This window comes from Tinamus guttatus, unplaced genomic scaffold, assembly GCF_059628265.1.
Source record: "Tinamus guttatus ecotype Peru unplaced genomic scaffold, ASM5962826v1 Tinamus_guttatus_pri_ptg000498l, whole genome shotgun sequence".
NCBI lineage: Eukaryota > Metazoa > Chordata > Aves > Tinamiformes > Tinamidae > Tinamus > Tinamus guttatus.
The window spans coordinates 144257-288435 of NW_028289032.1; the positions used below are offsets into that span (position 1 = coordinate 144257).

General features: G+C 46.0%; 2 long non-coding RNA genes and 2 pseudogenes across 3 annotated transcripts; 3 read left to right on the forward strand and 1 right to left on the reverse strand.

Annotated features, from left to right (window-relative positions):
* Window positions 1-1124: 1124 nt before the first annotated feature.
* Window positions 1125-4123, forward strand: LOC148592854 (uncharacterized). Its single transcript, XR_015913877.1, has 3 exons — window positions 1125-1366; window positions 1675-1788; window positions 4033-4123. It is a non-coding gene; the product is annotated as an uncharacterized LOC148592854 (long non-coding RNA).
* A 2998-nt stretch (window positions 4124-7121) lies between these two features.
* On the forward strand, window positions 7122-71840 carry LOC148592855 (uncharacterized). Of its 2 annotated transcripts, XR_015913875.1 has the most exons (7): window positions 7128-7210; window positions 8140-8186; window positions 19062-19228; window positions 20080-20243; window positions 21095-21306; window positions 25168-25245; window positions 71693-71840. It is a non-coding gene; the product is annotated as an uncharacterized LOC148592855 (long non-coding RNA). The 2 variants fall into 2 exon arrangements; XR_015913876.1 differs by lacking the exons at window positions 8140-8186; window positions 71693-71840 and adding an exon at window positions 25396-25463 and having other exon boundaries at window positions 7122-7210; window positions 19064-19228.
* On the reverse strand, window positions 49565-51006 carry LOC148592856 (uncharacterized; annotated as a pseudogene).
* A 16976-nt stretch (window positions 71841-88816) lies between the features above and the next one.
* On the forward strand, window positions 88817-90498 carry LOC148592857 (uncharacterized; annotated as a pseudogene).
* Window positions 90499-144179: the final 53681 nt, after the last annotated feature.

Consider the following 144179-nt stretch of genomic DNA (forward strand, 5'->3'; position numbering starts at 1 on the left):
TGTGATGGGACTATGTAGCATCTGATGAAAACACTTGAGGACTACAAACTGAAGCCTTACTGGTCATATGATCAGTATGTCATAGCCTTGTTATGTTTCTGTAGAGACATGCACACTCCATCATGTTACTCAGATGTTACATGTAACTACAAACAGAGGTATACTCTGGTTTATGATGGGCATGCTACTGGCATGTGACCTGACTTACATGAAGCCTCTAGTCACATGACCTAGGATTTGGATATATGCTCAACATCTGATGATGGGGGGGGGAATGGTTATATTTTTGGTTATGTGACACATGCTTGTCTACTGTTTATCTGGCCCATTTCTTGCCAATTGCTGAGGATCTCGGCAAGAGTGTAAAGAAGCAAGAGGCACTGAAAGCTTGACATCTGTAACAAAGGCAATTTCTGCTTAAAAAACAATAAAAACCTGACATGAAGGACCAATCTAAAGAACTCTCTGAACCACTGAGGTGCTGAGGTTCAAGTAGTGGCTAACCAAACTCATCTTGTAGAATACAGGCTGACTATCCATGTCTTATCACAGAGAGTAATAAAGACCCTGGCAGTTTTCCTTCAAAATCTGCTCTGACTTCATTAAGGTTTTATTTAAGAAGATGCAGTGACTGAGATGTCCTTAATTATGTTGCTTCATTTTGGGGTTAAAAAAAAAGGGATTAGCCAAATCAAAGCAAAGTTCAGGGTTACTGTCTTCTGGGAGAATACTGTTATTTCATCTGAAAATGCATTTGCCTCCAGTCTGGTTTCTTTTTTTCTGACAGTTTCATTTGGATTTTTGGGCTCTTTTTCTTCTCCAGTAAGACAAATTCTGGCCTTACAGTGGCAATCTCCTGATTTCTTCTCAAGAAAGGGGAGGAACTGGCTGTTTGATGATTCAAGCTTATTTATAGATGTAGCCTTCCTAGTGTTTCTCCTGTTGTTTCTTGTGAGGCCACTAAGGCTTGGATAATGACAGATTTGGCTTTCCAGTCATTCAGCAACAATGATTGATATTTCAGTTTCGAAATGTTCCTATTATAAACTTTACTGGGAGGAATTTGATTCTAATTCTCATGATCTCTGATCTGCTTTTTCTTTAATGGCTTTTCTTCTTGCAGATTCGATGGAAATACATGATAGTAGATGAAGGCCATCAAATGAAGAACCATCGCTGCAAACTGACTCAGGTCTTGAACACACACTATGTGGCCCCAAGGTGGATACTTTTGACTGGGACTCCGCTGCAAAACAAATTGCCTGAACTTTGGGCTCTTCTCAACTTCCTCCTCCCTGCCATTTTCAAGAGCTGCAGCACCTTTGAACAATGGTTCAATGCTCCATTTGCCATGACTGGAGAAAGGGTATGTAGATGGTTTATTTTAAGTTTGTTAGAAACAAGCCATTAGGATAGAAGCAAAATGGAGGCCATAATGCAGGAATAGTCTTTGAACTCTCCTTTATGCTCAAATAATTAGCATACTTAAAAGCCACCCTTTATTACATCTTTAAAAGTCTTCATTTAAGTGTCTTTTTACGGACTTTGAGTCAATTTAGTTGTAGCATACAACTAATTACTGCAAACATTTATAGTGAGAAATAATCTTTCACATAATCATACATTACATAATTCACTGAGTTGTCTTATTATGAGTTCTATACATTTTTGTAGATGGACTTAAATGAGGAAGAGACTATCCTGATCATCCGCCGTCTCCACAAAGTGCTCCGACCCTTCTTGTTGAGGAGATTGAAAAAAGAGGTTGAGCCTCAGCTGCCAGAAAAGGTTTGCAATAGGAAGGGTTTTTATACACTTTTTTTTGAGCACTATATAATGTTGCTTTTTGAGATGCATGCTATAGAAGGAGACTTATTAAGCATTTATTGTTGTTTTGATTTGTGTGTGTTTAACTCAGATTGTGCCACCCTTTCATGCATTGAGTAGAAACTTTTCTTGCTGAATTGTTTCACTAAAACTCCTGAAGGACTATGTGATATTCATAAAGTTAGCAGAATTTGACCCTGAATTAACTTTTCGGGACTCCTGAGTTGTATGAAGTGGTTTGTTTGACTTGTATATGTGTCTTTTAATCAGTCTGTCGATCTCAGAATGTAAAATTCAGCTTTGAAAAGCTGAAAAGACCACTATTTTTATTTCCAGGCAACTCAACCTACCCATACCCTTGTCCTCCTTTGTGATCCTGAGTCACTTTCCCCTTTCACCCTTTCCCTCAAAACACAATAGCTAAAAAACAAAACCAAAGGCAGTTTGGGGGGCATTTGGTACTTAAGCCTTATGGGTTAAAACCATAACAAAAAGCAAGTTGTTACAGGTGAGTTGTGAGGTTGTATTAGTATTGAGTAAATGAAGAATTCTTTATCTGTACAAATGCTCAGCGATAGCATTTAAGGAAAATACTTTTAATTAAAAATCTAAAAAAGTAGAATGTTATGAAGATTATTGCTGTTTTGACCTGTTCCTCCAAATGTCATATCCACGATAGCCTCCTATACAGCATTTATTTGAGCTTGAACCATATATCTGAAAAAATTGTCTGACTTTCTACCAGGAAAATCTCATTAGTGAAATTTTTATCACATTTAAAATTTCTGTCAATTAGAGCCACTCTATTTGATAGACCAATTAAGAGACATGGGAGAAAAAGGATTTATAAATTGCATACACACTGTTACTTAGTGGCGCACATTTCTTTTTATTTCTATCCCCCTGTTTAAACAAAAACTTCTCTGACTTGGACTGTCAGATTTTGTGACACAAGTCTGTTAGTGACAATTCCATCTGATCTGATAGGCCCCTGCTAAAGATGATCTTAAAAGGATATTCATATTTCTCCTACCTGTGAGCTCATCCTCCTGTCCTTCTGAAATGAAAGTAATGTATTGATTTTTTAGTCATAGAATCATATAGGTTGGAAATCTTCAGTACAAACCCCTGCTCAGAGCATGTTACTCAGGCCTTGGCCAGTTGAATTTTGAGTATCTCCAAGGCTAGATATCCCACAACCTCTCTGGGTTCCTATTCTAGTGTTTTACCACCCTCATGGGGAAAATTTTTCCTTATATCTAATCAAAATTTCCCACGTTGCAATTTGTGACCTTTGCCCCTTGTCCTTGTGCTACATGTTTCCAAGAAGATTCTGGGTCAGTCTTCTCTATACACTCCCATTAGGTAGTTGAAGAAAGGAACGAGGTCTCCCCCGAGTCTTCTTAAAGCTGAACAAGCCCGGTTCCCTCAGTCTCTCCTCATGTCATGTGCTCCAGTCTGACCATCTTGGCGACCCTCTGCTGAACTCACTTCAGTATGTCTGTCCTACAGTGGAGAGACCAAAGCTGGACACAGTACCCCAGATGTGGTCTCACTAGTGCTCAATAGAGGGCAAGGATCAACCACAAATTTGCTGAGAGTGTTTTCTCTTCCATCATCCAGGCCATTCATAAAGATATTAAACAGGATTGGCCAAAGTGTTGACCCATAAGGGATACCTGTGATAACCGATTGGCAGCTGGACATTGTACTACTGAGCACAACCCTTTGAGCCTGTCTGTCCAGCCAAATTTCCACCTACCTTATTGTTAACTTATCCAGTCCATATCTCACCAATTTGGCTATAAGGATACTATGAGAGATTGTGCCAAAGCCCTTGCTAAAATCAAGGTAATCAACATCCACTGCTCTCCCCTTGTCCACACAGCCAGTCATCTCATTGCAGAAAGCTATCAGGTTGGTCAGGCATGCCAATGCCCTTAGAAATCTGCAATCATGCCCTTAGAAGCTGTGTGTCTTGTAGTAACCATAAATCCCACAGATTATCTTTTGAAATATTCATTGCTATACTTGCAAGTGGATTGCATCTTGGTTGAATTAAAGGGTCTGTTAGGATAAAGATCAAAGATGCATAGCTTTTGTTTTGTTTTTTAGGAGGGCAAGGATCTGGAATTAAAAACTTACTGAGATGATTATATCTTGGTAAAATGTTACACTGTGTTTTTAATTGTATTTTTACACTAGGTTGAGCATGTAATCAAATGTGACATGTTGTCTCTTCAGAAGATACTATACCGCCACATGCAAGCCAAGGGAATTCTTCTCACAGATGGTTTGAGAAAGATAAGAAGGTACAAATGGGAAAGGAACATTATGATTACATTATGATCATGTGTGAACTACATGACTTCTTTTTATTTAATAAGTAGGTTCTTACCTCAGATATTTCTGAGGAAAGAAATCTCAATTAGACACGGTTGTGTTTTAAAATACAATAGTTTGTGCTCTCTATTCATAAGATAAAATATTGCCTTGTATCCACTATAGATAAGATGCATTTCTGAGAAATGTTTAAAAAATCAGTTTTTCCCTTGGCTAAGTGTAAAAAATTGTGACTAATTGGGATTGTGGTAGCACTGGCTAGGACAGGATATTCATCTTTTCTCCCCTAGCCATTAGTTAAGCACAAACTTTGTTTTGGCCAGCTAGGATATGTATACCTGTGTTCATACATACAAATTACATTTGTTCATGCAAAAAGATGTTAAAAGAAAAATAATATGCAAAGTAATGCAGTCATATATTAGAATATATATCTTAGGACTTTTGTATCTGTTCAAGTTATTGTAGAGAAGACGAGTTACCATGCATCAGCTTGTCTGTAAATAAAAATTTTACATCACAATAGATGTGAGATAGGTTGGATTTATCATGGGATTCCTTGGAGTAAGATCATGTAGACACTTACCACAGAGCAGGTGGCATATAGCATCTTGTATGCGTGCCAGTCCCCTACTTTGACTCCATTATGTGCATTTTCATGAGATAATATGATCACATACTGTTTTTCCACCTGCCTCCTGCAGATTTCATTGTCACAGTGGATTATATTTGTTATTCAATATTTTATTTTGTTTTAACCTCTTGGTGTGGTTTGATGTGTTGTTTACTGTTGACTATTCAAACCCTGCTCTAAAGACAAAGTTAGTAGTTAGTTCTGAGTAGTTTTCCAACATTGATTTACTAGCTTTTGTTGTATTTTTAATGTAAAATTGTAGCTCCCATTTTTAAGCCTTAGAAAATTTCATTTGTTGCATTTCCATCCAAGGTAGGGATGATTGGGAGTTTAGAAGCACTGTGCAGTCCTCAGGTTTGAGATACCTGAATAACTGATAGCGGTTGCCTTTTACAATGCAGCATTTGATGTGGTTGAGTGTTTAATAAATTTTTGCTGAAAGAAGAGCAACAACAGTCTTCAATTTGCTCTGAGTTATAGAGAGAGAGTACTTAAATGGATGTTGCTCATCTTCCCCTATTCCTCATCTGACTGTGACCCCTTTTGTCAAAACCACTTTGACTGGGCCATGTCACAGTCTATTTTCTTCCTCATCTCAACATCTTCTCCTGGTTCAGTTCTCTATGCATAACTAGGCCCAGTTTCTTGGCACAGCCATTCCTGTTGACCTTTCTCTGACTCAAGATTTGTGTGCAGCCACCTTACTGAATAGGGGCCAGCCATTTCCATGCCCCCATTCCATGTTCTCAATCCATCTCAGCAGGTTTATGTGCACCTCAGCATTGTCTATCCTGTTCCTTGTAACTTCCCCCAATTTCATTTTGCATCCCAGCTTTCTGCTTATCTCCTTATTTGGTCTCTCCTCAGCTCAGAATCTTCTCTCTCCTTTTTCCTTCCTTGTTCCTCTGCCTAGCTCTTTGCCTTAACCAGTTCCAATTGCCTCTACTGTCCTCTAGCTTTCTAGTCTCTTTGGCCAAAACATCCCAATCTCAATTTCCTCATACTCATAGGTCCTTTTTTCCTATCCTCCCACCCACTCCCCACTCCAGCTTTTTATCTTTTCTGTAGACATTTAATCAGGATCACTTATCCATGCTTCTTGGTGCCAGCAGAAGGAGGTGGTAATCACTGAGAACTCTTGGCTTTGAAGATTCAATAACTACAGTTTTAGGAAAACCCCTGTTTGTCATTCTGCAGCTCTAGCCTGTAATCTGCTTAGACTTGAGAGAATTCATTAAACTGCAAAACTCTAGTAAACATCTCTTAAACAAATGCAAACTGCAATTTGGAGCAAATTGGAATAGACTTTCAAAGGAACAACAATAGACTTTGACATGTGGACTACTCTCAATCAAATGTCAATTCCCTGCTCTAAAACTTATGATTGGGAGAACTTTCCATAAATTAATTTACCAGAATATAAAATGATCAAATTATGTACTTTTCCCTAGTCTCACTCTTAGAAATGTCTGAATTGCTTTGGTTGAGATGTTTTTAAATAAATCCACCTAAGTCACATAGCGAGCTTGGAAATTGTACCAACTCTGATAACAGTTTCACAAAGTTACAGCAAATCAAATAAGACCTTAAAGTGAGAAGTGTTAGGCAATCTTAATATGAGATGATACCACATGTATTCACCAATGTTAATTTCATTGGAGCCATCAGAGCTTAGTTGAGCACCTGACAATATTTTTCTCTGTTTTCAAGTCGTTTGCTTGTTTATGTCTGAATTAACTACTGTCTGAAATTAATCCTGCTTCTAAAGAGGATTCACTATAGAGTAGGACTTGAGATTGTGCTGTGTTAGATATCGAGATGCAGCGTGGTTACATTGACATTTTAGCTGCCTAGAACCATGATTTACTTTGACTGGAAAGAGAATCAAATATATCCAGTTAACAGCCAAGAGAAGGATTTGTAAAAGTAAAAAGTACTTGGCTGGTATCATACCCTGCTTGAAAGGTTCAGGCACAACAGAACTGACATGGCTTTGTAAATAAGCAATATAAATAAGAAATAAGCAATAAGTAGCACAATAGATGCACTACCTCCCAATATGACCACTATAGATAGATATTACTTGCAAGTCTTCAATCTCTTTTTCTTTTTGGATCATGCTTATGATAGATGAATTTGAACAGAAAGATAACTGCACCTTATTTCACAGCTTCTGGTATTTTTATTTCATGGTGAAATGGTGTTCCACTTGGAGGTAGAAGTATTTTTATGTCTTCTTTTGAAATTGAGCTTCAAAAGTTTCGTTAACAAGCTAGGAAATATGTTTCATCATTTGATTTGTCTTGTTTGTTTCCTTAGGGAAAAGGTGGGGCAAAAACTCTTATGAACACAATCATGCAATTGAGAAAGATATGCAATCACCCATATATGTTTCAACATATTGAGGTAAGACTATTATGTTTAATTTGGGATGTCTTTTTAATTTAGGTGGCTAACAGTCAAAAACTGCTATTGAAACATATATGTGTGGGAGAGAATATCTCTGCCAACATCGTTTGTGCTGGAAAGAAGTCATTTGAGAAACACTGATTCTGTTCCTCTGTATAAGTGAAGAAACGGAGCAGTCATCAGATTTTTATCTGTAATCTTAAGTTCACTTTTGCAACATTTGTTCTTTTTGAGGCATTATGTTTAAAAAATATAGGCTTTTTGAGTTTAAGATATTCCGGACCAGCTTTCTACTATCTGTGCTTGAAATAAACCTTAATTGTGAAGTAGACATAGCAGTTTAAAATACCATATAGTAGCACCTTTTTTAACTAGCAGAGTGATAATCTTTTAGTTTACCTATCAAAAATTGCCCCCTCCATAGTCCTCATTTTTTAGCAAAGATTTACTAAAATGTACAGCATTCATTTCTCATTACTGAGCTAAAACATAAATGTACTAATAAACAATAAAATATTGTCATAAATAACAAAAATGTAGCTACAATTTACAAATAAATGAACAAGTATCTCCTGTCTTGTAGTATCACTGTGGTTTTTATTTTTTACTTACTTATGTGTTGATTCATTAAATTCAGTAATTTGCAAATGGGTCTCCCAGTAATCAGTGCAAACAGAAATTAGGTTCTATTGTATTTGTAATCTGGTAGAAAACATACCGAGGGAAATTATTCCTTCAAACCATGTGTTTTAAATAGTAGCAGTAGCAGTACTGAGCTGAGTATTTGTGACATAATGCAGATTCCAAGGGTATGAGCATAATGGGACCCAAACCCCATTCATATAATTTCCTGATATAGGGATGCATAATTTTGGCCACTGTATAGACTGTGTCTAATAATCTGATTATTGTTTATAATTCTGCAGGAGTCCTTTGCTGAACATTTAGGCTACACAAATGGTGTCATCAATGGGTAAATCTTTATCTTTTTCATATAAGTTACAATAAAATGCTATATCACATCTTATTTCCTAAAGCTATATGTTCTTAAAAACTAATCAGTTTCTAAGATAAATCAAATCAGATGTAGAAATAACATGCTTTATAAGGAGCCTCGCCAGATTAAAGGTATTCCCATAGTCCTCCAGTCTAAAGCATTCCTTCTTATTTCAAGGGATGTTTCCTCTATAAAATGACAGTTTAAAGTTACTTTTATAGCTGGATGGAAATTAGGATCTTCTGGACTCCAGTCTTCTCCTTTACTCATTCAGTAGGGCTTCATCATTATTACTGTCAAAGCATGACAGTTTTTCTTTGTTTTAAAGTATTCTTGTGCTTTGAAGAGAAACATTCAGTTAAATCAGACTAGTTAAGAACACTTTGAAGATGTATTACTATAATTTTCATTGACATCAGGATAGCAATTTGGATATAGGATCTTTCTTTCACAAAACTTCCAGTCCTTGGACAACTATTGAAATGTTAGAAATGATTTCTGGTACTACAGAAAGCTTTTTTTTTCTGTTGTAGCAAGTCTTTTTTTCTTTTTTCTTTCCCATTTCATAAAGACGAATGACAGTGGCCACATGCAAGACACTTGTTTTTAAATACCAATTTACTGATAACTGTATACTAGTACTTGCTAAATTACAGATAACCCTAATACCTTTGCCCAACTGTAATAGCATGAAACATTATCAAAACTTCCTTACAGAGATTCCTGGTTTCTTCATATCTGTGGTTTATTATTCTTTACAGCGCCATCTTCCAGATTTTATTTATCTCATCTTTCTTTTATTCTCTTTCACATCAGGAAAACATTAGCAAACTTTCTCTAACAATGCATTTACATTCCTGGAGACCTGTAGCTAGTGGTATCCCCCAGGGGTCAGTACTGGGTCCAGTCTTGCTCAACTTACTGACCTGGATGAAGGGACTGAGTGCACCCTCAGCAAGTTTGCAGATGATACAAAACTGGGAGGAGTGACTGAGACGCCAGAGGGCTGCGCTGCCTTCCAGAGGGACCTGGACAGGCTGGAGAGTTGGGCAGAGAGGAATCTCATGAAGTTCAAGAAAGGCAAGTATAGGGTCCTGCACCTGGGGAGGAATAACCAACCCCATGCAGTATAGATAGGGGCTAAAAATCAGCTTTTCAGAAAAGGACCTGGGGGTCCTGGTGGACAACAAGTTGAACATGGGCCAAGAAGGACACCAGTATCCTGGGTTCTATTAGTCAGAGAGTTGCCAGCAGGTCAAGGGAGGTGATCCTCCCCCTCTACTCAGGCCTGGTGAGGACACACCTGGAGTGCTATGTCCAGTTCTGGGCTCCCCAGTACAAGAGGGACATGGAGCTACTGCAGCAAATTCAGCAAAGGACTACTAAGATGATTAAGAGACTGGAGCATCTTTCCTGCTGAGAGAGCTGGGACTGTTCAGCCCGGAGAAGAGAAGGCTGAGAGCGGATCTTATCAATGTGTCTAAATTCCTGATTGGGGGACGGGGGCGGGGGCGGGTAAAGAAGGCAAAGACAGACTGTTCTCAGCGCCTCCCAATTGCAGGATGAGATAATGCCTCATTCTCCATCTACTCTAGCCATTTTAAGGATCACTTCTTAGAGCCTGCACATGACAGTAGCCTCATTTAAAAGTTATAGAAGATATTTCAGGGTTAATGGAATGTTCTGATATTTTTCTGATTCTGAACAAGAAGGAAGTGGGTTTTTTTTTCCTATTCTGAATCCAAGTGCATGTATCATTCTAAATTATTTATAATGACACAACTCCATCTCTCCAAGCTGTGAAATGTTGCAGTTTGAAAGCCGTAGTGGTAGTGGTGGTGGGGGGGGGGGGCGGGGGGGGAAGGAGATAGCAAATCAGTATCGGATTCACAAACAGTCTGTGGACCGTAGGTCCGATCGCCTCCCCCCAAACAAGTAGTCGAGTTCACAAACAGTATGATTTATTCAAATGCAACGTTTACAAAGCAGGTTTCGGATGTCAGTACAGGAAATTCTCTACTACAGCGTAGGGTTTTTAGCTAGCTCTGATGTACAAATGTGCAATCATTACTCACCCCAGAAGATGGCTCTCAGTCCCAAGTCTCCTCAGGCGGCGTTCCAGTCCAAGGGGAGGAAAGGGGGATCAGCTCGTCAACTGACCCAGGAGTTACAATGGATTCTTCCCTCCTTCTCTTCATCCTTAGTTCACCTTTTATACTTTTCTTTCATTCAGGTAGAGCTTGAGTGACCGGAGTCATACTTAATATTGTTATTGATTGGTGAAAAAGCCTCTTGCTTTCATTTAAAGGTACAGTCAATCGAAAATCTAGAGCTCATGCTCGGTGAGGAGTGGTCATACCTCGGAGGCGGGTAACTTTTGGGATGGAGGTGTGTGTTGGCATTATAATGAGCTTATAATGAGCAAAGTTCCAGCAAAGTTCATCTGAAAGGGGTGATTTGCCACCTTTGCTGGCTCAGCACCGGACATATTATCGTATATCTCCCATTAGACAGCTACTGTGCGGCTTATCAGTGGCCCAGCACAGGGAGTGCAACAGAGTTTGGCTGTGGTGTCTTCACTCCGCTCCATCCTCCGTTACTCCCCTTTGCAGCTGCGAGGAGGGCAGATTGTGCTGCCTAGGGAACTGTGGAGGAGCATAGTCCGTGCGTACCAACCATCCTGGAAGTGGCAACTGTGTATCACCCCAAGCAAGCTTTTGTAACGCCAAAGCTTCTGTTAGGCCCTAGTTTTCCTCTCAGTTCCTGCTTTCAAACAATTCTTCCACACAAGCTCAGGACTGTTTACAGATCTGTCTGTAGAATTCATACCTTAGGAATCTTCCCAAACCAAAGAAGATATTTCAGATTCTCAGTGGAATCTAGCTGGTACCAAGATGCCCTACCCAGGGACTTTCCCTACTATTAGAAAGTTCTCAGAGTAACATGATGTAATGGCATGGTATTTAGGAGAAGAGGTGACTACACATATCCAGATAAATTGCTGATCAGGGCAAACAAAGCACAGCAGGCAGGCCCTCTGATATATTTCACCTCCCCAGCAGTTTTTCGTCAGTGTGGACTTCAGATTCAGAGGGACCTGAAGGAGAATCCTGATTGTTTTGTCCTCTGTGCTCTTTTATAGGAGGACAAAGTGGCACAGGACCTATACCTGAACCAAAAGATGCTTTCAGAAGTGTTATATGAAGCTTTTATGCTCCTCTGTCTCAGGAGAATAGGAGAAGATGATTATCATATTTCATGTCAATATACTGAATAATAAATCCTGTCTTCATGCAGACAAACTGATGTCTTCCTTTCCTTTTTTTTTATATATATATATAAAAGAAACAGAGATACTATCTGAAATTTATTGTAGAGACTCTTTAGGGATTTCAGTAGGGATTTTCATTTCTCCCACTCTCTTCCTCTTCTATTCTTCAGTTTTATTTGCCATCTTTATTCCAAATTAAGGATATATTAATTTCCCATTGCTTAGCTTGAAAAAATAAATTTAAATTTGTCTTCAGCACTTTTGTACAAGTGACTAGAAATGGTTTCAGCCTAACTCTGAGGAAGGGATATAGGAGGTTGTGTGAACCCTTACATTCCTATGTCAACAATGCTTTTTCATTTCTTTACTAGTATACCAGACCATCTGTCTCTCAAATATTTTGGCCTTTTGTGTGGTCAGATATGTAGATATAGCAATATGGCTTTGTGCTTGACATAAGCTGACTTGGCCAAACTTAGGCTTAGGGCCTGGCGCTCGGAAGATCTCATGATGTTACGGAAAGCAAAGGGTTAACAGAAATTAAGGCTAGTCAGCTGTCTTACTTTGAAGAATCAGTACATAGCCATATAAGGTAACATTGTTGCTAATTGGTGGCAGAGCAAGCTTCCGCGTTCGCAAGGAGTATAACTGTAGTGAGCAGTAAACAATAAATGGCATTCCAACCATATTGGTGCTACGCGGTTTGTCCCCTAGCGGGGTAGGATGGCCCCGGAGAGCCTGACCTCTGGGTGAACACGTTTGTTGCTGGAGCCCGGAGACGGCTACGAGCTGAGACCAGAGACAGCCGCCGGCAACAGGTGGTGACCCTGACGTGATCCCGGAGGCGGAGGAGGATGCTGCAGGCAGCATGGAGACCACGGTGAAGGTGATGAAGAGCCTAGGCAAAGAATTTAAGACTTGTATCAAGTCGGTTGCCATAAGAGGGTGCCTGGATACTTTAATCAGGCGGGGAGTGACTGGCTCCCACATACAGATATTTAAGGAGAAGAATTGGGATAAAATTAAAGCAGAACTAACGCAACGGGCTATGGCTGGAAAGGCGGAAGAGCTAGTCGTATTCGGGAAGATTCTAGCTATCCTAGAGCTTGCCAGGGAGGACCGGGAGGGCTGGCGTGCAGCGCGAGCATTTCTGGGTCCTAACTCCCACGGGCAGTCTGGGAACCCTGATCCTTTTGCTGTCCTGTCTGAGATGGACGACGAAAAGACCGAGGAGGCAGCGGAAGGGTCGGTCGCTGCCTTTCCCACCAAAAGGGCCCTCGGTGGGGAGGAGGAGCGCCATGAGTGAGAGCTGCGTAATTCGCCGCCTATGTATCCGTGGGAAGAACTACAGGAGTTGGGAAAGAGAAAGGATTGTAAATCACAGGGAAAGTCTAGGGAGGATCAAGAAAAACGGATTCAGGAGTTGTTGTTGGACTGGCTACCTGGACAAATTCTTCCGAAACTCGCAGAGGAGCAAGAGGAGCAGGGAGGGGCAAAAATGCCATTAGAAAAACCCTTACCTGCTGCGCCGCCTCCAGCCACAACATCCTGAGCCCTGGGGGAGTTGCAAGATAAAGAGAAAAATAAGTGGATCTGGCGTCCTACAGCGCCAGCCATAGAAGAAGACTCCTCAGAGGAGGAGGGAGTTGAGGAGGGAGGCGCAACTGAGCCTAGTGCTCAGAAAAATCCCGATTGGGGGGAGGAATGGGCAAGGAAGTTGCAGCAGCTGCTAACAGAAGCAGAACAAATAATCCAGGATCAGAAAAAACAAGTGAAAAACCAAAGGCTGGCCCTGGAAGATCTTGGGAAAACAACGAAAGGAACGCTTAATGAAATAGATCTCCCGCTCACAAATTGGCACCTCATAGCTAAAGAATGTGCCCTTGATGGTATTCACTTACAACATAATGTGTTTCCAGTACAAACCATTCAGGGGGGAGGGGTTCAATGGGAACCTTTAGATTCAAAAATGGTGCAGGCACTGCTTTTAGTGTCGTCAGAACTAAAGGCCCCATCATTTACGATGGTGAAGCAGGGATTGCAGGAGTCCTACGGAAATTTTGTGAATAGGCTCGTGCAATCCCTGGAGCAAGCTACTGATGAACAGACCCTCTGCAAGCTTTTGATCTGGTGCAAAGAGAATGGGTTCAAAGCCAAGCCCCACCTAGTATTCAAATCCGATGTAAAAGCCAAAAGGAAAGTGGTTGTTGGAGCCACGTCCGCCTTTGCAGGCACTTCAGGACCGGGACTTCCACGCCACCGAAAACCGCTGGTGTTTGGAGATCCATCGTCAACCCCCCTGCCCGTGCCTGCCTCTGTGCCTGCACCTGTGGCGCCTGCACCCTCTGTGCCCCCACTTCCGGACCCCCCCCCCGTTGCACCTGAAGAACGGCCCAGCTGTGTCCAGAACTTGTTAGATCACCTTGAAGAAAAAAGGAGAAAGGGGGGCTGGGGAAGACAAGGCGAATGAGATCAAGGAGACTTATGTTGCTGAGGGCTTGACAACAGCCAGGAGGGAGGTGCAGAGGAATTTGATCTGTCTTTTAAAAGTGGAGGTTGAAGAACTGTAATGCTTTAAGTGAGGACAGAAACCATTATTAGGGCTATTATTTCTATTATTTGCTATGTTCATCTCTATTATGTGTTGTATCCTTTGTATATTGATGCTGACACGAGGTATGGTTGAAAGCTGGAAATTTGTATGATCTGTAGAGTCATAAAACTATTGTGCGAAATAGAATCCAAGACCCTGAGAAAGAAGATGTTTGCCTGCCCAGGCTGAGCGATAAGGAGCGCGGAGGCGGCTGCTCAGCCAGGCTCACAGCCGACCTCCTCTGAAAGCAGCTGAAGGCGGCTGCTCGACCGGGCTTGTGGCCAACTTAATTGCAAACATCCTCTAAATTAGTTTGAAGGTCAAACACCCGAGAGGGAGGGAGATGAGAAAGGCAGGACCCTCAGACTGACGGCTGGGACCACTTACTGGTATGCGCACCTGCACGACCAGGAGGGAAGGTTATGTGACTGAAGGCGGAGTTTGTCCGCCCCCCGGTCTGCCTGCTGGAATGTACTGGCCCTACGTGGAAGGATGCACCGGGCATAAACAAGACAGTGCAGAGAGAGCGGGGTGAGACTCCTAACACTGAGACCCACGTTGTCTCTGCGGGGACGCCCGCCGAGTTAGGAGCCTGTCAGCAACCCTCTAATCTGCCAACTGGAGAGAATGTTCAGTCTCAGTATCCTGCCGACAACCAGTGGAATTCACTAGTGGAGTGCACAGCTACTTGAGATCGTGCCACTGGATGGAAATTGTGTTTGTGCTGTTTGTGTCTGTGGTCTTTAGATCTTTATTGTGTAATATATATCAGCAGAGAGGGCTGACTAAGCACAACAAGAAAGTGCAGAATTTGAAAGTGGGAAAGCCAGGAATAACTCAGACTGCGGCACCCCCCCACACCTCCCCCACCGATGGAGGACTGGGAGCCGTACTCTGACTTGTATCCTTGGAAAGAGAGGAAACCAAATTGAAGCTATGCAAACATAAATAGAAATGGAAATAGAGAACCTTCCAAAATGATTGGGACATCTTAATAATTGATTTAAAAGATTGTTTTTTCACCATACCGTTGCATCCTGAGGACCATGACATAGTGGAACATATGAACCAAACGCTGAAACGCCAGCTAAAAAAATGAAAAAAATTGGCAAGAGCAGTATATGTTTAAAATTTTTGAGATTACTAGTCCCTCTGATGGTCAAACACAGCGCTGGGCTAAGGGGAGCCCTGACAGAAGTAAAATTAGGCCCATGTAAGTTGATGCTGAGAGACTGGAACACAGGAAAATAGACCGGACCTTTGGATTTGATAACCTGGGGAAAAGAGTATGCTTGTGTTGTTACAGATACTGGAACCAGATGGGTGCCAGCGAAATGGGTGAGACCTTGGCTGGAAGCAGACTCGCATACATCAGACGTAGCAGGCAAGCAGCGGTACCCTAGCTGTGGAAAGTGTGAGTGTGCAGAAGAACAACATGGGAGGAAGAAGTGTTACTGTTATTATTAGCTGTATATTGTGGCTTTTAGGAAGTAATGTTGCGTTTAACGCTATTATAGAAGCTGATGCTACTTTTAACGCTAATAGATATGTTATGCTTCTTAGGCATATTGTTAATTATACCCAAATCAAGAGTTGTTGGCTTTGTGGGACAGCAGATCAATTTGATGCACTCATGTTAGGTATTCCTCTAAGCAACTGGACAGGCCTGAATCCATATAGCCTACTCAATACATCATATCAGTGTAAAAAAGGGGAAATTGTGGGAGCATATCTAAGTAACGGAGACTTCCCGATAGAAGACAGATACAATGAGCCGGACTAATACCAAGGCGAAAAGATCGTGGGAAAGTCACCAGCTGCAAGAACACAAAAGTAGGAGAGGAAGAACCTGTGAACAAGCTTATTAGTGCAGGATAGAGACTGTGTGCGGGCCAATCATGTAAACGTGTGCCCCGATATCCAGGAACAATGCATCCATCGCCTAGGACAGCTCATCTCCACCCGGTGGGCAGGACGGCGATGCTCTGAGCTTCCGATACGCCTCATGGTCGTCTCCAACCCAATCTCGGTGTTTGCCCTCATCATGCAGTGGAAAAAGAAAAAAGGGGGAGAAGACAATCATCACTACACTCATCGCTTTATCATTCTGGAATGGGTATTTTTAGCAATGCAACCAAAAAAGAGTGTTCAAACTCGAATGGAAGTGCTCGGTGAAGCAATCAAAAAGGCATTAGAGATGTGGCAAATGGATGTCACACATGTACCTGAATTTGGATGCCTCAAGTATGTCCACGTGTCCATAGACACCTACTCTAAGTTTGTGTGGGCCATGGTGCAGACCGGCGAAAGGGCCCTACATGTCTGCAGGCATCTAACCACATGTTTTGCGGTCATGGGCTTGCCCGAGCACATTAAAACAGATAACGGCCCTTGCTTTCGATCTAGACAAACACAAGCATGGGCGGAAAAGTGGGGCATCCGATTGAAACACGGAATTCCTTACAATAGTCAGGGACAGGCTATTGTTGAACGCGCGCATCGCACTCTTAAACAGCAGTTAACTCGGCTTGGGGAGGGGGGAGGATATACAGGTGGCATACCTCAGAAAGAACAGCAAAAACTTTTAAGTTGAGCCCTTTATGTGATAAATCACCATTGCCGTGGGGAAGAATCAGTAACACCTATAAGCGCTCATTTCGGACAAGGAGAAATAAAAAGATAAAAGACCACTGCCAAAGGTGCGGGTAAGGTTTCCTGGAAATGCAGAATGGGAAGATGGTTGGGAGTTGAGGTTGTTAGGAAGGGGATATGCAGCTGTGCAGTTGAATGATCAAATAGAATGGGTTCCAGCATGATGTATTAAACCGGGACTAACAAAACAGCAGAACAATCTATCTCAAACAGGTGCGCGCTGGAGTGATGATAACCTTCCTTCTAATAATGATCAAGATGACTGACGGAGGGTCCTGAAAAGATCCAAGACTGTACAACCGTCACTATGTGCAACAACAGAATGTCTGGGCTATTTCCTCATCTGTGCTAACTGAGCTTGGAATGGGGACCCCACCAAACCAATTGGAGGGCCATGCACAGTTGGACAGGTCAGTATGGCTATGCCTTGGGTTCACCCAAATGCAACACAGCGGGTGAGGACCCGACGAGAAGCAGGTGGTGCAGTATTGACAGAACAGTACGACGACACCGTAAAACTATGGAATTGGTGGGAGGCTTTCTTTACGTCTCTTTTTGTACCAGGAGCAGCAGCTGCGCACACACAAGAAACCTCAACACTCTGGCCTGTTGGGCAGTAAAGCAGGCTAATGCAACCAGCCTGGTTCTTTCTGAGCTCGCGCTTGACCTCTCACAAGTTCAGCATGCTGTACTACAAAATAGAGCAGCAATAGACTTCTTATTGGCGCATGGGCATGGATGTGAAGACTTTGAAGGAATGTGCTGCATGGACCTCAGCGATCACTCTAAGGCAATACATCAGCAAATTCAACACTTGATGGATCACACCAAAAAGATACAGGAGGATCTGGGGTTTGTGGTCTGGATGGACTCACGGACCTTTTCGGACTAGGGGGATAGCTAAAATCTATAGTTAAGACAGGAATCATGCTCTGTATTATCATAATAGTAGGCGCTGTGATGCTTAGCTGTGCTTTACACTGTATAAGACAATTAATAACCGTCCACATATTACAATTTCTGTTAATTCCGCAACGCAAGAAGCAGACACTGAATAAACGCTTGCATGGGGAGGGGGAAATGTGGTCGGATATATAGATATAGCAATATGGCTTCGTGCTTGACATAAGCTGACTTGGCCTGACTTAGGCTTAGGGCCTGGCGCTCGGAAGATCTCGCGATGTTACGGAAAGCAAAGGGTTAACAGAAATTAAGGCGAGTCAGCTGTCTTACTCTGAAGAATCAGTACATAGCCATATAAGGTAACATTGTTGCTAATTGGTGGCAGAGCAAGCTTCCGCGTTCGCAAGGAGTATAACTGTAGTGAGCAGTAAACAATAAACGGCACTCCAACCATATTTGTGTTACGTGGTTTGTCCCCTAGCGGGGTAGGATGGCCCCGGAGAGCCCGACCTCTGGGTGAGCACGTTACGTTGCCAAGAGCTGAGACTGGAGACTGCACGGCTGGAGACAGCGAACGGCAACACTTTTGCATAGCACTTTATATACCCCAGAAGTTCTTGTATCTTGTGGACTAAATATGCAGTTCCTAATGATTAATTATATTTTAAGGCTACAGATTCAAAGGAGAGTCATGTGCAATTTGATTTTCTAAACCATATGGTTGCAATGTTGATTTAGCCACCTTGGTTATTCTCTTATTCCCTTTCTGATTTATGGCTTACTGACTACTCAAGCCTGTTTTGCAACACATATTAATATCATGGAAGAGAGAAGAGTAGTAATCAGAGTGACTAAAGATAGTTCAAGATAGATATGTGTATACAAACAAGTATTGTTGCCATTCAACAATGTCCATTGTCAAACTTTTCCCATTGTTTCCATGTATAAACTAGTCCAATCTGGACTCTTTTGCTTTCACATGTACAGTAGTGAGTAGAAAAGTAATCGATTCTAACATATACTTGATGAATATGACTTGTGGCTCCAGTAGATGCTGATTAAAAGCAGATTCTCTGGGTTAACATCTAAACGGATGAAATGCTTATATACTTCAAAAGTAATGTTTGTTTTGAGAAATGAAACAATGTTGGGCTCATAAAGGAAGATATTTGATGTGGTTGAGAATCCACAGGATGCTTACATTTGGGGGGGAAAAGCCTCAATAAAGAAATGCATAGAAACAATTAATGTGTGTTTTTTTTTGATTATCATCATATACAGTTCTAAAGAGAGAAAAGTGCTATGTTTTTCCTTGAGTAAAGGAATCTATCCTTTATCAGGATATGACATAATCATAATTAAAATGCATGATTATAAACTCTTCTAAAAGCAGGCTTGTCATGTCATTTACCATGTTTTTTCTCTTAAACAGAGTTGAACTTTATCGGGCCTCAGGGAAGTTTGAACTACTTGATCGTATTTTACCTAAGTTGCGATCCACTAACCATTGTGTGCTTCTTTTCTGTCAAATGACATCACTCATGACCATTATGGAGGATTATTTTGCATTTTGAAATTTCCTTTACTTATATCTTAATGGTAAGCTGAATGGAAATAAAGCATGAAACTAAGTTGGGAGGGTTCAGCAGTTTGACTCTGTATTAGAAAACCTTCCTCCTCTGTACTATATGTGTATGGATATCTGAATAAAAATATCAAGCTTCTGTCTGCCTTCAGCTACAGGCAGATGTAAAAAGAGAAAACAAGCAGATAAGTATAAACTGATTGTTAAAGTACATGAAATTCATCCTGTTACCAATGTGCACTGTGCTTAGTTGTTGCTTAGGGCTTTTGTCATGGAACGAGTGGTGGTGGGACATCCGTCACAGTTTTGTGTAGGTCTTTTACCATGGTTGAATTCTCTGCCTTCTCTCCTTTCCTCGTTTTACACCATTGTCCTTAGAAGATGATATTTTCAGAATTTTCGTTTTCAGAATTTTCATTCCCTTGATGTTAATCTTGATTTTTAAGGCCAACAGTGAAATTTTAGTTGATCTGTGTTTATGTACGCATATGTTGTTTTAAGTATTTAAATTCTGTGAGTGCACAAAAGGCCTTAATCAAAAATGATTTTGTATGCATGTAGCATCTATTGAAACCTGTCATTCATAAAATGTTGACTAATAGATGGTTGCATCTTTTTTTTTAAGTCTTCTTCTGAAATGTCAAATGTACTTAAAATAAATGTTTAGGAGCCCTCCTCCCAGGTGCTATAGACAGTTGTTCAAAGCATCCATAGTTAGTGTTTCTTCCTATATTATGGAAATTATAGCTGAGATGTCAAAGAACAAGTGAGCTAAAATTTCCCTTCCCTTTAACAACTGACATTGCTTTTAATTTATTTCAGAAGATCTTTGTCGTAGGGCTTCTTTTTATTTATTTCTTCTCAGGTACAACAAAATCAGAGGATTGAGCTGCCCTGCTGAAGAAGTTTAATGAACCTGGGTCACAGTACTTCATCTTTTTGCTGAGTACAAGGGCAAGTGGTCTGGGCTTGAACCTCCAGGCTGCTGACACTGTTATAATCTTTGATAGTGATTGGAATCCTCACCAGGTTATTTTTTATTTAATTATCTTCATGTAATATGGAAAGACTTGTTTGTAATTGTTTAGGCTTCGTTTTTTAATTTGGGAAGATTGACAGTGAAATGAAGGTATATCATAAAATTCTGCTTTGAGAAGAATTTGTAAGGCAAAGTGCTACAATCCAATAGTGTTTTGTTTTAAACCAGTAAAGATATATTCTATGTATATAATTTTCTGATTTTTCTGATTTTGTTTTTTTGGTAATGGAATCCTAAAAGTTAGAGTCTTGTAGTTTGCATTTTCTGCTTCATTGGTATAACTTTGCTCGCTCTTTAATCATAAGTGATTAATAAATAGTCCTCCATTCAAAGTTAAAAGTCCATACAGCAGATGAAATCATTTCTAAGATTACTAATTCATTTAAGAGTCTCAGAAATATTGATTTACTTTAGATACACAGGTTTATATCTGGACTTTATGTATCCAGCTATATTATTGCCCCTGTTCTTGTACCTCAAATAGAAGGTTGCTTTACTTCAGGATTCCTTTCTGTCATGAAAGACCATGAACTCTGAGTAGCAGAGAACTACATACTTGGTCATTTACTTCACATGCTTGCAAGAAGTTTGATCTACTGCATTTCTACTGTACAGAGCATGCACATGTTTTTTTCCCCTTCAGTTTGCCTGCCTGGGTCTGATGAGCTCCCAAGAAAGAGGGTAATCAGGAATGAGCTAGATGAATTGTGGTAGGCTGTAGCTTGAGCACTTCTTTTTGTTGTGCTAATAAAAAATTAACATTACAGTGTTCTTTAAGCAGGCAGTCATCTGTGTTGCACAGTTACATTATACATCACTCTCTGTATTCTTTGCCTAATAGAACTTGCAGACCCAAGACCGAGCTCATCGAATTGGTCAGCAGAATGAGTCCTGCGACTATGCACTGTGAACAGTGTGGAGGAGAAGATACTTGCTGTTGCAAAGTATAAACTAAATGTAGATCAAAAAGTTATTCAGGCTGGAATGTTTGATCAGAAATCTTCAAGTCATGAATGGAGAGCTTTTCTACAGGAGCATGAGGAAGAAAATGAGGTAAGGCAGTTAAAAGTAATCAAAGAGAAGATGTTTCAATTGGTGCTTGGGAAGCAGCTATATAACTGGTAGACAGGAGTGCAGCTTGGGACTGCTTGAGCCTGTGTAACGATGGTGTCAATGTGCCTTCCACAGAGCAGTTTCTTGCACAGGCTGGACCTTGACATCAGAGTCCTTGATCCAGAGAGAGCCCTGGAGGGAGGCTGCAGCTGCCCAGGTCTGGGAATGCTGAGGGTGGCCTCACCTGTGGGAGGTGTGCTCTGGTTGAGGTACTGAGCTGCCAGGTGAAGGTGCTATGGTTAGAGGGGAGCATGCTTGGTAGCATGGGAGATGATGACCAGGAGATGGACAGTGTCTTCACAGAGGCCCTAACAGAGGCAAGAGCCTGAGCCACATGATGCAAGGAAGGTGGGATATTTAGAGGATGTGCTCAGAGGAGCATAAAGCACTGAGCGACCTGGTCTGACCTCATAGGTGACCCTATTTTGAGCAGGAGGTTGGACTAGAGACCTCCTGAGGTATCTTCCAACCTGAATTATCCTGAGCAGTAGATGGAGATTCCCATGACAGGGAAGATTTGAAGCTTGTGACTTCTGGCAACAGAAGGAAGGCTCCTTCTCTGCCTGCAGACCTGCAATTACAAAACAGGTATAGCACCCTTGGGAACAAGCGAGGAGAAACAAGCTGTCAAAGGAGGCATCAAAGAAGTAAAGTGAGTCTATACCAAATGTCTATTCAGCACTGGTGAGATTGCAACTAGAACACTGCTTCCAGTTCTGAGCTTCCCAATACAAGACAGACATGGTTATACTGGAGCAAGTCCATCAAAGGGTCACTAAGATATTTAAGGGGTTGGAACATCTGACATAGGAGGAGAGGCTGAGAGAGCTGGGACCATTTAACCAGGACAAGAGAATGATAAGGGGGGTCTTATCCATATTTCTTAATACCTGATGGGAGGGAGTAAGAAGACGGAGCCAGACTCTTCTCAGTGGTACCCAGTGACAGGATGAGAGGTAGTGGGCACAAATTGAAATACAAGAAAATCCATTTAAACATAAGAAAAAAACTTTTTTTTTTTTTTTTTTTGCTGTGAGGGTATTTTAACACTGGACCAGTTTTCCCAGAAAGGTTGTGGAGTCTCCATCTTTGTAGATATTCAAAACCCAACTAGACATGGCCCTGAGCAACCTGCTCTAGTTGACCTTGCTTTGATCAGGGGGGTTGGACTAGACCATCTCCAGAGGTCCCTTGCAACCTCAATGATTTCTTGATTCTTTGAAGGAGTCTAATTCTCATGTCACCTCCAGAAAACATGCCAAGTGCTTTATTGGGCAGAGAGTGGATGTCAGGAACTTCTCCATGATTTTATGCACAACAGTACCACTGTCTGATGGCCCTTCTGATGAATCACCTCCTCTGAGGTGCTATGTAAAATGGGAATTTCTTACTTGTGAAAAAAGAATTATAACATTTCCCTACTTAATAAGAATATTTTGATCATTAGTCTTTATAGAATGCTTTAAAAGTGCTAAATGACAATAATTGCTATCATTCTGAACATTGCTTTCAGAGCAGTGGCAGTAATTCAATGCTACAGAGTTGGAAGAAATTGAAGGTAGAAAGGAATCATAAGCAAATAAGGAAAATAAATTTCTTTAATATAAGAAAACATCTCTATGGTTGGTCAGTACTCAAAGATATGAATACGAAATGATTAAAAAAGCAAGGACTTTTCAGCCCTAAGCAACCTGCTCTAGTTGACCCTGCATTGAGCAGGGGGTGTTGGACCAGATGGTCTCCAGATGTCCCTTCCAACCCCAATAATTCTAATTTTTAAATTTTTTTTCTTTTAAATGTTTTATGTCTCTGAATGTATCAATAATTTCTCTGTCCAGACATTCTGCAGTTGTGTGATATTAGGATTAAAACAATGAAAATACAGATCAGTTTCCAGCCTCCTGGGATTAATAGCTTGGCATGCAAATATAAGCAGTTTGTGTAAATGTGTATTACAGAGTGTTAGAACTCAGTGGACTTTTTATGAATTACTTTGAAAAAGAATAAAATGTGTAGTAGTTGCTTTAGGGTATAATCAAAATTCAAACATTGTCATGTGAAAAATGCTGTCCATAAATATGTTTTAATGGAGTGAATAGTTCATAGTTGAAAGCACTGTGTAATGGGAGGGTCAAAACAATTCACTGTCTTAACTTCATTAAGAGAACAGTATTTTTGCATGTATAACACACCTGTCAGCTTAACCAGAAAAACTAAGTGTCAGATCCTGATATCATTTCTGTGGCTTAATGAGTTGACATAGGTTACTGAGAAGTTTTATCGTTTGTAATTTAAGCAAAACCTTTGAGAATATCTGCCATTTTTTCATATTAAAAGAAATTCCTTCAGCAATCATTAAATCTATTGTATTAAAAGCAGTTAAACCTGAAATGACAAAAAGCTTATCTGTTTTTTATATTCTCCATGATGCAATCTTTATTTATGCTATTACATCGTATATTCATACAATTCTTTTCAGTCTGACATAAATTAAAAGCCTTGTTGCTGCTCCCAATCTTTGAGTTACAAACATGCCCATTTATCTATAGGATGGGAAACACTCTGCAAATTCATTCTAGGAATGCTCCTAAAGAGGGTACTGAAGACGTTATCAGTTAAAACCTAGCTTAATATGTGGTATGTTGCATCAGTACTATTTCCTGTACACTTTTCACAATTTTCATTTGATCTTTTTCACTAGACTATACTCAAATTACACATGCTTTATCTTCAATCTCTGCAAATTTCTGGGATTAGAGAAAAATATGATAAAATTGAACAAAAAATAGGCTCTAATATATTACTGAGTAATTAAAATGACAGTAAATCATTGATGGTAAGTGATAGTAAATGCACACACATTGAGAGGAAGAGAGAGAGAGATACAAAGATTTTAGACTTGCATTCTTTTGCAGCTTTTCAGGGGCAGTTTTTAATAGTTTATTTAAGGAAGCTATTTATGCATGTGATTTTTTTCATTGTTTGGGGGACGAGAGTTAACTCTCAAATTTCTTCTATTTCCCTCCACTTCTTGTGTTCATTTCTTCCTCCATACACCCACAAAATATATAATACATTCAAAAAGAAAAAGTTTTTTCTTTGGGAACTGAACTAAAGTTTGTGACTTTGATTTACCTGTCCTATTGTCAGATTTAAAATGTCATGGACTTTCAAAATAATTGCTGTATTTGGAGAGAGGAACTGAGTGTTATGGAGCCCAATCGTGTTAAAAATAGGCACCATAACTCTTCAACATTTATGTTTTTAGTTGAATATTAGAGTTTTAATTTATTTTGCCAACTAATGTTTTTGTTTTTATGAATTCACTCTTTTTGTCAAAAGACAGAGTTTAAAATCTCACTTTGTGAGTACACGGTGGTCTACAGAAATAGGTACTAGGAAAACTTTATTTTAGGATTTTTTTCCAGGATTGTTTTCCTTCCTTCTGTTTTGACAGCAAAGACCTCATAGTGTAGAATGGTATTTCTGGGGGAGTTCCATATGGTATCAGGAGGGAAATATGTATGTTTTAACAGAAAAACAAGTGGATAAGTAGCTGTACTTGTGACCCAGGAAAACCACAGACCAAAATATCCTGATTGCATGTTTCCTCATTTCCTCATTCTTCATGTTTAAAAGTGGTAACAATTGTCTCTTTGATTAAGTCTATTTTGTGTTACCTCTGAATCATTGAACAATCAGGCACTTTCAAAATTTTAGTTTCACTTAGAGCATTTCACACAGTTTACACAGTTTAAACATTGGTCTATATTTTTCTAATGGCTTTTTCTATTTAAAAAGGAAGAAGATGAAGTTCCTGATGATGAGACTCTGAATCAGATGATTGCTCGTCGTGAAGAGGAATTTGATCTCTTCATGGTAAGGGCATTACAATAAGTAGTATATCTTCTCTAGTCTTTTTAAAGCTTTTGTTTTGATAAAAGGCTAGAGAAGATCTACTACTACTAATGTTGGATTATTGTTGGTAGGGAAAGGCTTAATTTGCTCACGTTGTTCATCTGGGAAAAGGAAAGAATCTAAACAGAGGAAACCATCTTCACATAGCAAACAAAAGGCAGAAAACCCTGCTGAAAGTTACAGTGTCACGTGGTTGCTTTTTTGGGGTTAGAAAGGTTCTTTGACAAAGATATTGAGGTGAACCTACAGAGCAAAAAAATTGTTCAGAAAGAGGATGTTTTAAGAATGGTCTTTGTTCCCCCTGACTTGTGCTGGCTGTGTACTACACCTTTAACATAATTAAGAGAAGACAGAAGAGACTGAGCTGGCAGTTAAGGATGCTAATTTTCCTGGGCTTGTCCTCATGCTGTCATCAGTGACAAGAGTGGACATACAATTCCATATACACATGAAATTGAATTCTTTTTCTCAGGGGTTATGCTGGCTTAGAGTTCCTAACTCTGCACTGCATCTTTACTTGTGCCCATAGGTGATGCTTGTGGAGCCACAGAGTGAACTAGGTCAATTAACCGATTTGTCTTAAAAAATATTCCTGTATAAGAAAGACAAGGCTAGAAACTTCTTAAAGGATCCATAAAAGCATACTTACAGAAAAGTTGTTTTGCAAACATTCTGTCACCAAATAAGTCTCTGCACTGAGGTGTTTGTCTCATAATCACAGTATCTGTTGGCCTGTATTCCATCAGTGATAATGTACAGAATAGCCACACCTCGCTCAGTATCTAACTGTATATATTGAAAATATGTTTTAGATTTTCTGTTGAACATGGATAGAGAATGGAGCATGACATTACCAGAGTCATTAGCACAGAAAATTAGTTGTTTTGATCTGAGGTGTTCTGGATGACCACATCCTGCCCCGCTGTACATTACTCTGGCATATGCCCATAAAGTCTTTTATCTGTCTGCTTCATAACTAGCTTTAAATAAGGAGTTCTTTAAGCACATTTAATAAAGTGGTACAGTACAAATATTTTGTATACTTTATGCAAGCTACCTTACCCTTGATTTAATTACACATTTATTACTCTTTTCAGCTGTATTGCTTTGTTTACCTTTATCCACCTAGAGACTGTACACATGAATTCCAACATGAAATAACAAGAAAAATTTCTTTAAATACATTAACAGCAAAAGGAAGATCAGGGAAAACGTGGGTCCGCTGGCGGACGGGATGGGCACCCTGGTTACAAATAACACAGAAAAAGCAGAGTTGCTGAATGCCTTCTTTCCTTCGATGTTTACCAAGGGCAGCCCATTAGAGCCCCAGGCCCTAGGGACAAGAGAAGAAGCCCGGGGAGAGGAAGACTTGCACTGGGTAGAGGAAGATTGGGTCAGAGAGCGCCTAAGGAACCTTGATATCCACAAATCCATGGGCCCTGATGGGATGCACCCCAGAGTGCTGCGTGAGCTGGCAGAGGTCATAGCTAAGCCGATCTCCATCATCTTTGAAAGATCCTGGAGAACAAGGGAGGTGCCGGAGGACTGGAAGAAGGCCAATATCACGCCAGTCTTCAAAAAAGGCAAGAAGGAGGACCCAGGCAACTACAGGCCAGTGAGCCTCACCTCCGTCCCCGGAAAAGTGATGGAACGGCTCATCCTGGCTGTTGTCTCTGGGCACATGGAGGACAAGAAGGTGCTCAAGAGTAGTCAGCATGGATTCACCAAGGGGAAATCTTGCTTGACTAACCTGATAGCCTTCTATGATGAAATGACCGGCGGGATAGACGAGGGGAGAGCGGTGGATCTCGTCTATCTTGACTTCACCAAGGCTTTTGACACCGTCCCTCATAACATCCTCCTGAGCAAGCTCCGGAAGTGTGGAATAGATGAGTGCACAGTGAGGTGGATTAGGAACTGCCTGGATGGCAGGGCCCAGAGAGTGGTGATCAGCGGTGCCGAGTCTAGTTGGAGGCCTGTAGCTAGCGGGGTCCCCCAGGGGTCAGTCCTTGGTCCAGTCCTCTTCAATTTATTCATCAATGACCTGGATGAAGGCACAGAGTGCTCCCTCAGCAATTTTGCTGATGATATGAAACAGGGAGGAGTAGTCGATACCCCAGAGGGCTACGCTGCCATCCATAGGGACCTGGACAGACTGGACAACTGGGCGGTGAAAAATCTCATGCAATTCAACAAGGCCAAGTGCAAGGTTCTGCACCTGGGGAGGAATAACCCCAGAAACCAGTACAGGCTGGGGACTGACCTTCTGGAGAGCAGCTCTGCAGAGAAAGACCTGGGTGTCATGGTGGACGACAAATTGACCATGAGGCAGCAGTGTGCCCTCGTGGCCAAGAAGGTCAATGGGCTGCTGGGGTGCGTTAAGAAGAGTGTCTCCATCAGGTCGAGGGAGGTGATCGTGCCCCTCTACTCAGCCCTGGTGAGGCCGCCTCTGGAGTATTGTGTCCAGTTCTGGACTCCCCAGTACAAGAGGGATGTGGAGCCGCTGGAGAGAGTCCAGCGCAGGGCCACAAGGATGATTAGGGGTCTGGAACATCTGCCCTATGAGGAGAGGCTGAGGGAGCTGGGCCTGTTCAGCCTGGAGAAGAGAAGGCTGAGAGGGGATCTGATCAGTGTCTATAAGTACCTCAAGGGAGGCAGTGAGGAGGATGGTGCTGGCCTCTTTTCAGTGGTGGCCACTGACAGAACTAGAGGAAATGGCCACAAACTGAAGCACCAAAAGTTCCACAGGAACTTAAGGAAAATTTTCTTAACAGTGAGGGTGACAGAGCTCTGGACCAGGCTGTCCAGAGAGGTTGTGGAGTCTCCTTCTCTGGAGATCTTCAAAACCCGCTTGGATGCAGTCCTGTGCCACGTGCTTTAGGTGACCCTGCGTCTGCAGGGGGGTTGGACTAAATGACCTCTAGAGGTCCCTTCCAACCTTAAGCATTCTATGATTCCATGATTCTATGAAAATGATCTCACATGACATCCAGATTGAGGCACAGAATATGATAAAAACAGATAATGGGCCCGCGTATGCTGCTATACGGACCCAGGAGTTTATTAAGCAATGGGGCATTCAACACATCTTCCTAATCTAAAAAAACAAAAAGTGAATAAAAATGAACAACCTGTATGTTAGGTATTTCATTTAGTTGAGCTGTTTGGACTCTGGAAACTAGCTTTCAAAAGGGAAATGACTCTTTCACGTGACCTCATATTAAATACCATTGAGTGAGTTGAATATACAGAGTGTGAGATCTATTTGCAATATATAAAAAATGAAGGTAATTGAGAAGGTAGTTACTTTTTACAAACATAAAAATGACCAGATTCATGACCATATGTTGTCACAGTTGTGGCGGCCAAAATCACAAACAACTAGGGTAGATGCAATGCAAACTACGCTTTATTGTTTTCCTAGTACATTATTTATACCAAGCTTTCCTCGTCGTGGCTGCTGCTTATTGGTGAGGACGACAAAGGACAATAGCTAGTAATAGAGTTATAATTGGATGATTCTTAGCATGGCCAGTTTCTGCTCTGTGGCCAAAACCTCCTTAAACTTGTTAATAATTTTCTGCTGTCTCCATGTGAACTCCCTATCTCATAGATGCACTCTAATCTTTTCAAGGTTAACGTTCTCCGCTAAGGGAGCCAGGGATTCCACAGACCTGCTGTAATCCCTGACAGTATGTCTGCAACTAAAATAATATTTATTTTTTCCAAATTATGATCTCTTACACATATTATGTACCCATTAGTAGCAAAGAGACCATGGCGAGGTGCTGCAGAGGGCGAGGCGAAGCAAGGTGCCATGGAGGTCAAGGCAACATGAAGGACACTGTAGTGTAAGGTGCAGTTGAGGTGGAGAGTGACGCAAGGTGAGGTGAGGCACTGCAGAGCACAAGGCAAGGCAATGCATCCTGGAGGGCAAGGTGCCGTGAAGGGCAAGGTGCCATGGATGGTGAGGCACCTCAGAGCGTGAGGTGAGGCACTATGAAGGGCGATGTGCCTCAGACCTCAAGGCGAGGGGTCATGTACAGTGAAGTGCATCTGAGGGTGAGGTGACATGTCATGGAGGGTGAGGTGCATTGGAGTGCGAGGCTAAGCAGATGCCAAGGTGAGTCGAAGCACCACTGAGGGCAAGACACCTTTGACATTGAGGTGAGGCGCCATGTTGAGCGAGGCACATTGGAGGGCAAGCTGACACACTGTGGAGGGCGAGGTAATGTGGAGAGCGATGCCATGGAGGGTGCAGTGGAGGGCAAGGTGGAGAGTGATGCAAGGTGAGGTGAGGTGCTGCAGAGTGCAAGGCAAGGTGACACGCCCCAGAGGGCAAGACAGGCAATGTCGAGGACAAGGCGTCACAGAGCGTGAGGGGAGGCGCAGCACCATGGAGGGTGAGGCGCCATGGAGCATGAGGGAATGCAAGACGTTGCTGAGGGCGAGGCGCCGTGGAATGCAAGGTGAGGCGAAGCACTGCAGAGAGCAAGGCCAGGATTGTCTGGCAAGGTGGGGGGCGTTGCTATGTAGGGTGCTGTGGAGGGTGAGGTTATATGGAGAGTGACACGAGGTGAGGTGCCGCAGAGGGAGGCACTGTGGAAGGTGAGGCATCATGGAGTGCGAGGTCAGGTGAGGAGCCACAAAGGGCGAGGCTCCGTAGAGCGAGAGGTGCCGCGGAGGGCAAGGCAACTTGAAGCACGAGGTGAAGCAAGGCGCTATGGATGGCATGGCTCCATGGTGGGTGAGGCAAGGTGGAGGGCGATGCCATGTGAAGTACAGCTGAGGGCAAGCTGAGATAGAGAGTTACACAAGACAAGGTGCTGCAGAGGGTAAGTTGAGTCAAGGTGCTGTGGAGGATGAGGGAAGCAATTTGAAGCACCTCGGACTGTGAGGTGCTGCTGAGAGCGAGTTGAAGCAATGCAGAGGGTGAGGCGCCTCAGAGTGTGAGGAGAGGTGAGGTGTGGTGGAGGGCGAGATGACTCGGAGCGTGTAGCAATGCAAGGTGCCGTGGAGGTCGAGGCGATGCAGAGGGTGAGGCATGGTGGAGGGCAGTGCCCTGTAAGGTGCAGCGAAGGGCAAGGTGATGTGGAGAGTGATGCAAGGGGAGGTGAGGTGGTGCAGAGGGTGAGGCGAGGCAAGGTGTGGTGGAGGATGAGTTGTTGTGGTGGGTGAAGCATTCTGTGTTGGAGCATGAGATGCCTTGGAGCGCGAAGCCAGGCACCATGGAGGGTGAGGCACCTCCAACCATGAGACGAGGTGACACAGAGGGTGAGGGGAAGTGAGGTGAGTTGAGGTGCTGTGGAGGGTGAGGCAGCGCGAAGGGTGAGGTGAGGCGGCGCGGAGAATAAGGTGGTGTGCAGGGCAAGGTGACATGAGGTGCCATGGAGAGCGAGGTGCCACAGAGAGTGAAGTGCCTTGGAGCACGAGGCAAGGTGAGGTACTGTGGAGTGCAAGGTGAGGCAAGGCCTTGCGGAGGGCAAAGCGAGGCACCATGGAGGGCGAGGCAAGGTGGAGGGTGATGCCATGTAAGGTGCAGAAGAGGGTGAGTCGAGTTGGAGAATGACACTAGGCGAGATGAGTTGCCACAGAGGGCAAGGCACTGAGGAGAGCGAGGCGGTGAGCCACAGAGCACAAGGCAATGTGGAGGGCGATGCCATGTAAGGTGCAGCAGAGGGCAAATTGAGGTGGAGAGTGACGTAAGGCTAGGTGAGGTGATACAGAACGCAAGGCAAGACCACACACCCTGGTGGGTGATGTGCCATGAATGGTGAGGCACCTTGGAGCAGGAGGAGATGCACCGTGGAGGGCAAGGTGAGGGGATGCAGCAGACCAAGTGCCTCGGACATCAAAGGGCGAGGTGAAGCGCTGAAGAGGGTGAGGAGTCTTGGAGGATGAGGTGAGGTGTCATGGAGGGTGAGGGGAAGTGAGGCGAGGTGATTTGGGGTACTGCAGAGGGTGAGGTGCTGCAGAGGGTTTGTCAAGGAGTCATGTCTGGCAGGGCAACTTGGAGGGTGAGGTGAGGCATCGTGGGAAGGTGAGTTGAGGTGAGGTGCTGTGGAGGGTGAGCCGAGGCACTGCCTAGGGTGAGGTGAGATGCTGCCCAGGGCAAGGCAAGGTGGAGGGCGATGCCATGCAAGGTGCAGCAGAGGGCAAGGTGAAGCAGAGAGTGATACAAGGCGAGGTGAGGTGCCGCAGAGGGCAAGGCGAGGCAAGGCTCTGCAGAAGGCAAGGTGAGCCAAAGCAAAGTGCCGTGGAGGGCGAGGCCAGCAGAGGTGCCTTGGAGAGCAGGCGACTCAGAGGGCAAGGCGAGGCGAGGCCAAGAGCTGTGGAGAGTGAGCTGAGGTGCATTGGAGGGCACTGCTCCATAGAGAGTGAGGTGAGGTGAGGCGCCATGGAGTTTGTGAGGCGAAGTGCGACAAGGCACTGCAGACGGCGAGAGAAGGCACTGTGAAGGGCAAGGTGAGGTGAGACGAGACAAGAGGAGGTGCCGCAAAGGTACAGCTGAGGCTCTGCAGAGTGCCAAGTGAGATGCAGCAAGGCACTGTGGACGGTGAGTTGAGCCACCGTGGAGGGTAAAGCAATGCTGAGGGCAAAGCATGGCATGGAGTTGTGGAGAGCGAGGTAGGCAACAGGAAGTGCCGCTGAGGGCAAACATGCCACGGAGGGCGAAGCAAGGTGAGCCGCCACGGAGGATGAATGGCCAGGGAGTGGGAGATTAGGGGCTGTGGAGAGTGTGGAGCCTCCGAACGTGAAGCGACGTGCTTCAAAGGGCGAGGCAGGCAATTCAAAGCTCCATGGAGGGCGAGGTGCCACCAAGGGCAAATTGAGGCACCACAGAGGGCAATGCAACATGGAGCATGAGGTGCCGTGGAGTACAAAGTGCCTGGGAGGGAGAGGCAAGGCGAGACACCTGTGGTGGGCAAGGCACCGCCAAGTGTGAGGCAAGGTGCAGTGGAGGATGCAGCGAGGCGCTTCAGAGTGTAAGGCGCCACAGAGGGTGAGATGAGGTGCTGTGGAGTGTGAAGCACCTTGGAGTGCAAGGCGACATGAGGCGCCGCGGAGAAAGAGGCAAAGTGAGGCGATGCAGAAGTCCAGGCAAGGTGGAGGGCAATGCCAGGCAAGGTGCAGTGGAGAGCAAGTTGTGGTAGAGGCAAGGGGATACAAGGCAAGGTGAGGTGCCACAAAGGGCAAGGCATGGCAAGGCACTGCGCATGCTAAGGGAATGCACGCACTGTGGAGGTGTATTGGAGATGAAAATTTACGTGATCTGTAGAGTCATAACAATCTCCCATGGGAAGCAAAGGCCAGACCTTGGGAAAGAAGATGTTTGCCTGCCTAGGCTGAGTGATAAGGAGCACGGATGCAGCTGCTCAGCCCGGTCCACAGGCAGCCCCCCCTGGAAACCTGTTCAAGGCATCCGCTTGGCTGGGCTTGTAGCCAACTTAACCGCAGACGTCCTCCAAACTAGCTTTGGAGGCCAAACACCCGGAAATGAGGAAGAAGAGGAGGAAGGCAGGACCCTCGAATTGAGGGCTGGGACCCCTGACTGGTATGCACGCCTGCGCACCCAGAGGGGAGAGTTGGGCAACTAGAGGTGGAGTTTTGTCTGCCCCCGCCGGCCTGTCTCCTGGGTCGTACTGACCCTACGTGCCAGGATGCACTGGGCATAGAGAGGACAGTGCAGAGAGAGCGGGGGCGGAGAAGGAGAAACTCCTAACTGAGGCCTATGCTGTCTCCGCGGGAGCCGGTCAGAAACTCTGTCTCTCTGCTCTGCCAGCTCGACAGGATGTTTGGGTCCAGTATCCTGCTGGCAGGTATCACCTCATGAGTAGTTATCCATACTTTGCTTCTTTTATGTGCTTTCACCTGAATAACTGCTCGATGTAGTCACCTCGTTCTGGCGTGATTATTGCCGAATCCCAAGCCCATCCGGAACAGGAGGACCAAGCGAGACAAGACAAGATGAGGAACCATTAAAGGTACAACTGAGGTGTTGCACAGTGCAAAGACAGGCACGGCAAAGCACTGCGGAGGGCGAGGTGAGGCACCGCTGAGGGTGAGGTGGGATGAGGCTCCACTGAGTGCCTGTGGTGCTTGTGCTGGTGGTTGTGGTTGGGATCCCCAACACCATGGTGGGCACAAAATCCCAAGCGGTAGCTTTTGGGAATTTTTGACGCAACTCCGGGAACCTTCGCCCCGGGCCTGCTCTCAGGAGTCACCCGTTCACCCTTGGCATGTAAGTTTCCACCCATCTCTCATTGTAGGGGGACATTGTACAGGGGGGTGCCTCTGACCGTCCTTAACCCGGACTGAAAAGGCTGACGTGCAGAATCACTGAATTTTGGTAAACAACTTTTAAGGAAGTGTCTCCTGTACTTGAGGAAGTTCCTAGGACTGAGATGCTGTTTTTAAATCTTGCGGTTAGACGCTTGGATACGGCTTAGCAACCTATGATATGTTAGCACATTAATGCTTGTAACCAATTACTGATGCTCTGCCGAGATGTTGCTATGCTAATTGCTATATATTGTGATACGTAACGCGGAATAAATGAAGTCAGTTCCAGCTTCTATGAAGTTGATGTCTGGCATTCCTGACCTGCTCCAAGCTTCAACAAGTGGCGCCCGAACAGGGACCAGAACAGGGACCGGTCCAGGGACTTGGCACAACGGTGCGGGATTCCGGAAGACGACGTACGGGTGTGGCCGAGTGATCTGACCAAGAAGGTGGACCGGAGCGGGTAAGCCGGCCGTGAATGCGCACACGGGAAGACGGCGTAGGGTAACGGTTAGAAGCAGAACTCCCGGTGTACGTATGCATGGAGCGAGAAGCTGCTGTACAATTGCAGCTGGACTTATTAGCAAAAAGGGAGGCAGCAGTGAGAAGGAAGAAGCTATATGAGCTGATTAAATGGGCAAGGGAGAAAGGACATTTAAAGGAGCCACAACTTGTTTTTAGTATAACAGAGTGGCGTGAGATAGGGGTCTCATTATGGGAAGCCACTCTGGAGGGCAGCAAAACTGCCAAAGAACTGGGTCATACTTGGCGCGAGGCGGTGAATCAGCTCAAGTGTATGCAGGCTGAAAAGAGGATGGCAGCAGCGGCGACGCAGATGCTACAAGGGGAGGAACCGCCTCCTGGTCCAGCCGTACCTGGCCGAGGGGCTATTGCTACCCCGAAGAGCTCCCCAAGGGAGCTGCTTGACAGCGTTACCGGAGGAGGACCGTCACAATCCCGTCGCCCATCGGAGCCGCCACCGGAACCTGCGTCTGCTGGATCAGCTCCGACTCCCGAGTCACCAGCACAGCCTACGGCGCCACCGCCCCCGGCGTGGACAGCTGGGAACTGGCCACAGGAGCAGCCGCCAGAATGGTGCAGGGACCAACCCTCTGATCGACTGTTCCGGGAGGCCCCCAGGGCCCTTGATCGAGTCCAGGCAGCTGGGCCAAAAACATGCGAGGGGTGGTCTGGATCCTCCGGTGGGGGGTTGGGTCCGCAGGTCTCCTCTCGTTGGTCCGGTGTTATTAGAGATGCAATTTTGGACGGTCAATGGGAGCCGGCCATGAGGGTGGCATGCCCGGTGACCTTTGAGCCGGATGGCCAAGGGTGGGGAGCGGGCAAGTGGGATCCGTTTGACTGGAAAATTATGAGCCAGTTATGGGATACGGTGGCGCGTTGGGGGGTCAAAGGTGAGCCATCCAGACAGATGTTATCCTATATCTTTAATAGTGATTTGCTTCTCCCTAGTGATTGTCAACAGATTGCAAAATTGATTTTGACACCTGGTCAGTTGCTACTGTGGGAAAGACAGTGGGTGGCCCATGCAGCGCGCGAATGTGCCATACCTCGGCCTCAAGGAGATCCGCTGGAGGGATTACGGGTTGAAACGGTGCTGGGTCGGGGCCGTATGGCAGTATTGACACGCAAATGCGATATCCTGCCATCCTGTTAAGGCTGGTGATGCAAACTGCCCTATCAGCCTTTATGTCCTTACCTGAGGAGAAGAAAGGCCCTTCCTTCGTGATAATTAAGCAGGGTATGAAGGAGTCCTTTGGTGAATTCGTTGACCGCTTGCTTAAGGCCTTGGAGGAAATGGATACGCTAGATGAGAAAACAAGGAAACTTATGGCTCAATCCTTGGCAGTTGAGAATGCTAATAAGCACACCAGGGATGTTCTGGTCACTTTGCCACAAGGGGTTTCGCTCGAGGAGATGCTTGAAGAACTTGCCCGTCAGGGTGTGGGAAACCCAGGAGCATTTTTAGGGGCTCAGGTACAGCAGGCATTGCTTGATTCAGCGGCGCAGCAAGCCCAAGCATTTTGTGTCTTAGCCGCTGCACTACAACCTTTGGTGGGCTGGAGAGGAAACCAAGGAAAGAGGGAAAACGCGAACGGCCCTAAGTGCTTTAGGTGTGGAAGGAGGGGTCATATCCGAAAAAACTGTAGTGAAGGGCGAGTTTGGTGTCCTCGATGCCAGAATAACACCCATGCTAAACTAGAGGAGAGGGAAACACAGTTATTGGGTACTAGTAAAGAAAAGGCATGGCTGGAGGAAGCTTATGATAAACCTTAAAAATGAAATCCTTAGAATGAAGGAAGAGAGCAATAGCATTTCATCCCTTAAAGAGGAGTTCACTCAGCGAATAGCAGATGCTGAAAAGAAGCTCCAGCTTGCATGCAAAGAAAGGGATGCAGCTAAAAAGGAAGTAAAGAATGTTAAAAAAGAATTGGCTACTAGACTTAATTGTAATGAAACAGCTGAATTACTGAAAGAAAAAGATGAGCAAATCAAAGGATTAATGGAAGAAGGAGAAAAGCTTTCTAAACAGCAGTTGCACAATTCCAACATTATTAAGAAACTAAGAGCAAAGGAGAGAGAAAATGCTAACACAAAACAGAACAAAAAGATTAAGGAACTGGAAGAGGAATTGCAGTATTTAAAACAGGTACTTGATAGCAAAGAGGATCTTGAGAAGCAGCATCGAGACAGTATTAAACAACTGAACAGTGCTGTAGAGCGACAAGAAAAGGATCTTAATAAGCTTCAGGCAGAGGTGGAAGATCTTGAAGAAAGGAACAGAAGTGTCCAGGCAGCACTTAACAGTGCTTACAAGGAAACTTATGTTGCTGAGGACTAGACAACAGCCAGGGGGGAGGTGCAGGGGGATTTGATCTGTCTTTTAAAGTGGGGGTTGAAGAATTGTAATGCTTTAAGTGAGGACAGAAACCGTTATTAGGGCTATTATTTCTATTTGCCATGTTCATCTCTATTATGTGTTGTATCCTTTCTATATCGATGCTGACACAAGGTATGGTTGAAAGGTGGAAATTTGTATGATCCGTAGAGTCATAAAATTATTGTGCGAAATAGAATCCAGACCTTGAGAAAGAAGATGTTTGCCTGCCCAGGCTGAGTGATAAGGAGCGCGGATGCGGCTGCTCAGCCAGGCTCACAGCCGACCTCCTCCGAAAGCAGTTGAAGGCGACTGCTCGACCGGGCTTGTAGCCAACTTAACTGCAAACATCCTCTAAACTAGTTTGAAGGTCACACACCTGAGAGGGAGGGAGATGAGAAAGGCAGGACCCTCAGACTGACGGCTGGGACCACTTACTGGTATGCGCACCTGCGCACCCAGGAGGGAAGGTTATGTGACTGAAGGCGGAGTTTGTCCGCCCCCTGGTCTGCCTGCTGGCACATACTGGGGTCCTTGGGTCCTTGTGCTCTAAGACTCAGCTTATTTTACATTAGCTATTTAACCCCTACCTTCCCGGCTAATACACCCTACATTCCCCCCTTTTTCTTTTGCTAATATCAGAGAATCCTTTCTCGATCTTTCTGAGTTTGTCGCATGAACATTATGTGCATAGAATTAACTCGATTTGTAGCTTTTTCCATTACCCCCATTACACATTTCCACATTATACAGATACACAGTAACAGTAATAACAGAATTACAAATACGCGTAATCCTTCTTTTATCAGTCCTGATATCCACCCAGGTAACCCTCCAAACAATGACTCTAGCCATCTGTCCATCAGTCCTTCTTCCCGTGTTATCTTCTGAGTGTGTTCCTTGAGCCAGCGCAATTGTTGTTGAATCGATTGGTCCGACAGGTTAAAACAACATAGTCCTTCAAACTCTTCACATCCTTGTCCATGCGCGAGGAGCAAGAAGTCTATAGCCGCTCTGTCCTGTAGTAGTGCATGTCGCAGGCTGTTCTGATCGAGCAGGAGTTGTTCCAATACCTCGGTTGTCGCATTTGCTTGCTTCTCACTCCAACAGGCTAACTTTGAAAGCTCCCTTAATGCATTTCCTGCTGCAGCTCCTGGCACAAAGATAGCTAAGGCGACCCGCGCGGTTACAGATATTAATTGTACATTATCATTACATTCCGGTGTTAAACCAAGGGAACGCTTTTGCCTTCTTTGTTCCTGCTTCATAGTTAACAACTTAGCTCTAGACGGGGCTATCATTGCCAGTTGCCCTAAATAACACGGTCCCCCATAGGCATTCTTAGGTATTCCCTGCCACGCTCTATCCCCACAAATTAAAAACACTCCATCTGGCAAGGCCTTAGCGGTATCATTATTCCATAGTAAATCTGTCCTATTATGTACCTGTCCTGATGGATCCCCCCCATATGCTCCTAAGGGTAATCCCGCAGGGTACCGTTCTTGTAACCCATCGACTGTCCCATTTATCCCACAGAATGTCCCATTTGCATATATGGGACCGAAGGTTCCATCTCCTATGGTCTTACGCCAGCCGAATATTGGGTCGGGAGATACATCAGTCCAACCCGAAGCATTCCACCATTGGGGCCTAGGGCCTCCTTTAATTATAATGTTCCATTGTGCCAGGAGTCTCACTCCTCCCTTTTCTCCAAAAAACTTGTCCCCAAACATAAAACACGTTTGGGTCCAATTATTGGAACTATTTCCAATCGCTTGTGCCCCCATCAAATTGAGCTCTTGGGGGTCCCAAGGCAATGAGGTATTTAATCCCTTAATTAGCCTTACGGCACATTCCGAGGCACTTACTACCCCTGAACAGTTTCCCGTAGATACCTTTTTAAAACTGTTGTCATCAAATCCCGGCTTCCCAAACAAGCAGGTTCTGAATGGATTACTAGCGGTGGTGAGGGACAGGCAGAATTCCTGATTCCCCGTGTTATTTGCCCAAGTCACCCACATATTACTTCTCTCTTCTATGTTGTATATCCCATTAGAACACCTCAGAATCATAATTACCAGGACCATAATTACCCAAATTGTGTTACTGTACATTTTTCCTAATTAATTTCAATTTCAGAGGATTGTTACTATTCCTTCGGACCTCCCACTCCTCTGCTTTCTTCCGCTCTTCTTTGTTTAGCTTCCGGACGTGGGAATGGTGAATCCAATGTCCTATTCCATCGACCTTAACGGCAGTGGGTGTTACTAAAATTACTACGTAAGGTCCCTTCCATCTGCTTTCTAATGTTTTTGGGTTATGCCTTTTTACCCACACCCAATCTCCAGGTTCGATATCCATTTCTGACCCCTTCTGATTTCTTTTATACCAATTTTGTCTAGTACATATGGAGTTATCTGAACCCGGTATAGGGCAAAAGGTAGCATTGTTACCCAGTTCTCTTCAGTCTCTTTTACTAGCTTAGCAAGGGTTTCCTTTAAGGTTCTGTTCATCCTTTCCACCTGACCCGAACTTTGAGGATTATATGCACAATGCAATTTCCAGTTGGTTCCCAGTGCTCGGGCTAATTCCTGTGTAACCCTTGCCACAAAAGCTGGTCCATTATCAGACCCGATGCTCACTGGTATCCCATATCTGGGGATTATTTCTTCCAAAAGTATTTTCGCTACCACCTGGGCTGTTTCTTGCTTAGTGGGAAAGGCCTCCACCCACCCTGAAAAGGTGTCTACTAATACCAACAGATATCTATATCCGTATTTACCTGGTTTTATTTCCGTAAAATCTACTTCCCAATGCCTTCCAGGTTCACCACCCCTTTCCCTTATACCTTCATGTACCTTCCTGACCCTCGATGGTTTCATTTCCTGACATGCTTGACACCCCTCTATTATCCCTCTTAATATTTTCCTCTGATCTTGGAATCTCAACCCGAACTTTTCTATTAACAGTCCCATTTTTCTTTCCCCCAAGTGTGTGGTACTGTGTAACTGTTGCGCCATCTTCTGTCCCAACCGCTTAGGAATTAACATTCTTCCTTCTGTATCGTAATGTCCTTCTCCTGCACTTTGCTTTTCTGCGACCTTTTGAATCCACTCCCTCTCCTCCGGGGTGTATTCATCCTCTCCAATTTCCTCTTCTTCTCTTAAAGTGTTGTGAGTCAGGGCTAGTACCCTTTGTATTTGTCCTTCTAACGCAGCTCGCCGGGCTGCAATATCTGCAGCTGCATTCCCTCTACTTATTGTATCGGTTTTCTTCTGATGTCCTAAGGTATGCACAATTGCCACTGCTTTTGGTTTCTGCAAAGCTGACAGCAAGTGCAAAACCTCTTCTTTGTTTCGGATTTCTTTTCCTGCGGAGGTAAGAAATCCCCTTTCTCTGTATATTGCTCCGTGTATATGCACTGTCCCATATGCGTAGCGACTATCTGTATAAATCGTCACTCGCTCTCCTTCTGCCATTTCTAGTGCCTTAGCCAAGGCTATCAGTTCCGCTCTCTGAGCCGAAGTGCCGTCTGGTAAACGCTGGCTCCAAACTATTTCTCCGTTCTGATTCACCACTGCAGCTCCCGCCCTTCTTTTTCCTTGCTCGACCAAGCTACTTCCATCTGTAAACCACACTTTTCCCCCTTGCAGCGGCTCATCCTTTAAATCTTCCCGCACTGTCACAGTTTCAGCTAACACCTCCTGACAACTATGCACAGGTGTTTCATATTCTGGGTTAGGTAGGAGAGTGGCTGGATTTAAAGTCGTTGGGGACGTATACATAATCCTTTCTGGGTTTAAAAGTAAGGCTTGGTAATGAGTCAGCCTAGCATTTGTTATCCATCTTTCAGGCGGTTGTTTGAGTAATGCCTCTACGTAATGGGGAGCTGTTACATACAGTTTTTGCCCAAACGTGAGTTTGTCTGCGTCCTTAACCATCATTGCCACGGCTGCAATGATTTTAAGGCACGAGGGCCACCCTGCGGCGACTGGGTCTAATTTCTTTGATAAGTACGCTACTATCCTTTTCCAAGGTCCTTGCTTCTGAGTTAGCACTCCCTTAGCAATTCCCGTTCTTTCGCTCACATATAAATGGAAATCCTTGGCTGGGTCTGGGAGTGCAAGTGCAGGGGCCTCTAGCAGGGCTAATCTCAGTTCCTCAAAAGATTTTCCGATAGCTTCTGTCCACTGCCAGTCCGGTTTCTCTCGACTCGCCTCATACAGAGGTTTCGCTTTTTCTGCAAACCCAGGTATCCACAAACGGCAGTATCCTACTGTCCCCAAGAATTCTTGAACCTCCCTTGGAGATCTGGGCTCCTGAATCCGAAGAACAGTCTCTTTCATGGCATCAGTTAGCCATCTCCTACCATCTCGTATCTTATATCCCAGATATGTTACTCCCGGATTACATAGCTGAGCTTTCTTAGCACTTACTCTGTAGCCTAGTTTATTCAATTCTTGCAACAACTTCCTCGTACCTTCCTCGCACTCCTCTTTCGTTCTTGCTGCTAGCAGCAGATCATCCACATACTGAAGCAAGTTCACACTAGGATTCTGTCTCCTGAATTCACTCAAATCTTCCTGCAGTATTTCATTAAACAAAGTCGGTGAATTTTTGAACCCTTGTGGTAATCGGGTCCAAGTTAACTGACCCTTGTATCCGCTCTCGGGATCTTCCCATTCAAAAGCAAACATTTCCTGGCTCTGTTTTGTCAGGGGGATGGTAAAGAAAGCATCCTTTAAGTCTAAAACTGTATACCATCCCATATCTGGTGGCATCGTACTTAACAGAGTGTATGGATTCAGGACTGTAGGATGCACATCCTCCACTCTTTTATTAACTTCTCTCAGATCTTGAACTGGCCTGAAATCTCCTCCGGGCTTCTTTACTGGCAGTAGAGGAGTATTCCACGGAGATTTGCATTTACGCAGAATGCCAGCTTTCAGTAGCCTTTTAATATGCTTCGCTATCCCTTGTCGAGCTTCAGGGGTCATTGGGTACTGTCTAGCCCTAATCGGGTGAGCTCCTGGTTTTAATTCCACGACCAGAGGAGTTTTCCCTTTAACCTCTCCTACCCCCGAATTCTCTGCCCATACTTCTGGGAGTTCCCTCATCCATTTTTGAGTTTCTGGTCCAATTTCTTCCTTCCTCTCTTCATACAGTCTATATTCGTCCTCTAATCTAACAGTCAGGACCTGTATCGGTTGTCCTTCCCGGTCATTGATTTTTACCCCATCGTCCTCGAAATATATCCTTACCCCCAATTTAGTTAGGAGATCCCGGCCCATTAAGGGTACCGGACTCTCCGGTATATACAAGAATGAATGCGTGATTTGTCTATTAGCTACATCTACCTTCCTTTCTGATGTCCACCGATATACCTTACTCCCATTTACCCCTCGTACTCGAGCTTTCCTTGTCGATAGTTTCCCCGCTGCTTTATTTATTACTGAGTATTCAGCCCCTGTGTCTACCAGAAAATTTACACGTTTCCCTTCCATTTCTAATTCTACCCAAGACTCGGGGAAGGGTTCCGAGTCCCGGCCCCTTCAGTCGCTATCTTCATTTGCCACCAGTACTCTAGGTGGCCTCCTTTCTCCTTTTTCCAGACACTCATTTTTCCAATGTCCTTTCTTTTTGCAAATTGCACATTGATCCTTTCCTAACCGTACCCCAACTCCTCTGGGGGGTGGCGGTCCCCTTCTTTGCCTCTCTGATTTTTCTCCTGCTTCAAAAAATCTCCTAGCCATTTCCCTCTGGTGTTTCCGATCCTCCCTTCTTATTCTCTCCTGTTTTTCTTCTGGAGTCTCCCTGTTGTTGTACACTTTTTCTGCTACCTTTAAAAGATCCTGTAATGTTTGCTCCCCCAACCTCTCAATCTTTTGTAATTTCCTTCTTATATCTGGTGCAGCTTGATTTACAAATGCCAAGATGACAGCTGCCCGATTCTCCTCCTTCATAGGATCTAAAGGAGTGAATTGTCTAAACGCCTCTAATATTCTCTCTAAGAAAGCGGCAGGGCTTTCCTCGGCTTCCTGCCTAACAGCATTTACTTTTGCTAAGTTAGTAGGTTTACGCGCCGCCGCCCGCAACCCTGCCATTAATGTTTGTTCGAAGACGCTCCCTACCTTCAGGTTGTTCAAAATCCCACGGTGGTCTTACCAATGGGAATCCTTCATCGATAAGGTTCTGCTGACCGGTGGGTCTCCCGTCCTCTCCCGGCACCAACTTTCGCGCCTCGGTCAGGATCCTTTCACGCTCTTCGGTCGTAAACAGCACTTTTAAAAGCTGCTGACAGTCATCCCAGGTAGGGTTATGCGTAAACAAGATGGATTCTAATAAATCGATTAACGCCCCCGGTTTCTCAGAAAAGGAGGGGTTTTGCCTTTTCCAATTATACAAATCGCTAGAAGAGAATGGCCAGTATTGATACGTACGCTGTCCCTGTGGCCCAGTTGCTCCAATCGTTCTAACTGGGAAGACATGGGTGGTACTTGATATTCCCTCTTCATCTTCTCTTTGATGAGATCGTGTCCTATATGCGGGACCCCTATCTTCCCTTCTCTCCCTTCTCCCCCTTCTTTGATCACTACTACTCGCCTCCCTTTGTGCCTCGGGCAGAGGTACGTAACGGGGGGGGGGGTTATGCCTACTTTCTTCATCTAATATTTCTGGATATAAGGTCGAATCTGGTAGTACTGCTTTTTTTCCCTTCCTTTTTCACTACGTAAATATCAACTTTTCCGTCTTTTCTATCCTCCCCCAAAAGAGGTTTCAGCCATGGGGGTGGATACAGAACCAAATCCTCCCATGTGATTATATATGGAAATTGATCTGGGTGTCCTTCCGACCCAGGTCTCATTATTACCTCTTTTACTCTCCTTATTAATTCTAAATCTAAACTTCCCTCCCTCGGCCAGCCTACGTCAAAACTTGGCCACTCACTTTTACAAAATGCCTCCCATCGGTTTTTATACACTTCTACAGACAAATTATGTGCCCGACAAATTATTGTGCTGTTTGTGTCTGTGGTCTTTAGATCTTTATTGTGTAATATATATCAGCAGAGAGGGCCGAATAAGCACAACAGGAAAGTGCAGAATTTGAAAGCGGGAAAGCCAGGAATAACTCAGACTGTGGCGTCCCCCCCCCCCCCACCAGTGGAGGACTGGGAGCCGTACTCTGACTTGTATCCTTGGAAAGAGACTAGGGAAATACTTCAGCCTGGGAAACAAGAATGAAGCGACGGCCGAGCTCCAGAGAAGAACCTGCAACAGTCCTTACAAATTGTAAAAGCCTCAATTGCTACTGGAGCGGGGGCCTCCTTAATATATGGAAATCCCAAGCAATTTCTGGGGAGGAAACCAAATTGAAGCTATGCAAACATAAATAGAAATGGAAATCGAGAACCTTTCAAAATGATTGGGACATCTTAATAATCAATTTAAAAGATTGTTTTTTCACCATACTATTGCATCCTGAGGACCATGACATAGTGGAACGTATGAACCAAACGCTGAAATGCCAGCTACAAAAAAACAAAAAGGAGGAGAATTATGCCTGCAGAAAAATTGGCAAGAGCCTATATGTTTTAAACTTTTTGAGATTACCCCAGGATAGCCTAGTCCCTCTGATGGTCAAACACAGGGCTGGGCTAAAGGGAGCCCTGACCGAAGTAAAGTTGGGTCCGTGTAAGATGATGCTGAGAGACTGGGACACGGGAAAAGGGACGGGACCTTTGGACTTGATAACCTGGGGAAAAGGGTATGCTTGTATCGTTACAGATGCTGGAACCAGATGGGTGCCAGAAAAAATGGGTGAGACCTTGGCTGGAAGCAAACTCGCATACATCAGACGTAGCAGGCAAGCAGCCGGTACTCTAGCTGTGGAAAGTGTGAGCCTGCAGAACAACAACATGAGAGGAAGAAGTGTTACTGTTATTATTAGCTGTATATTGTGGCTGTTAGGAGGTAATGTTACTTTTAATGCTATTATAGAAGCTGATGCTACTTTTAACACTAATGGATATGTTATGCTTCTTAGGCATATTGTTAATTATACCCAAATTAAGAGTTGTTGGCTTTGTGAGACAGCAGATCAATTTGATGCACGGGTGTTAGGTATTCCTTTGAGCAACTGGACAGACCTGAATCCATATAGCCTACTCAGTACATCATATCAGTGTAAAAAAGGGGGAATAGAGGGAACATATCTAAGTAACGGAGGCTTCCAGATAGAAGATGGATACAATGAGCCGGACTAAGACCAAGGCAAAAAGATCGTGGGAAAGTCACCACCAGAAGTAGGAAAGGAAGAACCTGTAAACAAGCTTATCAGTGCAGGATAGAGGACTGTGTGCGGGCCAATCATGTCAAAATATATGGGTAACATTAGCCAGAGAGCTAAATACTACACAATTTTGTGCCAGCTTGGCGACACCCAGCACACCTTTTGTGACCTGTCTGGTAGGGGTTCCACTTGATGACAGTGAAGCTGCGGTTTTTGCGGCTCACTATGATGACAATTGTAAGAACGTAAGTAGCAACTGGTGTGACTATAAGAACATGTCTGTCGTGATGTCGCAGTTCGAGCGGTGGGTTAACAACCAGCTGGATATGGATAACCCACCACAGGAGTTAGAGTTGCTAGATTCTCTTAATGCTACTGCTTGCGCTTTCTTGGATACCAGCGCCGAGGCAGTGCCACTGCCTTGGCCAATGCGTTTATCTAATAATACCACCCCCATGGATTCGATTGGCAATAGTTTAAGTTGGGAAAACTGGTGTGCCGGGTCCGTCCCTGAGGTTAAAGGTAATGCCCTGCCTTGTAAACTTTCTCCCGGATATTTTCTTATATGCGGAAATCGAGCCTGGGCTGGCATTCCAGCCCAGCCTATGGGAGGACCTTGCACAATTGGTCGCCTTAGTATGATATGGCCACACGGGCCTCCTGGGAGCCGGAAAATACAAAGGTTACTGTAGGTAGTGAATGCAATGATGATGTTAGCTTATGGAATGATTGGGAAATAATTTTTGCCTCCTTTTTTTGTGCCGGGAGCGTCAGCTGCCCGAGCTCACAGGAATATTGAACGTCTTGCATGCTGGGCAGTTAAGCAGGCAAACGCAACCAGTATTGTGCTTAGTGAATGGTCAGATGATTTAACCCAGGTACAACACGCTGTACTGCAAAACCGTGCCGCTGTTGATTTCCTGCTTCTTGCTCACGGACATGGGTGTCAGGATTTCGACGGAATGTGCTGCATGGACCTGCAAGATCACTCAGCAGCTATACATCGACAACTCCACGACTTGATCAAACATACGGAGAAAGTAACAAAAGATGTTGGGTTTTTCGGACTCGATGGGTTAACTGACTTGTTTGGAATCGGGGGAGGGATGAAATCGTTGGTGAAATCGTTACTAATGTTGTTACTATGGGGACTGTTGCTTGTAGTTGGTTTAATGATTGCTTGGACCTGCTTGCGCGCTTTGATATTACGTTTGTTAACTGCCCCGTCACGTAATCCGAATCTGACACCTCAGGGTTGGCTTGCTTCTCGGGGACATTTGATCTAAAGAAAAAGGGGGAAATGTAGGGGGACATTGTACAGGGGGGTGCCTCTGACCATCCTTAACCCGGACTGAAAAGGCTGACGTGCAGAATCACTGAATTTTGGTAAACAACTTTTAAGGAAGTGTTTCCTGTGCTTGAGGAAGTTCCTAGGACTGAGATGCTGTTTTTAAATCTTGCGGTTAGACGCTTGGATACGGCTTAGCAACCTATGATATGTTAGCACATTAATGCTTGTGACCAATTACTGATGCTCTGCCGAGATGTTGCTATGCTAATTGCTATATATTGTGATACGTAACGCGGAATAAATGAAGTCAGTTCCAGCTTCTATGAAGTTGATGCCTGGCATTCCTGACCCGCTCCAAGCTGCAACATCTCATGACCTGCCAATATTGCTGCTAGTGTCCAAAATTTTGGCGATGACGCTGTGAAATGTTGCAATTTGAAAGCTGTGGTGGTGGTGGGGGGGGAAGGAGATATCAAATCAGTATCAGATTCACAAAGAGTCTGTGGACTGTAGGTCTGATCGCCTTCCTAGGAGTGAATCGAGTTCCCAAATAGTGTGATCAACTATAAGCTCGACTCTGGCAGTATTGGATTCACGAACAGTCCGTGGACCGTAGGTCCGATCGCCTCCCCCAAAACAAGTAGTCGAGTTCACAAACAGTATGATTTATTCAAATGCAACATTTACAAAGCAGGTTTCGGATGTCAGTACAGGAAATTCTCTACTAGAGCGTGGGGTTTTTAGCTAGCTCTGATGGACAACTGTGCAATCATCACTCACCCCAGAAGATGGGAGAGGGCTCTCAGTCTCGAGTCTCCTCAGGCGACGTTCCAGTCCAAGGGGAGGAAAGGGGGATCAGCCTGTCAACTGACCCAAGAGTTATGATGGATTCTTCCCTCCTCCTTTTCATCCTGAGTTCACCTTTTATACTTTTCTTTACATTCAGGTGGAGCTTGAGTGACTAGAGTCATACTTAATATTGTTATTGATTGGTGAAAAAGTTTCTCGCTTTCATTTAAAGGTAAAGTCAATCGAAAATCTAGAGCGCATGCTCAGTGAGGGGTGGTCGTACCTTGGAGGCGGGTAACTTTTGGGATGGAGGTGTGGTTTTGATATTATAATGAGCAAAGTTCGAGCAAAGTTCATCCAAAAGGAGTGATTTGCCACCTTTGCTGGCTCAGCACTGGACATGTTATCGTATATCTCCCATTAGACAGCCACTGTGCGGCTTAGCAGCAGCCCAGCACAGGGAGTGCAACAGAGTTTGGCCATGGTGTCTTCACTCCAGCCTCTGTTACTCCCCTTTGCAGCTGCGAGTAGGGCAGATTGTGTTGCCTAGGGAACTGTGGAGGAGCTGAGTCCGTGTGTACCAACCATCCTGGAAGTGGCAACTGTGTATCACCCCAAGCAAGCTTTTGTAATGCCAAAACTTTAGTTAGGCCCTAGTTTTCCTCTCAGTTCCTGCTTTCAAACAATTCTTCCACAGACTCTCAGTGACCTGGACACCATGCCAGGCGCAAGTGCCCCACAAGTGACACTTGGAATCCCAGAGCCCGAGCTGTCAGAGAAAAGCTGTTGCTTCTGGTCCAGATTCCTGACACCATGTTGGACACAAAATCGCAAGCGGTAGTTCTCGGGAGGTTTTGTCAGGGCACCGGGCACTTTGGCCCTGGGCCTGCTCTCAGGACCTACAAGTTCATCCTTGGTATGTAAGCTTCCACCTGTCGCTGAAGACTTGCCAATGCAGCCTCTGGGGCCCAGATCTCTGGCAATGGCTCTCTCTAACCTGGACACCATAGCAGGCGCAAGTGCCCCAGCAGTTTTGCTTGGGATCCCAGAGGCCGAGCTGGCAGAGAAATATCCGTGCTGGTGGTCCAGATCCCCGACACCATGTCAGGCACAAAATCCCCAGTGGAAGCTATTGAGAGGTTGTGACGCTGTGTTGGGCATGAAAACCCTGAGGGGCAGTGTAGATACTTGAGGTCACCCTGGTCACCAAACCTCCAACTGGCTCTGGGTATTACTGAGGCTTCCCCAGGATCTGCAACAGCTCTCAGGAGCTCCTGATGCTGCCCTTAATGGCCAAAGCTGTGGCTATGGCTTTTGGAAACACAGAATCCGGGCTGCGTGCCAAAGTCCTGGCAGTGACTCTCAGGAACCTGAGAAATGCCATGTTGACTGTGTGGAACATCAATAACATCTTGTGTGCAAAAGCCACAGGGCTATTTTCAGAATGTTCTGACACAGCGCCAGGTGACAAAGGCCCTGTTGGTTTCGCCAGACCTCCCAGTGCCGCTCTGAAGTGCCAAAGCTCTGCCACTGCCTCTTGGGAAACTGGACACTGTGACATGTGCAAATGACCCAGCTGTGGTGTCAGGACTCCAGAGGCTACACTGTCTCTGAAAGGCCCAGTGATGACTGTTGTGTCCCCTGACACCATCTTGGGTGCAAAATCATCAGAAGTGGTTCTTGGGAGTTCTTCATGCATTGCCGGGCACCAAAGCCACAGGCCTGCTTACAGGACCCACGAGTCGATCCCGGGTACCAAAGCCACGGGCTGTCTCTGGGAATCTCCCAATACCACCCCTAGGGGCCAAAGCACTGGTGATGGCTCTTGGGAATATTGACACCATGATGTGCTCATTTCTCCAGCCTGTCTTAAGTCCCTCTGGATGGCAGCATAGTCCCCTCATGTCTCAGCCACTCCTCCCAGTTTTGTATCCCCAGCAAACTTGTTCCAGGTCACTGAGGAATAAATTGAACAGAATTGGACCCAATACTGACCCCCTGGGGGACACCGCTAGCTACAGGCCTCCAACTCTGTGCCATTGATCATAACCCTCTGTAAGAGACTGCTTTGGACTGTGTTTGTCTCAACATTGTTGCCGCAACATTTACCTCAGCATCCTGTCCCTGGAAAGACCGTGATATCAGCTCGAGACCCGAACAATGACATTCTCAGCAGTGCCTACCGAGCCGCGCTTGCACTCAAGTCAGGTGAAGAGGAGCACCAGAGTACACGGCACATACGACACGAACAACATGTACCAGAAAACTTCAAGAAAGTTGGCAGACTCTTCAAGAACTGGGACAATAAAAGGACTGCGTATTCCTCCCTTGTGGCGGCTTCTTTTCCTGAACTCTCCTTCAAGAGATCATCATCTGCACCGAGGCAGAGCCAACGAAACATAGCTGGACTGGTGGTGCTGGTAACTAATCTTGCTGCATCTCTCCTGCTTGCTTCCTTATCTTTCTTTTTCCCTTCTTCTCTCTGTCCTATTGCAATTATGAGAATAAAACTTACAAGGTTGTATGGCATTTGACCCCGTTTGTGTCTTAATCTCGCTCTTGGGATCATATCCAAACCTCCTCCGACAGTGGATCGGGGCATTTTACTACAGCTAATACAAAGATTTATTCCCCGAGCGCCACTTTATTTGCAAAGGTACATAGGGGCACCAGTCCCCTGGGTGGTAAGATGCTACTGATGCGCTAATCTCAGGGGACCCACCTGCTTGTCATTGCCTCTTCTCAGGCAATCTCCAAGCAGTGCTAGGCAGAGGTGGTGCAGTGGGTGGAGTCTGACTCTGCTGATGGGCCAGCAACTGTTGCCACCCCCCTAAACAAGTCAGCAGTTGATAGGCCACTGATTTCATCACACGGCACCTACAGCAGATCAGCCCACATCTGTCTTTGGGTTGCTTTCCCCTTAATCCTTTCTGTCCCTCCTTACTTTTTCACCTTAATTTTCTGAGCCACTCTGACTTGACTCTCACCAGTGTTGCTCACCGCTGCTAGGTCTTGCAAACTGTTAACTAGGGTCCCTGCTGTACCCACAGCAGACGTTACTGTCCCTAACAAGAGGGGGTTTAAGCTATTCGGGGCTCCTTTCAGCAGCTGCGTTTTCATCTGATGAGTCAATTGTACTCTGTCTGGGCCATCCCCATCCGCCAGTCCGGTGGCAACGCCCAGTTGCCTCAGTGCACTAATCCTCTCCTCCATAGTATGCCACGCCCCCACTGTAGATGCCAGTTCACCGGTGGATGGGTACACCCCCACTACCATAGTGCACAGCCAATGATATAACGTGAGGTTGGGCACTGGGTTACCAACGCCGTCATGCATGCCTGTGATTCAGGAGAGGTAGTACTGTGCTTGGGAGTCTGTAGATAAGGGACTCATTAGATTTAATTCCTCCCTTACCAAGGTCAAAGATCCGGCCCCCTTATCCCATGCTCTCACCATCCAGTCTAACAAAAGATCCTCTGGCTGCTGTTGAAAGGTGGTTAAAAACTCGCGTAGCTCCTTGGGGGCATATGTTCTCAGCTGTTCAACAGTATTCCTATCTATTTGCCGCTCCCCTCCCTCATTTGCACAAGCGGTCTTAAGTGCGCAAACAGGGGGTTCTGCACCAGCCTCAATCTCGAAGTCTGAGGAGTCCAAAGATTTGCTCCAGATATTACCATCCTGCGAAGGAACGGACTCTGGTATAATGAACCAAAGACCCTTTATTGAGCATGGGATACAACTTATATACCGTACTGTCCTAAAAAGCATGTGAAACACAGTTACTAAATAAGCCAATAGTCTACAGGATTTCGTCAAGATTATCCAATCGGCTTCTTGATCACGCTCCAGCCGTGCAGTTGCTCTTTTTCTTCTTTTTCTTACTTTGTTCCTTATCTGTTGATAAGACATCCTGTCCTGCCGTCCTTGAGGTTAATTATCTACTAACAAGGCATCCGGTACTATTGTCTTCGAAGCGGGCCTCCACACCATCCCATTCCTCTGGATCCCAAGAGGGGCGGGTAACCACTGCCCAGATTTGGGAAACTGTAGCTGGTGCCTTGCCATAGCACCTCCGGCACGTATTTGCCACCCGTGTTGCTAGCTTTTCCATCTTGTGTGCTAGGTCTTGACTTTTCTTGGTTTCCACCATAATCACCTCCTGACCTATCATTTTAGCATCTCACAGATCCCCCACTTCTTTCTCCAAATCCTTAATCAGTTGTCGCAATGATACTATATCATTATCCAAAGCCCTAATATTGGTCAACAGTGCCCAGCCCAGGCACCCGGTTAGCTTCTGAGAAGCTTCCAAGGCCACCTGAAAGGGCAATGCTCTTAAAGTGTATTCAACTGCCTGCGAGGTAACACTCCCCACTTCTTCCAGTTCAGGCCAGTCCTCAGGGATGGCCATCATGGCAAGCAATGCGGCTACCAGCCCCCATTGCTCAGTTTAGGGCCATCCAGGCAGCCGCAGATGAGGGACCTTTGCTAGGTCCTCACCTTCCTCTTTTGCCTTTTTCAACCACGGCATTGTCATTTGTGTGCCATGCCGACTACACCAGATGTAAAGACGGGGAAACAAAGTTGCCCCGAAGTTGTGTGCCTGCTCCCCAGTGCCGAGCAGGAGCAGGCACACAAATGCAAGGCACACAGTGGTTAAATTAAGGTTTTTTTATTACCTCTGCTTCTGCACAGCCTCCCCAGTTTCCCAGTGGGAGGAAGAGAATGATGGGGAGGTCACAGGCACTGTTGAGCATCAGTCCATGGTGAGGAGCAGAGGGGGAAGGGGGACTTATGGTCTTATGCAACTACTGAGTGCGTGACTGCTGTGTGTTACAATTTGGTGCTATTAGCAGGTAAACAGCATGTAAGCATCATGTGGTACAATGTATGATAACAAGCGGAGTCCATGTACGTGGTGTAGGTGACATGGCCATAAGCCAAGCATGGAGTATAGTATAGTTAGGTCAGAGTGCCCCAGAACAATCATCTGGCCAGTCCCCATCGCCTATCTCCTCGACATTCTTCCACATCCAATTCCTCTACAGAGGCCATTCCTCATTCCTCTGGACAGATGGGTGTCATGGTGGACGACAAGTTGACCATGAGGCAGCAGTGTGCCCTCGTGGCCAAGAAGGCCAATGGGATCCTGGGGTGCGTTAAGAAGAGCGTCTCCAGCAGGTCGAGGGAGGTGATCCTGCCCCTCTACTCAGCCCTGGTGAGGCCGCATCTGGAGTATTGTGTCCAGTTCTGGGCTCCCCAGTACAAGAGGGATGTGGAGCTGCTGGAGAGAGTCCAGCGCAGGGCTATGAGGATGATCAGGGGCCTGGAACATCTGCCCTATGAGGAGAGGCTGAGGGAGCTGGGCCTGTTCAGCCTGGAGAAGAGAAGGCTGAGAGGGGATCTGATCAGTGTCCACAAGTACCTCAAGTGAGGGAGTGCAGAGGATGGTGCTGGTCTCTTTTCAGTGGTGGCCACTGACAGAACTAGAGGTAATGGCCACAAACTGAAGCACCAAAAGTTCCACAGGAACTTAAGGAAAAAATTTTTAACAGTGAGGGTGACAGAGCTCTGGACCAGGCTGCCCAGAGAGGTTGTGGAGTCTCCTTCTCTGGAGATCTTCAAAACCCGCTTGGATGCAGTCCTGTGCCACATGCTTTAGGTGACCCTGCGTGTGCAGGGGGGTTGGACTAGATGATCTCTAGAGGTCCCTTCCAACCCTAAGCATTCTATGATTCTACGATTCTATGATTACAGCATTTTAAGTTTTTTTTCATAAATGTGTCATTAGATATTATTTAATAATGAAGGTGGTCTTCTTAAGCACAGAAGTTTTTGGCTGCCAAAATGCCCTCTGGGTAGATTCAGAAATCTGTGTATCCATGTATGTGTATGCATATGTGTACGTATACATATATATATATATATATATGAAATCTTGTGCATGGAAGTAAGAAAGAATTTTTTTCTATATGCTTGTGTTTGTGTATACTGTTTCAATAAATTCACGTATATATGCAATATGCTCTGCATTTCTGACCAGTCTTCCAAATAGCTCTATATTGAAGTGACTGATTGAATCTCTTCCTTTCAGTCACACCTTTCACTGTGAATAAACTCACCTCTTCAGATCCTTCTAGTTTTCCATCATGTAAAGTTTCTGTATCAGGAAGAGGAAAAAAATTGCAAAACATAATACACTTTAAAATTTTTCCTCTTCTTGCTGCAGCTAATTCAAAAATTGGTGACACACACTCTGAGTATAGGATGAAAACTAAATGCACACCCTAATGGGGTAGGCGATGGCCTGCCATGCCACTCGCAGCAGCCTAACTCCATAGCCTGTGAATTGTGCCCTAAGCCTAAAGAGGCGAGATGGGAAAACAAGAGAATTTCTGAAGACCCACATAGTCAAGGTGCAGCTGTCCCAGCTAGAATGGGAGGCACATTGGGAGCCCAACTCAAATGCCTCTATGTAAACACATGCAGCATGGGGAATAAACAAGGGGAACTGGAGATGCGTGTGCGATTGCAGGGCCATGATCTCATTGCAATTACTGAGACATGGTGGGACAGCTCTCATGGCTGGAACGTGGCCATGGATGGCTTTAGGCTTTTCAGGAAGGACAGGCCAGGAAGGCGAGGTGGTGGAGTTGCTCTTTACGAGAGAGAACAACTGGAATGCATGGAGCTCTGCCTAGGGGAGGACGAAGTGCGGGTCGAGAGCCTGTGGGTGAGGATTAAAGGGCAGGCCAACAAGGGTGACACGGTCGTGGGAGTTTACTACAGGCCTCCTGACAAGGGAGAGGAAGTGGATGAGGCCTTCTACAGGCAGCTGCAGGAAGCCTCACAATCACAGGCCCTGGTCCTTATGGGGGACTTCAACCACCCTGATGTCTGCTGGGATAATCACACAGCTAGGAGCAGACAGTCCAGGAGGTTCCTGCAGAACATTGCAGATAACTTCTTGATGCAGGTGGTTGATGAGCCAACAAGGCAAAGGGCGCTGCTAGACCTGATACTAACCAACAGAGATGGTCTAGTGGGAAATGTGAAGGTTGGGGGGCAGTCTTGGCTGCAGTGACCATGAGATGATGGAATTCACAATCCTGTGAGAAGGAAGCTGGACAAGAAGTAGGATTGCAACCCTGAACTTCCAGAGATCTAACTTTGACCACTTCAGGGAGCTCCTTGGAGGAATCCCCTGGGCAAGGGTCCTTGAAGGAAAGGGGTTCCAGGAGAGGTGGCTACTATTCAAGCACCACTTTCTCCAAGCTCAGGATTGGTGCAGTCTTACAAGAAGACTTGTGTGGTTGGGCAAGGAGCTGTTGAGTAAACTCAATGAGAAAAAGAGCACATACACAATGTGGAAGAAGGGCCAGACCACATGGGACGAATATAGGAACATTGCCAGAGAATGCAGCGATGCAACGAGGACGAGGCCAAGGCCTGTCTGGAATTAGAGTTAGCAAGAGATGTCAGGGGAAACAGGAAAGGCTTCTATGTACTAAGGCCCATGTACTGAGCCTGGAGACAAGAGAGAGAACCAAGAGAGAGGAGGACTCTCCGATGGTTGAGGAGACTTGGGTTAGGGATTATTTAGGCAAACTGGACACCCATAAATCTATGGGACCATATGGGATGCACCCAAGAGTGCTGAGGGAACTGGCGGGGGTTATTGCTCAGCCACTCTCCAACATCTTTGAGAGATCATGGAGAGCGGGGGAGGTACCGGAGTCAACATCATTCAGTCAACATCATTCCAGTCTTCAAAAAGGGCAAGAGGGAGGAGCCGGGAAACTACAGGCTGGTCAGCCTCACCTGGAAAGGTGATGGAGCAGCTCATCCTAGAGACCATTTCTAGGTATGTAAAAAAAAAAAGAAGGTGATCAGGAGTAGTCAGCATGGATCACCAAGAGGAAGTCATATCTGACGAACCTGATAGTCTTCTACGATGAGGTGACCGGCTGGATGCATGATTTGAGAGCTGTGGATGTTGTCTACCTTGACTTCAGCAAGGCTTTCGACACAGTCTCCCCATAACGTCCTCATAGGAAAGCTCAGGAAGTGTGGACACTGAGGTGGATTGAGAGCTGGCTGGATGGCAGAGCCCAGAGGGTGGTGATAAATGGGGCTGAGTCTAGTTGAAGGCCTGTGGCCAGTGCTGTCCTGCAGGGCTCAGTACAGGGCCCAGTGCTGTTCAACTTGTTCATCAATGACTTGGACGAGGGCACAGAGGGCACCCTCAGCAAGTATGCAGATGACACCAAACTGGGTGGAGTGGCTGACACTCCCGAGGGCTGTGCTGCCATTCAGAGAGACCTAGACAGGATGGAGAATTGGGCAGAGAGGAACCTCATGAGGCTCAACAAGAACAAGTGCAGGGTCCTGCACCTGGGGAGGAGTAACCCCAGGCACCAGTACAGACTAGGGCTTGACCTGCTGGAAAGCAGCTCTGTGGAGAGGGATTCGGGAGTCCTGGTTGACAACAAGTTAACCATGAGGCAGCAATGTGCCCTTGTGGCCAAGAAGGCCAATGCGATCCTGGCCTGCATGAGGAGGAGCATTGCCAGCACGTTGAAGGAGGTGATCCTCCCCCTCTACTCAGCTCTGGTGAGGCTGCACATGGAGTATTGGGTGCAGTTCTGGGCTCCCCAGTACAAGAAAGGCATTGAGCTTCGAGAGAGGGTGCAGCATAGAGCAACAAAGCTGATTAAGGGACTGGAGCATCTATCTTATGAGGAAAGACTGAGCGAGCTGGGCCTGTTTAGCCTGGAGAAAAGAATGCTGAGAGGAGATTTGATCAACATATTCAAGTACCTGAGAGGTGACTGTAGGGAGGATGGGGCCAGGTCCTTCTCCGTGGTGGATGGTGACAGGACGAGAGGTAATGGGTTTAAGTTGAAACCCAGGCAGTTCCATCTCCATATGGGGAAGAACTTTCCTGTGAGGGTGGCAGCGCACTGGAACAGGCTGCCCAGAGAGGTTGTGGAGTCTCCTTCTCTAGAGATCTTCAAAACCCGCCTAGATGTGACCCTGTGCCACGTGCTCTAGGTGTCCCTGTTTGAGCAGCAGGGTTAGACTAGATGATCTCTAGAGGTCCATTCCATCCTTAACCATTCTGTCATTCCGTGATTCTGTGATTCTGTGATCAGGTCAGGTTGGCAGATTGGTGCCTCCCTTCCCTGCAGGAGAGTCTCCAAGAACTATCATCTTTTTCTTCTTTGTGTGGTCTCTTGGTTGAGGCCTAGTTGGCTCTGACACCTTCCCTGAATGGGAATCTTCCTCACCTGTTCCCAGAGAAGTGTACCTGTTCTGTAACTGTGGAACCAGAGATGAAGAAGGAGCCTTAGATGTGTTGCCAGTAGTGACAAGTTTCCAGACTGCCCCATCTTAAGAGTTTCCACCCACCGCTTCTTTGAGGGTACTCTCTGGCTGTCCCTCTTTCCTCGCAACATAGGGTTTGGATTCTTGGCTTTGTAGGGTCTGTGCAAATACCCCTTAAACCTGCTCCTCCTCCCTGATGGTGTGCAATCTGCTCATCTCCTTCTACAGCTCCTTCACCTGCTAATTCAGTGCCTCAACCAGAGCACACCTCCCATGAATAAGGACATTGCTGTCTCCAGCCCCAGGAGGAGACCCCAGGCACTCCCTGCAGGCAGACACACAAAAATCACAGAACAGTGGAGGTTGGAAGATCATCTCCTTTAGAGATCATCTGGTCTAGCTCCCAAGCAGGGTCACCAGCAATGCTGGAAGAGGAACCATTAGGCTGGAGAGAAGTTACCATGGAAGTTCTTGAAAGATTGGTGTTGGGATGAATCATAATATATTAATGATATTCATTTAAAAATTAGGACCATTGTTATCAGTAGCATAAAGTTTTAAAAGTATCAATATCAAGGGATGATTGGGATGTTATTCATGGAGGACTGAATGCAATTGAGGTCTGAAGTGAAAGAGCTGGCATAAAATTAAATAGTTCAGAATGTATTATAATGTGCTTATGGACTAAAAATAGGAAACTTCTCTGAGCTGGGAGATCATCACTTGGAAATGACAGAAAAAGAAAGACCTGGGCAAAGCGATTGATTAAAGGATAATCATGAGCCATCAAAATTGTCCATCTGCAAAAAAAAAGATGAGCATGACCCTAGGTTATACCGTTTGTAGTGTTGCCAGTGAAGATAAGGAAATACTAATGTAATTATATATGGCACTGTTGAAGCTTTTGGATTCCTACATGTAGTGCTTGAATGCTTTCTTGCTCAAGAAAGATGATATTGGAACACATATAAATAAATGCTAGAATGATAAGTAATATGAAAGAGTCTTGAAAGAGGAAATGGGTTGTCTTGTTTAGTATAACACAGCACAATCTGAGAACAGATACAATTGCTCTTGAGAAATTCATTTAAGAAGGGAGGCTTAAACACAAGGGAGATTGTAGATGAATTCAACTACCAGACAGTGTTGGCACAAGAAAAAGTGGGTGTAACTAGTCATGAATAAATTTAGGTTGATAACTGGTAAAGATTCTGAAACATCTTTCCAGGTGAAGTAGTGGAGCAGAAATGCCTAACTAGTTTTGATCTTATTACTACTGATAGAGCAGTTATTTCTATTACAAGCAAGTGCACAATGTTACCATTACAATTTCAAAGTCAAGACCACAAGAGTTAAAGATATCTGTGCAACTATAATCTTGCCTCCTTTCACATATACATACAATGGGTTGTTGTAGACAAGTTTCATGTTATTATTCTTTGTTTGGACCTGGTCCATTATAAGGAAAACCAGTCTTTATTGTGGAGCCTCGCGTAGCAGAAGCTTACTTAGTTTCCTTTACTGGTATGGCTTCTGCCCAGTTTGACCAGCATGAGAAGTTAAGAGCTATTTGAGTGTACCTGCTGAGAACATAAGTGTTAGATTTTAGCTGTTAATCTCATTTTAACATGCACAGAATTAGACTTTTTTTCCCCAGCAATCTTATAACTGGGCTAAATTCAATCAAGGAAGGGGACAAGAAACACTTTTGTAAAGTAAAGTCCACATGCCACAGGGAAAAACTGCTCAAATCACATCATTGTTTAAAACAAATCAGGCGGTTTACTGATGTAATGCAATTAACTGGAAATCAGTGAACTCTACATTCAGGATCCATATCAGCAATAAAACAGAAAAATCACAATAATAGTTACTCACAAAATGGTAATAAAAATGTACATAGTTCTAAAACTCTTCTGTAACTAATCTGAAGCTAATCCCCCCCCCTCCCATATAACCCCCACAGGACGGATGGGTTACAGGCACACCCCTCGTGGGAGCTGCGGATACTCCAGCTATAGGTACACCCATGCTGATCTGCTAGTTCTGCTAAGACTAGTTCCCATGAACTACAGAACCCAGAGACAAGAGAGAAAACCGGGAGAGGGGAAGACTTTCTGCTGGTCGACGAGGATTGGGTTAGAGATTGTTTAGGCAAACTGGACACCCATAAATCTATGGGCCCAGATGGGATGCACCCAAGAGTGCTGAGGGAACTGGCGGGGGTTATTGCTCAGCCACTCCCCATCATCTTCGAGAGGTCATGGAGAGCAGGGGAGGTACTGGAGGCCTGGAAGAAAGCCAGTGTCACTCCAGTCTTCAAAAAGGGCAAGAAGGAGGACCCTGGAAACTACAGGCCAATCAGCTTCACCTCTGTCCCTGGAAAGGTGATGGAGCAGCTCATCCTAGAGACCATCTCTAGGTATGTCAAGGAAAAGAAGGTGATCAGGAGTAGTCAGCACGGATTCACCAAGGGAAAGTCGTGTTTGACCAACCTGATGGCCTTCTACGATGAGGTGTCTGGCTGAATGGTTGAGGGGAGAGCTGTGGATGTTGTCTACCTTGACTTCAGCAAGGCTTTCGGCACCATCTCCCATAACATCCTCTTGGGGAAGCTCAGGAAGTGTGGGTTAGATGAGTGGACGGTGGGGTGGATTGAGAACTGCCTGAATGGCAGAGCTCAGAAGGTCGTGATAAATGGGGCCAGGGGTCCCCGGGCCCAGGGTAAAACAAGATCCATAAATATTCATGGCCACCTATGCACCCCCAAGGGGTGGGTGCCTACTTGGTGCACCCATTACTGCCAGCCCACTAGCTGGAGGCAGACTACTCGCAGCATTCTACAGGGAGGAGGCTGCTCTGCCAGGTCTTGGCGGAGGCTGTGATGTCAATGCCAGCAGGGCCACTTCTGGCTGTACCAAACCCAGTTTCCGTCTACCAAAAAAGGGTTCTCCTCCCCCGTTTCAAATTTCCCTGCTGCTGCTATTCTTTTCAAGCTGACTCCCTTGTTTCAAAAGTCTCTTGCCAATTAATTCCCAGGTTACTGTTTAGTCCGTCTGATGGTCATCTTTCTCTTTAACCTGATCATTTTAGGGCAAAAGCCCTCTCAGTCAGTTACAGGTGTCCCATGCACATGCACATTCCCATTTTATCATGTCGTTTTGCCAAGCGGGGGGCCATGTGAATATTCCAAAATGCTCCACCCCTTGGCTGTTACCATCTTGCAGCGTTGTTTCAATTGTTCAAAGAAGGTTACATGATTCCATCCAGTTGTGGTGTCAAATCATTCAGCAATACATATCCCCCGCCATGAAGCCAAACAGTATCACCCAGGAGGTGGCCATTTTGATGTCTCTCATACCTGCAAAAACAGAAACAAAACCTGACTCCTGGTTTCCACTAGTAACTGTTACTATGATATCTTTTAGCTACCCATTTTAAAAGTCTTTTAGTTACAGCTTTTAGATACACCATGAGATGGACCTTGCAGACCCTGGGATATCATTTGGGTCTGAACAAATGCAGTCTAAATCCTCATGCTTGTTTGATTCCCAGATGACTCTGTACTATGTTTCCAGTTCACAATCCTCACTCCGAATTGCTATCAAATCTTCCAAGTCCTGTTTCCCTTCATTCTTCTTCCTCTGAATGTTCTGCCTTTTGTGCAGCCATCACCACCATTGCTTGGACTAGCTTCTGAGCCTGCTGAGCATTCTTAGCTTCAACACTCCGAGCAGCCTGTTGCAAACACATCACCCCTTCTTTATAATCAGCTACTCATTCCTTCAGTGCCTGAATCTCATCCTTCTGCCTCATATGTGCCTCACTCCCTTCTCAAAGTGCCATCACTAATAGCAAACAGAAATAGCTACACCACTCACCTGTTTTTCTCATACCATTTCTTGCTTTAGCTAGGACAGTTTTTCCCCTTCCTCTTGATAAAATGCTGTATTTTTCATCAAAGTACAGAAGCACTAGAACAGTTGTAAAAATATTTTTTTTTTAGCTCCACAAGTTTTTTTCTGCTAGCTTTGAGGTTTAGAAGTTTAATTGTTTGAATTCCAAAACAAATCACCCTAAAGCAGGTATCAGACATAAAAAAAACCCCACACTTGTCTAGATAATTAACTTCCCAAAGTTAAATAAAAAATAAACCATTAGGAAGCTGTATTTATTAGCCCCTCTGATGATAATGCTTTTTCTCGCTGCAGTTCTTACTGTTGGCCCTACTGTGAATTTCTAACACCATATTATGAGTGAGATATTTTTTCATTAATCTTTTGGTATTTATAAATCTTTGTGTCACAGTTTATATTTTCCCTCCTTGCAAATTAGATTTAAATTCAAGCGGGGAAAAACTAGGGGATATTGCTGACATTTTTTGGCATATGCGTCATCATTGCAGACCCCATTTGCAATAAGGCTAAACTGTTTTGCTTTGGAATTTTGTTGCAATTATTTCTATACTTAAGAAACTAATATCTGCATGTGAGAAAAGGGACCCTTGTATGTGTTACCTTAGTATGCACTTGTGGTATAAGAAAACTGTTTAGGGGAAAGATTGTTGAAATGCTAGAGTCTAGCACTTCCATCTCTTCTTTCCAGTTCTGATCCTCATTGTTAACCCTTCTTTCTTTCATTCACTCTGAAATTGAGACTGCCCATGTGGAAAGGTAATGTAAAGATTAATTTGTAATGCTTTTCGTACATCTTTGGAAACCGAAGTTGGTCTACATGTCCAGTGTAAATATTTTACCTGTTTGAAAGTAGGAACAATTTTACTGGAAATAAACACATATTTTTACTGAGATTTTAATTCATATGCCAATTAAGATCATGCTGAGCCCCAGTTTCTCTGTTTCCATCATGTACATTCATGCAGACTTACAAAAATCACAAGAACGATTGAGGTTGGAAGGGACACCTGGAGATCATCTAGTCAAACGCCCCCACACAAGCAGGGTCACCTAGAGCACGTTGCACAGGATCACTCCAGGCAGCTTTTGAATATCACCAGGGAAGGAGACTCCACAACCTCTCAGGGCAACCTGTGGCAGTGCTCTGTCACCCTCACAGTCAAGATGTTTTTCTTCATATACAGGCAGAACTTCCAGTGTTTCAGTTTGTGTCCGTTGTTTCTTGTCCTATTGCTGGCCACCACTGAAAAGAGTCTGGCCCCATCCTCGTGACAGCCTCCCTTAAGATATTTGCACACACTGATAAGATCCCCTCTCTGCCTTCCCTTCTCCAGGCTAAACAGCCCCAGCTCTCAGCCTCTCTGGGCAGTCGTTCCAGTCCCCTGATCATCTTTGTAGCTCTACACTGGACTCTAATAGTAGTTCCATGTCCTTCTTGCACTGGGGAGCCCAGAACTGGACACAGTACTCCAGGTGTGGCCTCACCAGGGCTGAGTAGAGGGGGAGGATCTCCTCCCTCATCCTGCTGTCAACTCTCTTCCTAATATACTGCAGGATGCGATTGGCCTTCTTGGCCACAAGGCCACATTGTTGGCTCATGATCACCTTGTAGTCTACCAGGGCTCCCAGGTCCTTTTCCACATAGCTGCTTTCCAGTAGGTCAACCCCAGCCTGTACTGGTACATAGTGCAGTAGCGCAGGACCCTGCACTTGCCTTTCTTGAATATTGCAAGGTTCCTACTGCCCATTTCTCCAGCCTGTCCGGGTTTCTCTGAATGGCAGCACAGCCCTCTGGTGTCTCAACCACTCCTCCCAGTTTTGTATCATCAGCAAACTTGCTGAGGGTGCACTCTGTCCCTTCATCCAGGTGACTGAGGAATAAGTGGAACAAGACTATATCCGGTACTGACCCCTGGGGGACACTGCTAGCTACAGGCTTCCAACTATACTGCACCAATGATCACAATCCTCTGAGCTCTGCCATCCAGCCAGTTCTCAATACACCTCACTGTCCAGTCATGCATCCAGAACTCCCTGAGCTTACCTATGAGGATGTCATGGGAGACAGACTCCAAAACTGTCCTCTTCCTCCTTTGAGTGCTCTCCCTTATTTTTAAATTTAAGAGTGAAATAATTCATTTGTGTAGAACCCTCAGAACTTACTTTCTCTCTTTCTTGATTTGAATTGAAAAAAAAAATACATTTTATCAAATATTTCTCCATTTTCCCTACAACTTCACTATACTCTCCTCCCTTGGATTGGAGTTTTTCTTTAATGCCTAGGTACCATTTTGCTGCACTTGCTTATCTGTATTAACTTTGACTCACAACATTTGACTCCTACCATAACAGCTCTGTTATGTGATGTGCTTCTTTTATCCACCTACGCAGATCATGAGAGTAATGAGTGCAGGCTGATACCTGTATATTTCATAAAGCTTTGTCTTCTTAGTAGGTGATTGTTTGCCATGTTTAATAAAGATGATGAGAAAGTTGGAGAATGGGGTCATTGTGTCCTGCCCATGTTTCCTGCTTGGGATGGAGGCTTCCTGTCGACGCGGGGGTCTCTGACACCACGGACACGATTAATGTGATCAAGCAGTGCCAGTTTATTCAGGGTTCCAAGTGCGCTTATATGCAAGGCTTCCCCGAACACGCGAGCGCTTCTTTGCAATGATTGGTTAAGACCTCGCGTCTACACGTCTGACTATGCAGTGTGATAGGCTAACTAGCAGTGTCCACGTGTCCTTACATTTAACGACCATCCCCCTCTTCCTGTTTGTCTCAACTCTTTGACTCCTTATCTGATTGTCCGCCGAATTCCTTATCTTTTAGTCAGCAGTCCTTTCATCCTTTCAGCTAGGTCTGGCGCCCATCTGCCCTTTCATCTAGGTCTGGCGCAGTCCTTTCATCCTTTCAGCTAGGTCTGGCGCCCATCTGCCCTTTCATCTAGGTCTGGCGCCCTTCTGCCCTTTCATCTAGGTCTGGCTTGCTCACAGCATGACCACTGGCCTTCAGAAATCCCACAATTCCCCCTTCTTGTTTTTGAGTGAGCCAGAATTCTTGATGGTTCACCCAAAATATGTCTTTGATCACCTTGTCCACCATCTGTCTCAGGCAGGGAACGACAACCAAAATGCACAAGAAAATTAGCAGAATCATCAAACCCGTTTTGATCAGTGATTGTAGCCAACCCGCAATGCCCCAACCTTTGAACCAGTTGTCCAGCCATGACCCTCATCCTCTGTAACTTTATGCAAAATCCTTGCGTGATCCCAAATGTCTTGGACATCCGTAAGTATTTTGCCGGACTGATCAATATAGCTGCAACATGTTTCATTTATCAGGGTACATACTCCTCCAGCCTGTGCAGTTAGGATATCAAGGGCCCTTCGGTTTTGTAAGACTATTTTTCTCAGGGAATCCACCTCTGTTTGCAATCCAAGAATTGCTTCTGCTGTTCTGTTAGCGATGATTTCCATTTCACCTGAAATATTTAGAATCGCCCTCTCTAATTGAACAATACCAAGGGTTGGCAAAAGTGCCCTAACAAAGCTATGGAATCCGGTATTGTATCTTATTAGAGGATTATTAATCTCTCGTTTGGTTCTAGACTTTCCCCAAAGGCCCCTTACTATTCCCCTCATGTCTGAATGGTTAAATACTGTAAGCAGTGGGGCTAACACTCCCAGAGTGCATTCTCCTGACCAGTTGCCTGGGAGCTGTTTTCGGGCAACTTGGTCTCCGCACAGCCACCAATGTCCCCCTGGCAAGTTGCAGGTTGCTCTTATTCTTAGATATGTATTCGTGGTGGCTCTTCCCCATAAATAGTCAGCCCAGTGTCGGTCTCCTACTCCCACAGAATAGCTGCTTGCAGAATTTGCATCCCCGCTATGGTTCAATGTAAGCTTTATGGTCGTCCAATGGCCTGTTTTGTTTTGAAAGGTGCCTAGATTCGGGCCTGATAAGTTATAATCTATATAGGGCAACGTGTTATTAACCAATTGAAGTGTAAAGGGCGTTCCTTCCATTGCAACATTTTCCTGTGTACACTGGTATGACGTATTGAGTAGGCTATACGGATTCAGGTCTGTCCAGTTGCTTAGAGGAATACCTAACACCGGTGCGTCAAATCGATCTGCTGTCCCACAAAGCCAACACCTCTTGATTTGGGTATAATTAACAATTCGTCTAAGAAGCATAACATATCCATTAGCACTAAAAGCAGCATTGACCCCTATAATAGCGTTAAAAGCAATACTACCTCCTAAAAGCTACAATATACAGCTAATAACAACGGCAACACTTCTTCCTCCCATGTTGTTGTTCTGCAGTCTCGCATTTTCCACAGCTAGGGTACCGGTTGCTTGCCTGCTACGTCTGATGTATGCGAGTTTGCTTCCAGCCAAGGTCTCACCCATTTCGCTGGCACCCATGTGGTTCCAGTATCTGTAACGACACAAGCATACCCTTTCCCCCAGGTTATCAAGTCCAAAGGTCCCGTCCATTTTCCCGTGTTCCAGTCTCTCAACATCACCTTACACGGACCCGATTTACTTCTGTCATGACCACTGGCCTTCAGAAATCCCACAGCTTCCCTTATTTTTGATCATTAAAGCTAAAATGTTTAAATTAGTCCTTGTGCCATCCTAGTTTTTACACATTAGTTCAGGGGAGAAAACTGAATGAATTTGATTTCATTTGGACCGCTTCAATGGTTTTCTCAAGTCAACAGTTTTTACCTGTGTACGGATAATTTTGCAAGCAACTTGCCTTTTAAAGAATTAGTTTACTTCTGTAGGATATATGCTGTGCAAACAAAATTATTAAAAACTCACTATTAAGTTTGCAAAGTCAAGCAGGCAGAAGGTAAGTTATAACAAAATTAATGTGTAAACCTAATATTCCCTCAGCCACGTGCATTACAGTGCAGCCTGCAATGACATGACAGAGTACTGGTTTGTCTATTTTTCCCTACAGGATCTTTGCCTCATAACTTGAACAAGATGAACAATGATCATTTAGTGAGCAGATATTTCTTATTTTGCTTTATGGTAATTTTTAGAACAATAGGCAATGGTCACAAACTGAAACACCAGAAGTTCCACCTGAATTTGAGGAAGAACGTCTTGACTGTGAGGGTGACAGAGCACTGGCGCAGGTTGCCCAGAGAGGTTGTAGAGTCTCCTTCTGTGGAGATGCTCAAAAACACACCTGGATGCAACCCTGTGCATCCAGGGTGCATCCTGTGGAGACTCGAGACTGAGAGCCCTCTCCCATCTTCTGGGGTGAGTGATGATTGCACAGTTGTCCATCAGAGCTAGCTAAAAACCCCACGCTCTAGTAGAGAATTTCCTGTACTGACATCCGAAACCTGCTTTGTAAATGTTGCATTTGAATAAATCATACTGTTTGTGAACTCGACTACTTGTTTGGGGGGAGGCGATCGGATCTACAGTTGACAGACTGTTCGTGAATCCGATACTGCCAGAGTCGAGCTTATAGGTGATCACACTATTTGGGAACTCGATTCGCTCCTAGGAAGGCAATCGGATCTACGGTCCACAGACTGTTTGTGAATCCAATACTGATCTGATATCTCCTTTCCCCCCCCCAACACCGCTACCATTACGGCTTTCAAACATTTCACAAATGTCATGAAAGGGAATTAGTAAATAACATATTACCTTTCTTATGGCTGTCTTGATTTGCCAATTTTGTTCTTTTTTTTTTTTTTTAACAAAATCCATAGGATAGCTGGTAAAGAATTCCTGTCTTTTCTTGTCTCTTACCTTTAGGACCAATCAGAAGCAAGTGGAAGTGATGACAAGTAATCCACAGAGTTTATTTTCTTGGATGAACTGACCCCATCCCCTTCCCTTCTCTCTTTTCTCATTTTACAACCATTGATTTCATTTTGTCAAATGAGTTGTTTCTATATTTTCATCCTCTATAAACTAGCTTTAGGATAGTGCCAGACAAACACGATTTCATGGTGTAAAAGAAGAACAAAAGTAACATACCATGACCAAATGGGCCTCAAATATTTTTAAAAAACTTCTCAAAACCACCACCATCACCCCAAAAAAAAACTTTTGATGGAAAAATGTGCATTGATAGTATATTGGGTTGGCTTTCACTTTGTAATGGTTTTATCGTGCCTAGTTTTATCATTTGATGTTTTCAATGTCATCATAAAAAAAAAATCTTTTGTAGCAATAATTAACAGGAGAAGCCATTATTTTTCATTAGGCAGTTTTCAAGGTTTTTATGTCTTCTCTCTTTTTTTTTACACTGTGGTACATATATGTAGCTTTGTTTAATAGCTTATAAATGTACAGTAGTTAGCTTTTATCCCACCTTGTCCCACTATGTTTTTTCACTTTATGCTAGATGATTTTCAGAAAAAAAAATCTTTTTCAATTGTATCAAAATTATGTCTACTGTAAATTGCTATTTTTTCTCTTCTTGATTTAAAAACTACGGTTTGAAAAAATGATTTTGAATGTTGCAATCTATGTAGTATAATGAATGACTTCTTTCATCAAATTGATCTTCTACGTTATCAATGTGGATTATCGCCTTTTCCCTAAAGTGTACTTTTGTACTTTTTGTTCTTTTTTAAAGTGTACTTTTTGAACAATAGGCAATGGTCACAAACTGAAACACCAGAAGTTCCACCTGAATTTGAGGAAGAACGTCTTGACTGTGAGGGTGACAGAGCACAGGCGCAGGTTGCCCAGAGAGGTTGTAGAGTCTCCTTCTGTGGAGATGCTCAAAAACCCACCTGGATGCAACCCTGTGCAACGTGCTCTAGGGAACCCTGCTTGGGCAGGGGGATTGGACTAGATGATCTCCAAAGATCCCTTCCCACCTCAATCATTCTGTGATTCTGTAATTCCTTAATGTGTCCTCATGCCTTACTTATTGTGTCAAACCCTATTAGAAGATTTATAGAATTATAAATTTTCTCATGGGCTTCTTTATGGTGCTTATGGTATCTAAATGCTTTGCAAACATCTAATTGTCTTTTACAGCACCTCAGCATTATTTTAATTTTATGTATGACAAATAGAGGTTTAAATTTTAAGATACCATTCAGACACCAGTTATCTGATTTTTCAGAGTATTTAGTGTTTTATATGTTCAGGAACAGCTTTCATCGATGTCTGTTGCAGCTGTGAATGCTCTACACTTTTGTTTATTTAAGAAAAAAGAAAGAAAAACAATCCCTAATCTCAAATTTGACCTTCAGAAGAGGAGGAATACATACTTAATAATCAACTGTGTAGTGATATTCTTTTCATGTAGCTTTTGTTTGTTACTTCCCATTTCCCTTTGAAAAAACAAACTGAAACAAAAACAAATCCTGTCATGTGGCATCACATTGTTACTTACATAGTCTATTAATATGACTGGAGTCTTTAAATCCACAGTGCAAACCTCTCTGACTCAGGAAGTATAGAAGTAGTAAATTGGCCTCTCCTGTGTCAATCATTACTAGAGGGGAATGAGAGATGGAGTGTCTTGACAATTTCATAAATATTTGCTGATGGGAGAGGAATAGTGAGAATTGGGATTAGGATTATCAGCCTATTTTATGATTTGTTTTGTTGCATTATCTAGGTGCTTCCCAAATTAATTTGATCTGTTTGGTGAGTTGCTAGTAAACTTCCTGGAGTTTGACTGTTTCTATCATGTGTGGTGCAGAACAGGGTGATCTGGCTATGGCAGCTCTAAGGGATGAATCTAGATTCAGAACACTTCCCTTTCCCCTTCCCTGGTGGATATACATAGCCAGGCTTCTCCACTCACCCTGCAGCAGCAGTTGCCAAAAGTATATTTCTGCACCTTCAATAACCTAACAGGTATTTGGCTACTATGATTGGGATATTGGTTTGACCAAACTGAATAGGAAGATATACTTGGAATATTTGTATTATTGTCCTTCTCTCTCATGCAATATATGTAAGAGGAAGAAGTGTCCCAGAACTAAACCAAGAACAATAAGAAATCTTGGATCACGTGAGCAAGATCTCAACATGAAAGAAGAAAACTATCCAAATCGTGAGACTTGTCTTACACATTAAGAGATCCCTATCAAGAAGGCATACATTCACAAAACATACAGATGTCCCATGCATCTTCTCCTCCTCCTTCATGATAGAATTGCCTAAATTAACCTTTGACTCAGCATTGAGTGCACAGTGAGGTGGATTAGGAACTGGCTGGATGGCAGAGCTCAGAGGGTGGTGATAAATGGGGCCGAGTTTGGTTGGAGGCCTGTAGCTAGTGGTGTCCCCCAGGGGTCAGTCCTCGGTCCAGTCCTGTTCAATTTATTCATCAATGACCTGGATGAAGGCACAGAGTGCTCCCTCAGCAAGTTTGCTGATGATACCAAACTGGGAGGAGTAGCCGATACCCCTGAGGGCTGCGCTGCCATCCAGAGGGACCTGGACAGACTGGACAACTGGGCAGTGAAAAACCTCATGCAATTCAACAAGGCCAAGTGCAAGGTTCTGCACCTGGGGAGGAATAACCCCAGACACCAGTACAGGCTGGGGACCGACCTTCTGGAGAGCAGCTCTGCGGAGAAAGACCTGGGTGTCATGGTGGACGACAAGTTGACCATGAGGCAGCAGTGTGCCCTCGTGGCCAAGAAGGCCAATGGGATCCTGGGGTGCGTTAAGAAGAGCGTCTCCAGCAGGTTGAGGGCTATTTTTTTATTATTTGATTGTATCCAATTTCTTTTCTGAGAAATGTAATTTAATAATTCTTTATACCATGTGCTTGCTTTTTCAACAGTTCAGGGCACCAACTAAGTGAAGTCTTCATTCAGCTTCCATCTAGGAAAGAATTGCCAGAATATTATGAATTAATTAGGAAACCAGTGGACTTCAAAAAAATAAAGGTGAGAACCATTTTGGGGAGTGAGCATTTCTTCATTTCTTTTCACTATACAGACATATGAATATTGAGTTAGCATTAAAATTATGTTCATGTTGATATTAAATTTGCCTATGTTTTTGACTTAGATTTTAAATGTTAATAAACCCCTTGTTATGAATTTTGCCTAATGTATATTACAGTATTTCACTACTAACACTAAGTTAAAGCCAAACACATCAGTACAATATAAATCATGCTTTCAAAGATGATGCATTAATGTGCTTTTTGTAAAGGACCAAGTCCTGAATCTGAATCTGCAAGCAAAAAAATAGCAATACAGTGCTTGCCAAAAAAAAAAAAAAAAAAAAAAAAAAAGTTTGCTGGAAGGGATCATCTCTAGACTAGCATAGGCTTTTAATGTATTGAAGAGCAATATTAACTGATTGTCCTGTCAAATATTTCTCTTTTTCTCTTCCCACTCCTGCCTATCCATCCTTCTCCCAATCTTACATGCAACAGGAAAGAGTTCGTAACCATAAATATCGGAGCATCAATGATCTGGAGAAAGATGTTATGTTGCTGTGTCACAATGCTCAAACATTCAATTTGGAGAGATCACAGGTCTGAACAACTTCATGTTAAACATACGTGTCTTCCCTACTCAGTGTTTTCAGTGCTTGACTAATTATGACAATTCTGTATATATATATATATAAAACACTCTGTTCTTATTACTGCTTTTAAAAAACAGAAATGTCCAGATTCTTCAAAGTATTCAGAATCCTTTGGTCACAAATAGAGTTGAATCATTCAGAGAATTTAGTTTTGATTCCATAATTTTGAAATCAGTTTGTTCTGGTCCATATAAAGTTTAGAGAAGTTGTAGGACTTTTTGAATCTATACTACATAGCTGTGCCCTGAAGTGCCATATGTTGGTTTGGGCTCACCAGAGTGCATAATACAAGTAATTGAGAGAATGGTGCTTAGTAGTGAAATTTTCAGCTCTACTAATGGAAGATAAATTTTAAGGTTTGTCTAACACTAGGTCTTTGTGTATATAGTCTCTGGATACATCACCTGACAACTAATGGGGAGAGATGGGAGCCACCTCAGTAAGTGAGGCACATGAGTCTTTGTCAACAGCTTGACCAGCCTGGTTAGGAGGGCTTTAAACTAGGCAATATGGGGGTAGGGGAGAATTACAGAGAGTGCAGTTTGCCGCGGCTCAAGTTGTAATGCCTCCAGCAGGTATATGCAGCTAGGGAAGAGTGTACGGAACATGACTATGGAGGGTCCTCTTGCAACCCCTTGGGAAACCTGCATGCTCAATTACCTCCCTGAAATGCCTGTGCACCAATGCACGTAGCATGGGGAATAAACAGGAGGAATTGGAGATGTGTGTGCAGTCACAGGGCCATTATGTCATTGCAATTACAGAGACATGGTGGGATAGATCGCATGACTGGAATGCCATCATGGATGACTACATGCATTTAGGAAAGACAGGCCAGGAAGGTAAGGTGATGGAGTTGCTCTTTATGTGAGAGAGCAGCTGGAATGTATGGTCTCTGCCTAGGAGTGGAAAATGAGCGAGTCAAGAGCTCATAAGGATTAAAGGCCAGGCTAACATGGATGACACTGTTGTGGGTGATTACTACAGAACACCTGATCAGATCTTCTAGAGACAGGTGTAAGTAGCCTCACAATCACAGGCCCTGGTTCTCATGGGGGACTTGAACCACCCTGATATCTGCTGGGAAGACAACACAGCTAGGCACAAACTGGCCTGGAGGTTCCTGCAGAGCATTGATGACAACTTTTTGACACAGGTGGTGGAGGAGTCGACAAGGAGGTGTGCTGCTGGAACTTGTAATAGCAAATAAAGAAGGACTGGTTGGAGATGTGAAGGCTGGGGGTAGCCTTGGCTGTAGTCACCATGAGATGGTGGAGTTGAGGACCACCCGAGGAGGAAGCAAGGCAATAAGTATGATCACAACCCTGGAATTCAAGAGAGCAAACTTTGGCCTCTTCAGGGACCTACTTGGAGGAATTCTATGGGTTAGGGCACTAGAAGGAAGGGGGGTCCAAGAGAACTGGGTAGTATTCAAGCATCACTTCAAGCTCAAGAACAATGCATCCCTATGAGTAAGAAGTCAGGCAGAGGGGGCAGAAAACCTGCATACATGAGTAAGGAGCTCCTGGCAAAACTCAAACAGAAGAAGGCAGTATACAGAATGTGGAAAAAAAAGGACAGGTTCCTTGGGAGGAATATAGGAATGTTGTCAGGGAATGCAGGGATGTGACAAGGAAGGCTAAGGCCCATTTGGAATTAAATCTGGCAAGGGAAGTTAAGGACAATAAAATTTGTATTCTACAAATACATCAGTAGCAAAAGGAAGACAAGGGAAAATGTGGGCCTGCTGCTGAATGGGGTGAGCGCTCTGGTTACAAAAGACACAGAAAAGACAGTGATACTGAATGCTGCCTTTGCTTCATTCTTTACTAAGGCCAGCCCTTGAAGACTGGTGTCTGGGGTTATTCCTCCCCAGGTGCAGAACCTTGCACTTGGCCTTGTTGAATTGCATGAGGTTTTTCACTGCCCAGTTGTCCAGTCTGTCCAGGTCCCTCTGGATGGCAGCGCAGCCCTCAGGGGTATCGGCTACTCCTCCCAGTTTGGTATCATCAGCAAAGTTGCTGAGGGAGCACTCTGTGCCTTCATCCAGGTCATTGATGAATAAATTGAACAGGACTGGACCGAGGACTGACCCCTGGGGGACACCACTAGCTACAGGCCTCCAACCAAACTCGGCCCCATTTATCACCACCCTCTGAGCTCTGCCATCCAGCCAGTTCCTAATCCACCTCACTGTGCACTCAATGCTGAGTCAAAGGTTAATTTAGGCAATTCTATCATGAAGGAGGAGGAGAAGATGCATGGGACATCTGTATGTTTTGTGAATGTATGCCTTCTTGATAGGGATCTCTTAATGTGTAAGACAAGTCTCACGATTTGGATAGTTTTCTTCTTTCATGTTGAGATCTTGCTCACGTGATCCAAGATTTCTTATTGTTCTTGGTTTAGTTCTGGGACACTTCTTCCTCTTACATATATTGCATGAGAGAGAAGGACAATAATACAAATATTCCAAGTATATCTTCCTATTCAGTTTGGTCAAACCAATATCCCAATCATAGTAGCCAAATACCTGTTAGGTTATTGAAGGTGCAGAAATATACTTTTGGCAACTGCTGCTGCAGGGTGAGTGGAGAAGCCTGGCTATGTATATCCACCAGGGAAGGGGAAAGGGAAGTGTTCTGAATCTAGATTCATCCCTTAGAGCTGCCATAGCCAGATCACCCTGTTCTGCACCACACATGATAGAAACAGTCAAACTCCAGGAAGTTTACTAGCAACTCACCAAACAGATCAAATTAATTTGGGAAGCACCTAGATAATGCAACAAAACAAATCATAAAATAGGCTGATAATCCTAATCCCAATTCTCACTATTCCTCTCCCATCAGCAAATATTTATGAAATTGTCAAGACACTCCATCTCTCATTCCCCTCTAGTAATGATTGACACAGGAGAGGCCAATTTACTACTTCTATACTTCCTGAGTCAGAGAGGTTTGCACTGTGGATTTAAAGACTCCAGTCATATTAATAGACTATGTAAGTAACAATGTGATGCCACATGACAGGATTTGTTTTTGTTTCAGTTTGTTTTTTCAAAGGGAAATGGGAAGTAACAAACAAAAGCTACATGAAAAGAATATCACTACACAGTTGATTATTAAGTATGTATTCCTCCTCTTCTGAAGGTCAAATTTGAGATTAGGGATTGTTTTTCTTTCTTTTTTCTTAAATAAACAAAAGTGTAGAGCATTCACAGCTGCAACAGACATCGATGAAAGCTGTTCCTGAACATATAAAACACTAAATACTCTGAAAAATCAGATAACTGGTGTCTGAATGGTATCTTAAAATTTAAACCTCTATTTGTCATACATAAAATTAAAATAATGCTGAGGTGCTGTAAAAGACAATTAGATGTTTGCAAAGCATTTAGATACCATAAGCACCATAAAGAAGCCCATGAGAAAATTTATAATTCTATAAATCTTCTAATAGGGTTTGACACAATAAGTAAGGCATGAGGACACATTAAGGAATTACAGAATCACAGAATGATTGAGGTGGGAAGGGATCTTTGGAGATCATCTAGTCCAATCCCCCTGCCCAAGCAGGGTTCCCTAGAGCACGTTGCACAGGGTTGCATCCAGGTGGGTTTTTGAGCATCTCCACAGAAGGAGACTCTACAACCTCTCTGGGCAACCTGCGCCTGTGCTCTGTCACCCTCACAGTCAAGACGTTCTTCCTCAAATTCAGGTGGAACTTCTGGTGTTTCAGTTTGTGACCATTGCCTATTGTTCAAAAAGTACACTTTAAAAAAGAACAAAAAGTACAAAAGTACACTTTAGGGAAAAGGCGATAATCCACATTGATAACGTAGAAGATCAATTTGATGAAAGAAGTCATTCATTATACTACATAGATTGCAACATTCAAAATCATTTTTTCAAACCGTAGTTTTTAAATCAAGAAGAGAAAAAATAGCAATTTACAGTAGACATAATTTTGATACAATTGAAAAAGATTTTTTTTTCTGAAAATCATCTAGCATAAAGTGAAAAAACATAGTGGGACAAGGTGGGATAAAAGCTAACTACTGTACATTTATAAGCTATTAAACAAAGCTACATATATGTACCACAGTGTAAAAAAAAAGAGAGAAGACATAAAAACCTTGAAAACTGCCTAATGAAAAATAATGGCTTCTCCTGTTAATTATTGCTACAAAAGATTTTTTTTTTATGATGACATTGAAAACATCAAATGATAAAACTAGGCACGATAAAACCATTACAAAGTGAAAGCCAACCCAATATACTATCAATGCACATTTTTCCATCAAAAGTTTTTTTTTGGGGTGATGGTGGTGGTTTTGAGAAGTTTTTTAAAAATATTTGAGGCCCATTTGGTCATGGTATGTTACTTTTGTTCTTCTTTTACACCATGAAATCGTGTTTGTCTGGCACTATCCTAAAGCTAGTTTATAGAGGATGAAAATATAGAAACAACTCATTTGACAAAATGAAATCAATGGTTGTAAAATGAGAAAAGAGAGAAGGGAAGGGGATGGGGTCAGTTCATCCAAGAAAATAAACTCTGTGGATTACTTGTCATCACTTCCACTTGCTTCTGATTGGTCCTAAAGGTAAGAGACAAGAAAAGACAGGAATTCTTTACCAGCTATCCTATGGATTTTGTTAAAAAAAAAAAAAAAAGAACAAAATTGGCAAATCAAGACAGCCATAAGAAAGGTAATATGTTATTTACTAATTCCCTTTCATGACATTTGTGAAATGTTTGAAAGCCGTAATGGTAGCGGTGTTGGGGGGGGGAAAGGAGATATCAGATCAGTATTGGATTCACAAACAGTCTGTGGACCGTAGATCCGATTGCCTTCCTAGGAGCGAATCGAGTTCCCAAATAGTGTGATCACCTATAAGCTCGACTCTGGCAGTATCGGATTCACGAACAGTCTGTCAACTGTAGATCCGATCGCCTCCCCCCAAACAAGTAGTCGAGTTCACAAACAGTATGATTTATTCAAATGCAACATTTACAAAGCAGGTTTCGGATGTCAGTACAGGAAATTCTCTACTAGAGCGTGGGGTTTTTAGCTAGCTCTGATGGACAACTGTGCAATCATCACTCACCCCAGAAGATGGGAGAGGGCTCTCAGTCTCGAGTCTCCACAGGATGCACCCTGGATGCACAGGGTTGCATCCAGGTGTGTTTTTGAGCATCTCCACAGAAGGAGACTCTACAACCTCTCTGGGCAACCTGCGCCAGTGCTCTGTCACCCTCACAGTCAAGACGTTCTTCCTCAAATTCAGGTGGAACTTCTGGTGTTTCAGTTTGTGACCATTGCCTATTGTTCTAAAAATTACCATAAAGCAAAATAAGAAATATCTGCTCACTAAATGATCATTGTTCATCTTGTTCAAGTTATGAGGCAAAGATCCTGTAGGGAAAAATAGACAAACCAGTACTCTGTCATGTCATTGCAGGCTGCACTGTAATGCACGTGGCTGAGGGAATATTAGGTTTACACATTAATTTTGTTATAACTTACCTTCTGCCTGCTTGACTTTGCAAACTTAATAGTGAGTTTTTAATAATTTTGTTTGCACAGCATATATCCTACAGAAGTAAACTAATTCTTTAAAAGGCAAGTTGCTTGCAAAATTATCCGTACACAGGTAAAAACTGTTGACTTGAGAAAACCATTGAAGCGGTCCAAATGAAATCAAATTCATTCAGTTTTCTCCCCTGAACTAATGTGTAAAAACTAGGATGGCACAAGGACTAATTTAAACATTTTAGCTTTAATGATCAAAAATAAGGGAAGCTGTGGGATTTCTGAAGGCCAGTGGTCATGACAGAAGTAAATCGGGTCCGTGTAAGGTGATGTTGAGAGACTGGAACACGGGAAAATGGACGGGACCTTTGGACTTGATAACCTGGGGGAAAGGGTATGCTTGTGTCGTTACAGATACTGGAACCACATGGGTGCCAGCGAAATGGGTGAGACCTTGGCTGGAAGCAAACTCGCATACATCAGACGTAGCAGGCAAGCAACCGGTACCCTAGCTGTGGAAAATGCGAGACTGCAGAACAACAACATGGGAGGAAGAAGTGTTGCCGTTGTTATTAGCTGTATATTGTAGCTTTTAGGAGGTAGTATTGCTTTTAACGCTATTATAGGGGTCAATGCTGCTTTTAGTGCTAATGGATATGTTATGCTTCTTAGACGAATTGTTAATTATACCCAAATCAAGAGGTGTTGGCTTTGTGGGACAGCAGATCGATTTGACGCACCGGTGTTAGGTATTCCTCTAAGCAACTGGACAGACCTGAATCCGTATAGCCTACTCAATACGTCATACCAGTGTACACAGGAAAATGTTGCAATGGAAGGAACGCCCTTTACACTTCAATTGGTTAATAACACGTTGCCCTATATAGATTATAACTTATCAGGCCCGAATCTAGGCACCTTTCAAAACAAAACAGGCCATTGGACGACCATAAAGCTTACATTGAACCATAGCGGGGATGCAAATTCTGCAAGCAGCTATTCTGTGGGAGTAGGAGACCGACACTGGGCTGACTATTTATGGGGAAGAGCCACCACGAATACATATCTAAGAATAAGAGCAACCTGCAACTTGCCAGGGGGACATTGGTGGCTGTGCGGAGACCAAGTTGCCCGAAAACAGCTCCCAGGCAACTGGTCAGGAGAATGCACTCTGGGAGTGTTAGCCCCACTGCTTACAGTATTTAACCATTCAGACATGAGGGGAATAGTAAGGGGCCTTTGGGGAAAGTCTAGAACCAAACGAGAGATTAATAATCCTCTAATAAGATACAATACCGGATTCCATAGCTTTGTTAGGGCACTTTTGCCAACCCTTGGTATTGTTCAATTAGAGAGGGCGATTCTAAATATTTCAGGTGAAATGGAAATCATCGCTAACAGAACAGCAGAAGCAATTCTTGGATTGCAAACAGAGGTGGATTCCCTGAGAAAAATAGTCTTACAAAACCGAAGGGCCCTTGATATCCTAACTGCACAGGCTGGAGGAGTATGTACCCTGATAAATGAAACATGTTGCAGCTATATTGATCAGTCCGGCAAAATACTTACGGATGTCCAAGACATTTGGGATCACGCAAGGATTTTGCATAAAGTTACAGAGGATGAGGGTCATGGCTGGACAACTGGTTCAAAGGTTGGGGCATTGCGGGTTGGCTACAATCACTGATCAAAACGGGTTTGATGATTCTGCTAATTTTCTTGTGCATTTTGGTTGTCGTTCCCTGCCTGAGACAGATGGTGGACAAGGTGATCAAAGACATATTTTGGGTGAACCATCAAGAATTCTGGCTCACTCAAAAACAAGAAGGGGGAATTGTGGGATTTCTGAAGGCCAGTGGTCATGCTGTGAGCAAGCCAGACCTAGATGAAAGGGCAGAAGGGCGCCAGACCTAGATGAAAGGGCAGATGGGCGCCAGACCTAGCTGAAAGGATGAAAGGACTGCTGACTAAAAGATAAGGAATTCGGCGGACAATCAGATAAGGAGTCAAAGAGTTGAGACAAACAGGAAGAGGGGGATGGTCGTTAAATGTAAGGACACGTGGACACTGCTAGTTAGCCTATCACACTGCATAGTCAGACGTGTAGACGCGAGGTCTTAACCAATCATTGCAAAGAAGCGCTCGCGTGTTCGGGGAAGCCTTGCATATAAGCGCACTTGGAACCCTGAATAAACTGGCACTGCTTGATCACATTAATCGTGTCCGTGGTGTCAGAGACCCCCGCGTCGACAGGAAGCCTCCATCCCAAGCAGGAAACATGGGCAGGACACAATGACCCCATTCTCCAACTTTCTCATCATCTTTATTAAACATGGCAAACAATCACCTACTAAGAAGACAAAGCTTTATGAAATATACAGGTATCAGCCTGCACTCATTACTCTCATGATCTGCGTAGGTGGATAAAAGAAGCACATCACATAACAGAGCTGTTATGGTAGGAGTCAAATGTTGTGAGTCAAAGTTAATACAGATAAGCAAGTGCAGCAAAATGGTACCTAGGCATTAAAGAAAAACTCCAATCCAAGGGAGGAGAGTATAGTGAAGTTGTAGGGAAAATGGAGAAATATTTGATAAAATGTATTTTTTTTTTCAATTCAAATCAAGAAAGAGAGAAAGTAAGTTCTGAGGGTTCTACACAAATGAATTATTTCACTCTTAAATTTAAAAATAAGGGAGAGCACTCAAAGGAGGAAGAGGACAGTTTTGGAGTCTGTCTCCCATGACATCCTCATAGGTAAGCTCAGGGAGTTCTGGATGCATGACTGGACAGTGAGGTGTATTGAGAACTGGCTGGATGGCAGAGCTCAGAGGATTGTGATCATTGGTGCAGTATAGTTGGAAGCCTGTAGCTAGCAGTGTCCCCCAGGGGTCAGTACCGGATATAGTCTTGTTCCACTTATTCCTCAGTCACCTGGATGAAGGGACAGAGTGCACCCTCAGCAAGTTTGCTGATGATACAAAACTGGGAGGAGTGGTTGAGACACCAGAGGGCTGTGCTGCCATTCAGAGAAACCCGGACAGGCTGGAGAAATGGGCAGTAGGAACCTTGCAATATTCAAGAAAGGCAAGTGCAGGGTCCTGCGCTACTGCACTATGTACCAGTACAGGCTGGGGTTGACCTACTGGAAAGCAGCTATGTGGAAAAGGACCTGGGAGCCCTGGTAGACTACAAGGTGATCATGAGCCAACAATGTGGCCTTGTGGCCAAGAAGGCCAATCGCATCCTGCAGTATATTAGGAAGAGAGTTGACAGCAGGATGAGGGAGGAGATCCTCCCCCTCTACTCAGCCCTGGTGAGGCCACACCTGGAGTACTGTGTCCAGTTCTGGGCTCCCCAGTGCAAGAAGGACATGGAACTACTATTAGAGTCCAGTGTAGAGCTACAAAGATGATCAGGGGACTGGAACGACTGCCCAGAGAGGCTGAGAGCTGGGGCTGTTTAGCCTGGAGAAGGGAAGGCAGAGAGGGGATCTTATCAGTGTGTGCAAATATCTTAAGGGAGGCTGTCACGAGGATGGGGCCAGACTCTTTTCAGTGGTGGCCAGCAATAGGACAAGAAACAACGGACACAAACTGAAACACTGGAAGTTCTGCCTGTATATGAAGAAAAACATCTTGACTGTGAGGGTGACAGAGCACTGCCACAGGTTGCCCTGAGAGGTTGTGGAGTCTCCTTCCCTGGTGATATTCAAAAGCTGCCTGGAGTGATCCTGTGCAACGTGCTCTAGGTGACCCTGCTTGTGTGGGGGCGTTTGACTAGATGATCTCCAGGTGTCCCTTCCAACCTCAATCGTTCTTGTGATTTTTGTAAGTCTGCATGAATGTACATGATGGAAACAGAGAAACTGGGGCTCAGCATGATCTTAATTGGCATATGAATTAAAATCTCAGTAAAAATATGTGTTTATTTCCAGTAAAATTGTTCCTACTTTCAAACAGGTAAAATATTTACACTGGACATGTAGACCAACTTCGGTTTCCAAAGATGTACGAAAAGCATTACAAATTAATCTTTACATTACCTTTCCACATGGGCAGTCTCAATTTCAGAGTGAATGAAAGAAAGAAGGGTTAACAATGAGGATCAGAACTGGAAAGAAGAGATGGAAGTGCTAGACTCTAGCATTTCAACAATCTTTCCCCTAAACAGTTTTCTTATACCACAAGTGCATACTAAGGTAACACATACAAGGGTCCCTTTTCTCACATGCAGATATTAGTTTCTTAAGTATAGAAATAATTGCAACAAAATTCCAAAGCAAAACAGTTTAGCCTTATTGCAAATGGGGTCTGCAATGATGACGCATATGCCAAAAAATGTCAGCAATATCCCCTAGTTTTTCCCCGCTTGAATTTAAATCTAATTTGCAAGGAGGGAAAATATAAACTGTGACACAAAGATTTATAAATACCAAAAGATTAATGAAAAAATATCTCACTCATAATATGGTGTTAGAAATTCACAGTAGGGCCAACAGTAAGAACTGCAGCGAGAAAAAGCATTATCATCAGAGGGGCTAATAAATACAGCTTCCTAATGGTTTATTTTTTATTTAACTTTGGGAAGTTAATTATCTAGACAAGTGTGGGGTTTTTTTTATGTCTGATACCTGCTTTAGGGTGATTTGTTTTGGAATTCAAACAATTAAACTTCTAAACCTCAAAGCTAGCAGAAAAAAACTTGTGGAGCTAAAAAAAAAATATTTTTACAACTGTTCTAGTGCTTCTGTACTTTGATGAAAAATACAGCATTTTATCAAGAGGAAGGGGAAAAACTGTCCTAGCTAAAGCAAGAAATGGTATGAGAAAAACAGGTGAGTGGTGTAGCTATTTCTGTTTGCTATTAGTGATGGCACTTTGAGAAGGGAGTGAGGCACATATGAGGCAGAAGGATGAGATTCAGGCACTGAAGGAATGAGTAGCTGATTATAAAGAAGGGGTGATGTGTTTGCAACAGGCTGCTCGGAGTGTTGAAGCTAAGAATGCTCAGCAGGCTCAGAAGCTAGTCCAAGCAATGGTGGTGATGGCTGCACAAAAGGCAGAACATTCAGAGGAAGAAGAATGAAGGGAAACAGGACTTGGAAGATTTGATAGCAATTCGGAGTGAGGATTGTGAACTGGAAACATAGTACAGAGTCATCTGGGAATCAAACAAGCATGAGGATTTAGACTGCATTTGTTCAGACCCAAATGATATCCCAGGGTCTGCAAGGTCCATCTCATGGTGTATCTAAAAGCTGTAACTAAAAGACTTTTAAAATGGGTAGCTAAAAGATATCATAGTAACAGTTACTAGTGGAAACCAGGAGTCAGGTTTTGTTTCTGTTTTTGCAGGTATGAGAGACATCAAAATGGCCACCTCCTGGGTGATACTGTTTGGCTTCATGGCGGGGGATATGTATTGCTGAATGATTTGACACCACAACTGGATGGAATCATGTAACCTTCTTTGAACAATTGAAACAACGCTGCAAGATGGTAACAGCCAAGGGGTGGAGCATTTTGGAATATTCACATGGCCCCCCGCTTGGCAAAACGACATGATAAAATGGGAATGTGCATGTGCATGGGACACCTGTAACTGACTGAGAGGGCTTTTGCCCTAAAATGATCAGGTTAAAGAGAAAGATGACCATCAGACGGACTAAACAGTAACCTGGGAATTAATTGGCAAGAGACTTTTGAAACAAGGGAGTCAGCTTGAAAAGAATAGCAGCAGCAGGGAAATTTGAAACGGGGGAGGAGAACCCTTTTTTGGTAGACGGAAACTGGGTTTGGTACAGCCAGAAGTGGCCCTGCTGGCATTGACATCACAGCCTCCGCCAAGACCTGGCAGAGCAGCCTCCTCCCTGTAGAATGCTGCGAGTAGTCTGCCTCCAGCTAGTGGGCTGGCAGTAATGGGTGCACCAAGTAGGCACCCACCCCTTGGGGGTGCATAGGTGGCCATGAATATTTATGGATCTTGTTTTACCCTGGGCCCGGGGACCCCTGGCCCCATTTATCACGACCTTCTGAGCTCTGCCATTCAGGCAGTTCTCAATCCACCCCACCGTCCACTCATCTAACCCACACTTCCTGAGCTTCCCCAAGAGGATGTTATGGGAGATGGTGCCGAAAGCCTTGCTGAAGTCAAGGTAGACAACATCCACAGCTCTCCCCTCAACCATTCAGCCAGACACCTCATCGTAGAAGGCCATCAGGTTGGTCAAACACGACTTTCCCTTGGTGAATCCGTGCTGACTACTCCTGATCACCTTCTTTTCCTTGACATACCTAGAGATGGTCTCTAGGATGAGCTGCTCCATCACCTTTCCAGGGACAGAGGTGAAGCTGATTGGCCTGTAGTTTCCAGGGTCCTCCTTCTTGCCCTTTTTGAAGACTGGAGTGACACTGGCTTTCTTCCAGGCCTCCAGTACCTCCCCTGCTCTCCATGACCTCTCGAAGATGATGGGGAGTGGCTGAGCAATAACCCCCGCCAGTTCCCTCAGCACTCTTGGGTGCATCCCATCTGGGCCCATAGATTTATGGGTGTCCAGTTTGCCTAAACAATCTCTAACCCAATCCTCGTCGACCAGCAGAAAGTCTTCCCCTCTCCCGGTTTTCTCTCTTGTCTCTGGGTTCTGTAGTTCATGGGAACTAGTCTTAGCAGAACTAGCAGATCAGCATGGGTGTACCTATAGCTGGAGTATCCGCAGCTCCCACGAGGGGTGTGCCTGTAACCCATCCGTCCTGTGGGGGTTATATGGGAGGGGGGGGGATTAGCTTCAGATTAGTTACAGAAGAGTTTTAGAACTATGTACATTTTTATTACCATTTTGTGAGTAACTATTATTGTGATTTTTCTGTTTTATTGCTGATATGGATCCTGAATGTAGAGTTCACTGATTTCCAGTTAATTGCATTACATCAGTAAACCGCCTGATTTGTTTTAAACAATGATGTGATTTGAGCAGTTTTTCCCTGTGGCATGTGGACTTTACTTTACAAAAGTGTTTCTTGTCCCCTTCCTTGATTGAATTTAGCCCAGTTATAAGATTGCTGGGGAAAAAAAGTCTAATTCTGTGCATGTTAAAATGAGATTAACAGCTAAAATCTAACACTTATGTTCTCAGCAGGTACACTCAAATAGCTCTTAACTTCTCATGCTGGTCAAACTGGGCAGAAGCCATACCAGTAAAGGAAACTAAGTAAGCTTCTGCTACGCGAGGCTCCACAATAAAGACTGGTTTTCCTTATAATGGACCAGGTCCAAACAAAGAATAATAACATGAAACTTGTCTACAACAACCCATTGTATGTATATGTGAAAGGAGGCAAGATTATAGTTGCACAGATATCTTTAACTCTTGTGGTCTTGACTTTGAAATTGTAATGGTAACATTGTGCACTTGCTTGTAATAGAAATAACTGCTCTATCAGTAGTAATAAGATCAAAACTAGTTAGGCATTTCTGCTCCACTACTTCACCTGGAAAGATGTTTCAGAATCTTTACCAGTTATCAACCTAAATTTATTCATGACTAGTTACACCCACTTTTTCTTGTGCCAACACTGTCTGGTAGTTGAATTCATCTACAATCTCCCTTGTGTTTAAGCCTCCCTTCTTAAATGAATTTCTCAAGAGCAATTGTATCTGTTCTCAGATTGTGCTGTGTTATACTAAACAAGACAACCCATTTCCTCTTTCAAGACTCTTTCATATTACTTATCATTCTAGCATTTATTTATATGTGTTCCAATATCATCTTTCTTGAGCAAGAAAGCATTCAAGCACTACATGTAGGAATCCAAAAGCTTCAACAGTGCCATATATAATTACATTAGTATTTCCTTATCTTCACTGGCAACACTACAAACGGTATAACCTAGGGTCATGCTCATCTTTTTTTTTGCAGATGGACAATTTTGATGGCTCATGATTATCCTTTAATCAATCGCTTTGCCCAGGTCTTTCTTTTTCTGTCATTTCCAAGTGATGATCTCCCAGCTCAGAGAAGTTTCCTATTTTTAGTCCATAAGCACATTATAATACATTCTGAACTATTTAATTTTATGCCAGCTCTTTCACTTCAGACCTCAATTGCATTCAGTCCTCCATGAATAACATCCCAATCATCCCTTGATATTGATACTTTTAAAACTTTATGCTACTGATAACAATGGTCCTAATTTTTAAATGAATATCATTAATATATTATGATTCATCCCAACACCAATCTTTCAAGAACTTCCATGGTAACTTCTCTCCAGCCTAATGGTTCCTCTTCCAGCATTGCTGGTGACCCTGCTTGGGAGCTAGACCAGATGATCTCTAAAGGAGATGATCTTCCAACCTCCACTGTTCTGTGATTTTTGTGTGTCTGCCTGCAGGGAGTGCCTGGGGTCTCCTCCTGGGGCTGGAGACAGCAATGTCCTTATTCATGGGAGGTGTGCTCTGGTTGAGGCACTGAATTAGCAGGTGAAGGAGCTGTAGAAGGAGATGAGCAGATTGCACACCATCAGGGAGGAGGAGCAGGTTTAAGGGGTATTTGCACAGACCCTACAAAGCCAAGAATCCAAACCCTATGTTGCGAGGAAAGAGGGACAGCCAGAGAGTACCCTCAAAGAAGCGGTGGGTGGAAACTCTTAAGATGGGGCAGTCTGGAAACTTGTCACTACTGGCAACACATCTAAGGCTCCTTCTTCATCTCTGGTTCCACAGTTACAGAACAGGTACACTTCTCTGGGAACAGGTGAGGAAGATTCCCATTCAGGGAAGGTGTCAGAGCCAACTAGGCCTCAACCAAGAGACCACACAAAGAAGAAAAAGATGATAGTTCTTGGAGACTCTCCTGCAGGGAAGGGAGGCACCAATCTGCCAACCTGACCTGATCACAGAATCACAGAATCACGGAATGACAGAATGGTTAAGGATGGAATGGACCTCTAGAGATCATCTAGTCTAACCCTGCTGCTCAAACAGGGACACCTAGAGCACGTGGCACAGGGTCACATCTAGGCGGGTTTTGAAGATCTCTAGAGAAGGAGACTCCACAACCTCTCTGGGCAGCCTGTTCCAGTGCGCTGCCACCCTCACAGGAAAGTTCTTCCCCATATGGAGATGGAACTGCCTGGGTTTCAACTTAAACCCATTACCTCTCGTCCTGTCACCATCCACCACGGAGAAGGACCTGGCCCCATCCTCCCTACAGTCACCTCTCAGGTACTTGAATATGTTGATCAAATCTCCTCTCAGCATTCTTTTCTCCAGGCTAAACAGGCCCAGCTCGCTCAGTCTTTCCTCATAAGATAGATGCTCCAGTCCCTTAATCAGCTTTGTTGCTCTATGCTGCACCCTCTCTCGAAGCTCAATGCCTTTCTTGTACTGGGGAGCCCAGAACTGCACCCAATACTCCATGTGCAGCCTCACCAGAGCTGAGTAGAGGGGGAGGATCACCTCCTTCAACGTGCTGGCAATGCTCCTCCTCATGCAGGCCAGGATCGCATTGGCCTTCTTGGCCACAAGGGCACATTGCTGCCTCATGGTTAACTTGTTGTCAACCAGGACTCCCGAATCCCTCTCCACAGAGCTGCTTTCCAGCAGGTCAAGCCCTAGTCTGTACTGGTGCCTGGGGTTACTCCTCCCCAGGTGCAGGACCCTGCACTTGTTCTTGTTGAGCCTCATGAGGTTCCTCTCTGCCCAATTCTCCATCCTGTCTAGGTCTCTCTGAATGGCAGCACAGCCCTCGGGAGTGTCAGCCACTCCACCCAGTTTGGTGTCATCTGCATACTTGCTGAGGGTGCCCTCTGTGCCCTCGTCCAAGTCATTGATGAACAAGTTGAACAGCACTGGGCCCTGTACTGAGCCCTGCAGGACAGCACTGGCCACAGGCCTTCAACTAGACTCAGCCCCATTTATCACCACCCTCTGGGCTCTGCCATCCAGCCAGCTCTCAATCCACCTCAGTGTCCACACTTCCTGAGCTTTCCTATGAGGACGTTATGGGGAGACTGTGTCGAAAGCCTTGCTGAAGTCAAGGTAGACAACATCCACAGCTCTCAAATCATGCATCCAGCCGGTCACCTCATCGTAGAAGACTATCAGGTTCGTCAGATATGACTTCCTCTTGGTGATCCATGCTGACTACTCCTGATCACCTTCTTTTTTTTTTTACATACCTAGAAATGGTCTCTAGGATGAGCTGCTCCATCACCTTTCCAGGTGAGGCTGACCAGCCTGTAGTTTCCCGGCTCCTCCCTCTTGCCCTTTTTGAAGACTGGAATGATGTTGACTGAATGATGTTGACTCCGGTACCTCCCCCGCTCTCCATGATCTCTCAAAGATGTTGGAGAGTGGCTGAGCAATAACCCCCGCCAGTTCCCTCAGCACTCTTGGGTGCATCCCATATGGTCCCATAGATTTATGGGTGTCCAGTTTGCCTAAATAATCCCTAACCCAAGTCTCCTCAACCATCGGAGAGTCCTCCTCTCTCTTGGTTCTCTCTCTTGTCTCCAGGCTCAGTACATGGGCCTTAGTACATAGAAGCCTTTCCTGTTTCCCCTGACATCTCTTGCTAACTCTAATTCCAGACAGGCCTTGGCCTCGTCCTCGTTGCATCGCTGCATTCTCTGGCAATGTTCCTATATTCGTCCCATGTGGTCTGGCCCTTCTTCCACATTGTGTATGTGCTCTTTTTCTCATTGAGTTTACTCAACAGCTCCTTGCCCAACCACACAAGTCTTCTTGTAAGACTGCACCAATCCTGAGCTTGGAGAAAGTGGTGCTTGAATAGTAGCCACCTCTCCTGGAACCCCTTTCCTTCAAGGACCCTTGCCCAGGGGATTCCTCCAAGGAGCTCCCTGAAGTGGTCAAAGTTAGATCTCTGGAAGTTCAGGGTTGCAATCCTACTTCTTGTCCAGCTTCCTTCTCACAGGATTGTGAATTCCATCATCTCATGGTCACTGCAGCCAAGACTGCCCCCCAACCTTCACATTTCCCACTAGACCATCTCTGTTGGTTAGTATCAGGTCTAGCAGCGCCCTTTGCCTTGTTGGCTCATCAACCACCTGCATCAAGAAGTTATCTGCAATGTTCTGCAGGAACCTCCTGGACTGTCTGCTCCTAGCTGTGTGATTATCCCAGCAGACATCAGGGTGGTTGAAGTCCCCCATAAGGACCAGGGCCTGTGATTGTGAGGCTTCCTGCAGCTGCCTGTAGAAGGCCTCATCCACTTCCTCTCCCTTGTCAGGAGGCCTGTAGTAAACTCCCACGACCGTGTCACCCTTGTTGGCCTGCCCTTTAATCCTCACCCACAGGCTCTCGACCCGCACTTCGTCCTCCCCTAGGCAGAGCTCCATGCATTCCAGTTGTTCTCTCTCGTAAAGAGCAACTCCACCACCTCGCCTTCCTGGCCTGTCCTTCCTGAAAAGCCTAAAGCCATCCATGGCCACGTTCCAGCCATGAGAGCTGTCCCACCATGTCTCAGTAATTGCAATGAGATCATGGCCCTGCAATCGCACACGCATCTCCAGTTCCCCTTGTTTATTCCCCATGCTGCATGTGTTTACATAGAGGCATTTGAGTTGGGCTCCCAATGTGCCTCCCATTCTAGCTGGGACAGCTGCACCTTGACTATGTGGGTCTTCAGAAATTCTCTTGTTTTCCCATCTCGCCTCTTTAGGCTTAGGGCACAATTCACAGGCTATGGAGTTAGGCTGCTGCGAGTGGCATGGCAGGCCATCGCCTACCCCATTAGGGTGTGCATTTAGTTTTCATCCTATACTCAGAGTGTGTGTCACCAATTTTTGAATTAGCTGCAGCAAGAAGAGGAAAAATTTTAAAGTGTATTATGTTTTGCAATTTTTTTCCTCTTCCTGATACAGAAACTTTACATGATGGAAAACTAGAAGGATCTGAAGAGGTGAGTTTATTCACAGTGAAAGGTGTGACTGAAAGGAAGAGATTCAATCAGTCACTTCAATATAGAGCTATTTGGAAGACTGGTCAGAAATGCAGAGCATATTGCATATATACGTGAATTTATTGAAACAGTATACACAAACACAAGCATATAGAAAAAAATTCTTTCTTACTTCCATGCACAAGATTTCATATATATATATATATATATGTATACGTACACATATGCATACACATACATGGATACACAGATTTCTGAATCTACCCAGAGGGCATTTTGGCAGCCAAAAACTTCTGTGCTTAAGAAGACCACCTTCATTATTAAATAATATCTAATGACACATTTATGAAAAAAAACTTAAAATGCTGTAATCATAGAATCGTAGAATCATAGAATGCTTAGGGTTGGAAGGGACCTCTAGAGATCATCTAGTCCAACCCCCCTGCAGACGCAGGGTCACCTAAAGCATGTGGCACAGGACTGCATCCAAGCGGGTTTTGAAGATCTCCAGAGAAGGAGACTCCACAACCTCTCTGGGCAGCCTGGTCCAGAGCTCTGTCACCCTCACTGTTAAAAATTTTTTCCTTAAGTTCCTGTGGAACTTTTGGTGCTTCAGTTTGTGGCCATTACCTCTAGTTCTGTCAGTGGCCACCACTGAAAAGAGACCAGCACCATCCTCTGCACTCCCTCACTTGAGGTACTTGTGGACACTGATCAGATCCCCTCTCAGCCTTCTCTTCTCCAGGCTGAACAGGCCCAGCTCCCTCAGCCTCTCCTCATAGGGCAGATGTTCCAGGCCCCTGATCATCCTCATAGCCCTGCGCTGGACTCTCTCCAGCAGCTCCACATCCCTCTTGTACTGGGGAGCCCAGAACTGGACACAATACTCCAGATGCGGCCTCACCAGGGCTGAGTAGAGGGGCAGGATCACCTCCCTCGACCTGCTGGAGACGCTCTTCTTAACGCACCCCAGGATCCCATTGGCCTTCTTGGCCACGAGGGCACACTGCTGCCTCATGGTCAACTTGTCGTCCACCATGACACCCATCTGTCCAGAGGAATGAGGAATGGCCTCTGTAGAGGAATTGGATGTGGAAGAATGTCGAGGAGATAGGCGATGGGGACTGGCCAGATGATTGTTCTGGGGCACTCTGACCTAACTATACTATACTCCATGCTTGGCTTATGGCCATGTCACCTACACCACGTACATGGACTCCGCTTGTTATCATACATTGTACCACATGATGCTTACATGCTGTTTACCTGCTAATAGCACCAAATTGTAACACACAGCAGTCACGCACTCAGTAGTTGCATAAGACCATAAGTCCCCCTTCCCCCTCTGCTCCTCACCATGGACTGATGCTCAACAGTGCCTGTGACCTCCCCATCATTCTCTTCCTCCCACTGGGAAACTGGGGAGGCTGTGCAGAAGCAGAGGTAATAAAAAAACCTTAATTTAACCACTGTGTGCCTTGCATTTGTGTGCCTGCTCCTGCTCGGCACTGGGGAGCAGGCACACAACTTCGGGGCAACTTTGTTTCCCCGTCTTTACATCTGGTGTAGTCGGCATGGCACACAAATGACAATGCCGTGGTTGAAAAAGGCAAAAGAGGAAGGTGAGGACCTAGCAAAGGTCCCTCATCTGCGGCTGCCTGGATGGCCCTAAACTGAGCAATGGGGGCTGGTAGCCGCATTGCTTGCCATGATGGCCATCCCTGAGGACTGGCCTGAACTGGAAGAAGTGGGGAGTGTTACCTCGCAGGCAGTTGAATACACTTTAAGAGCATTGCCCTTTCAGGTGGCCTTGGAAGCTTCTCAGAAGCTAACCGGGTGCCTGGGCTGGGCACTGTTGACCAATATTAGGGCTTTGGATAATGATATAGTATCATTGCGACAACTGATTAAGGATTTGGAGAAAGAAGTGGGGGATCTGTGAGATGCTAAAATGATAGGTCAGGAGGTGATTATGGTGGAAACCAAGAAAAGTCAAGACCTAGCACACAAGATGGAAAAGCTAGCAACACGGGTGGCAAATACGTGCCGGAGGTGCTATGGCAAGGCACCAGCTACAGTTTCCCAAATCTGGGCAGTGGTTACCCGCCCCTCTTGGGATCCAGAGGAATGGGATGGTGTGGAGGCCCGCTTCGAAGACAATAGTACCGGATGCCTTGTTAGTAGATAATTAACCTCAAGGACGGCAGGACAGGATGTCTTATCAACAGATAAGGAACAAAGTAAGAAAAAGAAGAAAAAGAGCAACTGCACGGCTGGAGCGTGATCAAGAAGCCGATTGGATAATCTTGACGAAATCCTGTAGACTATTGGCTTATTTAGTAACTGTGTTTCACATGCTTTTTAGGACAGTACGGTATATAAGTTGTATCCCATGCTCAATAAAGGGTCTTTGGTTCATTATACCAGAGTCCGTTCCTTCGCAGGATGGTAATATCTGGAGCAAATCTTTGGACTCCTCAGACTTCGAGATTGAGGCTGGTGCAGAACCCCCTGTTTGCGCACTTAAGACCGCTTGTGCAAATGAGGGAGGGGAGCGGCAAATAGATAGGAATACTGTTGAACAGCTGAGAACATATGCCCCCAAGGAGCTACGCGAGTTTTTAACCACCTTTCAACAGCAGCCAGAGGATCTTTTGTTAGACTGGATGGTGAGAGCATGGGATAAGGGGGCCGGATCTTTGACCTTGGTAAGGGAGGAATTAAATCTAATGAGTCCCTTATCTACAGACTCCCAAGCACAGTACTACCTCTCCTGAATCACAGGCATGCATGACGGCGTTGGTAACCCAGTGCCCAACCTCACGTTATATCATTGGCTGTGCACTATGGTAGTGGGGGTGTACCCATCCACCGGTGAACTGGCATCTACAGTGGGGGCGTGGCATACTATGGAGGAGAGGATTAGTGCACTGAGGCAACTGGGCGTTGCCACCGGACTGGCGGATGGGGATGGCCCAGACAGAGTACAATTGACTCATCAGATGAAAACGCAGCTGCTGAAAGGAGCCCCGAATAGCTTAAACCCCCTCTTGTTAGGGACAGTAACGTCTGCTGTGGGTACAGCAGGGACCCTAGTTAACAGTTTGCAAGACCTAGCAGCGGTGAGCAACACTGGTGAGAGTCAAGTCAGAGTGGCTCAGAAAATTAAGGTGAAAAAGTAAGGAGGGACAGAAAGGATTAAGGGGAAAGCAACCCAAAGACAGATGTGGGCTGATCTGCTGTAGGTGCCGTGTGATGAAATCAGTGGCCTATCAACTGCTGACTTGTTTAGGGGGGTGGCAACAGTTGCTGGCCCATCAGCAGAGTCAGACTCCACCCACTGCACCACCTCTGCCTAGCACTGCTTGGAGATTGCCTGAGAAGAGGCAATGACAAGCAGGTGGGTCCCCTGAGATTAGCGCATCAGTAGCATCTTACCACCCAGGGGACTGGTGCCCCTATGTACCTTTGCAAATAAAGTGGCGCTCGGGGAATAAATCTTTGTATTAGCTGTAGTAAAATGCCCCGATCCACTGTCGGAGGAGGTTTGGATATGATCCCAAGAGCGAGATTAAGACACAAACGGGGTCAAATGCCATACAACCTTGTAAGTTTTATTCTCATAATTGCAATAGGACAGAGAGAAGAAGGGAAAAAGAAAGATAAGGAAGCAAGCAGGAGAGATGCAGCAAGATTAGTTACCAGCACCACCAGTCCAGCTATGTTTCGTTGGCTCTGCCTCGGTGCAGATGATGATCTCTTGAAGGAGAGTTCAGGAAAAGAAGCCGCCACAAGGGAGGAATACGCAGTCCTTTTATTGTCCCAGTTCTTGAAGAGTCTGCCAACTTTCTTGAAGTTTTCTGGTACATGTTGTTCGTGTCGTATGTGCCGTGTACTCTGGTGCTCCTCTTCACCTGACTTGAGTGCAAGCGCGGCTCGGTAGGCACTGCTGAGAATGTCATTGTTCGGGTCTCGAGCTGATATCACGGTCTTTCCAGGGACAGGATGCTGAGGTAAATGTTGCGGCAACAATGTTGAGACAAACACAGTCCAAAGCAGTCTCTTACAGAGGGTTATGATCAATGGCACAGAGTTGGAGGCCTGTAGCTAGCGGTGTCCCCCAGGGGGTCAGTATTGGGTCCAATTCTGTTCAATTTATTCCTCAGTGACCTGGAACAAGTTTGCTGGGGATACAAAACTGGGAGGAGTGGCTGAGACATGAGGGGACTATGCTGCCATCCAGAGGGACTTAAGACAGGCTGGAGAAATGAGCACATCATGGTGTCAATATTCCCAAGAGCCATCACCAGTGCTTTGGCCCCTAGGGGTGGTATTGGGAGATTCCCAGAGACAGCCCGTGGCTTTGGTACCCGGGATCGACTCGTGGGTCCTGTAAGCAGGCCTGTGGCTTTGGTGCCCGGCAATGCATGAAGAACTCCCAAGAACCACTTCTGATGATTTTGCACCCAAGATGGTGTCAGGGGACACAACAGTCATCACTGGGCCTTTCAGAGACAGTGTAGCCTCTGGAGTCCTGACACCACAGCTGGGTCATTTGCACATGTCACAGTGTCCAGTTTCCCAAGAGGCAGTGGCAGAGCTTTGGCACTTCAGAGCGGCACTGGGAGGTCTGGCGAAACCAACAGGGCCTTTGTCACCTGGCGCTGTGTCAGAACATTCTGAAAATAGCCCTGTGGCTTTTGCACACAAGATGTTATTGATGTTCCACACAGTCAACATGGCATTTCTCAGGTTCCTGAGAGTCACTGCCAGGACTTTGGCACGCAGCCCGGATTCTGTGTTTCCAAAAGCCATAGCCACAGCTTTGGCCATTAAGGGCAGCATCAGGAGCTCCTGAGAGCTGTTGCAGATCCTGGGGAAGCCTCAGTAATACCCAGAGCCAGTTGGAGGTTTGGTGACCAGGGTGACCTCAAGTATCTACACTGCCCCTCAGGGTTTTCATGCCCAACACAGCGTCACAACCTCTCAATAGCTTCCACTGGGGATTTTGTGCCTGACATGGTGTCGGGGATCTGGACCACCAGCACGGATATTTCTCTGCCAGCTCGGCCTCTGGGATCCCAAGCAAAACTGCTGGGGCACTTGCGCCTGCTATGGTGTCCAGGTTAGAGAGAGCCATTGCCAGAGATCTGGGCCCCAGAGGCTGCATTGGCAAGTCTTCAGCGACAGGTGGAAGCTTACATACCAAGGATGAACTTGTAGGTCCTGAGAGCAGGCCCAGGGCCAAAGTGCCCGGTGCCCTGACAAAACCTCCCGAGAACTACCGCTTGCGATTTTGTGTCCAACATGGTGTCAGGAATCTGGACCAGAAGCAACAGCTTTTCTCTGACAGCTCGGGCTCTGGGATTCCAAGTGTCACTTGTGGGGCACTTGCGCCTGGCATGGTGTCCAGGTCACTGAGAGTCTGTGGAAGAATTGTTTGAAAGCAGGAACTGAGAGGAAAACTAGGGCCTAACTAAAGTTTTGGCATTACAAAAGCTTGCTTGGGGTGATACACAGTTGCCACTTCCAGGATGGTTGGTACACACGGACTCAGCTCCTCCACAGTTCCCTAGGCAACACAATCTGCCCTACTCGCAGCTGCAAAGGGGAGTAACAGAGGCTGGAGTGAAGACACCATGGCCAAACTCTGTTGCACTCCCTGTGCTGGGCTGCTGCTAAGCCGCACAGTGGCTGTCTAATGGGAGATATACGATAACATGTCCAGTGCTGAGCCAGCAAAGGTGGCAAATCACTCCTTTTGGATGAACTTTGCTCGAACTTTGCTCATTATAATATCAAAACCACACCTCCATCCCAAAAGTTACCCGCCTCCAAGGTACGACCACCCCTCACTGAGCATGCGCTCTAGATTTTCGATTGACTTTACCTTTAAATGAAAGCGAGAAACTTTTTCACCAATCAATAACAATATTAAGTATGACTCTAGTCACTCAAGCTCCACCTGAATGTAAAGAAAAGTATAAAAGGTGAACTCAGGATGAAAAGGAGGAGGGAAGAATCCATCATAACTCTTGGGTCAGTTGACAGGCTGATCCCCCTTTCCTCCCCTTGGACTGGAACGTCGCCTGAGGAGACTCGAGACTGAGAGCCCTCTCCCATCTTCTGGGGTGAGTGATGATTGCACAGTTGTCCATCAGAGCTAGCTAAAAACCCCACGCTCTAGTAGAGAATTTCCTGTACTGACATCCGAAACCTGCTTTGTAAATGTTGCATTTGAATAAATCATACTGTTTGTGAACTCGACTACTTGTTTTGGGGGAGGCGATCGGACCTACGGTCCACGGACTGTTCGTGAATCCAATACTGCCAGAGTCGAGCTTATAGTTGATCACACTATTTGGGAACTCGATTCACTCCTAGGAAGGCGATCAGACCTACAGTCCACAGACTCTTTGTGAATCTGATACTGATTTGATATCTCCTTCCCCCCCCACCACCACCACAGCTTTCAAATTGCAACATTTCACAGCGTCATCGCCAAAATTTTGGACACTAGCAGCAATATTGGCAGGTCATGAGATGTTGCAGCTTGGAGCGGGTCAGGAATGCCAGGCATCAACTTCATAGAAGCTGGAACTGACTTCATTTATTCCGCGTTACGTATCACAATATATAGCAATTAGCATAGCAACATCTCGGCAGAGCATCAGTAATTGGTCACAAGCATTAATGTGCTAACATATCATAGGTTGCTAAGCCGTATCCAAGCGTCTAACCGCAAGATTTAAAAACAGCATCTCAGTCCTAGGAACTTCCTCAAGCACAGGAAACACTTCCTTAAAAGTTGTTTACCAAAATTCAGTGATTCTGCACGTCAGCCTTTTCAGTCCGGGTTAAGGATGGTCAGAGGCACCCCCCTGTACAATGTCCCCCTACATTTCCCCCTTTTTCTTTAGATCAAATGTCCCCGAGAAGCAAGCCAACCCTGAGGTGTCAGATTCGGATTACGTGACGGGGCAGTTAACAAACGTAATATCAAAGCGCGCAAGCAGGTCCAAGCAATCATTAAACCAACTACAAGCAACAGTCCCCATAGTAACAACATTAGTAACGATTTCACCAACGATTTCATCCCTCCCCCGATTCCAAACAAGTCAGTTAACCCATCGAGTCCGAAAAACCCAACATCTTTTGTTACTTTCTCCGTATGTTTGATCAAGTCGTGGAGTTGTCGATGTATAGCTGCTGAGTGATCTTGCAGGTCCATGCAGCACATTCCGTCGAAATCCTGACACCCATGTCCGTGAGCAAGAAGCAGGAAATCAACAGCGGCACGGTTTTGCAGTACAGCGTGTTGTACCTGGGTTAAATCATCTGACCATTCACTAAGCACAATACTGGTTGCGTTTGCCTGCTTAACTGCCCAGCATGCAAGACGTTCAATATTCCTGTGAGCTCGGGCAGCTGATGCTCCCGGCACAAAAAAAGGAGGCAAAAATTATTTCCCAATCATTCCATAAGCTAACATCATCATTGCATTCACTACCTACAGTAACCTTTGTATTTTCCGGCTCCCAGGAGGCCCGTGTGGCCATATCATACTAAGGCGACCAATTGTGCAAGGTCCTCCCATAGGCTGGGCTGGAATGCCAGCCCAGGCTCGATTTCCGCATATAAGAAAATATCCGGGAGAAAGTTTACAAGGCAGGGCATTACCTTTAACCTCAGGGACGGACCCGGCACACCAGTTTTCCCAACTTAAACTATTGCCAATCGAATCCATGGGGGTGGTATTATTAGATAAACGCATTGGCCAAGGCAGTGGCACTGCCTCGGCGCTGGTATCCAAGAAAGCGCAAGCAGTAGCATTAAGAGAATCTAGCAACTCTAACTCCTGTGGTGGGTTATCCATATCCAGCTGGTTGTTAACCCACCGCTCGAACTGCGACATCACGACAGACATGTTCTTATAGTCACACCAGTTGCTACTTACGTTCTTACAATTGTCATCATAGTGAGCCGCAAAAACCGCAGCTTCACTGTCATCAAGTGGAACCCCTACCAGACAGGTCACAAAAGGTGTGCTGGGTGTCGCCAAGCTGGCACAAAATTGTGTAGTATTTAGCTCTCTGGCTAATGTTACCCATATATTTTGACATGATTGGCCCGCACACAGTCCTCTATCCTGCACTGATAAGCTTGTTTACAGGTTCTTCCTTTCCTACTTCTGGTGGTGACTTTCCCACGATCTTTTTGCCTTGGTCTTAGTCCGGCTCATTGTATCCATCTTCTATCTGGAAGCCTCCGTTACTTAGATATGTTCCCTCTATTCCCCCTTTTTTACACTGATATGATGTACTGAGTAGGCTATATGGATTCAGGTCTGTCCAGTTGCTCAAAGGAATACCTAACACCCGTGCATCAAATTGATCTGCTGTCTCACAAAGCCAACAACTCTTAATTTGGGTATAATTAACAATATGCCTAAGAAGCATAACATATCCATTAGTGTTAAAAGTAGCATCAGCTTCTATAATAGCATTAAAAGTAACATTACCTCCTAACAGCCACAATATACAGCTAATAATAACAGTAACACTTCTTCCTCTCATGTTGTTGTTCTGCAGGCTCACACTTTCCACAGCTAGAGTACCGGCTGCTTGCCTGCTACGTCTGATGTATGCGAGTTTGCTTCCAGCCAAGGTCTCACCCATTTTTTCTGGCACCCATCTGGTTCCAGCATCTGTAACGATACAAGCATACCCTTTTCCCCAGGTTATCAAGTCCAAAGGTCCCGTCCCTTTTCCCGTGTCCCAGTCTCTCAGCATCATCTTACACGGACCCAACTTTACTTCGGTCAGGGCTCCCTTTAGCCCAGCCCTGTGTTTGACCATCAGAGGGACTAGGCTATCCTGGGGTAATCTCAAAAAGTTTAAAACATATAGGCTCTTGCCAATTTTTCTGCAGGCATAATTCTCCTCCTTTTTGTTTTTTTGTAGCTGGCATTTCAGCGTTTGGTTCATACGTTCCACTATGTCATGGTCCTCAGGATGCAATAGTATGGTGAAAAAACAATCTTTTAAATTGATTATTAAGATGTCCCAATCATTTTGAAAGGTTCTCGATTTCCATTTCTATTTATGTTTGCATAGCTTCAATTTGGTTTCCTCCCCAGAAATTGCTTGGGATTTCCATATATTAAGGAGGCCCCCGCTCCAGTAGCAATTGAGGCTTTTACAATTTGTAAGGACTGTTGCAGGTTCTTCTCTGGAGCTCGGCCGTCGCTTCATTCTTGTTTCCCAGGCTGAAGTATTTCCCTAGTCTCTTTCCAAGGATACAAGTCAGAGTACGGCTCCCAGTCCTCCACTGGTGGGGGGGGGGGGGGGACGCCACAGTCTGAGTTATTCCTGGCTTTCCCGCTTTCAAATTCTGCACTTTCCTGTTGTGCTTATTCGGCCCTCTCTGCTGATATATATTACACAATAAAGATCTAAAGACCACAGACACAAACAGCACAATAATTTGTCGGGCACATAATTTGTCTGTAGAAGTGTATAAAAACCGATGGGAGGCATTTTGTAAAAGTGAGTGGCCAAGTTTTGACGTAGGCTGGCCGAGGGAGGGAAGTTTAGATTTAGAATTAATAAGGAGAGTAAAAGAGGTAATAATGAGACCTGGGTCGGAAGGACACCCAGATCAATTTCCATATATAATCACATGGGAGGATTTGGTTCTGTATCCACCCCCATGGCTGAAACCTCTTTTGGGGGAGGATAGAAAAGACGGAAAAGTTGATATTTACGTAGTGAAAAAGGAAGGGAAAAAAAGCAGTACTACCAGATTCGACCTTATATCCAGAAATATTAGATGAAGAAAGTAGGCATAACCCCCCCCCGTTACGTACCTCTGCCCGAGGCACAAAGGGAGGCGAGTAGTAGTGATCAAAGAAGGGGGAGAAGGGAGAGAAGGGAAGATAGGGGTCCCGCATATAGGACACGATCTCATCAAAGAGAAGATGAAGAGGGAATATCAAGTACCACCCATGTCTTCCCAGTTAGAACGATTGGAGCAACTGGGCCACAGGGACAGCGTACGTATCAATACTGGCCATTCTCTTCTAGCGATTTGTATAATTGGAAAAGGCAAAACCCCTCCTTTTCTGAGAAACCGGGGGCGTTAATCGATTTATTAGAATCCATCTTGTTTACGCATAACCCTACCTGGGATGACTGTCAGCAGCTTTTAAAAGTGCTGTTTACGACCGAAGAGCGTGAAAGGATCCTGACCGAGGTGCGAAAGTTGGTGCCGGGAGAGGACGGGAGACCCACCGGTCAGCAGAACCTTATCGATGAAGGATTCCCATTGGTAAGACCACCGTGGGATTTTGAACAACCTGAAGGTAGGGAGCGTCTTCGAACAAACATTAATGGCAGGGTTGCGGGCGGCGGCGCGTAAACCTACTAACTTAGCAAAAGTAAATGCTGTTAGGCAGGAAGCCGAGGAAAGCCCTGCCGCTTTCTTAGAGAGAATATTAGAGGCGTTTAGACAATTCACTCCTTTAGATCCTATGAAGGAGGAGAATCGGGCAGCTGTCATCTTGGCATTTGTAAATCAAGCTGCACCAGATATAAGAAGGAAATTACAAAAGATTGAGAGGTTGGGGGAGCAAACATTACAGGATCTTTTAAAGGTAGCAGAAAAAGTGTACAACAACAGGGAGACTCCAGAAGAAAAACAGGAGAGAATAAGAAGGGAGGATCGGAAACACCAGAGGGAAATGGCTAGGAGATTTTTTGAAGCAGGAGAAAAATCAGAGAGGCAAAGAAGGGGACCGCCACCCCCCAGAGGAGTTGGGGTACGGTTAGGAAAGGATCAATGTGCAATTTGCAAAAAGAAAGGACATTGGAAAAATGAGTGTCTGGAAAAAGGAGAAAGGAGGCCACCTAGAGTACTGGTGGCAAATGAAGATAGCGACTGAAGGGGCCGGGACTCGGAACCCTTCCCCGAGTCTTGGGTAGAATTAGAAATGGAAGGGAAACGTGTAAATTTTCTGGTAGACACAGGGGCTGAATACTCAGTAATAAATAAAGCAGCGGGGAAACTATCGACAAGGAAAGCTCGAGTACGAGGGGTAAATGGGAGTAAGGTATATCGGTGGACATCAGAAAGGAAGGTAGATGTAGCTAATAGACAAATCACGCATTCATTCTTGTATATACCGGAGAGTCCGGTACCCTTAATGGGCCGGGATCTCCTAACTAAATTGGGGGTAAGGATATATTTCGAGGACGATGGGGTAAAAATCAATGACCGGGAAGGACAACCGATACAGGTCCTGACTGTTAGATTAGAGGACGAATATAGACTGTATGAAGAGAGGAAGGAAGAAATTGGACCAGAAACTCAAAAATGGATGAGGGAACTCCCAGAAGTATGGGCAGAGAATTCGGGGGTAGGAGAGGTTAAAGGGAAAACTCCTCTGGTCGTGGAATTAAAACCAGGAGCTCACCCGATTAGGGCTAGACAGTACCCAATGACCCCTGAAGCTCGACAAGGGATAGCGAAGCATATTAAAAGGCTACTGAAAGCTGGCATTCTGCGTAAATGCAAATCTCCGTGGAATACTCCTCTACTGCCAGTAAAGAAGCCCGGAGGAGATTTCAGGCCAGTTCAAGATCTGAGAGAAGTTAATAAAAGAGTGGAGGATGTGCATCCTACAGTCCTGAATCCATACACTCTGTTAAGTACGATGCCACCAGATATGGGATGGTATACAGTTTTAGACTTAAAGGATGCTTTCTTTACCATCCCCCTGACAAAACAGAGCCAGGAAATGTTTGCTTTTGAATGGGAAGATCCCGAGAGCGGATACAAGGGTCAGTTAACTTGGACCCGATTACCACAAGGGTTCAAAAATTCACCGACTTTGTTTAATGAAATACTGCAGGAAGATTTGAGTGAATTCAGGAGACAGAATCCTAGTGTGAACTTGCTTCAGTATGTGGATGATCTGCTGCTAGCAGCAAGAACGAAAGAGGAGTGCGAGGAAGGTACGAGGAAGTTGTTGCAAGAATTGAATAAACTAGGCTACAGAGTAAGTGCTAAGAAAGCTCAGCTATGTAATCCGGGAGTAACATATCTGGGATATAAGATACGAGATGGTAGGAGATGGCTAACTGATGCCATGAAAGAGACTGTTCTTCGGATTCAGGAGCCCAGATCTCCAAGGGAGGTTCAAGAATTCTTGGGGACAGTAGGATACTGCCGTTTGTGGATACCTGGGTTTGCAGAAAAAGCGAAACCTCTGTATGAGGCGAGTCGAGAGAAACCGGACTGGCAGTGGACAGAAGCTATCGGAAAATCTTTTGAGGAACTGAGATTAGCCCTGCTAGAGGCCCCTGCACTTGCACTCCCGGACCCAGCCAAGGATTTCCATTTATATGTGAGCGAAAGAACGGGAATTGCTAAGGGAGTGCTAACTCAGAAGCAAGGACCTTGGAAAAGGATAGTGGCGTACTTATCAAAGAAATTAGACCCAGTCGCCGCAGGGTGGCCCTCGTGCCTTAAAATCATTGCAGCCGTGGCAATGATGGTTAAGGACGCAGACAAACTCACGTTTGGGCAAAAACTGTATGTAACAGCTCCCCATTACATAGAGGCATTACTCAAACAGCCGCCTGAAAGATGGATAACAAATGCTAGGCTGACTCATTACCAAGCCTTACTTTTAAACCCAGAAAGGATTATGTATACGTCCCCAACGACTTTAAATCCAGCCACTCTCCTACCTAACCCAGAATATGAAACACCTGTGCATAGTTGTCAGGAGGTGTTAGCTGAAACTGCGACAGTGCGGGAAGATTTAAAGGATGAGCCGCTGCAAGGGGGAAAAGTGTGGTTTACAGATGGAAGTAGCTTGGTCGAGCAAGGAAAAAGAAGGGCGGGAGCTGCAGTGGTGAATCAGAACGGAGAAATAGTTTGGAGCCAGCGTTTACCAGACGGCACTTCGGCTCAGAGAGCGGAACTGATAGCCTTGGCTAAGGCACTAGAAATGGCAGAAGGAGAGCGAGTGACGATTTATACAGATAGTCGCTACGCATATGGGACAGTGCATATACACGGAGCAATATACAGAGAAAGGGGATTTCTTACCTCCGCAGGAAAAGAAATCCGAAACAAAGAAGAGGTTTTGCACTTGCTGTCAGCTTTGCAGAAACCAAAAGCAGTGGCAATTGTGCATACCTTAGGACATCAGAAGAAAACCGATACGATAAGTAGAGGGAATGCAGCTGCAGATATTGCAGCCCGGCGAGCTGCGTTAGAAGGACAAATACAAAGGGTACTAGCCCTGACTCACAACACTTTAAGAGAAGAAGAGGAAATTGGAGAGGATGAATACACCCCGGAGGAGAGGGAGTGGATTCAAAAGGTCGCAGAAAAGCAAAGTGCAGGAGAAGGACATTACGATACAGAAGGAAGAATGTTAATTCCTAAGCGGTTGGGACAGAAGATGGCGCAACAGTTACACAGTACCACACACTTGGGGGAAAGAAAAATGGGACTGTTAATAGAAAAGTTCGGGTTGAGATTCCAAGATCAGAGGAAAATATTAAGAGGGATAATAGAGGGGTGTCAAGCATGTCAGGAAATGAAACCATCGAGGGTCAGGAAGGTACATGAAGGTATAAGGGAAAGGGGTGGTGAACCTGGAAGGCATTGGGAAGTAGATTTTACGGAAATAAAACCAGGTAAATACGGATATAGATATCTGTTGGTATTAGTAGACACCTTTTCAGGGTGGGTGGAGGCCTTTCCCACTAAGCAAGAAACAGCCCAGGTGGTAGCGAAAATACTTTTGGAAGAAATAATCCCCAGATATGGGATACCAGTGAGCATCGGGTCTGATAATGGACCAGCTTTTGTGGCAAGGGTTACACAGGAATTAGCCCGAGCACTGGGAACCAACTGGAAATTGCATTGTGCATATAATCCTCAAAGTTCGGGTCAGGTGGAAAGGATGAACAGAACCTTAAAGGAAACCCTTGCTAAGCTAGTAAAAGAGACTGAAGAGAACTGGGTAACAATGCTACCTTTTGCCCTATACCGGGTTCAGATAACTCCATATGTACTAGACAAAATTGGTATAAAAGAAATCAGAAGGGGTCAGAAATGGATATCGAACCTGGAGATTGGGTGTGGGTAAAAAGGCATAACCCAAAAACATTAGAAAGCAGATGGAAGGGACCTTACGTAGTAATTTTAGTAACACCCACTGCCGTTAAGGTCGATGGAATAGGACATTGGATTCACCATTCCCACGTCCGGAAGCTAAACAAAGAAGAGCGGAAGAAAGCAGAGGAGTGGGAGGTCCGAAGGAATAGTAACAATCCTCTGAAATTGAAATTAATTAGGAAAAATGTACAGTAACACAATTTGGGTAATTATGGTCCTGGTAATTATGATTCTGAGGTGTTCTAATGGGATATACAACATAGAAGAGAGAAGTAATATGTGGGTGACTTGGGCAAATAACACGGGGAATCAGGAATTCTGCCTGTCCCTCACCACCGCTAGTAATCCATTCAGAACCTGCTTGTTTGGGAAGCCGGGATTTGATGACAACAGTTTTAAAAAGGTATCTACGGGAAACTGTTCAGGGGTAGTAAGTGCCTCGGAATGTGCCGTAAGGCTAATTAAGGGATTAAATACCTCATTGCCTTGGGACCCCCAAGAGCTCAATTTGATGGGGGCACAAGCGATTGGAAATAGTTCCAATAATTGGACCCAAACGTGTTTTATGTTTGGGGACAAGTTTTTTGGAGAAAAGGGAGGAGTGAGACTCCTGGCACAATGGAACATTATAATTAAAGGAGGCCCTAGGCCCCAATGGTGGAATGCTTCGGGTTGGACTGATGTATCTCCCGACCCAATATTCGGCTGGCGTAAGACCATAGGAGATGGAACCTTCGGTCCCATATATGCAAATGGGACATTCTGTGGGATAAATGGGACAGTCGATGGGTTACAAGAACGGTACCCTGCGGGATTACCCTTAGGAGCATATGGGGGGGATCCATCAGGACAGGTACATAATAGGACAGATTTACTATGGAATAATGATACCGCTAAGGCCTTGCCAGATGGAGTGTTTTTAATTTGTGGGGATAGAGCGTGGCAGGGAATACCTAAGAATGCCTATGGGGGACCGTGTTATTTAGGGCAACTGGCAATGATAGCCCCGTCTAGAGCTAAGTTGTTAACTATGAAGCAGGAACAAAGAAGGCAAAAGCGTTCCCTTGGTTTAACACCGGAATGTAATGATAATGTACAATTAATATCTGTAACCGCGCGGGTCGCCTTAGCTATCTTTGTGCCAGGAGCTGCAGCAGGAAATGCATTAAGGGAGCTTTCAAAGTTAGCCTGTTGGAGTGAGAAGCAAGCAAATGCGACAACCGAGGTATTGGAACAACTCCTGCTCGATCAGAACAGCCTGCGACATGCACTACTACAGGACAGAGCGGCTATAGACTTCTTGCTCCTCGCGCATGGACAAGGATGTGAAGAGTTTGAAGGACTATGTTGTTTTAACCTGTCGGACCAATCGATTCAACAACAATTGCGCTGGCTCAAGGAACACACTCAGAAGATAACACGGGAAGAAGGACTGATGGACAGATGGCTAGAGTCATTGTTTGGAGGGTTACCTGGGTGGATATCAGGACTGATAAAAGAAGGATTACGCGTATTTGTAATTCTGTTATTACTGTTACTGTGTATCTGTATAATGTGGAAATGTGTAATGGGGGTAATGGAAAAAGCTACAAATCGAGTTAATTCTATGCACATAATGTTCATGCGACAAACTCAGAAAGATCGAGAAAGGATTCTCTGATATTAGCAAAAGAAAAAGGGGGGAATGTAGGGTGTATTAGCCGGGAAGGTAGGGGTTAAATAGCTAATGTAAAATAAGCTGAGTCTTAGAGCACAAGGACCCAAGGACCCCAGTATGTGCCAGCAGGCAGACCAGGGGGCGGACAAACTCCGCCTTCAGTCACATAACCTTCCCTCCTGGGTGCGCAGGTGCGCATACCAGTAAGTGGTCCCAGCCGTCAGTCTGAGGGTCCTGCCTTTCTCATCTCCCTCCCTCTCAGGTGTGTGACCTTCAAACTAGTTTAGAGGATGTTTGCAGTTAAGTTGGCTACAAGCCCGGTCGAGCAGTCGCCTTCAACTGCTTTCGGAGGAGGTCGGCTGTGAGCCTGGCTGAGCAGCCGCATCCGCGCTCCTTATCACTCAGCCTGGGCAGGCAAACATCTTCTTTCTCAAGGTCTGGATTCTATTTCGCACAATAATTTTATGACTCTACGGATCATACAAATTTCCACCTTTCAACCATACCTTGTGTCAGCATCGATATAGAAAGGATACAACACATAATAGAGATGAACATGGCAAATAGAAATAATAGCCCTAATAACGGTTTCTGTCCTCACTTAAAGCATTACAATTCTTCAACCCCCACTTTAAAAGACAGATCAAATCCCCCTGCACCTCCCCCCTGGCTGTTGTCTAGTCCTCAGCAACATAAGTTTCCTTGTAAGCACTGTTAAGTGCTGCCTGGACACTTCTGTTCCTTTCTTCAAGATCTTCCACCTCTGCCTGAAGCTTATTAAGATCCTTTTCTTGTCGCTCTACAGCACTGTTCAGTTGTTTAATACTGTCTCGATGCTGCTTCTCAAGATCCTCTTTGCTATCAAGTACCTGTTTTAAATACTGCAATTCCTCTTCCAGTTCCTTAATCTTTTTGTTCTGTTTTGTGTTAGCATTTTCTCTCTCCTTTGCTCTTAGTTTCTTAATAATGTTGGAATTGTGCAACTGCTGTTTAGAAAGCTTTTCTCCTTCTTCCATTAATCCTTTGATTTGCTCATCTTTTTCTTTCAGTAATTCAGCTGTTTCATTACAATTAAGTCTAGTAGCCAATTCTTTTTTAACATTCTTTACTTCCTTTTTAGCTGCATCCCTTTCTTTGCATGCAAGCTGGAGCTTCTTTTCAGCATCTGCTATTCGCTGAGTGAACTCCTCTTTAAGGGATGAAATGCTATTGCTCTCTTCCTTCATTCTAAGGATTTCATTTTTAAGGTTTATCATAAGCTTCCTCCAGCCATGCCTTTTCTTTACTAGTACCCAATAACTGTGTTTCCCTCTCCTCTAGTTTAGCATGGGTGTTATTCTGGCATCGAGGACACCAAACTCGCCCTTCACTACAGTTTTTTCGGATATGACCCCTCCTTCCACACCTAAAGCACTTAGGGCCGTTCGCGTTTTCCCTCTTTCCTTGGTTTCCTCTCCAGCCCACCAAAGGTTGTAGTGCAGCGGCTAAGACACAAAATGCTTGGGCTTGCTGCGCCGCTGAATCAAGCAATGCCTGCTGTACCTGAGCCCCTAAAAATGCTCCTGGGTTTCCCACACCCTGACGGGCAAGTTCTTCAAGCATCTCCTCGAGCGAAACCCCTTGTGGCAAAGTGACCAGAACATCCCTGGTGTGCTTATTAGCATTCTCAACTGCCAAGGATTGAGCCATAAGTTTCCTTGTTTTCTCATCTAGCGTATCCATTTCCTCCAAGGCCTTAAGCAAGCGGTCAACGAATTCACCAAAGGACTCCTTCATACCCTGCTTAATTATCACGAAGGAAGGGCCTTTCTTCTCCTCAGGTAAGGACATAAAGGCTGATAGGGCGGTTTGCATCACCAGCCTTAACAGGATGGCAGGATATCGCATTTGCGTGTCAATACTGCCATACGGCCCCGACCCAGCACCGTTTCAACCCGTAATCCCTCCAGCGGATCTCCTTGAGGCCGAGGTATGGCACATTCGCGCGCTGCATGGGCCACCCACTGTCTTTCCCACAGTAGCAACTGACCAGGTGTCAAAATCAATTTTGCAATCTGTTGACAATCACTAGGGAGAAGCAAATCACTATTAAAGATATAGGATAACATCTGTCTGGATGGCTCACCTTTGACCCCCCAACGCGCCACCGTATCCCATAACTGGCTCATAATTTTCCAGTCAAACGGATCCCACTTGCCCGCTCCCCACCCTTGGCCATCCGGCTCAAAGGTCACCGGGCATGCCACCCTCATGGCCGGCTCCCATTGACCGTCCAAAATTGCATCTCTAATAACACCGGACCAACGAGAGGAGACCTGCGGACCCAACCCCCCACCGGAGGATCCAGACCACCCCTCGCATGTTTTTGGCCCAGCTGCCTGGACTCGATCAAGGGCCCTGGGGGCCTCCCGGAACAGTCGATCAGAGGGTTGGTCCCTGCACCATTCTGGCGGCTGCTCCTGTGGCCAGTTCCCAGCTGTCCACGCCGGGGGCGGTGGCGCCGTAGGCTGTGCTGGTGACTCGGGAGTCGGAGCTGATCCAGCAGACGCAGGTTCCGGTGGCGGCTCCGATGGGCGACGGGATTGTGACGGTCCTCCTCCGGTAACGCTGTCAAGCAGCTCCCTTGGGGAGCTCTTCGGGGTAGCAATAGCCCCTCGGCCAGGTACGGCTGGACCAGGAGGCGGTTCCTCCCCTTGTAGCATCTGCGTCGCCGCTGCTGCCATCCTCTTTTCAGCCTGCATACACTTGAGCTGATTCACCACCTCGCGCCAAGTATGACCCAGTTCTTTGGCAGTTTTGCTGCCCTCCAGAGTGGCTTCCCATAATGAGACCCCTATCTCACGCCACTCTGTTATACTAAAAACAAGTTGTGGCTCCTTTAAATGTCCTTTCTCCCTTGCCCATTTAATCAGCTCATATAGCTTCTTCCTTCTCACTGCTGCCTCCCTTTTTGCTAATAAGTTGCTGCCTCCCTCGGTGAGACAGCCACCCGTTCGTCTCTGGTCCCAGGGTCCGAGGATCTCCCCTCCTCGGGGCTCAATAACCACTCTGGACCTCATGGAGGTGAAGCGGCAAAGAGCGTTTATTGCGTGTTCAGGCACAGCTTATATCCAGCAAAGCAGCGCGGAAGAGGATATCGCGGCCCAACCACATCCTTTGGTTGAGTTTTTACCTTATAAGGCATGGCCCTGCTCTTTCCGTACATCGCGAGATCTTCCGAGCGCCAGGCCCTGACTCTTAGCCTAAGTCTGGTCAAGTTAGGCCTAGTTTGGTCAGATCCGGCTTCTTTCCACCACATCTCCCCCTCCCCATGAACTCAAAACCTGGTCTCGGATGTCATCTTTTGATATCTGATTCGATTGTCGATTCCTCTCATCCGAAGGTGCATTGTTCTTAGAAGGTAGCTTAGCAAGGGTCCTCCACATAAGATTATCACTAAGACTCCTATTAGACCAAAGATGCCCCACACTACCCAATCCCAATCGAACACCCTCAGTAACCACTGCCATGCTTCCTTGAAAATATTGTCAAGCCACTCTAGACTCAATCCTTTCATGTCTATTTTCTCTATCAGCCGTCGTTGTAGTTCGGCCCATCGTTCCTCGTTCATCATGACCTTGTTATAGTCTTCGGATGATAGGCAACAAAAGGTGACATTCTTCAGCCTGGCAGATCGACATCCTCCTGTAACTATTATTTCTGCTAGAAGCTCTATCATTTCCCTATGGGCGTTTAAGAAGCGTATAAGTTTGGTTAGCTATGCGGCCTGTCTCATTACCAAGCCATTTGAGCGCGCTATTAGTTTTTAGCAGCTCACAAGCAATGCCTTGTATAGCGTACGTATTAAGCTTAATTCCCACCCCAGGTAGAAAGACAAGAGCGAGATTCCCGGCCCCTTTCCATTCTGGCACCGTCCAATTCGGTCTTTGTATCTTTTCGCTGCAGTCCTCTGCTCGTAGTTCAATTGAAGGCCACCTTCTCTTTCGCTCATGTTCCTTCTTTATCGTGTTATTTCTCCCGAAAACTGCCGGCCATGCGATGGCTGCTTGACAGATTCCCCAGTTTTGTTGTGGTCCCATACAACGCACCACCCACCCTCCGCAATATAGCACGTAGGGGGGTTCTAGACAAAACGGTTGGCAAGGGTGTACCCATTCTACCTTGACGGGCTCACTATGATTGTATGTGAAATTACCATGATGCATGCTGTCCCCGATCAGAATCCACCCGGGTCGTGTACTGGTTCTCTTGTCCACCGACCATGGCCTCTCAGGTGCCCATCCCATGTCTCCGATCCTGTGCCGGGTCATCCATATCAGTACACTTCCGTTCCCCCCTATTTCCTCTGTGCTGTTTACTGGGTTTAGGGATTCGGGTGTGTTATTTCTCAGTTTTATTGCCCCCGATCGGTACCATGGCTGAAAAAGACTGCCGTCCCTGGCCTTTACTTGCTCAGTGATCAACGTATAATTCTTGGCCCAGAGTCCATCCGTCACATTATAAGTGCAGTTGAAGCACCCCCGGCACGAGCAGATGAGGATGTCATACTGTGATTCATTTTTACATGCCCCTGGCCATTCTTCAATGCTGAGCCCTGTTACATTATGGCATTTTACCCGATCCATGTTTTTTGTGGGTAGTGGCATGTTCTCGCCGCCGTTTAGGCCAGCATCTCCCTTCTGTAATATAACCTGTACTGGCCATGCCCCTGCTCCCAGGTCTGTTTCATTCAGAATTTGTACCTCGAGGCATCCCTGCTCTCCCATTGGGACGCACACCTGGTGGTACCCTTGGATCTTGGCGTAACGCTTCGCTTTTTCCAACCATTCGATCGATCCATTGGCCCATTTTGCTACTACAACAATTAGGACCGTAAGTACCACGATATGTCGAGGGGAGGCCTTTCCCGGCGGCATCTTTCAGTCACAGTTTCGGCCGGACCTGTTTTGAGACAGAGAAGCATCTTTCATGTTACTCGCGCACGACGGTCTTCTTTTGCTCTTGCACCCTTAGCTGCGGTCGCACCCACCGTGCCGGTATCCATTTTATCCCGCCTTCATTTTCCCTTACAGCCGCGTATCCCCGGCCTAGTACCACTAGGCGCCACCCATCCTCCCATCCCCCTGTCATAGGGTTTTTCACCAGTACGGGTGGTCCATCCTCCAGGGCCTGCATCGCCCAATGTTTCTCCACTGGGCTTCTGCGTTCATCACCTCTAATGTAAAAATTGAGGGAAAAAAGAGCAGTATGTAATAAGGAAAGTTGATGTTCTGTTGGTATACCTGAAGGGAAGCCTTCCCCCTCCCCAAGAACCTTGATCCTTTCTTTCAGTGTGCGATTGGCACGTTCCACAATCGCTTGTCCTTGGGAGTTATAGGCTACCCCAGTAACCAGGGATATTCCCCACCGGCGTGCCCAGGCTCGAGTTTTCTCTGCGGTGAAGGCCGTGCCATTATCGGTCTTAATCTGTTCTGGCCTTCCCAGCCAAGCGATGGCCTGGGTCCAGTGTTGTATGGCGTCCCGGCCTCTAGTTCCCTTGTGCCGTGTGGCCATTATCATGCCACTATGTGTATCAACAGTAACAGCTAACCATGGGAACGGCCGGTACTCAGGGAAAAACGTGAAATCGGACTGCCATATTTGATTGGCCCTTAGACCTCTCGGGTTGACCCCAGGGTCCCACAAGGGCGTCTTCTGACAGTAGGGGCAAGCCGCTACGACCTCCCGGGCTTGCGTCAGTGGGATCTGGCAAGCTTTAGCCAACGCCTTAGCTCCAATATGTAGGTTCTTATGCAGTTCCTCAGCCTCTTGCAGTGTCCATACCCCCCCGAGCTGCCGTGTCAGCCTTTTCGTTTCCTTCGAAGTACCCCCCATTGATCGGTTGGTGGCTGCGTACGTGACTCAGGAATATAGGCGCTGTTCTTTGTTGTAATGCCCAGTCTATTTGCTGGGTGATCTCGCTATTGGCCCATCCTGCCTCATCCAGCCGCTGTACCAGCCGGTACACGAAAATGGAGTCTGTCACCACATTTGTCCCTTGATTCGGCCATAACAGGCAGGCCATGACCACCGCTTTCGCCTCTAGTTGCTGTACTGACAAATTGGGATCCCTCCATGTGACCTTTTGCCACTTGTCCTCCCCTTCATCCTTCCAGACTACGGCAGCCATACTTGTTTGAGAGGAGGCATCGGTAAAGACAGTAGGGCCCGAGACCGGCTGTTGAGCTACGCGCCCGAGAATTCCCTGAAAAGCCTGCTTGTGTTCTTGAAGTTCCAGGGTCTTGGTGAAGCGCAGCTGCCCTGAAAACCCCGCCATGGCTATCACGAGGTCGTCAGACCGGGAGCAGAGATGATCCCAACCGTCTGCCTTTAGAGGCAACCATATAAGATCGGGATCCTTGCCGAAGTATCTAACGGCAGTCATTCTTCCTCTGCTTAATAAATCTCCTAGCACATCCACCCAGGTCTCCCACACCCGCTTCCGGGTGTTGGTCGATACCCAAACTAGCGGGACAGGTTTGTTTGGATTCCCTTGACCCAGCAAGCCTATGCCTCCCTGCCCTGTGATCACGGCTATGAATTGCAATGGATGCGCAGGATTCCACCGCTGCAGTTGTTGCGTTCTCAATTTTATTTCGACCTGATCTAGTGCCTTGTGCGCCTCAGGGGACAGCTGACAGGGCCTCCAAGCTTGGTTGCCCCGCAGAAGCTCGTACAATGGGCTCAGCTCTTGCAGCGAGAGGCCGATGATCCCCCTTAACCACTGCAGAGTTCCCACCAATTTTTGCAGATCATTCAAGTTTTTCACCTCGCGATTAATCTGTATCGCCATAGGGGCGACTCGCTCTGGGGTCACGACTAGTCCAAGATATTCTACCTTGTCCCCCCTCTGCGTCTTCTGCTCCTGCATTTGTAACCCTGCTCGGTGGCATGCATTAACAACCTCTTGCTCCAGCTGATTCAAGATGCTCTGCTCTGGACTGGCTAGCAGGACATCATCCATGTAATGGATAATATAACTGCCATGAAACCTCTGGCGCACTGGTTCAAGGACTTGCGACACCACCATCTGACAGATGGTAGGCGACGCCTTCATGCCCTGCGGTAATACCTTCCATTGGTATCTCTGGGCTGGCTCTGCCAGATTAACGGCAGGTACGGTGAAGGCAAACCTCTCTCTATCCTCTGGATGCAGGGGTATGGTGTAAAAGCAGTTTTTAATGTCCATTACCACTACTGGCCACCCTCGTGGGATGGCACTGGGCATGGGCAGACCAGGTTGCAGCGCTCCCATATCGCATATGCAGTCATTAATGGTGCGTAAATCGTGCAGGAGTCGAAAACGCTTCCCGTCCTTCTTTTTAATGACAAAAACAGGAGCATTCCATGGACTGACTGATGGCTCTATGTGTCCATCTGCCAGCTCCTGGTTCACTAAATCTTTTAAAGCTAACAACTTTTCTTGGGTTAACGGCCACTGCTCTGTCCAGACAGGTTTGTCGGTCTTCCACTGCAGCCTCACTGCTACAGCGTCACTCATGGTCAGGGCAGTGGCCGCCCCTATAAATTTGTCAATTGTATTTTTACTTGGGCCATCACGTCCCTTCCCATCAACGGTTTGTCAAAACTCAGGACATAAGGTCGGAATCGAGCTACTGCAGGGGGCCCGTCCGGGTCCCAGATCGTGCAGGTAAGGACGTCTTGGCTGATATCCGCGCCCATACTTCCCCCTACCCCGGCCACCCCTGTTGACGGGCTTAAAGGCCATGATGAGGGCCATTGTTCCTTTGGAATCACCGAGACATCCGCCCCGGTGTCTGCAAGAAAAGACAAGGTTATTTTCTCTTTCATTAGCGGATGCTCTATGGTGGCAGTGATGTGGGGACGCTGGTGGCAACTTATAGCCAGGGCCACCTCGGGTTGTCGGTCTCCGCCCCGTGGAGCGCCTGTCTGTGCGGACTGTCCTCCCCGGATGCAGGCGCCCGCATTACTTGCACCGGGGGCCAGTTTCCCGGCTGCTGTTTGGGCCTTGTGGAGGGTCCCTTTTTTCCCTGACAGTTTTTCGCAACATGACCCAGTCCCCCACAGGACCAGCAGCGTGGCCCTTCACGGCTCATACTTCCTTCCTTCCTGGCTAGCTGCGGACAAGCTGCTTTGAAGTGGCCAGGGCGCCCGCATCTAAAGCAGGAGCCCTGTCCTCTCTGCATGGCGGCTAAAATCGGCTGAACCATATTGGCCGACTGCATGGTCTGCTGGTGTTCCAATACGTACTGTATCAGATCAGCCGTCCCCAGGTTCCTTGGTGCTCCCTCAATGATTTTCCTCACCAACTCATTTGACTGCTGTTTAATACATTCGTGCATCACGTGTCCCTTAACTGCCTCTGGCATGTTAGCCTTGTCAAGAGCCTCCTTCAGCCTATCGCAGAACTTTAAGAAGCCCTCGTCAAACCCTTGTCTGATCTTTACCCAAGGCTCCACCTTCTGGCCTAGCGGCGCTATATCCCGGTAGGCCCCTCTGGATGCTTCAGTTATCGCCCTTATGTCCCGGCCTCTCAGTTGGAGGGCCTGCTGCTGTGGCGTTGGCGCATTGGCATCGCTGCCCTTGAGCGTGTCCAGTGTGACTCCCCTCAGCGGATGATTTCTGTCAAGCGCCGCCGCGGCCACTATGGCCTGCAGCCTCTCAGTCCATTTGTTCTTCCACATCTGAAACAGTGTCGGCCCCAGTATCACCCTTGCGAGCATACGGCAATCCCACGGCAGCAGCCCAGAGGCGTGCGCTTGATCTAGCAGCACTTCCACCATACCGTGGTTCAATCCATTCTCCTTGATACTGTTCACTAGGGCCGTCACTATTTTAGAGTCTAGAGGGACCCACTCTGGTCCTCCCGCCCCTGCCCTAACTGGACAACACATGGGCATAGTACCGGGCAGCGTCAGTTGTAAACCCCCGAGGGCACAGTCTCTAGCTATCAGCTTCCAGTCTGTCAGAGGGAGACTGACTCCCTCGTTCCCTCCCCCTGGTTGCCGCAGCAGCTTCCTCTGCCTGCCAACTTCCTCTTGCAGCGCTTGAAGCATCTCCCCCACTTGACGCAGGGCGTTCTTGAAGCCACGGGCCGCCTCTCTCGGTTCTGCCTCTTGCGGTTTCTCTCTCCTCCCCCTCTCACTCTCTTCCTCACCTCCTGCGGCTTCGCCTTCCTTTAAGGTCCACCTACTCATCCCCTCAACTAGACTGTCAACACCGCCCCTTGAGCTCCTCCTTTGCTTCCTCCCGGTGCCATCTTCACTATCCGACTCCGACTCGCTGTCCGACCCTCCCCTCCTAGCGGGTATCCTTCTGGTCGGGGATGGGGGTCGCGGTATCCCCTGACCGGGAATAAGGTCTAAAAGTTGGTCAGCGACCGTATCCCTCCACCTCTGCATCTTTACTTCCATATCCTCGTCCTCGTCATTAAACGTAACCCTCTTTTTCCTTTCTTCCTTCGGTCGCACCCCTCCTCCCTTAAACCTCTCCTGCAATTCTCGGAGTTCGCTCCAAGGGTACGCGGGCGGGGTTGCCGAGGTCGGCGGTTTTGGGGACTCCGGAGGAGGGCGCCCATACCTCTCATCTTCATTCCCAACCGCCTCCCCGGTCTTGGCTCCCTCTATTCCTGTCCCTCCCCCCTTTTCGATCACAAAAATATCTGACTCTCCCGATTGAGGGGCTGCCGTCTCTGCCTCCTTTTTATCTATATTCTCCCAAAACTCCACCTTTTCGGCAACTATCCCATCCACCTCCCGCTCCTCTTTCGGCCGATAATCGACCCCTAGGGCCTCATTGGCCCTTTTCCAAGATTCCCTCTCCTCTATGGCTCCCTTTAATAGTTTCCTGATCGTACCCCACGTCCTTAGTTCCTCTCCTCCTCCCCCCTCCATAGCCCTCTCCGCCAGGGCATTAGTACAACCTTCCCAATTGCCTTTATAGAAAACATCACTTGGTGAGGTTATCGCTCCTTCCGCCAGGAGCCGGCCGAGGCAGCTTGTGATCTGCGCGGATTTCAATTTAATCCGTAACTCTCGGCTACATGTCTTGAGGATAGCCACTGTGGCCTCCATCCTCCCCTGGTCCGGACCCACCGCCTCCGCGGTCACCCTACCAGAATCACGTCGGGGTCACCACTTGCTGCCTCCCTCGGTGAGACAGCCACCCGTTCGTCTCTGGTCCCAGGGTCCGAGGATCTCCCCTCCTCGGGGCTCAATAACCACTCTGGACCTCATGGAGGTGAAGCGGCAAAGAGCGTTTATTGCGTGTTCAGGCACAGCTTATATCCAGCAAAGCAGTGCGGAAGAGGATATCGCGGCCCAACCACATCCTTTGGTTGAGTTTTTACCTTATAAGGCATGGCCCTGCTCTTTCCGTACATCGCGAGATCTTCCGAGCGCCAGGCCCTGACTCTTAGCCTAAGTCTGGTCAAGTTAGGCCTAGTTTGGTCAGATCCGGCTTCTTTCCACCACAATAAGTCCAGCTGCAATTGTACAGCAGCTTCTCGCTCCATGCATACGTACACCGGGAGTTCTGCTTCTAACCGTTACCCCACGCCGTCTTCCCGTGTGCGCATTCACGGCCGGCTTACCAGCTCCGGTCCACCTTCTTGGTCAGATCACTCGGCCACACCCGTACGTCGTCCTCCGGAATCCCGCACCGTTGTGCCAAGTCCCTGGACCGGTCCCTGTTCTGGTCCCTGTTCGGGCGCCACTTGTTGAAGCTTGGAGCAGGTCAGGAATGCCAGACATCAACTTCATAGAAGCTGGAACTGACTTCATTTATTCCGCGTTACGTATCACAATATATAGCAATTAGCATAGCAACATCTCGGCAGAGCATCAGTAATTGGTTACAAGCATTAATGTGCTAACATATCATAGGTTGCTAAGCCGTATCCAAGCGTCTAACCGCAAGATTTAAAAACAGCATCTCAGTCCTAGGAACTTCCTCAAGTACAGGAGACACTTCCTTAAAAGTTGTTTACCAAAATTCAGTGATTCTGCACGTCAGCCTTTTCAGTCCGGGTTAAGGACGGTCAGAGGCACCCCCCTGTACAATGTCCCCCTACAATGAGAGATGGGTGGAAACTTACATGCCAAGGGTGAACGGGTGACTCCTGAGAGCAGGCCCGGGGCGAAGGTTCCCGGAGTTGCGTCAAAAATTCCCAAAAGCTACCGCTTGGGATTTTGTGCCCACCATGGTGTTGGGGATCCCAACCACAACCACCAGCACAAGCACCACAGGCACTCAGTGGAGCCTCATCCCACCTCACCCTCAGCGGTGCCTCACCTCGCCCTCCGCAGTGCTTTGCCGTGCCTGTCTTTGCACTGTGCAACACCTCAGTTGTACCTTTAATGGTTCCTCATCTTGTCTTGTCTCGCTTGGTCCTCCTGTTCCGGATGGGCTTGGGATTCGGCAATAATCACGCCAGAACGAGGTGACTACATCGAGCAGTTATTCAGGTGAAAGCACATAAAAGAAGCAAAGTATGGATAACTACTCATGAGGTGATACCTGCCAGCAGGATACTGGACCCAAACATCCTGTCGAGCTGGCAGAGCAGAGAGACAGAGTTTCTGACCGGCTCCCGCGGAGACAGCATAGGCCTCAGTTAGGAGTTTCTCCTTCTCCGCCCCCGCTCTCTCTGCACTGTCCTCTCTATGCCCAGTGCATCCTGGCACGTAGGGTCAGTACGACCCAGGAGACAGGCCGGCGGGGGCAGACAAAACTCCACCTCTAGTTGCCCAACTCTCCCCTCTGGGTGCGCAGGCGTGCATACCAGTCAGGGGTCCCAGCCCTCAATTCGAGGGTCCTGCCTTCCTCCTCTTCTTCCTCATTTCCGGGTGTTTGGCCTCCAAAGCTAGTTTGGAGGACATCTGCGGTTAAGTTGGCTACAAGCCCAGCCAAGCGGACGCCTTGAACAGGTTTCCAGGGGGGGCTGCCTGTGGACCGGGCTGAGCAGCTGCATCCGTGCTCCTTATCACTCAGCCTAGGCAGGCAAACATCTTCTTTCCCAAGGTCTGGCCTTTGCTTCCCATGGGAGATTGTCCAATACACCTCCACAGTGCGTGCATTCCCTTAGCATGCGCAGTGCCTTGCCATGCCTTGCCCTTTGTGGCACCTCACCTTGCCTTGTATCCCCTTGCCTCTACCACAACTTGCTCTCCACTGCACCTTGCCTGGCATTGCCCTCCACCTTGCCTGGACTTCTGCATCGCCTCACTTTGCCTCTTTCTCCGCGGCGCCTCATGTCGCCTTGCACTCCAAGGTGCTTCACACTCCACAGCACCTCATCTCACCCTCTGTGGCGCCTTACACTCTGAAGCGCCTCGCTGCATCCTCCACTGCACCTTGCCTCACACTTGGCGGTGCCTTGCCCACCACAGGTGTCTCGCCTTGCCTCTCCCTCCCAGGCACTTTGTACTCCACGGCACCTCATGCTCCATGTTGCATTGCCCTCTGTGGTGCCTCAATTTGCCCTTGGTGGCACCTCGCCCTCCATGGAGCTTTGAATTGCCTGCCTCGCCCTTTGAAGCACGTCGCTTCACGTTCGGAGGCTCCACACTCTCCACAGCCCCTAATCTCCCACTCCCTGGCCATTCATCCTCCGTGGCGGCTCACCTTGCTTCGCCCTCCGTGGCATGTTTGCCCTCAGCGGCACTTCCTGTTGCCTACCTCACCCTCCACAACTCCATGCCATGCCTTGCCCTCAGCATTGCTTTACCCTCCACGGTGGCTCACCTCACCGTCCACAGTGCCTTGCTGCATCTCACTTGGCACTCTGCAGAGCCTCAGCTGTACCTTTGGGGCACCTCCTCTTGTCTCGTCTCACCTCACCTTGCCCTTCACAGTGCCTTCTCTCGCCGTCTGCAGTGCCTTGTCGCACTTCGCCTCACAAACTCCATGGCGCCTCACCTCACCTCACTCTCTATGGAGCAGTGCCCTCCAATGCACCTCAGCTCACTCTCCACAGCTCTTGGCCTCGCCTCGCCTTGCCCTCTGAGTCGCCTGCTCTCCAAGGCACCTCTGCTGGCCTCGCCCTCCACGGCACTTTGCTTTGGCTCACCTTGCCTTCTGCAGAGCCTTGCCTCGCCTTGCCCTCTGCGGCACCTCACCTCGCCTTGTATCACTCTCTGCTTCACCTTGCCCTCTGCTGCACCTTGCATGGCATCGCCCTCCACCTTGCCTTGCCCTGGGCAGCATCTCACCTCACCCTAGGCAGTGCCTCGGCTCACCCTCCACAGCACCTCACCTCAACTCACCTTCCCACGATGCCTCACCTCACCCTCCAAGTTGCCCTGCCAGACATGACTCCTTGACAAACCCTCTGCAGCACCTCACCCTCTGCAGTACCCCAAATCACCTCGCCTCACTTCCCCTCACCCTCCATGACACCTCACCTCATCCTCCAAGACTCCTCACCCTCTTCAGCGCTTCACCTCGCCCTTTGATGTCCGAGGCACTTGGTCTGCTGCATCCCCTCACCTTGCCCTCCACGGTGCATCTCCTCCTGCTCCAAGGTGCCTCACTATTCATGGCACATCACCCACCAGGGCGTGTGGTCTTGCCTTGCGTTCTGTATCACCTCACCTAGCCTTACGTCACTCTCCACCTCAATTTGCCCTCTGCTGCACCTTACATGGCATCGCCCTCCACATTGCCTTGTGCTCTGTGGCTCACCACCTCGCTCTCCTCAGTGCCTTGCCCTCTGTGGCAACTCATCTCGCCTAGTGTCATTCTCCAACTCGACTCACCCTCTTCTGCACCTTACATGGCATCACCCTCCACCTTGCCTCGCCCTCCATGGTGCCTCGCTTTGCCCTCCGCAAGGCCTTGCCTCACCTTGCACTCCACAGTACCTCGCCTTGCCTCGTGCTCCAAGGCACTTCACTCTCTGTGGCACCTCGCTCTCCATGGCACCTCATGTCGCCTTGCCCTGCACACCACCTTACTCTCCGCGCCGCCTCGCCCTCCACAGCACCTTGCATTGCTACACGCTCCGAGTCATCTCGCCCTCCACCACACCTCACCTCTCCTCACACTCTGAGGCGCCTCACCCTCTGCATTGCTTCAACTCGCTCTCAGCAGCACCTCACAGTCCGAGGTGCTTCAAATTGCTTCCCTCATCCTCCACAGCACCTTGACTCAACTTACCCTCTGCAGCACCTTGTCTTGTGTAACTCTCTATCTCAGCTTGCCCTCAGCTGTACTTCACATGGCATCGCCCTCCACCTTGCCTCACCCACCATGGAGCCATGCCATCCATAGCGCCTTGCTTCACCTCGTGCTTCAAGTTGCCTTGCCCTCCGCGGCACCTCTCGCTCTACGGAGCCTCGCCCTTTGTGGCTCCTCACCTGACCTCGCACTCCATGATGCCTCACCCTCCACAGTGCCTCCCTCTGCGGCACCTCACCTCGTGTCACTCTCCATATAACCTCACCCTCCACAGCACCCTACATAGCAACGCCCCCCACCTTGCCAGACAATCCTGGCCTTGCTCTCTGCAGTGCTTCGCCTCACCTTGCATTCCACGGCGCCTCGCCCTCAGCAACGTCTTGCATTCCCTCATGCTCCATGGCGCCTCACCCTCCATGGTGCTGCGCCTCCCCTCACGCTCTGTGATGCCTTGTCCTCGACATTGCCTGTCTTGCCCTCTGGGGCGTGTCACCTTGCCTTGCACTCTGCAGCACCTCACCTCACCTTGCATCACTCTCCACCTTGCCCTCCACTGCACCCTCCATGGCATCGCTCTCCACATTACCTCGCCCTCCACAGTGTGTCAGCTTGCCCTCCAATGTGCCTCGCTCAACATGGCGCCTCACCTCAATGTCAAAGGTGTCTTGCCCTCAGTGGTGCTTCGACTCACCTTGGCATCTGCTTAGCCTCGCACTCCAATGCACCTCACCCTCCATGACATGTCACCTCACCCTCAGATGCACTTCACTGTACATGACCCCTCGCCTTGAGGTCTGAGGCACATCGCCCTTCATAGTGCCTCACCTCACGCTCTGAGGTGCCTCACCATCCATGGCACCTTGCCCTTCACGGCACCTTGCCCTCCAGGATGCATTGCCTTGCCTTGTGCTCTGCAGTGCCTCACCTCACCTTGCGTCACTCTCCACCTCAACTGCACCTTACACTACAGTGTCCTTCATGTTGCCTTGACCTCCATGGCACCTTGCTTCGCCTCACCCTCTGCAGCACCTCGCCATGGTCTCTTTGCTACTAATGGGTACATAATATGTGTAAGAGATCATAATTTGGAAAAAATAAATATTATTTTAGTTGCAGACATACTGTCAGGGATTACAGCAGGTCTGTGGAATCCCTGGCTCCCTTAGCAGAGAACGTTAACCTTGAAAAGATTAGAGTGCATCTATGAGATAGGGAGTTCACATGGAGACAGCAGAAAATTATTAACAAGTTTAAGGAGGTTTTGGCCACAGAGCAGAAACTGGCCATGCTAAGAATCGTCCAATTATAACTCTATTACTAGCTATTGTCCTTTGTAGTCCTCACCAATAAGCAGCAGCCACGATGAGGAAAGCTTGGTATAAATAATGTACTAGGAAAACAATAAAGCGTAGTTTGCATTGCATCTACCCTAGTTGTTTGTGATTTTGGCCGCCACAACTGTGACAACATGTTTGTAATGTTTGACATGTCCTGTTTGTAAAAAGTAACTACCTCCTCAATTACCTTCATTTTTTATATATTGCAAATAGATCTCACACTCTGTATATTCAACTCACTCAATGGTGTTTAATATGAGGTCACGTGAAAGAGTCATTTCCCTTTCGAAAGCTAGTTTCCAGAGTCCAAACAGCTCAACTAAATGAAATACCTAACATACAGGTTGTTCATTTTTATTCACTTTTTTTTTTAGATTAGGAAGATGTGTTGAATGCCCCATTGCTTAATAAACTCCTGGGTCCGTATAGCAGTATACGTGGGCCCATTATCTGTTTTTATCATATTCTGTGCCTCAATCTGGATGTCACGCGAGATGATTTTCATAGAATCATGGAATCATAGAATGCTTAAGGTTGGAAGGGACCTCTAGAGGTCATCTAGTCCAACCCCCCTGCAGACGCAGGGTCACCTAAAGCACGTGGCACAGGACTGCATCCAAGCGGGTTTTGAAGATCTCCAGAGAAGGAGACTCCACAACCTCTCTGGGCAGCCTGGTCCAGGGCTCTGTCACCCTCACTGTTAAGAAAATTTTCCTTAAGTTCCTGTGGAACTTTTGGTGCTTCAGTTTGTGGCCATTACCTCTAGTTCTGTCAGTGGCCACCACCGAAAAGAGACCAGCACCATCCTCCTCATTGCCTCCCTTGAGGTACTTATAGACACTGATCAGATCCCCTCTCAGCCTTCTCTTCTCCAGGCTGAACAGGCCCAGCTCCCTCAGCCTCTCCTCATAGGGCAGATGTTCCAGGCCCCTGATCATCCTCATAGCCCTGCGCTGGACTCTCTCCAGCAGCTCCACATCCCTCTTGTACTGGGGAGTCCAGAACTGGACACAATACTCCAGATGCAGCCTCACCAGGGCTGAGTAGAGGGGCAGGATCACCTCCCTCGACCCGCTGGAGACACTCTTCTTAACGCACCCCAGCAGCCCATTGACCTTCTTGGCCACGAGGGCACACTGCTGCCTCATGGTCAATTTGTCGTCCACCATGACACCCAGGTCTTTCTCCGCAGAGCTGCTCTCCAGAAGGTCAGTGCCCAGCCTGTACTGGTGTCTGGTGTTATTCCTCCCCAGGTGCAGAACCTTGCATTTGGCCTTGTTGAATTGCATGAGGTTTTTCACTGCCCAGTTGTCCAGTCTGTCCAGGTCCCTCTGGATGGCAGCGCAGCCCTCAGGGGTATCAGCTACTCCTCCCAGTTTCGTATCATCAGCAAACTTGCTGAGGGAGCACTCTGTGCCTTCATGCAGGCCATTGATGAATAAATTGAACAGGACTGGACCAAGGACTGACCCCTGGGGGACCCCGCTAGCTACAGGCCTCCAACTAGACTCGGCACCGCTGATCACCACCCTCTGAGCTCTGCCATCCAGCCAGTTCCTAATCCACCTCACTGTGCACTCATCTATCCCACACTTCCAGAGCTTGCTCAGGAGGATATTGTGAGGGATGGTGTCAAAAGCCTTGGTGAAGTCGAGATAGACGAGATCCACCGCTCTCCCCTCATCTATCCAGCCGGTCATTCCATCATAGAAGGCTATCAGATTAGTCAAGCAAGATTTCCCCTTGGTGAATCCATGCTGACTACTCTTGAGCACCTTCTTGTCCTCCATGTGCCCAGAGACAACAGCCAGGATGAGCCGTTCCATCACTTTTCCGGGGACGGAGGTGAGGCTGACTGGCCTGTAGTTGCCTGGGTCCTCCTTCTTGCCTTTTTTGAAGACTGGTGTGACATTGGCTCTCCTCCAGTCCTCTGGCACCTCCCCTGCTCTCTTTCAAAGATGATGGAGTGTGGCTTAGCTATGACCTCTGCCAGCTCACGCAGCACTCTGGGGTGCATCCCATCAGGGCCCATGGATTTGTGGGTATTGAGCTTCCTTAGGTGCTCTCTGACCCAATCTTCCCCTACCCAGGGCGAGTCTTCCTCTCCCCGGGCTTCTTCTCTTGTCCCTAGGGCCTGGGGCTCTAATGGGCTGCCCTTGGTAAACACCGAAGCAAAGGCGGCATTCGGCAACTCTGCTTTTTCTGTGTTATTTGTAACCAGGGTGCCCACCCCGTTCACCAGTGGACCCACGCTTTCCCTGATCTTCCTTTTGCTGTTAATGTATTTGAAGAAGTTTTTCTTGTTATTTTTAACATCCCTTGCCAGATTGCGTTCCAACCGCGTCTTAGCTTTCCTTGTCACATGTCTGCATTCCCTGACTACGTTCCTGTATTTCTCCCAGGGGACCTGTCCTTTTTTCCACATTCTATATACCGCTGCCTTCTCCTTGAGCATTGCCACAAGCTCCCTGCTCATCCACACAGGTCTCCTGCCCCCTCTGCCTGACTTCTTACACACAGGGATGCACTGTTGCTGGACGTGGAGGAAGTGCCGCTTGAAAACTAACCAGCTCTCTTGGGCCCCTCTGCCTTCTAGAGCTCTAGCCCATGGGATTCTTCCGAGGAGGTCTCTGAAGAGGCTAAAGTTGGCCCTCCTGAAGTCCATCATTGCAAGGCTACTTACAGCCCTGCCTCCTCCTCGTTGAATCCTGAACTCCACCAACTCATGGTCACTGCAGCCGAGGCTACCCCCCACCTTAACATCTCCTACAAGTCCCTCCCTGTTTGTTAGCAGGAGGTCCAGTAGCCCACCTCTCCTCGTCGGCTCCTCCACAACCTGCGTCAAAAAGTTATCGTCGACGCTCTGCAGGAACCTCCAGGACTGTTTGTGCCTGGCTGTGTTGTCCTTCCAGTTGATGTCGGGGTAGTTGAAGTCCCCCATGAGAACGAGGGCCTGTGACCATGAGGCAATATCCAGCTGACTATAGAAGGCCTCATCAACTTCCTCATCCTGGTCAGGTGGCCTGTAGCAGACACCCACCACAGTGTCTCCCACATTAGCCTGCTCTCTAACCCTTACTCACAAGCTCTCAAATCTCATCATCCACTCCCAGGTTGAGCTCCATGCATTCCAGTTGCTCTCTCACATAAAGAGCAACTCCACCACCTCGCCTTCCCAGCCTGTCCTGCCTAAAGAGCACATAGCCTTCCATGGCAGCGCTCCAGTCGTGCGAGATATCCCACCACATCTCTATGATTCCAATGAGATCATGACGCTGGGACCGCACACAGATCTCCAGTTCGTCCTGCTTATTCCCCATGCTTCGCGCATTGGTGTACAGGCATTTCAGGGAAGTAACCAAGCCTGCAGGTTTCCCAGGAAGGGTGAAAGAGGACCCTCTGTGATCATTTACTATCCTCACTTCCCCACTAGCATACTCCCGCTGGAAGCCATCTGACCCAGGCTGTGCGGTACTGTTCGCCGTGTCTGTGTGACACTCCCCTTCCCCCTTCCCCCTTCCCACCTAGTTTAAAGCCCTACTAACCAGCTTGGCCAGCCTTTTGGCAAAGAGATGTGTGCCCCTCTTGCTGAGGTGGATCCCATCATTCCCCACTAGCTGGTGGTCATAAATAAAGAGTCTCATGGTCATAGAAGCCAAAACCCTGTTGCCAAGGCCAGAGGCACCACCAGTTGTTGATCTGCCCTATCCGCCTTCTCCTTGAATCCATTCCCCTCGTTGACAGGATAGAGGAGAACACTACCTGGGCTCCCGTACCTTTGACGGCCATCCCTAGGGCTCTGAAGTCTCGCTTGATATCCCTCAGTTTACCCATGACATCATTAGTGCCCACGTGAAACAGTACGAGCGGGTAATAGTCAGACTCCTGAACAAGCCTTGGGAGCCTTTCTGTAACATCCTTCATTCGGGCCCCTGGCAAGCAGCAGACCTCTCTGGATGAGGGGTCTGGTCTACATATCGGTGCGCCTCCGTGCCCTGTAACATGGAGTCACCCACGACAATCACCCGCCGCTTCTTCCGGGTGCTCCTTTTCTCCTTAGGGGGAGCAGCCTCGCAGCGTGGACCTGATCGCCTCTCTGTAGACGGCTCCCTAGATGGATCTTAGTTCATGACCTCCTCTATCTGATCCCCAACTTCCAGGGCCTCGTACCTGTTGGATGTGGTTACAGGCGGAGGTGAGGTGGACCGTGGAAGGGTTCTTCTGCCACCTCGAGTAAGGGCCTGTTTCCATTGTTGTGCGTCCCTCGATGCTGTTCATTCTGCCCCCTCTGCCCTATGGCAGGAGGGTACTGGATTTTCAGACTGAATCAGGGGGTTCTCAGAGTGGCTTTCCCAGGAAGACTGCAGAACACAGCTCCACCAGTCTATTTCTTTTTCACACTCCCTGATGGCCCTCAGCCTTTCTACCTCCTCCTTTAGCCCCACCACCAGGCTGAGCAGGTCATCCACCTGCTCACACCTAAGGCAGGCTGTGTTTTCACCACTCCCCAGTAACATGGAGAGGCTCAGGCATTCCCCACAGCCAGAAACCTGGACCACTGCATGTTTCTTCCTGGTGGAAGCTCTCTGCCGAGTGGAGACCATGGCTTTACCTGATCTCCCGCTACCAGAAGAGTCTGGGGAGAGAATTCTTTTCCACACCTGGGAGGAGACACCCCCGCCCCACCTGCGCTAACTGACACGCTGCACTCCTAGTCACTCACCCTCCCTGGGGGCAGCTTTTGAAATCCCGCCTGCCCTGCTGGCTCCGCCCCCGCTGAGTCAGAGCCGTCTCTGGCCGGGAGCTCAGCACTGCCCACACCACGGGGGTCGGCGCTGGGGCTGCTTCTCGCTCTGTTGTTCGCCTCTAGACAAGGAGCTCCGGCACGAGCGTCCGCTCCAGAGCCCTTCCCTTTGAGATCTGGAAAGAAAAAAAAAAGACAGTGAATGTTTGTAAAATGTAAATACATTATATTTGAACGCAGTCTTTTCAATGCTAGTCTGCAAGTTTAGCAAGAATGCTTTTGGTGATTGCATCATGGTCTTATTCATGATACTGGGCTAATAACAGAGGCAAAACTATTAGCTAAACCTGTAATTGCAGTTTGTGAGTACAACAAATCTGCTAATTTGAAAATCTCTGCCTAAAATAAAGATGAAACTTCAAAATCCATGCAGCAGAGATCTGTAAAATTGAAAATATAAAAAGCAAATGAAAAACTAAAGAAGCATATGAACAAGACATTAAGTGACAGGATAAAATAAGCAGGAGATAGATAGCCTTTGCATTGATATCTGCTAAAGTATGGTGCAAACAAGAGCCAGTATGTCCTCCACTTTACTGCTTTGTGGCCTTAGTTCACTTCTAAGACAATTCTTATTTTCAGGATTATCCAATAGAGACTCCTGTTCATTATGTGAAATCTCTGAGAAGCCAACAAACACTAATGGAGAATTTGCCTTTATCAGCTCGTACTGCTGAAGCAGAGGTGACAAGTCACAGGCAAAGAAAAGATTGCACATGCACTGGATAAGAAATACTGACAGAAATATTTGACTGTAAGCTTTTATGCCACTCAATCATATGTTTACAGGGAATTTGGAGATGTCAGAAGCCCTTCTCCCATTGATTTTAGATGTTCTGCATCTATAGAATCATTTCCAAGTTATAACAAAAACATTACCTAAGTATTTGTTTCAGGAGCCTGTGCTCCTGAAAGGAGTTTTGCTCAGGCCGAACCTCACATTTATAACATTTCTCATCAGTGTGGCTGTTCTAGTTTTAGTGTTGCCTGCTCCAGTGTCAGTAATGCTATATCCTTCCAAACATGGGTGAAGGAGGCAGCCAATAAGTGGAAACTATTCCTTGTTCTTTCACTCCCCTCCTACAATAATAGCTGCACTGCCCTTGGTCTTAACAAACAAGCAAAAAGCTTTAAGGATAAAAGTCTAAACTGTGCCTATCTTGCAATACAACATACTGCTTGTTCAGTGTTCCTGCTACCAGAAACATATCTACAGCCGAGAGAGATGACTGATGTGATTTATTCTTGGCCACAAGAATGTATCTCCAAAAAAGGAAGTACCTCTTTTTAAATCTTGAGTTTTTGATCATTTGGAAAACATGATAATACAGAAGGGAAATGTTGAGACAACTTTACTCATGCCCATGTGCTTAGCAATATCTTGCCATTGCTTAGCCTGGGAAATTTCACAGAATAGATGTATAATATGTTCCATATTTCTGCTTTTCTGCTTCTTGTTAAGCATAAGCTCCTACACAAACCTAAACCAAATTGAGTAAAAGCCTCTGGTTACAGCTATAGCACAGGAAATTCCTCTTAAGTTTGTTTTAGATAACAATGGAATAACCATACCGGTCTGCAAAATATGAGCATAACTCTTTCACAGTTTCATCTCTAGACTGCTCATGAAAATTATTGACAGATGTGAAAGTGTGGAGCAGGCCAGAAAATTCTCCTCTGACAAAGGGACAGCACATGGAGCAGGTCTCTTGGATTTATGGGCCAAACACTAAACTAGTAATAGATAGTATAGTCAGTTGATATAATCAGAATATCTGCCCCTCTGTTGTAGGAGTACACTGTGGCTTGAACACAGATGCCAATAAAGGATGCTAGAGGCAAATACTGAACCAGTTTGTACTGGTTACTTTATGACTGTTAGTTCATCCCTTATATTAGGAGAAGAGAAAATAGTATGTGGCTATCAGGGATTACAGCAGGTCTGTGGAATCCCTGGCTCCCTTAGCAGAGAACGTTAACCTTGAAAAGATTAGAGTGTATCTATGAGATAGGGAGTTCACACAGAGACAGCAGAAAGTTATTAACAAGCTTAAGGAGGTTTGGCCACAGAGCAGAAACTGGCCAAGCTAAGAATCGTCCAATCATAACTCTGTCACTAGCTACTGTCCTTTGTAGTCCTCACGAATAAGCAGCAGCCACGACGAGGAAAACTCAGTATAAATAATGTACTTGGAAAACAATAAAGCGTAGTTTGCGTTGCATCTACCCCAGTTGTTTGTGTTTTTGGCCGCCACGACTGCAACAACTGGTGACCCCGACATGATAATAAGAAGTGGACTGCCTAGCGACTGGCTTTGGTGGCGGAGCCCAGCGGAGCTTGAGAGCAGCAGGGAAGCTGCCTGGTCGGGACCTGTGATTTGACTCCTTGTGAAGGTGAGCCGCCGATTGACACCTCTCGAAGGTGTAAATGGGACTGACACCTCTCAAAGGTGCGCCTCAGAGAGCGGAAATATAGAGACATGGCGCAAAACCCGACAAAGCAGGAAGCCCTAGCCTTATCTACTTGGAAAGCTTTGTTTGTTCACAGAGGTATCACAGTTACTGACTATGCGTTACACTGACTGTTGTTTTGGTGCCGGGGACAGCATCCCCCTCCTGTAGAGGCTGTCATGGAGTGAATGGATGCTTTACAGTGCTCTACTGGCACCCCTGGCCCATCAGACTGTAAAGATAATCTAGATAATCTGAGTCATAAGTATCCCTCACCCAGTGAGCAGGCAAAGGTGCAGCAACAGTGGGAGTCTCTTAATGAGCGCTCATCCCCTCTCTATAAAATACCTGAGCGGCAGCTGGCTGAGTGGGAGGCTTTGAATAAACTTGTGTTTCCCTCTTCTCCTCCTGAGGAGGAGAAGGAAGATGATGAAGGGATCCCCAGCAAAGGTCTTTATCATCATCCCCAACGTTACAGCCTGAGAAAGAGATGGGGGAGGATGTGCCCCCGTTGCCAGAAGATCCGGACTGGGACTTGCAGGGTGCTGCCAGTTATGCAGCATATCCTGGATAAATCTGGGAGGGGTAAGGATATCCAGCCTGGGTATTTGATCCGTCTTTTAAAGTGGGGGTTGGAGAATTGTAATGCTTTAAGTGAGGACAGAAACCATTATTAGGGCTATTATTTCTATTTGCTATGTTTGTCTGTATTATGTGTTGTATCCTTTATATAATGATGCTAACACGAGGTATGGTTGAAATTGCTATGAAAACGTTATCTGTTCTGTTGCAGTTCAAATGGCTGCAGCGACCTGGTTCAGGGACGGCACGGCGACCACCCCCAAACCACTCGGGCTATCAGCTTGTTGACAGCAATGTGGTGGACAGCAAATGGCGTTTATTGATGGGAAACAAGGTGTTATATATCTAGGTTTACAACGTCACATCCGTCTGCTTACACCATAGACTAAACACTATTGGCTACTAGGGGCCCTATCTTTCCGTACAGCACGATATCTTCCGGCCGCCGTTCCCTAACTATCTGCAACAACTTCCCCCCTCCCTATGCATAACAAAACTAGCTAAAATACAACTATCTTATTCTTATTACTATCTTATTCTATTCTTATAGTTATACCAATCTTAAAATTACATATCATAAACTTGACATAAAACATAAGGCACAAAGAAGAAGGCGCGTAGAAGGTAGGGGATGACAGGTAATACCAGGGTGTAGGAATAGGGTGTACCTTGGGATAACTTGGGGGTAATACTGAGTGGATATATTCTTAAAACAGTTGTTGGTGTTCTACTAACATGATGTTAACCTTCTCTAGCTGATTCTTGACAAACGGCATGAGCTTATTCAATATACAGGGTCCAAAGATTAGCGTCATCATGATCATTGTGATCAGCCCTATCAAGGTGGATATCAGGGTGGTTAACCACGGCGAACCGGTGAACAAATTTTTGTACCAGCTGCGTTTGGAACAGGGTTCAATGGGTGCTAGTTGGCAAGGCATGGCACTGAAAACTGGTGGCCCTGTAGTTATTTTTGTACTAATTGCTCGAGATTGTTCGATCTGTTCAAGTACCCCATTTAAAGGGCTGGTGTGACTCTACCTGTCCTATAGTGACAAGCTGCAAAATTAAGATAACGCAAAGGCATCGCGGCCCCCTCTTGCGGAGGCTGTTTTGTTGTTTTCTGGATTCGGTCAGCGTGGAACTCACAGGCTCGGGCGGGACGCTTGTCACCGGGGTGTACGGGTTACGGGGGTGTCCGATGATCCGGTCCTGTGAACAGAAACTCACAATTTTCATTAGTTTTATTTTGAAGGTAACAGCCACCTGAATTGGGGTCAGATGCTCTTCCTTTGCAACATGCTTAATCATGAATGCTCCCGCCGGTTTTTCTTTAATTCGGATGTTTACCTTCTTTTTCTCCTTCCTTAAGTTTGAATCGGTTGTGAGCCACTCGTCCTGACTAGTGGCTGATCCGGAGTCGGAACTCGACTGACTGGTCACTTCCGGGCTCCGGTCACTCCCATTGGTTTCCGGCGCCTCACTCGCACCGGGGGCACCCTCGCCCCGCCCTTCCCCTTGTGGCTCGGCGCCATTTTGAGGGGCATAGGGTGGTGGCCTGGCCCAGACGTCATTATGCTCTGACCCCTCCCTCGGGTCTTCTCTCCGTCCCTCACTCGGACTTGCTCTCGACCCCTCCCTCGGGTCTTCTCTTCGTCCCTCACTCGGACTTGCTCTCGACCCCTCCCTCGGGTCTTCTCTTTGTCCCTCACTCGGACTTCCTCTCGGCCCCTCCCTCGGGCCGCCCTCAGCTGTCCGGTCACTCCCATTGGTTTCCGGCGCCTCACTCGCGCCGGGGGCACCCTCGCCCCGCCCTTCCCCTTGTGGCTCGGCGCCATTTTGAGGGGCATAGGGTGGTGGCCTGGCCCAGACGTCATTATGCTCTGACCCCTCCCTCGGGTCTTCTCTCCGTCCCTCACTCGGACTTGCTCTCGACCCCTCCCTCGGGTCTTCTCTTCGTCCCTCACTCGGACTTGCTCTCGACCCCTCCCTTGGGTCTTCTCTCCGTCCCTCACTCGGACTTGCTCTCGACCCCTCCCTCGGGTCTTCTCTTCGTCCCTCACTCGGACTTGCTCTCGACCCCTCCCTCGGGTCTTCTCTTTGTCCCTCACTCGGACTTCCTCTCGGCCCCTCCCTCGGGCCGCCCTCAGCTGTCCGGTCACTCCCATTGGTTTCCGGCGCCTCACTCGCGCTGGGGGCACCCTCGCCCCGCCCTTCCCCTTGTGGCTCGGCGCCATTTTGAGGGGCATAGGGTGGTGGCCTGGCCCAGACGTCATTATGCTCTGACCCCTCCCTCGGGTCTTCTCTCCGTCCCTCACTCGGACTTGCTCTCGACCCCTCCCTCGGGTCTTCTCTTCGTCCCTCACTCGGACTTGCTCTCGACCCCTCCCTTGGGTCTTCTCTCCGTCCCTCACTCGGACTTGCTCTCAACCCCTCCCTCGGGTCTTCTCTTCGTCCCTCACTCGGACTTGCTCTCGACCCCTCCCTCGGGTCTTCTCTTTGTCCCTCACTCGGACTTCCTCTCGGCCCCTCCCTCGGGCCGCCCTCAGCTGTCCGGTCACTCCCATTGGTTTCCGGCGCCTCACTCGCGCCGGGGGCACCCTCGCCCCGCCCTTCCCCTTGTGGCTCGGCGCCATTTTGAGGGGCATAGGGTGGTGGCCTGGCCCAGACGTCATTATGCTCTGACTTCTTTTCAATGTTCCTAGCTTCCTCGGCTACCTCGCTCCAAACAGATTTCGGCTGTTTCTGCTCCTCTGTAAGCGGGGCGGGGCTCGGGGATGGAGGGGATGTTTCACCCTCTTGCTGACCTTTAGGCTCAGCAGAATTGCCATCATCTGGGGGGTCCAAAGTCTGCGCAGTTGTCCCGCTTCCCACTTTGGACGTGGCCAATAAACAGTCTTTTACTGCTACCCAAGTCTCCTGCTCTTTCATAGCTTTCTGTAAGGCTTGTACAACTTTTCCCCAAGCCTTAAGGTTTTTCCCACAACCTGAGAACATTGTCTCCTCAGCTAATGCCATAGTACATTTGTCCCACAGTTCAGGGTGGAGAATATCCACCGGCTGGTCTATAGCCTTAATTTTCAAAAGCCTTGTAACTGCAAGAGTAAAATCTTTTGGCTTACAATCAATCCCCCAGTACTTATGTAATTGCGATACGACCTTTATGAGGGCTTCCATCCTCCTTGTTGATTCAGTAGTGTCCCCTTCGCCGGGGTGGTCCACTTGCTCTGGCTGCTGCTCACGCTGCTCGCTCATCCAGGCGATGACGTTCCCGGGTTTCGGCACCACTTGTTGCAGTTCAAATGGCTGCAGCGACCTGGTTCAGGGACGGCACGGCGACCACCCCCAAACCACTCGGGCTATCAGCTTGTTGACAGCAATGTGGTGGACGGCAAATGGCGTTTATTGATGGGAAACAAGGTGTTATATATCTAGGTTTACAACGTCACATCCGTCTGCTTACACCATAGACTAAACACTATTGGCTATTAGGGGCCCTATCTTTCCGTACAGCACGATATCTTCCGGCCGCCGTTCCCTAACTATCTGCAACACTGTTCAGGTCCTTTGCTACAATAGATTGACCACTACAGCTCACAGGGTGGCATGTATTGGAGGTGGAAATTTGTATGATCTGTAGAGTCATAAAACTATTGGGCAAAACAGAATACAGATCTTGAGAAAGACAATGTTTGCCTGCCTGGGCTGAGCGATAAGGAGCACAGAGGCGGCTGCTCAGCTAGGTTCACATCCAACCTCCTCCAAAAGCAGTTGCAGGCAGCTGCTCAACCGGGCTTGTAGCCAACTTAACTGCACACATCCTCTAAACTAGCTTGAAGGTCAAATACCCCAGAGGGAGGAAGATGAGAAAGGCAGGGCCCTCAGACTGATGGCTGGGAACCCTTAATGGTATGCGCACCTGCGCATCCAAGAGGGAAGGTTATGTGACTGAAGATGGAGTTTGTCCGTCCCCCGGTCTGCTTGCTGGCACGTCCTGGCCCTACGTGGCAGGATGCACCGGGCATAAACAGACAGTGCAGAGAGAGGCGGGGTGGGTAAGGCTTCTAACATTGAGGCCTATGTTGTCTCTGTGGGGACACCTGCCGAGTTAGGAGCCTGTCAGCAACCCTCTAATCCGCCAACTCGAGAGAATGTTCAGTCTCAGTATCTTGCCAGCAAGTATTACCTCAAGAGTAATTATTCATACTTTGCTTCTTTAATGTGCTTTCACCTGAATAAAGGCTCGCCGTAGCCACCTTCTTTTATGTGATTATTGCCGAATCCCAAGCCCATTCGCAACCTAATTGGTGACGAGGATGGGATTCGGCAATTGAAACAGTGGAACTCACTAGTGGAGTGCACAGCTGGTATTTACAAGTTACACAGTTTCAGCAGGAGCCACTTTGAACAAAGCTGTATGTTAGCACAGCACAGAGCTAGAGTAGATCATTTTCTCCTCTGTGCTAGTTTAGCAGATCTGACAAGTGCATTAGGAGAAATGATTCAGGATATCACTTGCTACTGGACCTTTCCTGCATGCTACCTGCTCACTGTTACTCTCACTCTGTATCTTGCGGTGTAGATGGCCCAAATCTCCTGCTTTGAGGTACAATTTGTAGTTTCTTTGTTCCATGTTGAGACATACTGCATCTATCACACCATACCCTTAGCTTATATATATTCTGATATTTGAGCCTGAATTGTTAAATGGATGTGCATGGACAATTACAATCATTTTTAGACAAAATATTAGTAATGATACAAAGATGTGCTAATGTGCCCCTTAGTTATCTGTGCTGAAACACCTGGGGGTGTTGATTGTGTTTTTGCTTTGGTTCTGAACATTTTGCTTACTATAGCAATACACATACTAATTCTTCCACATCACAACAATATTGTTAATGGTCTCAGGCATATAAAAAAAACTTTCATTAACTTCATGGATTTGTTTCCCCTACAAACAACTGTTTGCATAATAAAAAGTGTTCCACTAGTTAGCAAATCAGAGAGTAAAAATAAACTATTTTAGGATTTTTACTGTTTTGCTGAGCATTTAGTTTCCTTTCCAATAGCATAATTCGAATGCTCTACCAATTTCTGGCTAATTCTGTCTTTTTCTTAGACAGAATGAATTGCTTTTCCCAAAAAGTTTTGTGTGCTCCAAAGGCTTTGAACCAAACTGAATAACCTGCATATGTACTGTACTTTGTGCAGTAAATAGTTGTGGTAGTGTGGATTATTTTGTGTTACTGCAATTCTACCATCTACTGTGATAGATAATGTAGTAGGCAAGATCAATGCCCAAAATATGTCAGCAGAAACCTTGACATAATGTAGACATAATGGCTCTGCACTGTACTAGGGTGCTCCCCCAGATCAGGACATGGCATCTGTATTATCCCTGGTCAGCAATCCTAGCTCAGCCTGACCTCTGGTTGTCGACAAGTATCCTCTGATCTTGTAACAAGTCATGACAGAGCTTTTCTTAGAAGGACCTTGGGACTATTTCTCCCCAATGTTGTCCCCACAAGAACAGTGGGCTGTGCCAAGGTTAAATGTAGTAACAGGGTTTGCTTCAGTTCTACGAATCATTCCTAAATGGGGCCATCTCTAGGTGGGCACCAAGTTTGTTCCTTCAGGTAAGTCACTGCAGACAGTTTTCGTCATCAGGCTACACAGGACAGGAGAACGGAAAAGCAAGCTTTTTATATGCACCATAGATAACAAGACAGAAAAATCATTAAAAATAGCACAGCAGAAACAGAATGCAGAGGGCTATGCAGTTACTCTGAGGTAGCTTCCTCCTTCAGGAACACCAGGTTTGTGAGTTTAAGGCACGTATTTCTGGTTTATAGTGTTGTCCATTAAAAGGGAGAATGATCAGGTAGAGTGTTGGGCAGACACTCCAATAAAGAACATGTTCACAAAAGAATCAGAGTTTGTTTTGAAATAAGAGGGAGAGGTGAATCCCAGAGAGCCTATTGGTATCATTTTCTTTTCAAAACTCTTTATCGTTTTTTCCCTTCACTAGCCATTTGACCTAGTCTGAAAGGCTAATATCTTGAACCAGCTTAAAACCACTATGCAAAATGCATTTTTAAGGAATAAGCTCTTAAAGTCTTGTCACAGGGATCTGGTATAGGCTGGCCTAGGAGACTGTGGGAAGGCCCATATGTTCCACACACTTATTTGCATATTAGTCTATTAAGTCTTTCCTATTCTAGACCTGATTCAGACCTGTAATATGAGAAAACTAACAGAAGTGGGATCCTCCATGAGGACTTCTGGAATGTGAGCAAAAAAGAAATAATTAGGAGTGAAACTTACTGATAATGTTGCAAAGATCCTGGGGGAAAAAAGTTAACAAGACTTTTAAAAGACTGATCTCAAGGAAAAAGGAGGCTTGTAGAAAATATGTGTTGGGTTTTTTTTTTTTTTTGAATATTGATGCATCACGGATTTTTGGTATCTTTAAGAGTTTATAACAAGTCAGGATGAAAAAGCAAGCAATATATTTTATAGACTTAGGAAAAGTTGCTTTTGAAAAAATGCAGATTTCACCTCGAAATGCAGAAGGGAAGAGAATCCTCTACAGAATTTTTGACTAATCTCTAAATAATGTTTCAGATACACTTCATTGTATTCCATTATCTGATACCACACAGTCCTTGAAATCAAAGATCAAAAACGTGGAAAAGACTAAAGTTATTTAGGTGTGTTATGTGGGAAAAAAAAAATCAGCTAGAATGAAGATGTTGGAGAGGACACAACATAAAGCCACAGAAAGCAGGCTGTCCTCCAGAAGAGGAACCTGGAAATCTGGAAAACTTTGCAGAAGACAATATAGAACAGAAAAATGGCAGCATGCTCAAATGTGAACAATGTCCAGCACCTAAAAAAAAAAATGCTGCAACAGTTGCAAAAAGAAGTGAAAGAACATAAGTAGCAATCAAGATAACAAGGAGTGATAGAAAAGTAGTGCAGAGAGCAATAGAGAAGAGCACTAGATAGATAAAAAGTTGAACCAAAGGAACAGATTCTTTCACTCGTGATGGAATTCACATAAATTATAAATTGAACATTGATAGTCCGTCAAGGATTGCATCTGAAAATATAACTACTGAATAAGAAATAGAAAAAAATGATAAAGGAAAAATGAGAGTTCGTAGTATTCAACACACACAAATCAAACTTCCCCTTTGAGATTTCACATTCTTTAGTGGAAATTAAAGTTTGAAATTGGTTTGATTCTTATAGTTACCAGGAACAAAGTTAAAATAAGCTCTTCTACCCCATCCCAGTGGCAGTTTTCAGTGTGTGCATGGGAGAGGAATCCAGAAACATGAACAAATGAACTTGCATCAGTATGTCTTTAGTAGCAGAAATAATCTGCCTAATGAAGCTACGGAATACCTTACCTTACCCCAGAAGCCTTCCTCTGGTCATGAGGCAGAAGCTCAACACACACAAAAAGTAAACATCCTTTTACACTAGAAGCAATCATTAAAAACAGAAGAGACTGTGGAATACAGAAGCCTAGTAGTTATGAGAGGTAAAACAATGAAAGAGATTGTGACTGTGATGCTTGGGAGTAATTGAATACATGGCATTTCTTACAATATATTCTTTTTGAAGGAAGCAGATTGGAAACTCAAGATATCCACAGGAAGCAAGAAAACAGTGAGGCCTCCCATAATACAACAACTGGAGGGTTTCCAGCTATCACTCTATGATTCGATAATAGAGTATAAACAGGGAAATAAAGACTGATAAGACGGTTGTTTTCAAAGGTATTTGACAATTGAAAATGATAGTATGTTATAATGTAAGGCATTTTCTTAGATTATCCAGTCTTGGAAATAATGAGAAATAAACTTGCAGAGAACACAGCAAAAGACGAGGCATTGTAGAAAGGCATTAAGGCCATACTAAGTGAGATAGCCAGGGAAGTACATAATAAGCTCCTATTATCACTTCAGTTCACAGATATATGTCATCAATGGCTCATTACTTAAGGTAATAGAAGAATGTTGGCACAGGTGTTATAGTATGACATCAGTATGCTTGAGAAAAATATATGAAGGTTATATGATATAAAAAAGTGTAAAAGAAAAGTCTGTGGGGATAGAAAAACATAAAAAGGTATGAAAATTGTGAAAAAACTTGTGAAAAAAATGTGAAAAACTTGAACAAAGGAAAAAAAATCTCCACGATTCTGGACATGCAGAAGCCAAACACTAAGATAGATACATTCTGGCAAAGATGATATAATGTTGCGCTATTTTGATGAAATTGTATTTTTAAAAAATTTAAAAACAAATCATGTCACAATTAGCACTGATAGGTCTATTCATAGTTCTTGGTAAGGTTTTAGGATTTTAGATAAACAGTGGAGAATTTCAGAGTTAAATGAGAAAAATACAGTACAGGATATCATCCACTGAACTATTTACTGGAAAGTAGAGTAAAAGACCTAATAGATTTTTGAAAGTTTAGCCTTTTGCAAACAATTCCACCTTGGCTCTGTTGAATTTGAAAACAGTATGTAAAAACGGACAAAGAATAGAATAAGTGTTAATTAACATGAAGTAGTAACCAGATATCCTTGTTTAAGCAAGACAGAAGAATGTGGAAGAATTATTTGAAAGCAGGAACTGAGAGGAAAACTAGGGCCTAACTAAAGTTTTGGCATTACAAAAGCTTGCTTGGGGTGATACACAGTTGCCACTTCCAGGATGGTTGGTATGCACGGACTCTGCTCCTCCACAGTTCCCTAGGCAACACAATCTGCCCTCCTCGCAGCTGCAAAGGGGCGTAACGAAGGATGGAGCGGAGTGAAGACACCACAGCCAAACTCTGTTGCACTCCCTGTGCTGGGCTGCTGATAAGCTGCACAGTGGCTGACTAATGGGAGATATACGATAACATGTCCAGTGCTGAGCCAGCAAAGGTGGCAAATCACTCCTTTCAGATGAACTTTGCTCGAACTTTGCTCATTATAATATCAAAACCACACCTCCATCCCAAAAGTTACTTGCCTCTGAGGTACGACCACTCCTCACTGAGCATGCGCTCTAGATTTTCGGTTGACTGTACCTTTAAATGAAAGCGAGAAACTTTTTCACCAATCAATAACAATATTAAGTATGACTCTAGTCACTCAAGCTCCACCTGAATGTAAAGAAAAGTATAAAAGGTGAACTAAGGATGAAAAGGAGGAGGGAAGAATCCATCATAACTCTTGGATCAGTTGACAGGCTGAGCCCCCCTTCAATCCCCTCGCGCTGGGACGCTGTCTGAGGAGACTCGAGACTGAGAGCCCTCTCCCATCTTCTGGGGTGAGCGATGATTGCACATTTGTCCATCAGAGCTAGCTAAAAACCCCACGCTCTAGTAGAGAATTTCCTGTACTGACATCCAAAATCTGCTTTGTAAATGTTGCATTTGAATAAATCATACAATCATACTGTTTGTGAACTCGACTACTTGTTTGGGGGGAGGCGATCGGACCTATGGTCCACGGACTGTTCGTGAATCCGATACTGCCAGAGTTGAGCTTATAGGTGATCGCACTCTTTGGGAGCTCGATTCGCTCCTAGGAAGGCGATCGGACCTATGGTCCACTAACTGCTCATGAATCCGATACTGATTTGATATCTCCTTCCCGCCCCCCCACCACCACTACCATTACGGCTTTCAAACTGCAACATTTCACAAAATTTACGTAGTCAGCAGGATATTGATAAAGGAATTCCTACGGAGATAGAAATGTGGCCCCTCAGAAGGTGGGGAAGATTGGGCCAGAGATAATTGGTCATATCCTGAAAAGGTTTTGCCAAGAATGGAGGAATGCCATGCTAAGTTTAAGGACGGCAAAGGCAAGGGTGTTATTTGTGCCATTCTGGGCAGTTGCTTAATTCAGGCACAGAAGGACTATAAAATAAGTGAGAGATTGAAATTAGATTATCAAAGTAAGAATTCAGAAATTCAACACTTGCAGTATGAATTAGAGAAGGAAAAGAGACATACCCAGTTACTGGAGCAGCGAATTGAAACAATGCTGATGCAGGCACCCCGACGCCCTAATATGCGGCAAATCAGAAAGTTAATTACTAACACTGAGCCTGAGGACTGGGACGGGGACATATGGGGAGATACAGACAAAGAGATACAAGAAGAATCCTCAGAACTAGCGGCTGTTCGGCCACTGATAAAGACCGAAACATCTGAAGGACCCCGAGGTCGGAATCCCCGCACCACAGTTCGGACTACTCCTTATTCAGGTTCAGAATTAGGAGAACTGCAGACTAAATTTTCAAGAAAGCCTGGGGAAACCGAAACCGAATACTTGTGGAGAGTTTCCCTTTCAGGTGGCGACAGAATATTGTCAGACAGAGAAGAATCTTTAGGCTTCTGGGGACCAGGAGTGTTTCTAGATGAGGGGTTCCCAGATGATAATCGATCTATTACTGCTCGAGTTGCTTACTGGGCAGGGGGAATAGACCCCAGAGAAAGAGGCGAGCCACTAATAATCAAAGTTAGGGGACTGTCTGGCTTATCAGAGGCAATGCAGAAAGCTGCTTGTATTCAGGCAATGTATGACCGAGGACGTTTTGATGTTCCATTAATGCCTCCAGTAGACCCAGTCCACCTAAGGGCCCTTATTAAGGGTCTGCCTGACACAGCAAAGATATATATGCAAAATTTAAAGGAAAGGGTCATTCGGGCCCAACAGCATAATGATCAGAACCTTCACGCCCCCCCTGCACACGTCCCTACTTGGGCAGAGCTGTTACATGACATGGTGAGTTATGGACGAGAGATGGCATGGTAGGACCTTGAGCCTCTATCAGAACAATTAGGGAGAGGTAGGAAGGTATTTCACACAAGAAAATGGGAGGGTCGACCATACCCAAAACATGAACTGGAACCCTTTCAGGGTCTGCCGGCATCAGTAAATCAAATTAACAGCCCTCTGCGCAATGATTTATGGCGACAAGCATTAGCTTTAGGAGTGCCCCGCGCTATGCTGCAGGGGCAATCCACTAGCTGCATCAGAAAATTGGTTGAAATCCTGGAATGCAGAGCAACTGAATCTCCTCCTCCAAGCAGACAAGACAAGAACTCCCCCTCTTCCCCTGCCTCTGACAGAACAAACAATCCCTTTGTGCCTCTAAGTGAAGAGTTTAGGAGATCAAAAAACTAAACAATGCAGATGATTGGGATTCGGGCCGCCCAACCCGCATGATACATATTTTTCAATGGTCCGAAAACAAAGAACCCTATATATCAATTCCTGTTGGTCCAAAAAAAACTTAGTCTAGAATTTTTGATTGATACTGGAGCACAGATTAGTGTTCTGAACAAGTTGTAAGCAGAATCATTAGGAATTAAACCCTCTCAAAAATTTATTGTGATTAGTGGAGTAACAGGTGCTAAAGAAAAATGCCCACTTGCTAGGACACAATTATGGTTGCCTGGGGAAAAGAGGATGACAGCTGTGGATGTGGTACTAAGTTCACACCCTGGGAACATTCTAGGATACGATGTGCTTAGAGGAAAGCAATGGTATCTGCCTAATGGTAGTGTCTGGAATTTTGGAGGAAAGGAGCAGGAAAGCATAACGGTAGGACTGCTCGAAGTAACCCATGCCCTGCCCCCATCTCATGGGACCAATGTTCCCCAGTACCCTTTGCCTGCAGCTGCAAAGAAGGGAATAACTGAAGTAATTGTGGACTTAGAAAAGCGAGGCATAATTGGCCGAACACATTCTCCCTGTAACTCCCTGGTGTGGCCTGTCAAGAAGCCGGATGGCAAGTGGAGAATGACAATTGATTACCGAAAACTTAATCATAACACCGGCCCACTAACAGCGGCAGTCCCTAGTATAGCTGAGATTGTCATGGCTATATGATCAGCTGCACATCCCTGGATGGCCACCCTAGATATCAAAGATATGTTCTTTATGGTACCCTTAGAGGATAAAGACAAGCCACAGTTTGCATTTACATGGGATGATGTACAATACACCTTTAATCGATTGCCACAGGGATATAAACACTCGCCTACTATTGCACATAATGCGCTCGCAAAACTTCTAGCCACAGTAAAGAAACCCCCTGAAATATGCATTTATTAATATATAGATGATATACTAATAGGTGAGAACAACAAATAGTATGTATGAGAAACTGCTCAAACTGTTTGGCAACTATTAACAAATGATGACATAGAGGTACCACCATCCAAATGTCAAGGTCCAGCTGTTCCAGATGGGCTCGGGATTCGGCAATAATCAGCCAGAACGAGGTGACTACATCAAGCATTTATTCAGGTGAAAGCACATAAAAGAAGCAAAGGATGGATAACTACTCATGAGGTGATACCTGCCAATCTGGACCCGAACATCCTCTCGAGCTGGCAGAGCAGAGAGAGAGAGTTGCTGACCGGCTCCCGCGGAGACAGCGTAGGCCTCAGAGTTAGGAGTTTCTCCTTCCCCGCCTCTCTCTGCACCGTCTTCTCTATGCCCAGTGCATCCTGACACGTAGGGTCCCTACGACCCAGGAGGGAGGCCGGGGGGCGGACAAACTCCGCCTCTAGTTGCGCAACTCTTCCCCCCGTCGGGTGCGCAGGCACGCATACCAGTCGGGGGTCCCAGCCCTCAATTCGAGGGTCCTGCCTTCCTCCTCTTCTTCCTCATTTCCGGGTGTTTGGCCTCCAAAGCTAGTTTGGAGGACGTCTGCGGTTAAGCTGGCTACAAGCCTGGCTGAGCGGACGCCTTCAAGAGTTTTTCAGAGGGGGCTGCCTGTGGACCGGGCTGAGCAGTTGCCTTATCGCTCAGCCTAGGCAGGCAAACATCCTTCTTTCTCAAGGTCTGGCCTCTGCTTCCCATGGGAGATTGTTATGACTCTACAGATCACAGATATTTTCGTCTCCAATACACCAGCGCAAGAAGTTAAATTCCTGGGGGCTTTGTGGGTATCAGGAGCTGTAGCTGTGCCCGATGATATATTAACAGAGATTGAAAAGGGACGCCTACCCCAAAACAAGAAGGAACTACAACAACTAATGGGAACACTAGGATATTGGAGGAAACGTGTTCCTGGGTTCTCTGTAATTGCCCGTCCTTTGTATGATTGGCTGAGAAAGAACAAAACGTGGGATTGGACTCCGATCCATGCAGAAGCTATTAGAACCCTAAAGGATGCATTAGTTATCAATCAGAGGCTAGGTCCCCTAAATCCAGTGGACCCTCTTCGGGCTGAATGGGGTTTCTCTGAACATGCCTCCTATTGCGGCATCTTTCAAAAAGGAGCTTCAGGTCCTTCACGACCCCTGCTTTTCTCGTCTACCTCCTTTAAAGAGACAGAGCAGCGTTATTCTGAGTGGGAAAAGGGACTCCTCTCCTTAGTTCGTGCAGTGAAACAGGCAGAAAAACTATGAACCTCACAGGATATCATCATTCAGGGGCCTTTTCCATTGTTAAGCCTTATCCTTAAAGGCACCCCCCCCTCCTGAAGGTGTCCCGCAGAAGGGAATGATTCGGAAATTGTATGCTTATCTAAAAGGAATAAGCCACTTGCTAGCACTAAAAGAAGGACCAACTAAGACCTCCAAATTACAACAGCCAGTAAGCTCAGACATTACAACATTATGTCTTCCTTATAAGCCTTTACCTATTAAGGTAGCTCCAGAATTCACTATATCCTCTAAAAAGGATGGAGTGTGGTTTACTGATGCCTCTGCCCGAAGAACAAGCATGGGCTGGAATTATAAGGCAGCAGCCCTGGAAATAAGCTCAGGACGGTCAGTAACTGAGGAGGGTGACGGTAGCGCCCAGGTCGGGGAACTCCGAGCCCTGCTGTTAGCTGTGGAAAATGGAGCTGGGGTAATTAATACTGATTCCTATGCCACATTTAAGGGAGCAACAGAATGGATATGTCAATGGGAAGCAAATAATTGGGAGGTAAATCGTGTACCGGTGTGGAGGACAAGTGACTGGCAGAGACTTTTGGAAGTAAGCAGACACCGACCTTTAGAAATAGGATGGGTAAAGGCACATGCAAAAACTAGTGCACCAGCAACTAAGTGGAATGAGGAAGTCGATAGGTTAGCGCAAGTGCAAATAGTAGCTGCTGAAGGAGATGAGTGGCAAAGGCTAATCGAATGGTTGCATGTAAAAAGGGGACATTCAGGGAAAAATGACCTATATCACAAATGTGTGGCACGGGGATGGCCTGTGTCAGTAGCATTAGTTAGTGACATCATATCAGCTTGCCCTCAATGCCAACTCCTGAATGCTGAAAATGAATCATCCTAATCAAGCTCCCCCTCAGCACATTCAAAGAAACAAAGTCTTATGGAGCACCTGGCAAATTGATTATGTAGGACCATTAAGACCCTCTCGTGGTCAAAAATATATTCTGGTAGGCGTGGAAGTAGTATCCAGACTAATCATGGCTAGGGCAGTAAGCGCAGCCACTGGTGAGAATACTGTGAAAACTCTGCAGGACTGGTTTAGTAGCCTCCCAGCACCAGAGTGCATACAAAGTGATAATGGGAGTCACTTCACTGCTACTGTGGTGCAAGATTGGGCAAAACAGGAAGGAATAAAATGGGTGTTTCCACACTCCCTATTATCCCCAAGCTAATGGTATAGTGGAAAGAGTCAATGGCATGATTAAGAAACATGCAAAAGTGTCACAGCCTAACTGGGATCTGTGGCTATCCCAAGCAGTCTACACAGTAAATAACAGATGGGGAACTTATGGAAGCCCCAAAATACAAGCTTTCTGTCCCACAGGACCTCCTGCTCCCACCTTATCAGAGCCCTCAAAGTCACAAAATCATACACCTATTCAAATGCAGGTGGGACAGCCCGTGATGGCAAAATTGCCCTCTATTGGTGGTGTTCCTTTAATTTTGTCTAAACCTTGAGGACTATGTGCCTGGGAAGCCACTGATGCTAGTGGGAAGATACACCGCATAAGCAGTCGCTGGATCATTCCAGACTTCTGATCAAATATAATTGCTTGTTTATGCTTGCAAAATCAATAACAACCCAACATGTGCCGGTCAAGGCAGAGACCAATCATTCTTCCTTTTGTTTTCCAGGATATCAAAAACCCGGAATGCTGGACAATTGTACCTGGAGCCAAGGACTCTCCTATACTGATCTTGAGTATCCATTGGGGTTGTTAGTTTCCTGCATAGTGTTGTTTTGATATTTGTAAATCAGATATTCGTAATAGGGTTATAGAGCTGTAGTTAGGATTAGCAAATATGATATTTACAACTCGCATTGGGAAGATATGTTTTGGCTTGATATGTTTAGTGCCCTGGAATCAAGGAGATACTCAAAGTGACAAGGCACAAACCTTATCCGTCCCTGACTCTGCCACACGTTTTGAAGGATAACTTCAACAATTTGCACTTATTATGAAAACAATAATACTGCAACTCTTCCCTGTAACTGGATCTTATGGGGAGCAACAGATTTGCAACCTTGGGGACGAGCACAATATAGTCAAACTATAAATGCATCCTGGTGTATACAGTGGAAGAGAGGACAAGATTGCCCCCCTCAACATAATCATAATTTAAATTGCTCTTGATTTGGAGAATTCCATGACTTAACGGGTTTTACACCATTTGGCCCAGGATTCTCTTTTGGTTCAGTATCAAACAAGTCAGCGTTGTGGTATTGCCAAAATGTGATAAATTGCTCCAATTGGGAACAACACGATTGGGTCAGACACTATTGGCCAGTTTACATTTCCCTAAAAATAGGTTGTCTGTGCCATAATCACAGCATAAAATATAAATCAGTTGTAATGACTGCCGTATAGCTTCTGGTGACACTCCGGCTGGTTTGATCTGGGCCTGCAGTGATCGCAATATGTATACCTCCTTATGGGCTGGATTACCTGAACTCCAGTGTACCTTGGGCCTTCCAACATTGTGCCCCATGTGGAGGAGGACTCCTCTCCGATGCCACTGGATGGCTCAAGCAAAACGGCAAAAATAGAACTGTCAGGACATGTAGAGGGGTGGCAGGACCCAGGAGCAGCCACCTGCATAGCCTGGGGAATGGAAGGATTTTTTGGATTTGGTCGTGCTACTGTGCAAATGCGATTATGGTTAAGTAAGCTAGCCTATCAAGTAGAAAAATTAGCTAATGCCACCGATACTAGTATACAGTTGCTCAATCATCAATTACAAACCACATCAAAAATGACTCTTCAGAACCGGATGGCACTGGACTTGATGCTGTTACACCAAAATGGACTTTATGGCTACCTATACCTCTCCAGTACCGACTACTGCATTTATATCCCTAATGTTACACAGGACCTGGATATCCAATTAGAGAAGATACGACAGGTGGTGAAAGACACCCATGAACTCCAGGAATCAATGAACACTAGCTGGCTGGCGAAGGTGTTTAGTTGGTTTGGCTTTGGTGTCACTGGTTGGATCCAAAGTTTAACAATACATGGTGATGTTCACTGTGATGATAATTATCCTAAGTAAAGCCATATCTTGTGTAAAATCTACTATAATGAAAGCTATTAACGTAAAGATGATTCAGTTCACCACTTATACCCCTTTACAGGTGGATGACCCAATTGACGTCCCAAGTACTAAGACTCTAATTTGAGACTAAATTTCAATATACAATGGTAACTGGAGTCACAGGGTGGATACAAAGTTTGTTATAATCATTACTATTGTAACTGCACCAATTTCTGTATATATTCTTGTAGAACTAAACTTCCTGCCTTTTCTGTAACTCCCCCATCTGATGTATCAATGTGCAATCACTCGCTTAACTGCATCATGTTTAGGCCATGTAATATTAACACCTAAACGACTTCATATGAAGCTTGAGTGACTATAGTCACGGGGTGGATAATGTGGAAGAATTGTTTGTGGAAGAATTGCTTGAAAGCAGGAACTGAGAGGAAAACTAGGGCCTAACAGAAGTTTTGGCATTACAAAAGCTTGCTTGGGGTGATACACAGTTGCCACTTCCAGGATGGTTGGTACGCACGGACTATGCTCCTCCACAGTTCCCTAGGCAACACCATCTGCCCTCCTCACAGCTGCAAAGGGGAGTGACGGATGATGGAGCGGAGTGAAGACACCACAGCCAAACTCTGTTGCACTCTCTGTGCTGGGCTGCTGATAAGCTGCACACTGGGTGTCTAATGGGAGATATATGATAACATGTCCAGTGCTGAGCCAGTAAACGTGGCAAATCACTCCTTTCAGATGAACTTTGCTTGAACTTTGCTCATTATAATGTCAAAACCACACCTCCATCCCAAAAGTTACTTGCCTCTGAGGTACGACCACTCCTCACTGAGCATGCGCTCTAGATTTTCGGTTGACTGTACCTTTAAATGTGTAGAGGGATGGCTAGAGAGCCGCGTACATGGCTGCCCAGCAGGCCTGCTCAATTCCAGCCTTCAGGTTTCAGTGAAAGAACAAAGGGAGTGCTAACTAGGAGATAAGAAAGTAGACCAAGGTCAGAGGGAATAAAAGAGCTGTTGAACTAAAAGGATGAGCTAAACAAGTAAGGGGGGCTGTAAGGGTCTGAGTTAGATCATTGTCTACCAATTAGGAGCCTGTGTAATTACATCACTAATTGTTAAGAATCATATAAATGTACTGCATGAAAAGCTAATAAACGAAGTCAGTTCCAGCTTCTATGAAGTTGATGTCTGGCATTCCTGACCCGCTCCAAGCTGCAACAAGTGGCGCCCGAACAGGGACCAGATTCCGAACAGGGACTGGTACAGGGACCTGGCACAACGGTGCGGGATTCCGGAGGACGACGTACGGG